The 144,179-nt window shown below is 37.6% G+C and overlaps 1 protein-coding gene across 4 annotated transcripts; it reads left to right on the top strand.

Moving 5' to 3' along the window:
• Window positions 1-9,594: 9,594 nt before the first annotated feature.
• GOLIM4 (golgi integral membrane protein 4) lies at window positions 9,595-95,172 on the top strand. 4 transcript variants are annotated; one of them, XM_007972170.3, is made up of 16 exons: window positions 9,595-10,420; window positions 62,169-62,243; window positions 63,539-63,588; window positions 65,402-65,455; window positions 66,757-66,907; window positions 68,771-68,853; window positions 69,394-69,477; window positions 73,287-73,445; window positions 76,935-77,267; window positions 79,736-80,007; window positions 80,482-80,564; window positions 81,964-82,073; window positions 84,714-84,881; window positions 85,215-85,283; window positions 93,028-93,108; window positions 93,436-95,172. In XM_007972170.3, exons 1-16 carry the CDS (start codon window positions 10,234-10,236, stop codon window positions 93,580-93,582), a joined length of 2,106 nt encoding a protein of 701 aa, XP_007970361.3. In that variant the 5' UTR covers window positions 9,595-10,233; the 3' UTR covers window positions 93,583-95,172. The 4 variants fall into 4 exon arrangements, with proteins under 4 accessions (XP_007970361.3, XP_007970362.3, XP_007970363.3 ...); XM_007972171.3 differs by having other exon boundaries at window positions 80,482-80,561; XM_007972172.3 differs by lacking the exon at window positions 69,394-69,477.
• Window positions 95,173-144,179: the final 49,007 nt, after the last annotated feature.

Genomic DNA, 144,179 nt, shown 5'->3' on the forward strand with positions numbered 1-144,179 from the left:
AAATGTGTATCAATCTATAGTTCTCTTTTCTGCATATCTTTTAAAATTTTTTACCATATTGAGTTATTTTTAATATAAACTTTTAAACATTTTGCTAATTTTATTAGTGATAAAAGATTATTAGTAGTGTTTCCATTTCTTTAATTGCTAATGAGACTGAAAACTTTCTTACATAGTTTTCAGTTGTTTCTACTTTATGAATTATCTGTTTATGAACTTTGTAATTCTTTAATTATCTTAGTGTTTTCAACAATGTACACAAATTTATTTAAAGTTGTAATTTATGCAATCTATTTAATGCGTATAAATGTTTCCCTATGTGTTCGCTTTTAAATTTTTCAGTATTGTTTGAAATTCAACAGTTTAATTTTCAAGTAGTCTAATCTGTTTGTTTTCTGTTGCCATTTTTTCTAATGCTTCTCTACTTAGAAAGTTGCACTACATTTTAAATCAGATAACTGTTATCCTACATTTTCCTCTAGATCTTTTTTTCTTATCTCTCTTTCTAACGTTTATCTTATGAATTCCTCTGCTTTTTATTTTTACATATGGCAGGAGTGGAAAATAGATTCCATCTTGTGTGCCAAGTTGATTCACTTACTCAGTAAAAATTTATTCAGTGTTTACTATGTACCAGGCACAGAGCTAGACATGATTAGTAAAATAAATGTTGAGATGCCTATTTTTTAAAGTGTTTTAAAGAGATTTATTAGATGTTGTTTGTGAAGCTTTTTAAATTTCTCAAACAAAAATAAATACAAATACAGCACATCATGCTAGTCACATCTGAGATCAACTAGAAAGTGCACTTAATTGATTACTGAAGATGGAGGAGAAAGAGGATGGGAGAAATGTGTGCAATGGCAGTTCCAGAGCTGGGAATCTTGCCCTCCTTTGATATGGTGTGATATCAACTCACTCCTCTTAGAAAACAGATCTTATGATCATAGATATGCTCAACAATGTTAAAGACTGCAAATGAGTAAAAAGCATCATTATCCTGAAGAGAATAAATTGATTATCATGGGTTATTAAAAATACCTTTTTTCCTCTCTTCATCTAATTACCTAAAAGTAGTAAGATATAATAAAAGTTTTTCTATAAATATTTTAACATTCTTGTAGTTATATTGTTTATACCACTTTACATTCTATATCCATTTAACATTATGAAATATTTGCATATGTCATAAACTACTTAGTAAGCATCATATCTAACAATTAGCATAAAAAGAATTTTAATGGACCAATTACTCTTTTCAAAGAAGAAATAGTTTCTCTTCTTAAATATTATGCATAGGTATTGCCTTGCAGATTCTTTATTGGTGATATTATCATAAACTCATGCCCATTTTTGAATGTACCCCATTTTAATCAAAGTAAATTAATACAAGCACACAAGACCTTAGGCCCTCAAACAAATTTCTTGTTCACTTATCTAGGCAATCTGTTCAAATTCCTTCTTTTTAGTAACTCTTCAGATCATTTGTTTAATAATTTATTGAGCCTTTAATATGGAAAATGAACTACTGTATGATAGGATATTGCCATAGGAAATAATAGTCCATACATTCTAATGACTGAGGCAGACCCTTCTTTGCTCCTAGAATCTATTCTTAAATGTAGCACTTCACATCTTTAACCTATCCCTCTCCACCGGTTCCTTTCCAAACACTGCTAAGTATATGCTATCCAAACAAGCCAAAAACCAAAAATCAAATGAAGCCAAGACTCAAAACCAAAAAGCAAACTTTATTTTAACCTGGTTTCCTCTACTGAAGCTACACTCAATTTTATCTCCCTTCTCAGCCAAACATATTAACACCAAAGTTCACCCTTACCACACCTCTTTTCATATTTACTTTTACCCATTATCTGCCATACTCTTGCAATTTTCTACCTCATCCCTACTCTGTTATGGCCTATTTGGCTTTATTTTACTCACCTTCTCAGTAGTCCTATCAGTAACATTCTCCTCTCTTGAAGAAATCTCTTCTGGATTCCGTTGGTTTCCTGGTCACTTTTCTCACATAACTGTTCTTCACCAGCAATTCCTCCTTTTACCTTTCTAGTCATTTGAATGTATAGTAGAAGCAATTAATGTTACTTATGCAACTCACTGGATTAGAGGAGGCTCTCCTCTTCTCTGTCAATCAGATCATCAGAAGCCTCCCTGTCCTTCCCCTCCAGATTTCAGGGCTGAAGGCTCCTGGCACGTAAGCTAATCTCGAATAGGTATGTACATGTCAACTGAGCTGTGTGCTTAGCAGAGCCAAGTGGTTTATTCTAAGACTGTTCATGCAATTGTTCTTGCTGTTTTAATTATGCAGTTTAATCAAATATTATGCAAACTAAGAAATGTGAGGCTAAAATATGAGTTATTTCCATGAAAATTAAGCTGAATGATTTGGAAAAGTTCCATGATGGCTAATAGCTTAAAGAAAAATTGCAGTCAAATTAGGTGAACACCAAGACCAAGGAAAAAAAAATTCTTTACATTTAGATGTATTTTACATTGAGATTACCTTACCATCCACCACTCAATGAAGCCGAAGCTGGAAACTGTGAGTGGTGTTCTATGGCTACAAGACAAACCTAAGCTCTAACTAACAACAGGTCCACACATAATGCGGAAGCCTTGGTCCCACATTAAAAGAGAATTCAGTGAAAGTACATTAATATGTTTCTTATTTTATTCTTTATTATTTTTATTCGGATTTATTTATTTTGAGACAGGGTCTCGCTCTGTCACCCAGGCTGAAGGGCAGTGGCACCATCATGGCTCACTGCAGCCTGGACCTCCCTGGTTCAAGTGATCCTCCTGTCTCATTGTTCTAAGTCGCTGGGATTACAACCATGAACCACAATGCCTAGCTAAGTTTTATAGTTTTTTGTAGATACAGGGTTTTGCAATGTTGCTCAGGCTGGTCTCCAGCTCCTGAGCTCAAGCAATCTGCCCGCTTTGGCTTCGCGAAGTGCTGGGATTACAGGCATTAGCCACTGCATATGGTCCATTTATATGTTTCAAGGTGTCTTCGCATCACTTTTATACTTTTTGACTTTAACTGACTTCACTGATTAACCAACCACTTGTCTTAATTGCCTCAAGAGGCCGTCTTCTCTAGGAATATCTTGACTGCATCCTTAGGCCTATTCTTTTCCTGTTCTGCTCTTTCCCTGAGCAATTAAATTTCCAACCAGAGCTTCAATATAGTCTTTAAACAAATAAATACAAAGTCTGCAAGCTCTTTGAAATGAGGATCCCTCATTTATTCATCACTACATCACCCATCTTGCACTCTGTCCTTGCACTGTGCCTTGCATACAGTAACTATTTTAAAATATGTTGAGATTTAAAGTGTATTTAAAAATTAGTTATCAATTATAACCCAAGAATTAGAAGCCAGTCTTGAATGAATGTGTCACAAGAAAATTTCTGTTTTGCAATCATAATTTATCCCTTCTCAGCAACTAAAGAAGCTCACTTGACAAGTATAATTGGAAAATTATCATTTTAAACTGGGTAGCTGAAGCTTAACTTTAAAAAGTAAATGGTAGTTTTTCTGAAAGGTTTGAAACTTTCTGAAGGTAAGCAAATGGTCCAATTCATTTTAGGTGGACAATGACAAGCACCACTATGGCACTGAGTTTTATGTAAAGTGTGAAGTTTTGCTTCTCAAGTGTTATGGGTTAATTTCTTAAGCAATTTTCTCTGAATTTTGCAGAAGAACTATAGTTATCCTTTCCATTTTACATATGCAAGAATTAATGGTCCTAACAGTTACTTACTCTTGACTTTCCAGATCGTTTGTAACTTCAGTGGGATTTGTGCCTTGACGCTACACATCTTGAGTCATCTAAATTCTTCTAAGGTTGGTTAGAATTGGACAGGAGAATCAGGGACAAACTAGCAAAAAGTCAAGCCACAATTGTCACTCATCTGCTCTGGAGGCAGTCTAGAATTATGCCATTGGAGTTCAGTCTTTTCATTTAACAGTTTCTCTCAAAATTGTTGGGTAGAATACTAAGTTAGTAATTCAGTTTTAATATCTTCCTGTTAGTTAACATATTGGGTTTTCTTTCCTCTGATTAAGCAGCTAGTTAAAGGAAAGGAAGAGTCATTTTAGATTAGGCTACTTTGTCTTGAAGAAGGCAAGTCCAAGTGTGTGTATGTGAGTGGGTGAGGAATGGGAGATTCGGAGAGAAGGGTATAGTCATAGTCATAGTCTAAGATTCTGGAAAACCAAGGGGGATAACTAAAATATTGAATGCCAGGAGTTCAAGAGTTGAACTAGAGAGCAGAATGAAAAAGAGCAAGAGTGATCCAAGACTAATGTTTCTATTTCACAATTTTAATTTGGGCAGAATTCAATGCTGTGATAACTCAATTCTTCTTACATTTTGTTTGAAAATTTGTTCCACTTTATTTCTACCTAACACTATTGGTAGTCATTTTGTTTTGACTCAAAATATTCCTGAAAAGTATAGTTTAAATAACGTTATGAAGCAGATTATTATTTCCCTTAGGAATAATTCTAAAATTAAATGCTGAATTTCTGACCCAGGACTTGGCATTGGATACTTTATAAATATGACCAGCCATCCTCATCGCAATTAAAAAATTACTATATGGCATATCATATTAAAATTGTAATGCCAATTTTATAAAATGGTCATGAGTAAACCAAGTATAGCTTTCATAAAAATAAATCCAATAAACTATAATATTTTGGGAGAGAGGACATTAGAAATGTCACGTTTTCCTGGCCACTGATCTTTTCTGTGGTCTCTCTGCTTATCTAAAATCTTTGACTATTAAAGGCAGTGAGTTGGTGAGAAGTTGGATGAGCCATTGGAAGATTTAGGAAGTTCACTTCTGAGGCTCACATATGCTCCTTTTCCATTCTTTCTAACATCCTATGAAATTAAACTGAAAAAAAACAATGTGGTAGTTAGCTTATTATATGCTAGCTGTAACAAACATTAAGCAACACATTCATAATGATTTCGTGTACTGACTTAGAATTTGGAAAAATTTAGGGTTGGCTAGATATCCTGCTTTAGAATGTTGTTAGAGGTTTGAAATGATAGTTCCTCTTCCTTTAGACTAGCTACACATCCTGTGGCAAATAGGGACTTCTAAATCACGTACATATTAGTAGTCTGTGTTCAAAAGGGATTTATTTATTTTTATTTTATTTATTTATTTTTATGAAACGGAGTCTCACTCTGTGGCGAGGCTGGAGTGCAGAGGCATAATCTCGACTCACTGCAACCTCCGCCTCCCGGGTTCAAGCGATTCTCCTGCCTCAGCCTCCTGAGCAGCTTGGGACTACAGGCACACGCCACCACGCCCAGCTAATTTTTGTATTTTTAGTAGAGATGGGGTTTCACCATGTTGGCCAGGATAGTCTCAATCTCTTGACCTTGTGATCTGCCCACCTCAGCCTCCCAAAGTGCTGGGATTACAGGCGTGAGCCACCGCACCTGGCCTCCAAAGGTATTTCTTAGTGATATTGATGGTAAGGTTTCTTTCACTGAAAAGCATTTTTATAAATAAGAGCTAATCATCTGCTTTCTCCTCTGCCCTCCTCTTCGGACATAGTTGAAAATTACAAAGGTGGCAACTTAGCGACAGACGAAAGCGAGGCACAAAGATACATTGAGTGGGGTTCAGTTACTCAGTTACGCATTTAGCCACAGATCTACTTTTTTTTTTTTTTTTTTTTTTGAGACAGAGTCTCGTTCTGTCGCCCAGGCTGGAGTGCAGTGGTGAGGTCTCAGCTCACTGCAAGCTCCACCTCCTGGGTTCACCCATTCTCCTGCCTCAGTCTCCCGAGTAGCTGGGACTACGGGTGCCCGACACTGAGCCCAGCTAGTTTTTTGTATTTTTAGTAGAGAATGGTTTTCACCGTGTTAGCCAGGATGGTCTTGATCTCCTGACCTCGTGACCTGCCCACCTCAGCCTCCCAAAGTGCTGGGATTACAGGCGTGACCCACCACGCCTGGCCATACCTATTTTTTAGTTTGTTAATCTTCTAACAATTACAACTAGGGCATTATCAAAATCCTATGAAAAAGGTGTCTCAAAACATCTCTCACAAAATGTTCAAAAAGACATAATACCTTGAATGTAACTTTCTTTACCTCTCAAAACAGCTCAGGTAAACGTGGCAAGCAGCAAGGCAAGTGTATTCATTAGGGGACAGCAAACTGATGAACTGGTAAAAAGGTGAAGACATAATAGAGTGAAGATTGTTTTACAGGATAAATAACTTCTGTAATTGTCAGATGAAAAGGTCAAAATTAGTTTATTAATACTGAAAAGCTATTTTAAATTTTGTTTAATATTCATCACCTTTTCTTAGGTGGTAATTTCTCCTACAAATTACAAAATATTGAGTTCCATTTATAGTAAAGAAATTTAAATAAAAGATTTAGGCAATAGAAATTATTTACTCTAGGATCCTAAATATTATTAATTTAAAATCTTACTTTTAGAAATTATACATCAGCTGTCTCTCTCAACTTTATATTTTTTCCTTTCCTTATTTTGAAAATGAACAAATTTGATTAAAATGACAAATTCACTTAAGTTAGAGAGAATTAATATTCTCAAATGTTATCTTTGCCCTTCTCAAATGTAAGACTTGGAGTATCTTTCAGTTAATTTCTTCCTGCCTTAGAAATAAAATACTAAATCAGCAAAATTCTTCAGGGTTTACAATTTAAAATTTAATATATTGTTAAATATATGGAATATAGAAATATAATTATATATACTATTTTTAAAATAACAAAGAAGCAAAACTGGAATAAACAACACACCTTCCAAGACCAGTATAAACAGCTCATATGTTACAATTGCTACCCAAAGGCAATGTTATGTAAATTCAATTTATAGGCCTTGGATAGCTTCCTCATGTTGGCTGTTCAAAAGTTCTATACTGATATTTTCAGGAAACTAGCAGTATACTTTACCTTGGAAATGTAATATTATAAAAATACCACCATTAGTGATTTTATGTACTTCTACATACCCTTCTCGAATTTGAAATAATGGATAAGTTCAGGTAATAATTTTTGCTCTTTCAAATTTTATGACTAAAATATTGAGTTGTGTTTTATGGCCTGCATTTATTATGTTCTGTAGAGTCAGCCAGCAGCTGACTCTACAGGCAAAGAATAGGCAAAGAATATCATTGGCAAAGAATATCGTTGGAGTCTGGAATCACATGCAAAGGAATCAGAAGTTTAAGATGAATCATACATTCAGGAAACATAAGAATTTTCCAAAGATTCTAAAATACATATTGTGTAATATATGAGCAATAATTTTCCAACAACTTCTTTTTCTTTTGTGGCTAGGATAATTTTCTTTTCAAATATGGGGCAAGATTGTTACCATAAACTTTATTTATTTATATATTTATTTATTTTGAGACAGAGTCTCACCTCTGTCGCCCCGGCTGGAGTGCAGTGATGTGATCTTGGCTCACTGCAACCTGTACCTCCCAGGCTCAAGGGATACTCCCAACTCGGTTTCTGGAGTAGCTGGGACTATAGGTGAACTTCACCATGCCCAGCTACATTTTTATGTATATATATATATTTTTTTTTGTACAGGCGGGGTTTTGCTGTGTTGCCCAGGCTGGTCTCGAACTCTCAAACTTAAGCCATCTGTTCTCCTTAACCTCCCAAAAGTGCTGGAATTATGAGTGAGCCACCATGCCCGGTCTAAATTTGGATAGTGTTTTTGGAGAAAGAGTTTGTTTAACAAAGTACTCTGACAACAGTAAGGAATGTTTAGTTATGAGGAATTTTAAAGGGATTTCAGTAATTATCCAATCTTAATTTCTGAGAGTCAAACTAGAAAAGAGGAATTTAAAGTGGTAGTTTTAATAACAAGCAAGGTTATGTAGTATTTACACAACAAAACTCCCAAACTCCTTTAGATGGTTTTCTTTTGCAATCAGATTCTCATGTTAATGGAGATACAGTTTCATACTGTAACTTGTTTAATAGAATGAGAACATTGTTTCTATTGAAGAAAAAGACAGAGAGCAGGATTTGGATCTGGATTCTAATCTTGCTGAGTAACTAACTTTATGCAAGACCTAAAAGGTCCTAGAGCTATCATAGTCACTTTGATAAACTTTGGCTTCTTTACCAACATGAAAGTCTGACACCCTGGCGGTGATCAGTGAGTCAGTGTATCTGTACACGAAAGTATTTTGAATAATATAATGCAAGTTATTATTTATTAAGGAAAAGCACATGCAAGACATACTTTATTTTTACAGTGGTATAAATGCCACAGACTAGCATCGTTATAAATTCAGTGTATTTTATGGCTTTAGCAACCTATAATTTCAGAGTCCACCTAAAAAAACTTTTACACCAGGAACTGTCTTTCTGTTGAATTTAGCTAAAGAGATTTACCCCCATTTTGAGCACTCACGCCCATTAGCAATGGTAACGACTAAAGTCCAGTTATAATATAAAAAGTATGCAGTGTATCATAAATTACACCACACTATTGAGACAGATAAAATTTACTTTTCTTAGAATTCAGATCAACAGCAGAAACAAACATTATCATTTCTGCATAACCTTAATTTTTCCCCTCAGGTACACAGAAAAAATAAATGCAGTATACATTTCTTCGAAGAGGTTTGTGGTTATTACCTTTCCCGTGCTGTACTAGTTTTCACATAGGGAACCTTTGTTGCCGTTTAAAATGTAATTTAGAAATGTAACTGATGTGTTTTGCCACCAATAAAACAAATATATATGACAAAATGAATGGATACTCATTTCAGTCTGTACGATTTGTTTTTAAATTATTCTATTTGCAGCTAGAGGAGAAATGTGAGATCATTTCTTTCCTTTCTGCCAATGGCAAGCTGATTTCCCCAGACCACGTGGACAATTGGACATTAAGTCTAGCGTGCTTCAAGTCTCCCGACTCCTGCCGGGCCATCTGTGGGCACACACACATCTAGGCTAATACACTGGATGGGGTAAGGCAGTCGACACAGCATCTCTGGTTTGACTACCGGGATTGTGCTATGTAGCTATCCCATGTGTCTGCCGCATCTGTTTATTGGACAGGGAAAGAAACTGTACTCAGCAGAGTGCACACAGTTACTGCCATCCATTCTTTCGTTCATACAAACATTTTACTACGCTCTCCACGTGCGTTCCGAGAACTGGATCACAAACACACATACTCAAATACACACACACACACACACACACACACACACACACACACGTGTTCACCGAACCTCACCCAGACTCAGGCCCGGACAAGTCCCCCGCCCACCCAAAGCTCCCCGCCCTTCCGCCTGCCTCTTCCCACCCTCTCCGACTCCACGTGGGCGCACCCCGGCGTCAGGCGGCAGCGCTGCCCAAAGAGCCCCTGTCCTGCCCCGGCACTGGGAGGGAAGGCGCGGCCCTGGGGTCGGACCGACAAAGCGGGCGTCCAATCGAACCCGACACTGCCTTCCCGAAGGGAGGGAGCGGCAGCTCGGACGGGCCCAATGAGCAAGGAGCCCGAGTGGGACTTCCTCCCGGAATCCCGTTGGCCAGAATAGCGGGGCCGTGGGTGACACGTAAGTTGGGCGGGAGGTGGCGGCGCGGCAGAGGCTCCAGCCGACCCGTCAGTGACACCGCTCTGCCGTCCCCAAAACCAGCCGAGGCAGCTGGCCCCCACCCTTCCACCCATTGGGCAGGCCGCGCCGGGGCGCGGCCCGGAGTCCTGGTCCCTTTGTTGGGCGCGCACCCCCTCCCTTAGGTGGCAACAAAGTCGTGCAGTGGAAGCCGCCGCGAGGGGGCGGGGAGCTGCCAGGGCGGGACTCCAAGAGCTGCCCGGGGGCAGCGGGGCCAAAAAGTGGGAAGGAGGAAAAACGGCAGGAGGCATCTGGGGACAGGCGCGAAGGCAGCCGGCTCTGAAGTATGCGGAGGGCCCCCTCCCGGCCCCGGGCATTCGCGGAGAACGAGCGTCGCAGAAGTTTGGCTGCAGCTGCCCGGGCGGCGTCGATGGCTGCGCGCCCCGCGACGCGCGGGGGCTGAGCGGGCGCCACTTCCCCTCCGGGCCGGCTTTTGTGTCTGGCATCTCCTCCTCATGCTGCGTCTGGCCACCTCCTGCGGCGGCCGCTGCTGAGACGCTCGCTCGGACCAAGGGGAGGAGACGGCGGGGGCGGCCGCGGCGTTGGGTCCAGGCGGGACTATGGGAAACGGGATGTGCTCCCGAAAGCAGAAGCGGATTTTCCAGACGCTGCTGCTGCTGACCGTGGTGTTCGGCTTTCTCTACGGCGCGATGCTCTACTACGAGCTGCAGACGCAGCTGCGGAAAGCCGAGGCGGTGGCGCTCAAGTACCAGCAGCACCAGGAGTCCCTCTCCGCCCAGTTACAAGGTACGGCTAACGGGACGCGCGCAGTCGGTGGCCAACTTTGCCCCGCGCCTCCACCCGGGCAGGAAAAGTGGCTTTGGGGAGCTTCTGGCACTGTGGTTGCCACCTCTGACCTTCACGGACGTCAGAGAAGAGCTTTTCAGGACTGCCGGCCCCAGAATGTCAGGGGAGATGACATTCTCAACCTTCCGCTTCTTCCTCCCAGCGGTTGGGTTTGAACTTGGTAGCACCAGCCCATCGTCCCGCTGGGCGTTTGGTGGGCGGGTGCAGAGTCTCCTTTACCCGAGGGCTTGTCAAAGGCCCAGCGAAACTAGGAGCCCTCCGCCGCTTCTGCCAGCTCTGCTCTAAGGAGCATTGTTCTGTCGATTCTAGGTATTTGCTTTCTTGTTGACTTTGTCAGTTGCTTAAAACATGGAGAGTTTGGCAGAGATTTCTCACACTGTTTTGTTTTTCAAGGGAAAATTAAGCCATGATCCAGCAGCTTAATTAAAGTCATGGCCCAGTCGAATGGAACCTAGATCTGGACCCGCTAGTTTCTTATTTCTTATTCTTTTAATTTAATAGGATGTTTTCAGAGATGCTGGATGTGTGGGAAAAGTCCACACGACATACCATTCACCATCCTGCAGTAGTTTCTCTCAAAAAAGATTTACTTGTCTTCCTCAGTAGCTTACTTTATCACAGAGCTGCATGTATGTATTTTACAGTTAGCTCGGGAAGTCAGAGGAGAAACACAGGTTTTCACTTTGCCATGCACAGCAAACCCAACTTGAGCAAGACCTGTAGAAGAACTTAAAGTTTGTGTCCTTCTATTTTAGAATCTGATTTAATGTAATTTTCACAAACATAATTTACTTTTAATGTAAATTCAGAAACATTACCTCAAAGTCAGCACCATGTCGTCTTGTTAAGGACGTATCCTATACATACTTTTTTTTGGAAGCTTTTACTTGTGGTTAATTTTCAATACTTATGCAACTTTCTCCCCAACCAAAAAATAATGAATAGCTGTAAGTAGTGAAATGTTGGCAGCCTTTGCTGATGATGCAAATATAGCTTATTTAATATTGCTAGGTAGATAGATGCAAGCTAGAGGGATGTTTCTGTGTATATGTGTGCAGATATAAAACAGATGCTTCTTCCTTGCTTCAGTTATTCTGAGTGTTTTCTAGTAAAAAATTTAAGATGAGAGAAAATGATACGCATCTGATTGCTTGAACTTACTTGCTCTTCCCAGCTTAGAAGAAAGAAAAGTATTTTTAGCTTACTGAGGCTGCATAGCCACAGGCAATGAAAATACATGGCTGGGCTTGGTTCAAAAGTAAAACCCGTTTTGATACACTCTTAGGTTCAAAAAATTTTCTTTAAACTCATTGAAATTTACCCATGAGTTATTGTTGGTATGAGAATATGGATATTTGTTTACTTATTTATTTAGAAGATACCAGTAGCTTCCCTGTGAAGTTCCATGATGTTAGACCAAGGGAAAAATTTGCTGTCTAATAGTACAACAGTACTGGATTTTCGTAAACATGGCTGGAAGGGCCATGTATGGTGGATTATATGAGGTTGTGTGTGCCTTGGTCTCTTAGGAGTCCCAAGAGGGCAAAGACTGTCATTTTTGCCATTACCTCCCCAGCACCACACTGTGCCTGACACTCATTAGGGGAATCAATGCATGTTTATTCAAACAACAAACAAAAATTATTCGAAACTGTGGTGAGTAAGTTCATCCCAGGCACTTTTGTCTTTCTGAGACTTTGCTTCTGTGTCTTTGCTTTTTGAAAGCCAAATAAAACAACAAGAAAATATTTTGTTCAAGTAGCTCCTTTGCCTCAACGGCCTATAATGGACATTGTTGACTGAGGCCCTGATTTCTGAATAATGGCCTTTATTTGCAGTATTTCATTTTGAAATTTTAGAAATTTCTGTTCTCATTTGCCCTTTCTTTTTTTGGTGGTGGTGGTGGTAGTGGGGAAAAGAGGTGGTAAATGGTAATACAGGATCATTAAAATGTACACCTTTTGTTTTGCAGCAGATGGAAATGTTCTACCTAATTTGAATAAGTGGCTTCAAAGTTCATTTCTTAATTTATTCTTTTGTCATTTCCTCTTTAATTATGATGTTACAAAACTTGCAGTATGATTATGCATTAAGAATTTTTTTGGCAAGCAGGCTACAGTTTTTTTGTTTTTGTTTTTTGTGGATTCACTTTTGACTTCTGTAGCATTTATTTTGGATTTCCCATGTGTAGGCCATTCAATGAACATTTTCTGATGGTATGCAACTTTTGCTTCCCTTTTCCAAGACAAATGACATTTTACTCAACAGCACCGTGTGCCACCTGCATAGATGGGCTTTTAGGACGTCAGGCTCTCCGGTCTTAATACTTGATTAGTGAGGTGGGATTGCATGACCTGCTTTGGATTCAGATCAGAATTAATTACTTTACAAAGAGTGGTCTTTTTAGAAATGACTCAAAATTTCAGTAGTTTGGTCCTATAACCTGGTGATGTGCGTTTGTTAAGTGAGTATATTTAGGTCACCTTCAATTTAAGAATACATTATACTTCATAGATTCCTTTGAAAGTGTGTTACTTGTAACCCCAAGTTACAAGTTTTATTATAGAAGAGCCCCATAAATAGAAGATGTCGGGGATGGCGTGCAGAAAGGTCAAAGACTAGGCAAACCTCTTCCACTATAAAAATATCTATATCTGCCTGTTTATCTCTCCCTGTTAGCAATCAGTCATCTATTTATCTCCCATACGGGTACCTTAATTATACTGAGGAGTAGGGCAGAGGTCACATACTGGTGGCAAAGGTAATAACAGTCTTTGGACGGCACAATGTTTATATAACCTTTAATTTTTTTAAACTGCTTTCAAGTGAGCCATGCTCCATTGTCTGTATCTATAAGCAGTGTTTCTCAGTCTAGACTGCCCATTAGTATCACCTGGTGGCTCCCAGACCAATTAAATAACAGTCTATGGGGGGTGGAACCCAGGCTTCAATAGTCTTTAAAGCTCCCCTGGTGATTCCTGTGTGCAGCCAAGGTTGAGAGCCACACCTCTATAATCTTAAAACTGAGCCACTCCGTGCATTTACTTTACTTGTTTGACCCCAGAGACACTTGAATTTTTTTATCTGAGCATGTGATTTAAAGCAGATTGGTTTCTAGACTGTAATTCAAATTCTACTTCTAAAACCTTTTGTGTGAACCTCCACGTTTTTCTTATTTATAAAATGGAGATTAGAATAACCTATTTGATAGAGGTATTGTGAGGATTAATGAAGGTGATAGACTGTAGAGCTCTTAGAACATACTTGGCATATAGTAGGTACTGCTCATTAAAAGTTAACTGTTATCAGAATCCCTCTTTGAGGTAAGCTGTTTTATCCCTTCTTCTCTTGCCAGGTTTGTCATGAGTAAAAATTTTGAAATTGGCCGAATTTGTTTATGTAGCTAACCACCTTCTTTTATTGTACCTTAAATGAACATCAAGGAATATGCAAACATCCAGTGTACCTTACTCAGAAGAAAGGACCTTCCTTGACAATTTAAATTTGGACTACGGTTACTGATTAACTGTGTTCTGGATCTTATCAGATTAGGAGAGGGTGTGACTGCTAAGGTAATAATTATGAGCTGTAAGATCTGGGAGAGAGATGTAACTATTTAAATTTTTACAAAAGGCTTTTAGCATAGAGGCAAAGAGCCCGACATTCCTAAAACACAGTATTGCAATGCTTTTGGACTTACAGGGATAAGGAGAAACCATCAAGAAAAAGTTTTTGTAAGGTTTATATGTTCCTATTCCAGATGAATATGTTACAACTATTTAAAATTTAAAAAAAGGTCACAAATGTGGACCCGTAGAAGTGCAGAGTTACAAGTGTGGATTTCTTACATGCGTATATTGAGTTGTGGTGAAGTCTGGACTTTCAGTGCACCCAAAGAATGAACATGTTTACCCCACAGGAAAATTTCCAACTCTCACCCCCCTGCTAGCCTCCCACCTTTTGTAGTCTCCAGTTCTATTCTCTATGTCCATGTATGCCCATTGTATAGCTCCTACTTGTAAATGAAAACATGCTGTCTTTGACTTTTCTTTTTCTGAGTTATTTCCCTTAGGATAATGGCCTCCAGGTCCATCCATGCTACAAAAGATATGACTTATTCCTTGTTAACGGCTGAGTAGTATTCCATGGTGTATATATACCACATTTTCTTTACCAGTTCTCTGTTGATGGATGCTTAGGTTGATGCCGTATCTTTGCTATTGTGAATAGTGCTGCAATAAACATACAAGTGCAGGTATCTTTTTTGTATAATTATTTATATCCCTTTGGGTATATACCTAGTATTGGGATTGCTGGACTGAATGGTAGCTGTATTTTTAGTTCTTTGAGAAATCCTGATACTGTTTTCCAGAAAGGTTGTACTAATTTACATTCCCACCAACAGTGTATAAGCATTCCCGTTTCTTTGCATCTTTGCCAACATTTGTTGTTTTTTGACTTTTTAATAAAAGCCATTCTGACTAGTGTAAGATGGTATCTCATTGTGATTTTAATTTGCATTTCTCTCATACTTAGTGATGTTGAGCATTTTTTTCTGTTTGTTGTCTTCTTGTCTAGCTTCCTATTAAAAATGTCTTTTCATGCCCTCTGCCCAGTTTTTAATTTTATTTTTCTTGTCAAGCTGCTTGTGTTCCTTGTAGATTCTCGATATTAGCCCTTTGTCAGATGGATACTTTGCAGATATTTTTTCCTATTTTGTAGGCTGTCTGTTTACTCTGTTGTTTCTTTTGGTGTGCAAACATTTGTTATTTAAGTTAGTGTTTTTTGCGTTGGGCTCCTCTAACACTTAGGATGGCCCACTGGCCTAAGCATGAATACATCTTGTCATTGGTTACTTCTTTGCTTTCAACCTTCCCTAAATCTACTTTTAAAAAAAAAATGTTGGCCAGGCACCCTGGCTCTTGCCTGTAATCCCAGCACTTTGGGAGGCTGAGGTGGGCGGATCACTTGAGGTCAGGAGTTTGAGACCAGCCTGGCCAACATGGCTAAACCTCATCTCTACTAAAAATACAAAAATTAGCCAGGTGTGGTGGCACATGCTTATAATCCCAGCTACTCAGGAGGCTGAGGCATGAGAATTGCTTGAACCTGGGAGACAGAGGTTGCAGTGAGCCCAGTCACACCACTGCACTCCAGCCTGAGCAGTCACACCACTGCACTTTAGCCTGAGCAGCAGAGCAAGACTCTTTCAAAAAAAAAAAAAAAAAAAAAGAGAGAGAGAGAGAGAGAGAGAAACATCTCCTTCAGTACAGAACCAGGCTTTTTTTATTCCTTCATCTCCAGCATATGGTGCCTGGCGTATAGTAGGTGCTCAATAAATAGTTTATACCTATGTAGTACTTATTCTTGGCCTATTAATGTGCGTATAATGGTGATATTGTGGGCAGTGAGATGTAGTGGATACAGGCTGAGGCGTCAGAGCACTTGAATTTGATTTCCTGCTGTCTTATTTTACTAGTTGTGTGGTCATGGGCAAGTTATTTAACCTTTTGGTGACTCAGTCTCTTCATACGTAATAATCAGGATAATAGTACTTACAAAAGGTTATTATGAGGGTCAATAGTGTTAGCTGATGTGCAATGCTTAGAAGGGTGTAGCTTGCATTTTGGATGATTGAGGAAGCATATATACAACAGAGTGGTTCATAGACCTCAGCAATTTAGACCACAAGTGTGGGCAATGTGTGGTAGGTGTACTAATTTTCAAGTGCAACGTTAGAACTTATGAACTAGGCATTGTCTGTTAAATGGACATCTTCACTGAAGTGCAACTTAGAGTTAAATGAAGAGACTATCATTTTTGCTTGATTCTGTAGAATATGGAACAAAAATACTCTAAAGTTCAGTAGTTTTTATTTGTATGTAAATTCATTCCCTGAATAAAAAAGATGAAAGCTTCCAAATACCTTTTGAAACTTTGATTCAGTGAAGCATTCTTTTGAATATATATGATTTGCACAGAATCTATAATTGATTTCACACATTGTGCCCACCTTAGTCATCCCTGTAATATGTAACATGCCAGCTCTAATAAGAGTACTGGTGTCCAGGTAAATAATTGGTTGCTGTGTAAGAGAATTGCTTGTTATCTCGGAGGCTTTAGTTTAAGTTCCAAGTAGATTGGAAGCCTTGCCTTGATTTATTTTTATTCTTTCTTATCTTAGGAAGGACAGTTTCCAAAAGGACTGGTGTACAAGACCATATTACGGTGGCTGAAAGAATAAGTGAATTGGAGTTGGGGAAATGAATACTGACTAAATATGGTGTGAATCAAAGAGCAAAGGATTGGAGAGAAACCAGAAGAGAGGGCAGGGAGAGAAAAGGGGACACATATCACCTGGTGACTTTTCAAAGTACTGAGGAAGAGTTTTGTTCACACCTTTATGCCCTAAAAGAAAAGCAGCAGGAAATCGTGATGGGAGAGCTGGCTGGGGCATTAGATGTGGTTTCAGTGCAAGTCAGGCGTTTACCAGCAGGGTGACCTTGAGCGGGCAAGTAACCTCTCTGAACTTCAGCCTCTTTGTATTTGAATTTGGGATAACAATGTCTAACTTGCAAACTTGTATGGATTAGAAATAGTGCACCTAAAGTGACTAGTGTGAGTCCTAGAGAATATTACTACTACCATTTATTAGGTGACCAGAACTACTGTTGCTGAATTAACATTGGGCCTTTTTTTTTTTTTTGCCCAGCCTTTACTACATCCAGTATGTAAGAGTGTTATTAGTGCTGGCCTAAAAGTGGCTCCTTTCACTGTGTACCCTACTTGGCTGAAACTTTTTGATTTAAGATATTCTTAGTCTGTCTTTTGCACCCTTTTGAGCCGTTTTTGGGGCCAAAAAACCCTGAAAATGCTTTACATGATAGCAACTAAGAGTTGTTTTTCATTTTGACAGCCAGGGGTTCTTCTTTTATCATTAAGGACAAAATGGTTTTGCTACTTTTGCCAGTAGATGGTTTATGGGTTTTATAGCTTTGTTTTGAAGTGAAAGTTATGTATCATATAGATTTATTATAAAAGAAAAATGATAAACTATATTTTCTTTTTAGCGAGTGTCCTTTGGAGTGAATTTATTTTGGTAGAATTTTGAAAATTTACTTGAAGAAATTAAGTTATTTTTAATCCATAACATTTATTGAGTACCTAGGGTTCTCAATATTCAATGCTAAGCTTATTACATGCATTATGTCATTTAACTGTGACACTAGCACTTTAATCTGAATGAGCAATCTGAGGCTTAGAGAGGCTAATTAACTTCCCAGTGTCAAGATCTAGCCTAATGAAACTAAGCTTAGAACTCTAATGTAACTTTTTCCATAGTGCATCATTGCCCTCAAAATTATTTTAGTGTCTCTCATGACAGTATTAATGGTTTTAAGAAAGTAGGTTAGGTGGGTCATATGGGGATTCCTGATAAAATTTAGAATAAAAAATAACAGGTGTACTATTTGATGCAGCATTTCCAGGGTACAAGAAATTTGCTGCTGGTATGAAAGATTATTTTTGTTGATACTGGAGTTGATTTTATGTGGCATGTAGATGTTGCCTGAAATAACAGTGAATCACATAATGAAAAACTTATTTCCTTTCAATGCTTTCTTAACAAGTAATAGAGAAATTCTCAGTTTGATGCCAGAATCTCTCTCCAAGAGAGTTGCTTCCCTGTTTTTCCAAAGAGAATAGACGTTAAGCAGCCAAAGACTTAGCTAGAATTTAATAATTGCTTTGTTGTATTATTGTATTTAATTTTAAATTAAATCTATTACCAATCATTAATGCTATGTAAATCAGATTTTTCATTTATAAAGTAGTGGTGTAAAAGTTTCCTGTTTAAAGTTTATTTTAAGGAAAAATAAACTTATTTAAATGAATATTTGGTAAAATCAAAAAAACTGTGCAGGTTTTGCATGAGTTTGGTAAGAACTTGCCTGAGGGGTGCCTGCATGTCTGAAGTTTAGGAATGCATTGACTGATCAAATTGGATACAGACACTGAATTTTATAGTTAGTTAACTGAATTGTAAGGTGGATAAGTCACTTACCAGGTGGCTTAAGCTAAACTGAGAGCCCACATATTCTGACTCCCAGTACAAGATAATATCCCTTCACTGCCCTGTGCTGTCTCTGTAGACTAGGACCCTCTTCTCTGTGAGAAGAAATGGGCATTGCTATTTTTAAACAATGCTGTGTATTTCTGAATGGTATATTTGTGTTCTTTGTTTTTATTGGCCCGTGAGTGCATATGCAGAAGACATGTCAGTCATTGTCCTTCACCGATAAGCTTTACTATGTAGGCTCATAGCCTGGAGGGATATGGGCATGAAATAAATTGCTCTCTATAGCCATATGACATTTTAAAAAATACTACTTTAACTTTTTCATATATAAAATGTCACAATATGATAGTGAATAGAAAATTAAGATGTGCTGTCATTCTGAAGGATAGGCATTATAGAACATTGAAATGATATTTTTACTTTTCTTTGAGAGTGCATGAATTTTAAAAAATTATCATTTTAGGAGAGTCAAACATTTCATTTTCCAGTTCACATCTCATTTAAAATGGCTCCTTTAATTGGAATCTTTGTTATAAACAGAAAACAAAATCTGCAAATCAAGATATTTAGGACAGCTTTGACGTTGCTTATGTGTTCTCTTGATAATAGCTATGATGCTCTAAAATAAATATTATAAATATAGATTAAAATTTGGCAGTTGATAATTGATTAATTTGGTTTAGAGAAGTTTATCAAGTTTTATGTTAGTGAGATTTATTATGAATAAATAATATTAATATTATAAATCTGTGATCCTTGCCCTTCTGCATCAATAGCTCAATCTTTTAACAGAAAATGTTTTAAAGTATTTTATATTTTATTTAGAGGTTTGGATGCTATAAGACAAGTTAAATTGTATTGATGTCAAACATCACTTTTATTAAAATATGAAAAATAATTTTTTTTACTGTATAGACGGTCATCAGCTCAAAATCTAGATGCCATCCAAATTTGATCCAGGTGTGGGTGAGGCCCCTTAGGTATCCATACAATCTTTAACTATAATACTTCACGTATGCTTCCTCTTTATCTGTAGATCCGTGAAACCAGAGTCAAATTACCTGCCCTCAACACAGCCAACATATTGTGGTAGGATAGGCATAAAATACTTAGATATTCCTGTTTAAAAAAGGCAGAAATGTGAGAAAAATAGGAGTCACCTGTCCACAGGAATTTTGAAATCTGTTGAGGCAAGTGCTCCTGTAGTAGGTCTCAAAGCCTGGGAATAGTTCTCCATGGTTCTTGACTGTACCGTTTGGTTCTTGGTTCCACTCTGAGTCATCTTTCCTTTTTCGTGAAAGGTAGCATATGTTTGCAGCTGAGTGGTTTTTCCAGCCTGCTTCCTACCAGTAGAATTTTAAGGACTTGTGGCCTTTTTAAATTTAGTAGTGCTTCTAACCCTTTTGGTCCAAATAGGCAGTGATCCTGCTGATATAATCTTCTCAAAAAGTTTGTGGGTCTCCTGTGAAACTTCTTTGAATTTTCTCCATTAGACAAAAGCCGCATTCGTATATCTCCTGGAGATAAGTCTTTTCTACTTTGGGCTTGTGTCAAGATCAGGGAGAGACAATGCATGCCCTTAAATTTCCCAAAGGCTCATTATGAGGATCTGAGGAACCCTTAGGAGGTCCTGTGATCTGATTAAATAGTACTCTGAGATACAACTTTTGATCTTTCCAAGATTTTAACAAACCGATTTTATAAGACATCCTCAGCTTTTGTCTTTAGACCATTGTTTTCTGGTTGTGTCCTGGAATTGATCTTTTCTTAAAAGCTGTTTCTTAATTTCAGCATTATTTGCTGTCTAGAGAAGCTAAGAATTTTTGTAACTAATCAAGTCCTGCCTCCTTTTTGTTTAGCGGTCCTTCCCCCAATGTATCTCTTTCTTGTCATAGTTTCCTATGAAGACAGTAAGAAGAAACCAGGTGATGTCTTCAGCACTTTGCTGGTAAATGGCCTTAACTGGATAACTCAGTTCATCTGGCACATTTTATTTTTTTAATTCCCATATAACTGTAAGTGACTGCTGGTCACGTAGCTACATCTAAGTGTGGGTATTGCTAAACCTTAGCCACTACGTAATTTTTAGTTTCCACAAACATTTTCTCATTTTCATTTAAGCCCTTCCATCAACCTTCTTGAATTCCAGAATTCTGTGTATGGTGTGTTCGAGGCACATTCTCACTAATACTTTTCTTAAGGTCCACTACACAGTTCCAAAGCCACTTGCGCCTTTAGATTTTTATGACAGAACCCCACTTCAAAATCTATATTAGTTATCATGTTGCATAGCAAATTATCTCAAAACTTAACTGTCTTAGAACAATGAAGATTATCTCACAACTTCTGTGGGAAAGGAATCGGCTTAACTGGGCGACTCTGCCATGGTCACTCACAAGGTTGCTGTCAAGCTGCTGATCAGTGTTTAGTCATTTTAAAACTTGATTGGGATTGAAGGATCTGCTTCAAAATTCACTCAGGTGGTTGTTGATAGACCTTAGAAAATCCATTTCCAATCACACTCATCTGGGGCCTACCGCAGGAATATGTCACAATATCATAACTGGTTACCCCCAGGGCAAGTGTATTAGTGTGTTCTCACATTGCTAGAAAGAACTACCTGAGACTGGGTAGTTTATAAAGAAAAGAATCTTAATTGGCTCACAATTCCACAGGCTGTATAGGAAGCATGGCTGGGAGGCTTCAGGAAACTTACAATAATGGCGGAGGGCAAAGGGGAAGCAAACATGTCTTACTCTGATGGAGCAGGAGAGAGAGGGTGAAGGGGGAGGTGCCATACACCTTTAAACCATCAGTTCTTGTGAGAACTCACTCACTATCACGAGAACGGCAAGGGGGAAATCCACCCTGATGATCCAGTCACCTCCCACCAGGCCCCTCCCTCAACACTGGAAATTACAACTCAGAGTCAAACCATATCAGCAAGAAATCCAAGAGATTGAGAAACAGTGTAAGCACTGAAGATAAAAGTAAAGGTGTTTTAATAACCTAATCTTGGAAGTGGTATCCCATCACTTCTACCATATTATCTTCATTAGATTTGAATCTCTACATTCAGCACATGCTGAATTCAGCACAAGGGAAGGCCTTAGTGAGGTTGTGAATTACAGATAGTGGAGATCATTGGGATGCCTTAGTAGCGGCCTACCATAAGGTAAGTATAGTTATCTGAATATTATTATTGTCATTGTTGGGAACATCATTATTCCCAAAGTTGTTATAAGCTAACATTCATTGAGCACTTGCTGGGTACCAACCACTGTTCTAAATCATTTTCTTGGATTATCTGACTCAATACTTTTGTAAAAATGTTTTACTACATTCTAAAATGTGACTTACCATTAAATTGGAAATATATTAGCAAGAAGTGGCATTTAAAATTATAGCTTCACAGGGAAATTACTTGGTGTTTAAACCGTCTGACCTGGGAACATTAAAAATCCACGTGACTCTCTGAAGTATAAACCCAGTTGGTAGCTCATTAAGGAAAATACCCACGTGGAAGACATCATGTCTTTAGGGAGTTTCAAAACCCTTTGATAATACGCAGACCATTTCTTTGGCAAGTAGATAGGAAGGAATGCACTGCAGCGTGTTCCTTTTGACTTTATAGAATGCAGTCCTTGGTGAAGTTTTCTTTTATTTGACAGGAGATTTTTTTTTTGATACTTTTACTGGTCTTAGCAAGATATTTTTGATTTAAAGAAAGCATTAATCGTAACTGGTCATTTCAGTTTGTTCATTCACTCCTACTTTGAAAGTCATTTAAAAAATTACAATGTATGAGTATTCTTTTGTGCTATTAATAAAGTCAAAAGTAGAATATAAGAACATGTTGTGAAAGGTCATTAAATGTATTCTGAAGTTATAATTCCACGTTATAGTATGTCTTCATTCACCTAAACATAGTTTAGTTATTACAAATACATGAGAAAAATATTCTTTTTATTTGACTTCCATTGTACTTTCCAAAACATATTTCTATGAGAGATTGGATTGGAAAGTGGGTAGATTATATTTTGTCAAAATGTGTTTGAGGCTGTATTTCATTCAAGAATTAAAGATTGTTCTGCTCTTGTCAGTGAGAAGTTGTTGTTGAATTTCTGTAGAACCAGTGTTTCTCTTCCTACCTCATTGCTATGTGTATGGGTGCCAGGTTTCTGCCATGATATTCACTGGCATTCTAAGTTGCTGTGAACTCCTGCTCTTGGTGGTACTCATATTGACACCATCACCCTCTCCCTAACAGGTATTCTCTTCTCTATTTGCCAAAACCAAAATGAGGAAAACTTCCTGTGTGTACTGTAATGTATTGATAATGTGCCATGTCGTTCTTAGAGAGACATATTGTTCTTTCTCTCATACCTTTTGCTCTGAGTTCGAGTAGGGTCCATGTGGACTGAGCCTAGAGTATACTCCCTTGTGTTGAAACTGTCCAGGGAAGCAGAAGCTACTAGTTACCTATAATGGTAGTATTTGAGAGTACATATGTGGCCCTATGTAAAGAGACTCTAAGACGTCTTCATCTGAGAGTCTCACAGTAACAATATTTTGAGTAGGGGCTGAACTTGAAAGAAAGTCAGCTTTGTCTTTACTGTTGGCTTCTAGTTCTTCTCAGAACTGCCTCCTATCCAGCACCAGCTCATTGCCTAAGACTGCACTGAATATTTTTCCTGTGATCCTGTCTTCCCTAAGGGTGGCATTTTCAATGTGTGATCCTTGGGGTGGTGGTTCATGAACATCCTGAAACTATATGTCAATTTTGTATATGTGTCTTTTTCCAAGACAGAAGCCATAGTGTTAATCACTTCCTCAAAGCATCAGTGACCTGAAAAAGATTAAGAACCACTGCTTTAGGGCAAATTCCTCCTGAGGTCTTTTCAAGTCCATCTTGGAATTTGACCTCCCTTAGTCCCACTCCATGAACCCCCTCTAGACATGACTGTAAGTGGCAGAGTTTGTAATGGAGTAGTCATTGTGTTTGCTGCTGTTCCCCTTAAGCCCTGACCGTTAACCCCCTCACCCTCCCATCCCCAAATTAAAGAATAATTCTGATTGGAGACTTAAATGGCTTTTAATAAATTGCATTCCTAGAATACATTAGTAATTTCTTAGTAAATAATGAAAAGGTCTAGCAATTACATGAGAAATGTGTACTTTCTAATTGCCTTGTATTCATGATATTATTTGATCCTGAAAACAACCATATGTTACAGAGTAAAGCAATATACTGTATTATTGCCATTTTAAATTTAAGGAAACAGAAGTCATACAGCAAGACAGTGACATAGGTGGGATTAATGCTTAATTTACTTGGATCCTAATTCCGGGCTCTTACTCACACAATCCTTAGTTTCCAAGGCTTCCTCACCCTGGAGCTAAACATAGGTTTAACAGGAGTTACAGAACTGAGTTTCTGTGAGTTTCTGACTTTGCCACCTCTGAGGGCACTCTACCTTTTTTTAGATTCTACCAAACAGCTAAGAATATTCCAGTCCATCTGCTACCCGTTACACCCTTCCCAACCCTGCCTACTATGTCCATAGAAGATGCTGATGGCTGCTCAAGCTACTAATTTCTGCTTCACCTCTGCAGCTTTCCACTGTCAGTCTCACGTGCCCTGGAGGATCCAGGCAGGCTCCATAAGGATTGGGTCCCAGGGTAACGAGGGTGATAGTCACTGGGGAGAGTTCAGCTTCACTACCCTTTCTTTCTGTTAATATCTCTGGCACATTGTCCTTGATCTAGAATTAGGGGATTAGACTGTCCCTTCCCTTAGTATGATTTCTTTTCAGTCTTCTGCATTCTGGAATGTAAATAGGACTTCATCTCATACTGGAATCCTGCTAACATTCACCACCGGCTGCTACCTGGTAGCATCTTTAGCTTGTCATGACTTCACAGTGGGGTGGTTTGATGCTCACCACTCAACTGAGTCTCCAGCTGTGTGCTTTAGATTCCAGGTGTCAAAGTCAAATCACTTATAAATAAATCAGAGATTGGTTAAAGCAGGAAAGAAAGTTCTTAGAGCCCAGGTTGCAAATACCAGCATATGGGTATGTTTTGGCTTGGCCCACACAGTGCTTTGAAAAATTTCACAGTAGTTTACATGGAAAAAGAAAAATATTTTATATAAACATCTAGATTTCCAACACTGTGGGAAAAGTCCTATTGCAGCACTGGAGCTGCATTTCTGTGTCAGGTGAATGACTTGCTAACTATTTGGAATGGGGCATGTGGGCTTCAGTTGGCCAAAATTCCCACTGCCATTGCTTTGGTCATTTATATTACTGCTCTGGCCTATATAAGCACCTAAGTTTGAAATTCTTTATCTTGACTAACATTTTTAGTTTATCAATGAAGAAAGTATGCCTCGAAGAGATGGAATGACTTGACAACTGTGCTATCTAATATGGTGGCCACTAGGGTCATGGGTAGAAATGTGACTCCTAGCGTGACTGAGGAGATGAATCTTAAATTTTAGTTAATTTTCATTAATTTAAATATCAATTTTAAAACTATGGAATATGAAATGTTTTTCTGTTAAACACAACTTTCATTTTAATTGTGTTGTGTCTTACAAGATATGACTGATATATTACAGAACACATTTACTTTCTACTTCTCAAAATGGGGCTACCGGGTATTTAAGAGTTACAGACATTTCAGACTGTATTTCTGTTGGACAGCAGTGACCTGACAGAAGTCTCCTAGCTTGTTAATGGCAGGTCTGGAATTTGTCAGCAGATCTCCACAGGTCTAATCATATTTTTTTCTCCATTATTAAAATGTTACCCAACTGTTCTAATTCTTGAAACTTTTTGTTATTATATACTCCTATAGAAATTTGTTTTTCCTCATTTTTACATAGTATATGATAGAAAAGAGATGTTATGTAAAGGAAAATTTAGCATCATGTATTAGCAACAATGATACAAAGATAATTTTAGAGATTAATTTTAAATTTAATATTCATGACAAAGACTTTTTTTTACTTTAAGTGACTGACAATTTTCTCTAAACTACTTATTTAAGAAAACAATTTCAGCGTGTTCAAAATGGCATTGTGTTTGATTTTGGAACAGGTATATATTAAAATATAGTGTAAAATCAATGATACATTTTATTGTAGCTTTAAAACGAGACAGAAATTGCTATTACATTTAATATATTGAGTTATTATATTTTATACCTAAGAAAGCTTTCCCTTTTTTAAATTTTATATTTTTAATTATCTAAATAAGATAAAAAGATTAAAACCCTTAACAAAGTATTGGGCATGTGTATAGCTGAACCAAATGTAACAATTTAGATAAAATTATTTTGACAATTTACTTATTCAACTTTGAATTGTAACTTATCTATATAAAAGTGCACATATTGTAAGCAAACAGCGTGATGAGACTTCACAAATGCAACTGTATAACCAGCAATCAGATCAAAACACATGACAAGACCAGCACTCCAGAAGCTCTCTTGCACTCATCTCATTCAAAAATTGTCTTCCAACCTCAAAGAATAAGCACCATGGATTTGTTTCACCTGTTTTTGTACTTCGTGTAAATAAAATCAAACAATACATACTTTTGTGTGTGGCTTCTTTTGCTTAACATTGTGAGATCCATCCAAACTGTTACGTGTAGTTGTAGATTGCTCATTTCTATTATTATATTGTTACCATTGTGTAAGCCTATCAAAACTTACCCAATTTACTGCTGATGGACATTTGGATATTGGTTGCTGCCACTATGAATGCTCTAGTTCTTTTACCTTTTTTTTTTTTTTAAGGTACTAGCAGCTTTTTGATATGCTTGATGACTATTTTAAGATAATGCAACATAATGACTATTTTGAGTGCATTTACAAAATTTAATATTGCTCCTTTCGTAGTGTTATTTAATATCCTCATACAACCCGACTATAAGTCCTGATCTGTTAGTGCAAATTTTTAAATATGACCGAAAGTAAAAACAACTAAAACTTAAATGTTCAAAACACAAGCATTTGTAACATTGTTAAGCCAGGGGATAAGCTGCCCAGAGGACTGCTTAGACATATAAGCTGGCTTGTCTGTTCTTTGTTAACCATTATTTATGCTTACTGGGCACGTGCTTTTTCTCTCTCTATATTCTAAAGGGGTCATTTTAAAAATGATTATTTATTTATAAAAATACAATAACAGCAGACCCACCAATTGCCTTTTGTTAGATCTGTTTCCTGAAACAAGTTCACAAAACCCTGGTTTAGAAATACTACCTCTCACTGGAAAAATTCAGAATATAACTGAGCAGTTGAGAGGAATATTATAGAGTTAACACAGATATCTAGTGAGTCGTTAGACTAGCTGTAAAAAGTGCTTCTAAGTTAAAATTTTATGATTTTTAAATTCTGATGTGCTAGCTGAAGTGAATAGTGATGAAAATAAGAATTACTTGTAGTGACTCATATTCAGCAATTTATTACATACATTGTTTTCTCAGTAGTTTTGCTTTATTACATATAATTGGCAAAAAGGCAATGGTAATCTTTGATGTATAAAAATCTAATTTTACTTTTATTAGTTGTGATAATTTAACTTGCATTAGGCTAAAGTTTGCTACCATACAAATTGATAGAAAAAACTAACAAAAGCCCCTGGAGCAAGATGGCCGAATAGGAACAGCTCCAGTCTCCAACTCCCAGCGCGAGCGACACAGAAGACCGGCGATTTCTGCATTTTCAACTGAGGTACTGGGTTCATCTCACTGGGGAGTGCCAGACGATCGGTGCTGGTCAGCTGCTGCAGCCCGACCAGCGAGAGCTGAAGCAGGGCGAGGCATTGCCTCACCTGGAAAGCGCAAGGGGGAAGGGAATCCCTTTTCCTAGCCAGGGGAACTGAGACACACAACACCTGGAAAATCGGGTAACTCCCACCCCAATACTGCGCTTTAAGCAGACAGGCACACCAGGAGATCATATCCCACACCTGGCCGGGAGTGTCCCACACCCACGGAGCCTCCCTCATTGCTAGCACAGCCGTCTGTGATCTACCAGCAAGGCAGCAGCGAGGCTGGGGGAGGGTCGCCCGCCATTGCTGAGGCTTAAGTAGGTAAACAAAGCTGCTGGGAAGCTCGAACTGGGTGGAGCTCACAGCAGCTCAAGGAAACCTGCCTGTCTCTGTAGACTCCACCTCTGGGGACAGGGCACAGTAAATAATAACAAACGCAGCAGCTCTGCAGACGCAAACGACTCTGTCTGACAGCTTTGAAGAGAGCAGTGGATCTCCCAACACGGAGGTTGAGATCTGAGAAGGGACAGACTCCCTGCTCAAGTGGGTCCCTGACCCCTGAGTAGCCTAACTGGGAGACATCCCCCACTAGGGGCAGTCTGACACCCCACACCTCACAGGGTGGAGTACACCCCTGAGAGGAAGATTCCAAGGCAAGAATCAGACAGGTACACTCGCTGTTCAGAAATATTCTATCTTCTGCAGCCTCTGCTGCTGATACCCAGGCAAACAGGGTCTGGAGTGGACCTCAAGCAATCTCCTACAGCTACAACCTACAGCTGAGGATCCTGACTGTTAGAAGGAAAGCTATCAAACAGGAAGGACACCTACACCAAAACCCCATCAGTACATCACCATCATCAAAGACCAGAGGCAGATAAAACCACAAAGATGGGGAAAAAGCAGGGCAGAAAAGCTGGAAATTCAAAAAATAAGAGCGCATCTCCCCCGGCAAAGGAGCGCAGCTCATCGCCAGCAACGGATCAAAGCTGGACGGAGAATGACTTCGATGAGATGAGAGAAGAAGGCTTCAGTCCATCAAATTTCTCAGAGCTAAAGGAGGAATTACGTACCCAGCACAAAGAAACTAAAAATCTTGAAAAAAAAGTGGAAGAATTGATGGCTAGAGTAATTAATGCAGAGAAGCTCACAAACGAAATGAAAGAGACGAAAACCATGGCACGAGAAATACGTGACAAATGCACAAGCTTCAGTAACCGTCTCGATCAACTGGAAGAAAGAATGTCAGCGATGGAGGATCAAATGAATGAAATGAAGCGAGAAGAGAAACCAAAAGAAAAAAGAAGAAAAAGAAATGAACAAAGCCTGCAAGAAGTATGGGATTATGTAAAAAGACCAAATCTACGTCTGATTGGGGTGCCTGAAAGTGAGGGGGAAAATGGAACCAAGTTGGAAAACACTCTTCAGGATATCATCCAGGAGAACTTCCCCAACCTAGTAGGTCAGGCCAACATTCAAATCCAGGAAATACAGAGAACGCCACAAAGATACTCCTCGAGAAGAGCAACTCCAAGACACATAATTGCCAGATTCACCAAAGTTGAAATGAAGGAAAAAATCTTAAGGGCAGCCAGAGAGAAAGGTCGGGTTACCCACAAAGGGAAGCCCATCAGACTAACAGCAGATCTCACGGCAGAAACTCTTCAAGCCAGAAGAGAGTGGGGGCCAATATTCAACATTCTTAAAGAAAAGAATTTTAAACCCAGAATTTTATATCCAGCCAAACTAAGTTTCATAAGTGAAGGAGAAATAAAATCCTTTACAGATAAGCAAATGCTTAGAGATTTTGTCACCACTAGGCCTGCCTTACAAGAGACCCTGAAGGAAGCACTAAACATGGAAAGGAACAACCGGTACCAGCCATTGCAAAAACATGCCAAAATGTAAAGACCATCAAGGCTAGGAAGAAACTGCATCAACTAACGAGCAAAATAACCAGTTAATATCATCATGGCAGGATCAAGTTCACACATAACAATCTTAACCTTAAATGTAAATGGACTAAATGCTCCAATTAAAAGACACAGACTGGCAAACTGGATAAAGAGTCAAGACCCATCAGTCTGCTGTATTCAGGAGACCCATCTCACACGCAGAGACATACATAGGCTCAAAATAAAGGGATGGAGGAAGATTTACCAAGCAAATGGAGAACACAAAAAAGCGGGGGTTGCAATACTAGTCTCTGATAAAACAGACTTTAAACCATCAAAGATCAAAAGAGACAAAGAAGGCCATTACATAATGGTAAAGGGATCAATTCAACAGGAAGAGCTAACTATCCTAAATATATATGCACCCAATACAGGAGCACCCAGATTCATAAAGCAAGTCCTTAGAGACTTACAAAGAGACTTAGACTCCCATACAATAATAATGGGAGACTTCAACACTCCACTGTCAACATTAGACAGATCAACGAGACAGAAAGTTAACAAGGATATCCAGGAATTGAACTCATCTCTGCAGCAAGCAGACCTAATAGACATCTATAGAACTCTCCACCCCAAATCAACAGAATATACATTCTTCTCAGCACCACATCGTACTTACTCCAAAATTGACCACGTAATTGGAAGTAAAGCACTCCTCAGCAAATGTACAAGAACAGAAATTATAACAAACTGTCTCTCAGACCACAGTGCAATCAAATTAGAACTCAGGACTAAGAAACTCAATCAAAACTGCTCAACTACATGGAAACTGAACAACCTGCTCCTGAATGACTACTGGGTACATAACGAAATGAAGGCAGAAATAAAGATGTTCTTTGAAACCAATGAGAACAAAGATACAACATACCAGAATCTCTGGGACACATTTAAAGCAGTGTGTAGAGGGAAATTTATAGCACTAAATGCCCACAAGAGAAAGCAGGAAAGATCTAAAATTGACACTCTAACATAGCAATTAAAAGAACTAGAGAAGCAAGAGCAAACACATTCGAAAGCTAGCAGAAGGCAAGAAATAACTAAGATCAGAGCAGAACTGAAGGAGATAGAGACACAAAAAACCCTCCAAAAAATCAATGAATCCAGGAGTTGGTTTTTTGAAAAGATCAACAAAATTGACAGACCACTAGCAAGACTAATAAAGAAGAAAAGAGAGAAGAATCAAATCGACGTAATTAAAAATGATAAAGGGGATATCACCACCGACCCCACAGAAATACAAACTACCATCAGAGAATACTATAAACACCTCTACGCAAATAAACTGGAAAATCTAGAAGAAATGGATAATTTCCTGGACACTTACACTCTTCCAAGACTAAACCAGGAAGAAGTTGAATCCCTGAATAGACCAATAGTAGGCTCTGAAATTGAGGCAATAATTAATAGCCTACCAACCAAAAAAAGTCCAGGACCAGATGGATTCACAGCTGAATTCTACCAGAGGTACAAGGAGGAGCTGGTACCATTCCTTCTGAAACTATTCCAATCAATAGAAAAAGAGGGAATCCTCCCTAACTCATTTTATGAGGCCAACATCATCCTGATACCAAAGCCTGGCAGAGACACAACAAAAAAAGAGAATTTTAGACCAATATCCCTGATGAACATCGATGCAAAAATCCTCAATAAAATACTGGCAAACCGGATTCAGCAGCACATCAAAAAGCTTATCCACCATGATCAAGTGGGCTTCATCCCTGGGATGCAAGGCTGGTTCAACATTCGCAAATCAATAAACATAATCCAGCATATAAACAGAACCAAAGACAAGAACCACATCATTATCTCAATAGATGCAGAAAAGGCTTTTGACAAAATTCAACAGCCCTTCATGCTAAAAACGCTCAATAAATTCGGTATTGATGGAATGTACCTCAAAATCATAAGAGCTATTTATGACAAACCCACAGCCAATATCATACTGAATGGGCAAAAACTGGAAAAATTCCCTTTGAAAACTGGCACAAGACAGGGATGCCCTCTCTCACCACTCCTATTCAACATAGTGTTGGAAGTTCTGGCTAGGGCAATCAGGCAAGAGAAAGAAATCAAGGGGATTCAGTTAGGAAAAGAAGTCGTCAAATTGTCCCTGTTTGCAGACGACATGATTGTATATTTAGAAAACCCCATTGTCTCAGCCCAAAATCTCCTTAAGCTGATCAGCAACTTCAGCAAAGTCTCAGGATACAAAATTAATGTGCAAAAATCACAAGCATTCTTATACACCAGTGACAGTCAAACAGAGAGCCAAATCAGGAATGAACTTCCATTCACAATTGCTTCAAAGAGAATAAAATACCTAGGAATCCAACTTCCAAGGGATGTAAAGGACCTCTTCAAGGAGAACTACAAACCACTGCTCAGTGAAATCAAAGAGGACACAAACAAATGGAAGAACATACCATGCTCATGGATAGGAAGAATCAATATCGTGAAAATGGCCATACTGCCCAAGGTAATTTATAGATTCAATGCCATCCCCATCAAGCTACCAATGAGCTTCTTCACAGAATTGGAAAAAACTGCTTTAAAGTTCATATGGAACCAAAAAAGAGCCCGCATCTCCAAGACAATCCTAAGTCAAAAGAACAAAGCTGGAGGCATCACGCTACCTGACTTCAAACTATACTACAAGGCTACAGTAACCAAAACAGCATGGTACTGGTACCAAAACAGAGATATAGACCAATGGAACAGAACAGAGTCCTCAGAAATAATACCACACATCTACAGCCATCTGATCTTTGACAAACCTGAGAGAAACAAGAAATGGGGAAAGGATTCCCTATTTAATAAATGGTGCTGGGAAAACTGGCTAGCCATAAGTAGAAAGCTGAAACTGGATCCTTTCCTTACTCCTTATACGAAAATTAATTCAAGATGGATTAGAGACTTAAATGTTAGACCTAATACCATAAAAATCCTAGAGGGAAACCTAGGTAGTACCATTCAGGACATAGGCATGGGCAAAGACTTCATGTCTAAAACACCAAAAGCAACGGCAGCAAAAGCCAAAATTGACAAATGGGATCTCATCAAACTAAAGAGCTTCTGCACAGCAGAAGAAACTACCATCAGAGTGAACAGGCAACCTACAGAATGGGAGAAAATTTTTGCAATCTACTCATCTGACAAAGGGCTAATATCCAGAACCTACAAAGAACTCAAACAAATTTACAAGAAAAAAAACAAACAACCCCATCCAAAAGTGGGCAAAGGATATGAACAGACATTTCTCAAAAGAAGACATTCATACAGCCAACAGACACATGAAAAAATGCTCATCATCACTGGTCATCAGAGAAATGCAAATCAAAACCACAATGAGATACCATCTCACACCAGTTAGAATGGCGATCATTCAAAAGTCAGGAAACAACAGGTGCTGGAGAGGATGTGGAGAAATAGGAACACTTTTACACTGTTGGTGGGATTGTAAACTAGTTCAACCATTATGGAAAACAGTATGGCGATTCCTCAAGGATCTAGAACTAGATGTACCATATGACCCAGCCATCCCATTACTGGGTATATACCCAAAGGATTATAAATTATGCTGCTATAAGGACACATGCACACGTATGTTTATTGCAGCACTATTCACAATAGCAAAGACTTGGAATCAACCCAAATGTCCATCAGTGACAGATTGGATTAAGAAAATGTGGCACATATACACCATGGAATACTATGCAGCCATAAAAAAGGATGAGTTTGTGTCCTTTGTAGGGACATGGATGCAGCTGGAAACCATCATTCTTAGCAAACTATCACAAGAACAGAAAACCGAACACCGCATGTTCTCACTCGTAGGTGGGAACTGAACAATGAGATCACTTGGACTCGGGAAGGGGAACATCACATACCGGGGCCTATCATGGGGAGGGGGGAGGGGGGAGGGATTGCATTGGGAGTTATACCTGATGTAAATGACGAGTTGATGGGTGCAGCACACCAACATGGCACAAGTATACATATGTAGCAAACCTGCACGTTGTGCACATGTACCCTACAACTTGAAGTTTAATAATAATAAATAAATTAAAAAACAAAACAAAACAAAACAAGAAAAAAAAAGAAAAAACTAACAAAATATTTGTATAAACAAAAATATGTCCTATTTCATTTTTTATTAAAATAACAGTGTTCTAAATTACTTAATAACATAAAAAGGAAAAATCTATTCATTATATGCAAATAATTAACAGGGGATTCCTATCTAGTAATTGAGACAGACCCTAAAAATATTGGTATTCAAAAGTGATAAGTTATACCTTGTGACATTTTTAAAATTCAAGATTCATACTGGTTTCACCTCCCAATAGTAGTTATACTAGCGAAGTTTGGAGGTAAACTGCTAATAAATAAATAAATATATCTAGAGTATATCAAACATTTTAGGGAGGTGTGTTACTTTCAATTCATTTGAAAGACTGTACATTGTAGAAACATTTAAGGATACCAAGTTATAAGTTGGGTTTAAGTATAGCTTGTTCTGTATATTATAGTTTATTTTTGGAAATTAGGCCTTAGCAATAGAATGAATTTCTTTCTGTGATAACCTAAATCTTTATTTAAAAAATTCTCATTCTGTTTTCTGAAATATAGTATAACCAAAGAAAATTATTATTAGTTGAGGAGAGATAAATTTAAAAGGTTTAGTTTGATGCAACTCATGTTACATGAGTAGCCATATAAAGGTATGGAGTCAATATATTCGTTTTTGTTGTATGACAATTTCAGAATCTTAGTGGCCTGTAACAAACTTGCAATAATGAATATAATCATGTTCACAGGCCTACAGTTTGGCTGTGGTTTGGTGATGGTGGGCAGGGCTTGGCTGGGTCTGATTTGTCTGGGCCTGGATACCAGGTCTTTGGTCAGTTTCAGGTCAGCTCCACATGCTTCCATTTTACATCCTGGGCTGAAAGGATTGCATTACCTGAAGATGCTCTTCAGATGGTGGGTCATAGGAACACAAAAGGGCAACTGTTAACACTTGGGAATGGGCACACCATTATTTCTGTCCACATTCCATTGGCCAAACATTAATGGGATGGTGAAGAATTCTCTGCCCCTAGAAGTGGTAAGCACTGCAGAATGCTTGGCAGAATGTGGATGTATCATTACAGTAGTGAGGGATGAAGAATTTGGCATGATGAGTTCATCTACCACAGCCAACTTCAAGATAGGTACAGTGTGAAATAAAAGAAGAAAACTTCCTTATTTGAAGAATCATTTTATAAGGATTATAGACTTTTAAAATACTAACATCAACATAATTTTAGTCACATTTGTGTACTTTTAGGCAGAGGCTATGAGTTAATGAATAAGCACTTAGCATAAATTCTAAACAAAAGGCAATAAGTAAATATGTCCTTTAATTCAGCAAACTTCCTGAAGCACCTAGTGTCCATAGCTTTCTGGGATAATGTAAATTTGGTTATTCAAGTGCTGCCATCAAGTAATAGAATGTAAATAATCTGTTAAAAGCTTTCATACTGAATTTTTATGACTGTTCTTTTAGTGACATAGAATAAGTAGAACATTTTTACTTAAGTATTTTGACATTTAATGTGTTGATTTTTGCAGCAGATGATATGATTAACCATAGGATTGATTGATTGACTGATTAATTGAGACAGAGTCTCACTCTGTCACCCAGGCTAGAGTGCAGTGGCGCAATCTCAGCTCACTGCAACCTCTGCCTCCTGGGTTCAAGCGATTCTTCTGCCTCAGCCTCCTGAGTAGCCAGGACTACAGGTGTGCGCCACCACATCCGGCTAATTTTTGTATTTTTAGTAGAGACAGGGTTTCACCATGTTGGCCAGGATGGTCTCAATTTCTTGACCTCGTGATCCTCCCGCCTCTGCCTCCCAAAGTGCTGGGATTACAGGCATGAGCCACCGCACCTGGCCAGGATTTTTTAGATACTAATTTATGTGATTTAAAACAAAACATAAAAACCAGAACAAGTTAGAGCTTGACCCGACAGATAGGCTTGAGCATTTTAAATTTTATGTAAACTTCTGGTGAGCATATGTAATGCTTTGCTTTTAAAAAATTAGCATATTCACTTAGATTCTTTTATTTAAAAGTTAAGTGAAAAATATGTCAGTAATATTTAAAGATTTAGCACCTATTATGGCAACTATAAATGTTCGTACCCAAGGCTTTGTGAAAAGCTTGTGGAAAATTTATAAAGGCAGATGTCCTCTCTCTCTTTTTAAGAAGGTATCTGATTGTAAGCATTTCTTTCAAACACTCCTTTCAAGTTGCACATTCATTAATTTCTTCCATTTAATGTGAGGTTTGTGTGTGTATATATATATGTATGTGTATATGATTATATATGTATGTTTGTGTATATGTAACAGTAAGTGACTAGTCACTTATTATATTGACCACCTTTAGAAGATCACTGAATAGCAATTTGTTTATATTTTGTCTTTTAAAACTTGATTATCCATGTCCCCTTAAGAATGTCAGAAACTGAAAACTGGTCTTTAGGTTCATAAACATAGACTTGATTTCTCAGTGGCTATTTACCGTGAGTCATCTTGACATGCTTTTTGTGCATATGATAGAAGAAGCAATCAGAAAAGCAGGTGTGTTTTGACATGATCTTTTTGTGAACAGTGCTTGCTCGGAAAATTTCCAGAGTAGGAACATGTAGATTCTTGTTAAGGCCTAATAAATGAAGCTCTAAAGGCTCTATAAAACTAGTGAATAGTTTTATACACCAATTGGAATACACTTGGTGTATTCCAATTGGAATACACCAATTACTAGTGTATTTGTTTTCTAACTTAAAGAAATACTTCTTGTCATTAACTTTGTACCTTTAGAAATACGTTTATGTGGAAAGAAAATTAGCTTTATTTTTGTTTTTTCTCATCTCTGTTTTATTACTTTTTTTTTTAAACTTCACTAGTTGATTGTTTAAGCACTTACTTTAACAGTCTGGTTGGCACCAATCAGAACAAAAGGAACATTTCTACTGACTACTTAATTCTTTCATAAAAGGAAAAGTCTTCCTTTCTAGGCTCCACAGCATTTTAATGACAAGAGGTTATAGTTTTTAACTGCAACACCTACAAATTATTTATTGAATTTTGATTTATGTCTCAATAGATCACATCTAATTTCCCCTCTGTGTTGGACTATTCCAGTGGTAACTGGGTCACTCAAAAACCAGAACCTATTGGCATGATGTGGGCCACATGGATAAGTTTTTCATATAATCGTGTTCACTCTTTTCCAAATACATATCTAGGATCATCTCAAGTTGTAATATTTCTAACATCTTTGTCTGCATTACTAGAGATGACAGCTGTTATCTCTTGGCTGGACTAATGTAGTTGGCTGTCTCTTGGTTTTCCTGCTTTCACCCCAACCTTCCACATAGTAGCCCAGTAGGTTGCAAAGATGATTTTTTGTAACATATAAATTAAGTAATGTTACTTCCCATCTCTCTTTGAAGGAAATTTTAACTCTTCTCTTACTACTTTGTTATACTTCAGTAACCAGATTGCAGTGATGTGGGCTTTTTAGCTGTTCTCAAGCTCATGCCTTTCTCATGATCTTTATAACCGCCCTTCTTTTTGTCTGGAATGTTCTTCCCTGATGTCTGTTCATCACTGGTTCCTCTTTATTCAGGCCTCTGCTCAGATTTCAGCTATTTAGAAAGGCTCTTTCCTGAAAAGTTGACTAGTTATTTGTTGTATAACAAATAACTCCAAAAACCTAGCGCCTTTAATCAACACATAAACACTTCGTATTCCACACAGTTTCCTGAGAGTCATGAATCCAGAAGCAGCTTATCTGGATGGTTCTAGTCCTGGGTTTTTCAGGAAGTTATAATCATGCTGCAGTCTCCAGGGAGGATCCACTTCCAAGCTCATTCACATGGCTGTTCCTCACTATTGGCCAGATACCCGTTTCTTCCCGTGTGTGTCCCTCCTTGGGTTGCATACATGTCCTCGTAACATGGCAGCTGGTTTCCCACAGAATGAGGAATCCCGACAGGAGGAGCCCAACATGGAAGCCACAGACTTTTTTATAACCTCATCTTGGTAGTGATGTAACAGCACTTGGGACATATGCTGTTGGTCAACCAGCCCCACTATGGTAGAGTGTAGGAGGGGAGTACACAGGGTGTGAGTACCGGGTGCTAGACGTCATTTGGTTGGGACAATCTGGAAGGTTAGCTTCTATGGCAGCCCTGCCATCCCTGGAGATCTCACAGCTGCTTTTAGGAAGCCTATGCCTTCTCTATTTTCACCTTTGAACAGTCTATACAAGTTATACTTCTTCCTTTGTGTATAAGAAAATTATTAAGCAGAAAAATGGTAATAGTCCATCGACCCAAGTACTGTCTATCCCATTATCCTACATCATTTTCTTATTTGCACTTATTAGCTGAAATCTCATTTTGTATTTCCTTGTTTATTATATATCTTATTTATCTTCCACCATGAGATTGTAAGGACCTTTAATACAAAAACTGGTACTTCATGTCCGTGCCCACTATCCTAATCTTTGAACTGAAAACAATGCCTGAAATGCAGTAGGTAATCAATTATTTGATAAATGGATAAAATAATTGGCCTTTTCAAGCCCCAGAAGTTTTATTTTAGACATTTTATATGGATGTGTTTCCACATGCATTCCTATATTCTGAGTTTACTAAACATAAATGTTATTAGTTTAACTGTATTTACTGGTTTACCTTATACAGAAGGCACTATGCTAGATACTCTGAAGTTACAAACACAAAGAAGACATGGTCCCTACCCTCAAGAAGTCCTGTTGGTAAGGAATGGCAGACTATGATATGCATCATATGAGAACAAGTAAAATTGCAAGGCTGGGGAAGTGTGAAACTTTTTAACAGTCACCTCACTGAAATGACTAAAAATCCATGAAACTGTGTTTCATTATATGTGATCATATATAGAGCAGTTTGCTCATACACTAAGTAGCTCTAGATCAGTGTGTCTTTAGAATAAGTTCTCGGAGTAGTGATTGTTTTTTATAGTATTATTTGCTGTTGTTAGCTTCTATCATATTAACTCTGCCTTCCTCTCTTTAAAGTTGCTTCATCTAATTTTTCTGTGAACTTGAAAGCCAAATAAGCAACCTGTATAAAATTATATATAATAAGAATATATGACACCCCCTCCAAAAAGTTTTCTTTTCAATTAAGTTTTAGGGAGGTTTTATTTCTAGTTTAGCTATTTATGGCCCATTTTTACATCTGTCTGATATTCCCCTATGCTTTTAACAACTTTTCTTAACAGAGTGTTATTCTACTTAAGTTTTCTATTGAACTTTTTGCCTCTGTTCAATATATTGTAGTTGGCTTTGGAGTCAGAATGCCTCATAGCTCTGCCAAGTTTTAATTTTATGTCTTCAAGCAAGTTGTTGAATCTTTCAGAAACGTTTTTTTTTGTTTGTTTTTTGTTTTTTGTTTTTAATCACATCTTCCTTACAAAGTTGGTATACAAAGGCAGTGAATATGTTAAAGGCTAGAATGTTACTTGGCAGTCTGTTTCTTTCCCCATTCTCCACCAGGTTGAATTTGCTTCCCACCCCATCACTGAGTGACCAGTGACAAATGCCTTGGTGAGCAGCATCCGTAATGGATACCAGTTTCACAGAAATGTCAACGGTATATCTCCTGCAATGTAGGGCTGGCCCAAGACCACTCCTGCAGGCACTTTTGTTTCCTAAGATCATCAGTGCAATTTGGGGCATGATCCAAGTTGAGTTTCACCACAGAGTGGTGCCAGAATTTGGCCGTATGGGAAGTCCAGAGTCCAAGATTGGCCATAAAATTAAACGTTTTCTCTAGGTATCCTTCAGAGATTTGATGCCCAGAAGCAGGTTTAAGTGCTATGTTGTATTTCACTCCCTGCATGGAGTTAATAACAGGAGAACTCCGTCACAGGCATTTCAGCCTTTGAAAAGAGTAAGGTGATGGGAGTTTCATAGGGGGATGTATCAGTTACGGTAGACACTTAAAGTTAACAAAACATTCAGAGTAAGGAATTTTTTAATTAAAGTAAGTTCTACAGCATCCATTAATTACCTACATTTTTCCACTCCCTCACATATTTTCTCAAGTTACCCACCCTTGTGACTCATTCAGTAGCAAAATCAGTGAAGTCGGCATTCTCTTTTAGTCATCAAGCAAAAATGGGGTCATCTCCCTGGCCTACTATGATTGTCTGGTCTGTCCCAGACAATCTCTTTTCACTTTGGCCCTCTTTCTGTTGCCATGTTGCCTTGCTTTTCCTGGAGGTAGCGGGGTGCTGGCGAAAGTGGGGGACAGTTTCCACCTACCATCAAGAACTTGCCGTGACAGCCAGCTTCTTCACTCCAGGTGGCTCTCTTCTTAATGTTGTATTTATTGTATTCATTTATCATCCCTGCCTTGAGAGCAGTGCTAAGATTCTGCCCTTGTCTTCTTTTAAATTCAGCTGAAATTCGTTGAGTATCTATTATGTGCCATGCCCTGAATTAGGCCCTTATATTTAACATTATGGATTTAAAAAAATGAGGCTAAGAAAGATTATGTGTCCAAAATGACAAAGGTAGTAAAAGATAGAAGGAATTTCAATGCAAATCTGTTGGCTCAAAATTCAGTTTTCTCTCTGCTTTAGCATGACTCCCCTTTCCTCCACGCATGCCAAGAGGTTAAAAATCACTGATGATGGGATGTGAGCTGGAAGCCTTTATTAAGTCATGCTTGAGCCTGTGCCACTGATATCCTCCCTCCTAGGCTTAGGTGACTGCTGTAATCAGTGTGCCCCAAGTACTATTCTCTGGGTCCATTTTGACTCTGAATTTCCAGCCCCTGGCTTGTAGAATGGAAAAAAAAAGCTATCACCTTTGAATTAAAAAGGACTGGTCTTAGAATAGATTTAGCAATTTAGAATAGAAAACCCCCACTAACAAAGAAGAGTGAACTTACTATTAAATGTATAGAAGTTGAGGAACTCACCTCTGATTTGTTAAGATATGGATTTGATCTTTAATCAGAAAGGCGTTACATTGAATAAATAACCTTTCCCTGTCAGGCTAAAAAGCAACAACCATCTTCTAGAAAGTGCACGGAATTTAATATTTCTTTCTTTTTAGTTTGAATTTCTTTAATAACCTTAACGAAAATTAAGGCAGCTTTCATGGATTGAAACCATTGGCAATGATTGATTAATTGTATTATTGGAAGAGAATAGTAAAAACAATTCATTTGGGTTTTATAATGTATAATTTTACTTTACCTTTGAGTCTCTGTTTCACCAGATAGAAGATTACTTTAGAGACTTTAAAGATGCCACAATGTGAACACCCAGCTCAGGAAGCTGAAGAAGCTATGTATTTTCCCAATTTGGAATGGTGTAGACCTGAGTTCAGGTCTATAAAATTTGGGGTATTTTTTCTTTTTCTTTTTTTTGAGACGGAGTCTCGCTATGTTGCCCAGGCTGGAGTGCAGTGGTGCAACAATCTCGGCTCACTGCAAGCTCCACCTCCTGGGTTCAAGCGATTCTCCTGTCCCAGCCTGCTGAGTACCTGGGACTACAGGTGCATGCCACCATGCCAGTCTGATTGTTTGTATTTTTAGTAGAGACAGGGCACCATGTTAGCTAGTGTGGTCTTGATCTCCTGACCTTGTGATCCACCCACCTAGGCCTCCCAAAGTGCTGGGATTACAGGCAGGAGCCACCGCGCCCGGCCTGGATTTTATGGTTAAATACCTGGATGACCTTTGGTAAGTTACTACCTAGCTACTTGGCCTTTGTCATTGCCTGGTAAAATAAGGATTATGTTTTCTGGAGTTATGTATGTAATGATATGTTACAACTTCTAAAGTATTTACCTTACTAATGGTGAATTAGTAACACCATCTTTCTATACACAGACTTCATAGTTGAAAATTAACTATATTAATGATTTTTATGTAACACTAAGGAAATAAAAATAGAAGTGACATATATCACTAATGATCCCCTTTTAAGATTTCCTTTAAGGAAAGTTTAGCATATTACAAGATATTTTTTAACAGGCACTTTTATTTCTCTTATGCAGTGTATTTTGAATGCTCTTTGAAAGGCTGCTGTTTCCATAGTTAATTCATTTTATTCAAAGACAGAACATCAAAGCAGCAAAACTCAATTAAGTGGAATAGTCAGGAAATGAAATATTCTGGTGAATTTAGGTGGCAATGTTAAATAGAAAACTTATTACCTTCTCTACCCATATGGCTTCTGGTCTCTGGATTTAAATTATTCCACTGAATTTGAGTTTTTATTGAAAGCTCTGCTAATTTTTGTCCTAGAAAAATGAAGGAAAATCAATTAAAGAAAATTCTTGTTTTGAATTATATTACTGAAAAGCATTTCAAACTATATCAATTGGTTGACATCACTGGTAAAAATGTTCATCATTGGACACATCAATTCTCTTCCAGTACTGGTAATATGGATCAGATAGGAAGATTCAGCTAAATGTGTTGTCCCTTGGACCTAGCAATGTTCTATATACATTTTTATCTTTCGCTTTCTTCCAAAAATTGAGTATGAAATAAAACTCCACTTATTTGAAATGAGCATCATTTAGTGAAAAGAAAATCAGCATATTAGTTGATATGATATAAACTTAAACAAATGGTTTGTGTAGCAATTTTAAAAAGTGCAGGCCGTGCATCATGGCTCAGGCCTGTAATCCCAGCAGTTTGAGAGGCCGAGCTGGGTGGATCACCTGATATCAGGATTTCAAGACCAGCCTGGCCAACATGGTGAAACCCTATCTCTACTAATAATACAAAAGTTAGTCGGACGTAGTGGCATTCTCCTGTAATCCCAGCTACTCAGGAGGCTGAGGCAGGAGAATCACTTGAACCTGGGAGGTGGAGGTTGTGGTGAGCCGAGATCGTGCCATTGAACTTCAGCCTGGGCAACAAGAGTGAAACTCCGTCTCAAAAAAAAAAAAAAAAAAAAAAGTTTAAAATGCAGAAAATTTTTAGGAGGTAAAATAAGGCATTCATAATTTTGGTAAACAAAGAAATCTCTATAAAATTTTAGTGTTCTTTACAGAATCAATGGCAAATGGATATGCAACTCTTTTTTAAAATCTAAGTTGTTTTGTTTTGCTTTTTATGTACTTATTTCTATTTTAAATTTTAGAGAAATAAGAAAAAAATAGATGAACAGATATGAAACTTCCCTTTTTAGTATTAAAAAAAAAACTATCCTTAAGTTAACATTGCGGTATCTTAGTGGATATGCAGAAAAAGAGAACAGGTTGTTTTTAAACATATTTTTATCCTGCATTAAGTTGACATATAAATAATAAGTTGCATACCTGTTTTTTTAAATTCAGAAAAAAATTGCTTTAAAAAAATGTGACTATTCAGAAGCCACATTTTAAGGGATTTTAAAAAAAATTTTATTTTCTTACACAAAGTGTTGAATGAGCAGTGTTTGTCACAATGATTTTTGTGTTGGTTTGCTTTCAGTTATTTTTATCACAGTAAGGAATGCAAGCCTAACAGAAAAATGCATCCATGAATTTTCAATATTTGTTTTATCTTACATAGATTACTTACTAATCTGTGTTTTGTTTAAATATTGTGAAAGTTATTTTAATTCTGTAGTGCAGTAGTATCACGTTTATATTTTTACCAAATATATAGTGATAGTGTATCCATTAATTTAAATTTAGAATGAGAAGTTAAGCTCCTAGCATTTTTTAAATTTTTCAGTTCTGAAGTTAAAAATGTGTAAAATTATTTTGTGTATTCCTAGTGAAACACCAGCCCGGAAAATATTAATATACTCTGGTTATATTTTGTTTCTGTTCAGATTCATTTAAAAAAAAAAAACTGTGAAAGAAAAGATGATGGAAATACTTTCTGCCCCACACAATAAATATCTTGTATATTTTGCATATCAGTAATATAGGATTGTTGTTCTTTCTGCCTTATGGGAATTTTTAATGAATCCTGGCCTTGTTTTTGTTTTTTAAATGGCTATGTTGTATTCTCTGATGCGTTTAATATGGGTATGATTTGCTGAGTTCTGTCAGAACTTTGGCAGCTACATTCGTTTATTCATTCATTTGTGTTCTCTATAATTACTTTTATTAACTCTAACATTTAGTATGTTTCAGTTTGGAGAAATGTTGATTTTTAAATAAACAATGAAAAACAAAAAACAGAATAAAATACTCCATTCTATCTCGTGAAATTTTTTTTTTTTAGAAAAATATAGTTTTTTGTGCGTGTTTTTTTTTTTTTTTTTTTTTTTTAATTAAAGGCAACTACTTTTAGATCAGAAGAGATTTTGTTGTTTTTTGCTCTTTTTGTGTTGTGGGGTGTGTGTGTGTGTGTGTGCGCGCGTGCGTGTGTGTGTGTTTGGTGGCCTCTGAGGAAAAGCTAATAACCTATTTTTTGTTTCCCTGCATATACTGCTAATTATGTATCCATTTAGATAACTGCTTAATGTGTATTCCTAAGTGTATTGCTTTGAGTCAAGGGCTAGAATTCTTCATTCATAAATTTGTGGTATTGAAGAGATGGACTAATTGTAAGTATGGTAGTTTTTATTCCATCATTGAATAACTAATAAAGTAGTCACAAAATTATGCTCATTAAGAGTGGCATTTAATAGTGGGCACTTTAAATTTTTAAACAAAAAAATTTATCCAGTGTGTTTTCAAGATTCTCAAGCAGAAGTGAAAGAACTAAGCATGAATACTGACTAAAAATTGTCTTAATTATCTTAGTTACTTATATTTATGCAGCTTTATGGAGGGTGGGATGTTATGTTGTATGAAGGATTTGAAAGTAAATTTCAAGATAATAGTGTGTTTCTCATAGTGTCTTAAGTGACACTCACAAAAACTACTATGTTAAGTGATTTATTTTTCTTATGAAGTGACTCTTCAGAAATTCAGAACATTGAAAGAAGACCATACTAAATCACCAAAAAAGTTTAATGTTTTGTGAGTTAATGCATTTTAAGCACTGTACATGTAAGGTAAACTACAACTACAAAAAGGTCACTAGATCTTCTAATGAATAGATACTAGAAATTTTTAATCAGCACCTCACTTGTTCACCCACAAAGTACATGTGAATTGGATGTATAAGTTATTTGTGTATAAACTGTAAAGGACTATAAAAGCATAGTTTGTTATGATTGATACTAAAGTAGGTATTAAAGAACACTTTTTTTCTGAATATATGAACATTCATCTACAAGTATATTTTACCTCATAGTGATAGGTTTTTCTGCAAGGTGACAAAAGATAGAACCAAGATCTTTAGTGGGATAATTATTCTCCCTGAGAAATTCTGATTTACGTTTTGTCAATGAAAAAATAACAGCAAATAAAGGTAAAATGTCTACTATACTAATGGGTCTTACTTGAAAAGGATAGTTATAGTTTTATTCTCTATTGCTTGAAAATGAATACATAATATAATAATAAACAGCTACTCATGTTCAAAGTACTATGAATACTGAAATATTGGTGGAATCTGGAAGTAGTGAGGTTATTCTGTGCCTGAACTTCCTGTTTTCACCTACTTCCCAATTACTTGCAGCTGTCAAAATAATTTTAATCATTTTCAGATACTTTGCAGAAAAAAAAAAAGATCTTAAGCCCTTCGGCCCTAATCAAGGGCCATAAGTCTTCAGCTAAAAAGATGTTACCCCTTCTCTTCTGGTCTTCTTTTGTATCCCTGCTGAGTCCTTCTGTCTAGTCAGGTCAGTGCTCTTTCTGAACATCACTATTATGTTCTAAGATCTTAAACATTTATTCAGGTCATTCACAATTCCGATTCTGTATCCTTGTCTTCTAAACCAGATCAGAGAATCAGAGGATGTTAGAGCAGAAAGAGGCTTTAGAAAGCAGTTGATAAGCTCTTTTATTTTACTAATGATGAAATATTAGGTATGAAATACTTTTCAGATTAAAAATTAAACCAAATCTCAGAACCTCTAGCCTCTGAGCGGTTTTTCTATGGCTTGTTGTTTACAGAAATATGCAAGCAGACATGCAGAGCTCTGCTTAGTTCACAGAGGGACCTAAAGGTTGGATTCTCCCACCTCTGTGCCTAGGTTGTCCACCAAATATGCTTGTTTATTTCCCAGTATGTGGAAGAGTTACTATGGGAAAAATGAATGTAAAGTCATATACAAGACAAGGAAAACCAAGCAAGCATCTCATTAGGCCCATTTGCAATTAGAGTGGCAGTTGTATGCATTTACTGTCTTATTATTTATTCAGTGTCAGAAAAGGATAATGTGTTCGCATTTTACGCAGTCATACATACAGAAAAAGAGAGCCTCACTGTAGGACACCTTAAGCATGGGACAGGGTCTTAGTTTATGTATAGTATTTTTCAAGTTACTGAAAATCATAGGTGACAGATAAATAAAAAATAGTCTTCTTCTGCCAAAAGGCTTTTCCTGAAAAATCGGAGCCTTTCTTAGCATTGTGCTAAACTGAATCTTTCCTCTTTTACTTAAACTTAAGTCGCTGAGAGTATTCAAAACCAATTTAAAATGAATTATGTATAGCTGATGCCACTACTCTTTTCCTTTACTATAAACATGAATATTTAAAATCATAGAATTTTAACATCAGGAGGACATTGGTGACTTTACAACAGCTTCATTTTATTACTGATGAAAAAGATGGTGAAGTTTCTTAGTTGTGAACACTGAATTGGTTAGTGTCAGGCAGCCAGGAGGTCAGGATTCTTGGGCCTGTGTTATTTTCCCCAAACTACTTGAAAATCCTCATTAAATTATCTCTTGGCACCATCTGTTTCTCTTTGTCTTTTTTTCTCTTTTTTTTTTTCCTTCTGGGCTAAACCATGTCAGTCCTATTTAAGTTGTATTCAATAGCTTTAATCTAAATTCTATGAAATGGGGTTGAAAAGAAAAATCTGGAAGTCTAATTAGAATACTTACATGTCTCATCAAAGATTTCTTTTTCTTTCTTTTCTTTAGCATCCAGTCATGCACCTTTCCACAGATCTGGACTGTTTATTGATTTTACTGTGCTTTAAAAATTTCCCATGAAGCCAGGCATGGCTTTTGCCTGTAGTCCCAGCGATTCAGGAGGGCGAGCTGGGACATCCAGGGACATCCACACTGCCTGGGGAAGCCTCCCAGGACCATGGTGAAGGCAGATGCCAATCCCACCTTTACCATCTAGGGTGATATTATTTACATGATGCAGGGCAGTATAATGGAAGTATCTCAAAGCCTGCTCGCCAGAATAAACTTTCACAAAGTCCTCCAAATCCTCTTTATGTCACATCATCCTCAGAAGTCTCCTGCTCGCCCCCTAAACCCCACACTTCCATAAATACTGTGCCCCCTTTTTTTTCCTTCAACTTTTAGGTTTGGGGGTACATGTACAGGATGTGTAGGTTTGTTACCTAGGTAAACGTGTGCCATGGTGGTTTGCTGTACAGATCAACTCATCACCTGGGCATTAAGTCCATCATCCATTAGCTATGCTTCCTGATGCTCTCTCACCCCCTCCCCCACTCCCCTGCACTTTCTTAAAGGATAAAGAAAGGATAAGTCTTATATTTGACCTTTGAGGGTCTTACCCAGTGATCTCAGCCTTCTACTCTTGAAGGCTTTTACATGCTATGCAGTGATAGTGATTAAAATGTTCCCTCTTCTCCCAAATCAGGCAGTGCCCAATATCTTAGTGGGGAAGATACCCTATTCAGAGTCACATGTATTCTTCATAGCAAATCACCAGGAAAGTATTCATTTTCTGTAACCAGCATGAAGGAAGGAAGTATATGGGCACATATACACACAAGTATACTGAACAACCACAACTTATCCATTCTACTATGATAAATATTTGTGGTGATTTCAGTTTGGGGCTGTTATGAGTAATGCTGCAATTAAAACTCTCCTGTATGACTATTGGTGAATAAATGTCAAGTACTGGGTTGAGTACATACCTAGGAGTGGGATTTATAGGTCTTAAGATATGCCTTCGTCAGCTTTAGTTAACACTATCAAACAGTTTTCTAAAATGGCTGTACCTTTTTCATATCCATTAGCAAATCTCTGTACCTTTCTTTCAATTTTACTGTAAACCTAAAAGTGCTATTTAAAAAAAAAATTCTTAAAAAAGTATACTTTCACTTTCATCCCAAAGGAGAGCTTGAAGTATCTGAAAGTGAAAAGAAAATGTAGGCTATCACTAAGAATTCTAATCAAACTGGGGAAGCAGAGATTAGATGTCTAGTGTTGACCTTATCCCCAGTGTTGACTTTGTCTTCATGGTCTTTTAGGAGTAAATCTTTTTAAGTTTCCTCAGTGGCAAATGTAAGGAGTTAAGTAGTTTGGTGGTGGTGGGAAATAAAATTCTAGGAAGAGTTAGAGGTGGCAGTGGTAGGTGGGCAGGGGTTTATTTTGGAGGAGAACTTGTGTTAGACCTTAGACATGCAGGTGGTGGTGAAAGCAGGCCTTCCAGCTGTGACCTGTAGCCACCAGCAACCTGTTTCTTAGATTAAATGGTTCTTTTTCGATCTTGATAACTCTGTCAAACATTAGATATGTCTAAAATGGAAGGCACAGTGGATTCACTCCCTCCGCCTTGGATCTGGATCCACATTTCGCACAGTAGCTAAGCCAGAAATATCGGCACCATCCTTAGAGCTACTTCCATAGTACACTTTGAATCAGTCACTCAGGCATTTTTATTCTGTTTCCTAAATATAGTTTGCTTCAGTGCATTCCTCACCCTCTGTCAATGATTACCACGTGTGCTTGAGTATGAGGTGAGGTTACCCTTTTCCTGCAAAATTACTCCTCAGAGAAGAGGGAGTCTTGAGGTGGAGTCAGTGCAAAGCCTCTGCTATTACTGAGTGCTTTCTGCAAGGCTTTATTTTAAATAGAGCATTTGTGAGGAAGACACATTAGCCCCACATGACCCTGTTTAATGCGGTTAGGTATTATGGAGGACATCTGACAAAATCTTTTTTAAAAAGGGTATGGCAGCTTTGAAAATAGTGTGGGAATTTATTCTTAGGAATGTGTCCTCACAGTTGTAAATACAGAGTATCTTTGTAACAAACCTTTCCACTAAGAAAAAAAAAAAAAGCCCCGATACACTCAAATTAGGGATATAGAAAGCATGAACTTGTTCCTACATTACAAATGGAAATGGCAACCATCCTGATTTTTACCAAATCCTATCTCAGGCTTAGGACAAAATTTCCAGTGATGGCACCAGACAGAGATTCCACTAATGCTTTACCTCTGGTGAAGATGGATATGCTTCAGAAAACTGTCAGAGGCTAAAAACCTAACTTGAGTTGACACAGACACAGATGTCAGCCATGCATGTGCAGAGTTTGGACCAAAGTGTTTTTGAGAGATGTGGATATAGAAAAAAGTGACATATCTAAATTTCTTGTATATTTCACTATTTATTTTATTTATATCACTAAAAATAACAAATGCATGACATGATATAAACAGGTGGCTCTTTCATACAGTCTGTAACTTTTGGTAAATGTTATTGAATTATACATTCACAGAAGTACACGAATCATAAGTAAACAACTCAATGAATTTTCGCAAAGCAAACAGTGTAGCCAGCTCTTAGACCAAGAATCAGAATACCACCAGCATGAGAATCAGAGCATCACTGACACTCAAAAATGCTCCCTCTTACTCTCTTCCAGTTATTGCCTGACCGCTGCCCCCACATGTACAGTGTAAATAGTATCTTGTCTTCTATCGTCAGAGATTAGTTTCGCTTGTGCTTGTTTTTGAACTTTTTATAAATGTAATCATTCAGTAAGTACCGCTTTGCTGTCTGGCTCCTTTCCTCAATATTATGTTTGTGAAATTCATCTATGAATTATTTAGTTTGTTCACATTGATGAATGATATTTTACATTTTGAACAACCACAACTTATCCATTCTACTATGATAAATATTTGTGGTGATTTCAGTTTGGGGCTGTTATGAGTAATGCTGCAATTAAAACTCTCCTGTATGACTTTTGGTGAATAAATGTCAAGTACTGGGTTGGGTACATACCTAGGAGTGGGATTTATAGGTCTTAAGATATGCCTTCGTCAGCTTTAGTTAACACTATCAAACAGTTTTCTAAAATGGCTGTACCTTTTTCACATCCATTAGCAAAGTAGAAGAGTTCCTTCCTCCACATTCTTGCCAACTGTTGGTATTTTGTGTCTTTTTCTATATTAGCTGTTTTGATGGGAGAATAGTATATTGCACTATGATTATAATTTGCATTTCCCTGATAACTAATTTAGTTGAGCACTTTTTCATATACTTCATGGCCAGTAGGATATATATAAGTGGCTGTTCTATTCTTTGCCCCATTTTTTGTTTGTTTGTTTGCTTGCTTCTCTAAAATCTTGTATATTTGGCCAAAAAAAAAAAAAAAAAAATCAACTCTTTATTATGCTTGCTTTATTGGCAAAACTGAAGATCATCTTATATTCAAACAATATGTAAGTTTAACCTCCATCATGCTGTTTTTTAGGTTGCTGTGATGACCTGCTAATGAGTCCATTAACCTCTACTCTCTCTGAGATGCTATCTTCTACACATACAAAGTTAATTTTACAATCATGCAGATGTGATTAAGTTCTTTTTAGCCCTGTCTCATTCATTCTTCCCTGCTGTGATTATCCACCTTTCCATCAATCCTATACTAAACATAGTATTGACAAAACTCCCCTATAAAAGCCCATGGGGAGTGGGTGAGGCACTCTTACTAAACTTTCAGATTGCCAGTAAATTCGGATTCAGTAGATTTGAGTTGGGTCCTGGGAATCTGTGCTAGTAACAAGCACTCCACATTGTTATTTTAGGAAAGTTTGAAGAATAACATGGATTATTTTTGATTTTGTTTCAGTGTTCCCACACATTCCCTCTCCACTGTCTGGATGTTTTTCTGTCCTTCCTCCGTTGTCATCTGTCAATAGCCATCCACATGTAACCTCTGGGAGTCTAACTTGACTCTTCCAGGCTGAGCACATCACTCTATAATCAGATCTTACTTCTGATCTTCCTCACAAAACTATTACGTCATTGGCCTTCCCCATCACAACTGATAACATGCAGTAGTTTGATCTTCAGTATAAATGTGGAATCTGAATATTATATGACCTCCACAGCATGTACACTGGTCCTCTTCTTCCATTACCCTCATGCCTCAATTATTGCAGAACTAGTTTCCCTGCTTGCATCTTGTACCCATGCAGTCTGACTAGAGGGATCAATATTTCAAAACCTAAGTCAACATCATTTCTACTCAGATCTCTGCACTGGAGCTGGCATGGTGGTATGCACCTGTAGTCCCAGCTACTTGGGAGGCTGAGGCAGGAGGATTGCTGAAGCCTCAGAATTCAAGTCCAGCCTAGGCAACATAGTGAGACCCCATCTCTAAAAGAAAAAAAAAAAAAAACACCTCTCTCATGGTTCCCAATTTCTCTGAGAGTAAAACCCCAAGTTCTCAGTGGGCCCTATGAGACCCACTGCACTCTGCCCCCTCCCCTTACCTTATGCTTTGACCTTCCAGGCTCACCCTACCTCAGTCACTCTAGCCTGCCTGCTTCTCTTAGGACATCCCAGTGTGCTTGCACTGTACAGCTTTCCTGTGGGCTACTCCCTCTATCTTGGAGCAGTCTCCCCCTAGATATCTGTAGTACTGACTGACCCCTTCAGTCTTTCAAGTCTTGGCTCACATGTCCCCACTGAAATATCCTCAGGGAGGCCTACCCTCATCACTCTATTTTAAAATGAAGCCTGGCCCGTTCTCCCCACACCTCCAGTCTCTTTCGATCTCTTTTACTCTACTTTTTTGTTTTGTGGCAATAATTACCTGCTAGTATATTATTTATTCTATTTATTATTTATCATCTTGATCTCTCTGTCAGAATAAAATCCTCCAAAGGCAAATTATTTTTTTGCTGTTTTACTTACAGAATGTCCCCAAATATCTGAACAGTGTTTGGCATATAGTAGGGGCCCAATTAATATTTGTTTGATTTGTTGAATGAAATATTTGAGATGCAGTAGTAACCTTAAATAAGACTAAGAGATATTAAATAGCATCTTTTGACAAGCCTTACTTTTATGAAATCTTTTCCAAGATATGTCACATATTTTAATTTTGAAGTAGAAATTGGAAGTTTGAATGAAGGTGGATTAACTTGTGTGTGCTGCTACATTGATTTGAAGGAGAAGACAGTGGTAGTTAGGCTCATTCCAACCTAGTTGAGGGTATTCTCTGCAATATGACGTAAAACGTTTAGGGGTTGATACTTGAGTACTGGATTTTAGGTTGTTTCCTTTTTGCTAGCATTACTTGCAGTGTCCATTAAGGCAAGTTCCTATTAAAAAATCAGACAACTTATGGAAATTAGATGTCTTTTAGGTTTGTTTCAAGCACATCGATTTTGAAAACTATTCATAGTTCCATTTTAAAAGCAGTGTGCTTTTGCATATTTTATCCATCTTAAGGGCATTCTTACACATGTTTACATCAAATTTGGGAGCAAGAAACAACCTCCTCTTCTCTCGCTTCCCCTCCATGTCTTTTTCTCTTGTGCATAATTTTCTGAAATACTATGATGCTGTCCAGCTGCAATCTGACAGCTGGATAAGAGGAATAGTACTGTTCAGGTTCTATTTATAGACATCTAATTTTAGAATAACTTTTATTTCTATTACTGTGAGTCCTTACGTTTCCAGTATGTATGTATATACACTTATACATGTCTCTGAGAGTATAATATTTGCTTTGTAGAGTGCAGTGTTTTTATGGAAGAGGAGGATATTATTCCTCTCAGCTTTCAAAGAGATTCTGTTTGAAAATCTGCTGGCTCAGCAGTTCATTGTGTCATCCTAGCCTGACTGACCTTTGGTGATCTCTAATTGTCTTATGTTTTACCTGTCTTAGCCTCTTCTCACAACCTGTATTTATTCATTGTAAGCTTTTGTATAAGAGTAACTCCTATACTTTGGTGTTTCCCAAGGTGCCTAGACCACTGCTGGGTTATATAGCATAATAGCTCAGAGCAGCTAAGAGAAGAATCCTTTCATGAGAAGTGAATAGACTTCATCTAATAATGAGAATGATTATTAGTAGCTTAGCACTTGAAAGAATGCCAAAAAGAACAGCATGAAGAAATGTATCTTAAGTCAGCTCATACAATACTTATTTGAAAAAGCCAAATCTCAATTAGTGGCATGAGGAAAAGCCTAGATATAGTTTTATCCACAAAAGAAAAGGCAGTTAAGCACCAATTCAAGTCATGGTTAAAATTTCCATATAAACTACTTTACTAACTGTGTGCATTAGCAAACTCAAAAGTAGACACTTTTGTGAACTGTTACAGGAACTTTATTGTATAGTTAAAAAATACAGCAATAGCCAGGCAGTAGAAAAATAATCTGACTGTTCTTTTTTCTCTCAGCATTCTGAAAGTGTCTGTATTTCAGTACTATTATTTAACTAATGATAATAGTGTGAGCCTACACATCAACAGATAAATTTAATCTCTATTCTGTTATCTGTCTGTTTTCTGGGACATGTGGTGCTAATGAGCCTACATATTTGGGAATTTAGTTTAAAAAGTGCTAGGGCATAAAAGATGGCAGGCAAAGGAGGAAAAGAATGAAATATCTTCCAAATGCATTCAATCATTGAACAAGTGCTGTTGAAAATCACTAGATATTAGGAACTGAGGAATTGAGACTGAAGTGGTACTGAGGGGCTGGGATATAGATGAAAAGGAAAAAGGTGGCTAGTCCCAGTCTTCAAGGTACTTAGTTGTTCGTCACTCACTCACTCACTCATTAATTTATTCATGCAGTATCTATTGAATACCTTGATATGGTTTGGCTCTGTGTCCCCACCCAAATCTCATCTAGAATTGTAACCCCCATGTGTCGAGGGAGGGCCCTGGTGGGAGGTGATTGGATCATGGGGATGGTTTCCCCGTGCTGTTCTCATAATAGTGAAGGAGTTCTTACAAGATCCGATGGTTTAAAAGTGGCACTTGCCCCTTGTAAGAGGTGCCTTGCTTCCTCTTCATGGAAGCACCATGATTGTAAATTTCCTGAGGCCTCCCTAGCCATGTGGAACTGTGAGTCAATTAAACCTCTTTTGTTCATAAGTTACCCAGTCTCAGGTAGAATCTGTATAGCAGTATGAGAATGGACTAATACATGTCTACAATTCAGTGTACCAGGGTGTATTATTTCATTTTCATGCTGTTGATAAAGACATACCCAAGACTGGGCAATTTACAAAAGAAAGAGGTTTATTGGACTTATAGTTCCTCATGGCTGGGGAGGCCTCACAATCATGGTTGAAGGTGAAAGGCACATCTCACATGGCAGCAGACAGGAGAACTTGTGCAGGGAAACTCCCCTTTTAAAAACCATCAGCTCTTGTTAGACTTATTCACTGTCATGAGAACAGCACAGGAAAGACCTGCCACATGATTCAGTTACCTCCCACTGGGTCCCTCCCACAACATACGGGAATTCAAGATGAGATTTGGGTGGGGGACACAACCAAACCATATCATTCCACCCCTGACCCCTTCTACATCTCATGCCCTCACATTTCAAAACGAATTATGTCTTCCCAACAGTCCCCCAAAGTCTTATCTCATTTCAGCATTGACTCAAAAGTCCACAGTCCAAAGTCTTATCTGAGACAAGGCAAGTCCTTTCTGTTTATGAAGTTGTAAAATCAAAAGCAAGTTAATTACTTCCTAGATACAATGAGAGTACAAGCATTGAGTAAATACAGTCATTCCAAATAGGAGAAATTGGCCAAAACAAAAGGGTTGTGAGTCCCACCCAAGTCCAAAATCCAACAGGGCAGTCAAACCTTAAAGCTCCAAAACTATCTCCTTTGATTCCATGTCTCACATCTAGGTCATGCTGAGGCAAGAGGTGGGTTCACATGGTCTTGGGCAGCTCCGCCCCTTTGGCTTTGCAGGGTACAGCCTCCCTTCTGGCTGCTTTCATGGGCTCGTGTTAAGTGTCTGTGGCTTTTCCAGGTGCATGGTACAAGCTGTTGGTGGATCTACCGTTCTAGGGTCTGGAGGACAGTGGTTCTCTTCTCTTAGCTCCACTAGGCAGTGCCCCAGTAGGGACTCTGTATGGGAGCGCCAACTCCACATTTCCCTTCCACACTGCCCTAGCAGAAGTTCTCCATGAGAACCCTGCCCCTGCAGCAAACTTCTGCCTGGGCATCCAGGCATTTCCATACATCTTCTGAAATCTAGGTGGAGGTTCTCAAACCTCAATTCTTGACTTCTGTGCACCCGCAGGCTCAGCACCCTGTGGAAGCTGCCAAGGCTTGGGAATTGCACTCTGTGAAGCCACAGCCCAGGCTCTATGTTGGTGCCTTTCAGCCATGGCTGGAGCAGCTGGGACACAGGGCACCAAGTCCCTAGGATGCACACAGCACGGGGACCCTGGGCCTGGCCCATGAAACCACTTTTTCCTCCTAGGCCTCTGGGCCTGTGATAGGAGGGGCTGCTGTGAAGACCTCTGACATGCCCTGAAGACATTTTCCTAATTGTCTTGGGGACTAACATTCAGCTCCTAGTTATTTTTGCCAATTTCTGCAGCCAGCTTGGATTTCTCCTCAGAAAATGGAATTTTCTTTTCTGTCACATTGTCAGGCTGCAAATTTTGTGAACTTTTATGCTCTGCTTCCTTGTTAATACTGAATGCCTTTAACAGCAGCCAAGTCACCTCTTGAATGCTTTGCTACTTAGAAATTTCTTCCACCAGATACCCTAAATCATCTTTCTCACGTTCAAAGTTCCACAAACCTCTAGGTCAGAAGCAAAATGCTGTCAATCTCTTTTTTGCTAAAACATAACAAAAGCCACCTTTGCTCCAGTTCCCAACAAGTTTCTCATCTCCATTTGAGACCAGCTCAGACTGGATTTCACTGTCCATATCATTATGAGCATTTTGCTCAAAGCCATTAACAAGTCTCTAGGGAGTTCCAAACTGTCCCACATCTTTCTGTCTTCTTCTGAACCTCCAAACTGTTCCAACCTCTGCTTGTTACCCAGTTCCAAAGTCATTTCTACATTTTTGGGTATCTTTTCAGCAGCACCCCACTCTACTGGTACCAGTTTACTGTGTTAGTTTGTTTTCATGCTGCTGAAAAAAACATACTCCAGACTGGGCAATTTACAAAAGAAAGCTGTTTATTGGACTTACAGTTTCACATGGCTGGGGAGGCCTTACGATCATGGCAGAAGGTGAAAGGTACGTCTCACATGGCAGCAGACAAAGGAAGAGCACTTGAGCAGGGAAACTCCCCTTTTTAAAACCATCAGATCCCTTGAAACTTATTCACTCTCACAAGAACAGTACAGGAAAGACCTGCCCCATGATTCAATTATCTCCCACCGGGTCCCTCCCACAACATGTGAGAATTCAAGATGAGATTTGGGTGGGGACACAGCCAAAGCATATCACAGCGATACAATAATGAAATAAAGTAATTCAGAAATTCTCACCCCCAATCGAGGTTCTGTTCTTTTGTGATAGACAGGGAATTAATAAGTAAAAATCAAGTAGTCCATGATGATCCGCACTAAAGGGAAGAATAACGTAGGAAAGCAGACTGGAACTATTGAGGGCAGGAAGCTAGTTGCAATTTTAGACAGGATGTTCTCGGCGTGAACTCATCTTTCTAATGAGGATCTGAAGGAAGTAAGGAAGCTAGTTGTTCAGATACCTGGAGAAAGAGCAGTGAGGCTCAAGGAAAGGCAGTAGGAGGGGCTGAGGGGAAAATGTGTCTGACATGTTCAGGCCTAACAGGGAGGCTGCTGGGGATGGGCAGGTTGAACGATGGGGTAAGGCCGTGTGAGGGCCTTGTGGGGTTTCACTGCCAATGTGGTGAGAAGCCACTGGGAGGTTTTGCCCCCCAGGCCTGGATCTTGAATGTGTAGGAAATGGTTAATTAAAAATTAAATTCAGCCATAAATGATGAAGCTGACTCAAAAGATTCAATTTTATTGAAGGAATGAAACTGGAATTGAGTGAGAAGTAAAATCTGGGCTTCATGGTTTGGGAGTCATCTGTGAGAAGTTGTAGTTAAATTTTGAAGATGGATGCAGAATTCTGAGGAGACGTTTTTGAAGGAAACGAGAGGAGGAACCAAAGTCTGTGCCCTAGCGATGCTCTTCCCTGCTCCTGGGCACTGGAGGGAGAGTCCTGTGTGAGCCTTAAAATGGTAATAGTGGTCCACTTCCTTTTTCTTTCTATTGTTTTCTTTTATGGAGTTGTTTTCTAGGAGATCTCCAGTATTATTTCGTAGACTTCTTGTAAGGTAAAATTATGGAAGAAGGAAGGAAAAGTAACTGGAAGAATGTATGATGTTGACTTTGTGTTGACCCACCAACTCATTCTTTTATGGAGGAAGGGGGTGGGCAAGTGGCTGACTTCTACCCCACCTCTATGATTTAGAATTACAAGCAAAAACTGTTATATAAAGACTCTAATTTCTATGATGTTAGCCCTAAAGAAACCCTCAAGAGTATTACAGTCTGAGACCTATATTAATTTCAATTTATTCTCCTTTTCGTATCATCTTTCTTATTATTATGCTTAAACATTCTTCAGTCACAGTTATCAAAAGCATACTTTATTCATTTTAATTTTTGTTTTATATATAAGAAGATAGAGGTACTTGCAAATCTAAATGTTTTCACAAGTTGAATTGTGTGACTTTCATACCAAGCCTTTGTTGTTTGTTGTTTTTCAAAAATAAAACATTATGTTATAGCGAGGACCAAAACCAAAATTTCACAGGCTATTTCTTCTGCCAAAGAAACATTGCCCTCTCTTAGTTTAAGATGTCAAAACACTTAGCAATGTTTTCTGCCTAATTTTGGAATGTTGCTTTCTGATTCTGAATTGGAACAGTTTGCCCTGAAATTGCATAGATATGCATTTTGCCCATAAGTGAATGTATACAGCTGATTTCTCGTGTGACTTTCAGATGGAAGTCAGAGTTAAAATGGAAAATTGCTGTAGGAAGCTGGCACGTTTTTAAATTCCTGAGTGGTTTTGGGGGGAATAAAACCTCTTTCCATTCCGGGCTGCATGGAAAATATTAAACTCCTTTTAAGTAAGCGGGAGATGAGATGAGTATTACGGATTTTCATCTTTTTCTCCTGAGTTCTTGTGATTCAAGTCCTATTCCTATTGCAGTGTTATTCTGCATTAAAGATCTTGACTGCTGAGATTGAACCATTATTTTCTTACTTATTTTACCTTAAACTTGTTTGGTGCTATGAGAATATTCAATATATAGCTTTTTGTTGCAGAGATTTTAGCAGCATTAGTTCATCTTGACTGATGCCCTTGACTTCAGAGTATAAATAGAAAACTAGAGATAGGTGACAAGGATTGATTAGCTATCCTCATTCTAAGTGAAACAGTAAACCTAGCTAGATAAATCACAGCTCAAAAGCCTGGAGAATGCATGGTAAAAGAAATAAAGGTAGTGCGTATATGTGTGTATGTGCTTAATAGTGAAGTTTTCTAAAAGAGGTACAAGCACAAAAATTCTATCTGGTCTGTTCTACTGTCTTTCAGTTTTTATTTTTAAACACTTAAGGGTTTAAATAACCTATGAAATTATTATTTGCTTTTTCTTTTATTTAAAGAAACTTTTTAAGTAAAAGAAAACTGAGACCAATGTCATTGCCTTTTTAAGTCAGATATATGTGTGTGTATATACATCTGTGTGTGAGAGAGAGTGTGTGTGTATGTATGTATGTATATATGCATGTATATGCATATACACACATATTACTTTATTAGACTTTAATTGTAGGATTGGAAGGGCTCAGGGGAGATCACCTGATTTTTTTTCTCTGGCACTTTTAAGCTATTTAAGCATTTTAATAGTGTTTACTCTGTGCCAGGCAGTGTTCTAAGCACTTGATATATATGAACTCATTTAACTCTGACATTCAGCCAAAGAGATACATCTATTATTATCCCCACACACCGTACAAGGAAATTGAAGTTCACAGAAGTTCAGCAGCTCACTCCATGAGAAATGAAGCTGGGATTTTAACCCAGGCATCAAGGCTGTGCCTTCAGCCCTTATATTAGCACCTGCCCCTCTCCCTCTCCTCCTCTTCTTTCTAGACTTTTCAGTTCAAAGGGTCAGTTTTCACTCTGACTTCCCTTTACCTGATGTGGTTTCTTCAGCCTATAGTTTAAGGCTTTTTCAGTTTGTTTTCCTTTATTCTTTTCTTGAACCTGGTGAAGAACAACCCTTCTCCACATCTCCATCCGTCACTGCTGCTCCATTCTTTCACCCTCCTCCTCCTTGGTTATATTCTCCAGCCTTCAAACCATTTCTGAATTCTTAAGTTATATTACATCAGTATTAGAAGCTGCTTTTATAATGATGGCTTGTCCAGTTCTGAGTAAGATAGTATTAATAGCACAATTACCTCATAGTTTCTACGTGTGTGTGTGTGTGTGTGTGTACATATATATATACACACACACATATACATACTCGATTCCTGTTTGCCACATCTTTTTTCTCCTGTATTTGCAAAGATACATTCTTCTTGCATTAAGAGTTACTATTAGTGATGCCATGCTATGCAGTCATGAATATTTCTCAGCTTTTCCAAGACCTTTGAATTTTAACGATAGTTCATAAACACGCTTGCCTTTCTGTGGACATTTTATAGGATTTATTGAGGTTATTTATGAAAGTTTATAACTGTGTCCTAGGATCTCCTGGCTCTTGAGACACACTGCTGTTAATATGTTGAATGTGTAAATTTCCATTTAGTGTGGAACTGTCAAAGACAGTTGTATGATTCAGTTTGATAAATGGGTACTTTGGGCCAGCTGTCAGGGCATTATCTTTCCAACTGAATCCCAGGTAAGAGAATAAAGAATGGAATACCATCCTGCACCCAGCACTCTTCACCCATATCCCCCACACTCCCTCTCTACTTGGTTTCATCTAGCAGAGCCTCCATTCTCTTACTGAAGATGAAATCATGCTGATGAGTTCTATCCTTCCTAAGCCAAAGATAATTATTACCTGATTATCTGGTACCACACAATATTAAGTTTGTAAAAGTGAGTTTACCTTGATTGCTGCTGCATTTTATAGAGTAAACGACAATTCCACCAGATTGTAATTTGCAAATTCAGCTTTTTTCCCCTCTATCTTTAACCTTCTACAATAATGTTTAGCATTTAGTCTGAGGTGACTGGGGTGGGTAATGAACAGTCTGCCTTGTCTGTTTTTCTTGACTATGCTGCTGGGTTTTATTATTATTACAGGTGTTGCTAGGTTAGAATTATTTCCGCCTATACTGGGGACTTGCTGCTTTAGGATCTTGGATAGTTCACCTGTTCCTTTCTTTGAAAACTTTGCATGATTGCTGAAATTCAGTCTATAATATGTCCATTAGTGCAGTATTTTAACTGGCATATTTATGCCCTTATAACTTTCTACCCAGACTGTGAGAACTTTGGCCAGTGGATTGGCGGTAAAGGGAGTGTTTTTCCTTCCAGCTGGGGAGCTTACGTGTTCCTAAGCATCCCATTCTTGCCTCTGTTTTATCATGATAGTATTGTAATTTAGCTCTTTCCCTATATGTCTCCCCCACCTCAAGGAAATTCTCAAAGACTGTGAGTGCGCAGTCCAGGGCTTGGCTTCGTGATGTTCTATAGGGCTAATCTTACGCTCTCCCTTTTTTATTCCAAACTTAATTTAAGATAGGGCTATTAGTTGTAATCCAAGGAACCTCTCAGTTTTGAGAGGATTTTAATGATTGTCCAAGGGGCTTATATTCCATACATGTATATGTTTGAAAAAATACTACTACTTAGCAGTGGACTCACAACCAAACTTTTTGGAACACAACTACTTTTAGCCCAGTTTTGCACTTCTGTCCAGGTACATAGTAGAGATGCCATAAATACAGAGTTATATTGAATTCCTTTATAGTAATAATGCAGGGGAAAAGGATTATCTGGTAGAGGAAGGGGATGAGGCAAGGATTATTGCAATGACAGCCTATGGATGAGGGGAAAGTTGAGATTGAGGTAGGCATGTCATCAGAGGACCACACCATACCAATTTGAGTGGTCACAGGCATTCTAGGAGTTAGAGCCGGAGATGTTAGCAGAGGTGTGAATAGAGGTAGGGCCTATGATGATAATAGATGGAGTCCTGAGAATGGACGTTTTATATGGGATGACAAGGAAAGACACAGTATGGGGAGAAGATGTAGAACTCAGGAGATAATGGCCAGCCTGGAAGGAGGACAGTGGTAGTTGGTTGTTGGCCACCATAGCAATGGAGAAAGGGCAAGAAGAGAGGCAATCCCTTAAGCAGCAAGGGGTTGTTGCAGGGATGGGGAAAGGGAGTGTTCTGGGACCCTGATGACTTTGGCAGCAGCCGGTAGTGTTGGGGCTGTTCTGTGAATTGTATATGGTCAACCAGTGATTGATGCTTAAATTGTATGTAGTCATGGGGAACTTGTAACTGGCCAAAGAATGGAGTAACACGTTTGGCTTAGCTTGCCAAGAATGAGATCATATTTGACCATAATGCTGAACAAACAAGATTCAAAGGGTAGATCAGAATTTTAATTTACTCCGTTCTCCTCTCCTTCGGTGCCTATTCAAACCATTCTGTGGAGCTGAGTTTTCTGTTCCTGGATGAAATCTTAGACAAACTTGTTTGCTTCACTAACTTCTCTCAGATTAAAAGCAAAAAATAGTTCAAAACTTGTATTCGTAAACACACAGTCTTGGTTCATTAATTGTTCTGCCTGGTCTAGTCCAGGACTGTTCATTCAAAGGTAAGGCTTCTCCCTCCTGTCCAGCTCCTGCTTGCTGTAGGTGTGGAGCCTGCAGTAGGAAGGAGAGTTGTGTTAGGCCTCTTCTCCCCAGTTCTCTCCCGAACACATCTACTCTTCATCCCTACTCACCAGGCAACTCTGGATTCTTCAGAGTAGACTGGGTGGGGAGGAAGGATAAAGGGCAGAAAGGTCTTACAGAACTGAACGTCAGTTTGCGCTGGGTTCTTCTGGCTGTGGCTGATGGTGAACCTGACTGGTTCTTTTGTGGACCCTTTTATAAATTCTTTGGAGGGTCCCTCCCTTCTCTATTTCTGTGCTTCTCTAGTCTGTTTTCCTTGACGTGGGAGGAGGAAGGGGATACAGCTCCTGTTTCATCCCAGTGGTATGCTGCTGAGGTCTCCTTATGGATCCAGACAGCCTTAATTCAGATGCAGATCATGTTGACTTTGTAGTCCTTAGGGAATATTTAGGAGAAAATACCCTTCTAGGGTCTGAGAGAGAAGCCAGAGGTGGAAGTATAGATGTAGGGGTAACTGCTGTGCAGATGATGGTTGAAAGTCATGAGATTGAACAGGGTTGCCCAGGAAGACAGGAAAAAAAAAAAATCTCAAAAAGACACTTGCATTTAAGAGGCCTAGAAGGAAAGGGAGCAGGCAAAGAAGGAGGAAGCATCATTCAGAGTATTGGCTTTAGAAAAGGGCAGGCTGGATGGGAGTCAGCCCAGAATTATGCCTATTAGTATGTCTGTTCTTTACCTGGAAAGGGGAACTTAAAATACAGATGTTTTTATTTAAATTGTGTAAGGACTCTACACCATTTTCTTCCTGTTGTAGAAATTGATGTTAATTTTACTTTTAAATTTCTAATTCTTTGAAGACAAAAACTTTAGCTCTTTTTTTTCCAGTTGTTTATGAACACAGATCAAGATTAGAGAAATCCTTGCAAAAGGAAAGACTTGAACATAAAAAAGCAAAAGAAGGTAAGTAAATAAATACTTTGTGTTCTGTTTTTCCAGTACTCTTCTTTGACGTATCATATACTTGGTTTACTATTTTTTTTGTTTGTTTGTGGCTAAGATATTTCTCAAATCAACCCAAAGTCAGATAGGTGGACAGAGAAAAACATGTCAAGTAATATGTTATGCATTGTGCAATAATCCTTATACAGGATTGGATTTAGAATATTCTATTCAGTTTATGCCACCATGTGATGGCTTATATATTGGTTATACTTATTATTTCAGGAATAACATATAATTTTTCATCTGAGTATTAAACAGGTGTATTACTTACACCTGGAACTTCTGTCCACAAATATCCAGGGGGCGGGGGGCGGGGGAAATTAACAGCATGCATTGTCCAGAATATGACAAATTTTATACACACACGCATGTATGTATACCGTAATGAATTGATCCCATTGTCCATTATATTTTAAGTTATGCACCTGTTTTTTACCTTGTGAAAGTTTTTATTGACACATCACTTGATTCAGTTTGAAAGTTAACATTTGGGTCAGCCACTAGGCAATGCTGTCAGTTTTTAATCAGAATTTTTCCATAAAACACAGGCCTTATACAGCTGATGATTTGAAGTTATCTGCATTCTGATATTTATTTATTCATGTTTTATGATACGTCTTGAAATTTAAGTTAAGTATTCTGTCTGCCTACCTTGGTGGGAAGGAAGAGGATAGCAGAGAAGGGGCAATATTGGTTAGGACCTTTTACTTGGATTGAGCCTGTGTGAAGAATAGAAATTCAACATCATTAAAATGTTTTGATAAGGTTTGGATTCTCCTTGTCTTCAAATGCAGAGTGATTTTATAGAGCCATCTAGTGGATAATAAAGTTTTCAAAGCATTAAAGATGGCTTGGCTGGCTTGATGTCTGTTTTCAGGAACTGAATGATTTTAGTGTGCCATCTAGTGGATAGCGATAAATCACCTCTGTCTTCAGATGTGCTCCATTTTTTCCCTTCTAAATTTCAAGGAGAGTTATCACAGAGATATTTTAAAAGCACTTTTAATCTATTGGATATAATTTGGATTTTGTGGATGCAAGATTTACAGCCGTAAGGTAAAGAGGAAGATGTATGTTTTTTGCAATTCTTTCTAAACCAGTGAGAGCCAAAATAAAGTATGTAAATCACCAAGTAGATTGTTTTAAACCTAAAACACTTTTGCAAGCCTGAGTAAAATTTGCCTTTATTTCTTTAGATGTTTAGAATCTGTATAGTGAATTATCACTGTTTTTTTCCATCTTGTATTTTCTAGATTTTCTTGTTTATAAGTTAGAAGCACAAGAAACATTAAATAAAGGAAGGGTAAGTTTTGGGGTTTTTTTGTTGTTTTCCTTAATTTGTTTTCATAAAACTTGAAAGAGAGAGAAATATAGTTGCAAACTCTTTTACTTTGTTGATCCTTGGGGTTATCGGACTGACATACTTTTTATTTATTTGTATTTTTTGGCTGCCAGAACATTCTAAGAGGAAGACTTTAAAAATTGTTTTAAAACTTACCTTTACTTATCACATTATTGATAATAGGGATAAACTGGGAATAACCTTAATGTTCAACTATAAAAAGAAGATTATTTCATTTATTTGTTTGCAGTCTCTCTTTTTTATAGAATATAAGATTTATTTCAGTTTGCCTTCACATGTGTAGCATCCAACACAGGACCTAGCCTAGAGTTTGCATTTAAGAACATTTGTGGAATGGGTGAAGGGATGAATGATATTGGCATTTAAAAATATTTTAAAGTCCAAATTAACTGGGTAAAAGCTAGTCTTTTTCTTACTCTGAGAAAAGTATATAAGCATTAATTGAAAAACATTGATATTTTGGGTATTAAAACTAAGAAGAAGCCAAGCGAGTTGGCTCACTTCTGTAATCCCGAAACTTTGGGAGGCTGAGGCAGGGGGATTGCCTGAGATCAGGAGTCTGAGACCAGCCTGTGCAAAATAGCAAGACTTCAAAGTACAAAATATTAGTTGGACGTGATGGTACACATGCCTCTATTCCCAGCTACTTGAGAGCTGAGGCAGAAGATCACTTGAGCTTAGGAGTTTAAAACTTCAATGAGCTACGATGCCACCACTGTACTCCAGCCTGGGTAACAGGCCAGACCCTATCTCAAAATTAAAAAACTGAGAAGAGTCACTTCCTTTGGTAGCCCAGGAGGCCATCAGCTTTCAACTCTTACTTGCTTTTAAAAGCACTAACCAAAACTGTGTGCACTTGTAATTTCCTTACAAATTAAAGCAGTAAAGTGAGGTAGCAAAAATGCAGTTCATTTTAGAAGTTATAAAAATATGAAAAAAAGGCATGAGTGTATACTTGTGCTGGCAGGGTAAAGTGAGGGATATGGTACCTAAACATAAACAACATAGCATAGGGAGGGAAAACAATCAGGTGTCTTTTGCATACTGACTGGTTATGGCTACCCGGGACTATTGGGTCCATGTGTGAAGATGCCCCTCAGGAACACAAAGATATACTCCTGGAACCTGGAGCTCAGGACATGTAGTTAAGCCAGAGACTTAGGCTCAAGTTTCAATCCTGGGTCTGCTACTTAATGAAATGTTTGCTCTTGGCGGGTTCCTAATCTTTACTCAGTTTCTCACTCTGCAAAATAGAGCCTGACTGGGGTAAAATCATGTATGTAGAATTTCTTACCCGTGAAGTTCAGGGTAAGACAGTGCCTTTTCTCTTCCCCCTTTAAGGCATGCTCAGCTTGTGAGGCCCGCTCCTCATTGGTTTATTTCTTCTTCCCTCTTACCTCAAGCACCCAGCACATATAGTAGCCCTGCGCGGTGATTCGGTGACTGTGTCTCAGGACAAGTTCGTGTGTCTGGGCTCCAGTTCTTCTGAATATGAAAGTGGAAGGAAATCATCTCTAAGGGCTCTGTCAAGCTACCGTTTTATGATTTCATATCCTGCTTTTTTATTCTAAAATCTAGCAAACTAAGGGGAATGTTAAAACTTCATTTCTCTGTTAAATCGATGGCTCCAGTGACATCTTGGTTCAAGTGTAGAATTCATTTAAATAAATGAAGTTATATTTTAAAGTACTTTAAGCTGTGTTTAACAAGAGAGCCATATTTATCTTTGTGCTTTCTTTTTTTTTATTTACAGCAAGATTCCAATAGCAGATACAGTGCACTGAATGTCCAACATCAGATGTTGAAAGTGAGTAATCTAAAGTTGTTATTTATGAATAAAAGAAAGGATTAACTAATACTTGAACTGACTATTGGCCTTTAAAGTGATTAAAGATAAAGTTTTCAGAAGTTGATTTGTATCGTAATGTGGCATATTAAAATCATATTTGGCTAAAAATATATATATAGTTGTAATGGCTCATCATATTTATCACTCGATTACATAGAACTTTTTAAAATTATTACATATTTTCTTATAAATCAGGCTCTCGGTTACCTCATTTTTAATTTTCTTCTTCTCTCTATCCATTAGGGTTTTATGTTCATTTACTTTCTCACAGAGGTTTTCCTTAGACATTTTCTTTTATCTTACACAGACTGGAGGCTGTAGAACTATTAAAATGCTTCCTTCTTGTTACTAATATTTAATAAATGTCCTTTTACTTACCACGGGAACATAATTTATTATTTAAAGATTCTCCTTCCTTGGTCCTTGAGTAAAACTCATTATTGTGTGTCAGGAAGAGAATCATTGTTTCTGTCAAGCTGGAAGAGACAGGCAGCGTGCAGTTATGCCCTTCATAGCATGCAGATCATGCCAGCATCTCCACCCCACCATGCCTCCCCCTCACTTTCTGTTTGCTCTTGTCTTTCCCTCTAATATCGGTAGGGCATGCACTTTTTATTGAAACCGGAATCTTTTCTTATTATCAAGAGAGCAGTAAATGAATTAAAGCAAAGCATGCTTTCACATTAAGCACTTGGAGACTGTAGCGTTTATCTAGATCATGATTACATTGTAGGATTATAATCAGAAATAAGGTAAATAAAAGTCAATTCTCTAAACAGTTGATTACTATTTCCAAAGGGAAAAGTCTCATTTACTCTCTCTCTCTTTTAAACTGAGTTACCAGAAAGGCTGAAATACCAAAAAAGAAAAATTAAAGGCATTGCTGGGAAAACATCAGATCAAAAGAGGAAATCCATAATACCCAGGGAGGGATAATTTTGCCATTAGCCTTACCTTGCTTCCACAGTAATTTGTGTCCCTGGGAATTTTCCCACATTTTTCCCTTTCCATCTCTCATGCTAACTTCTTAAAAATTAAGAGGAAAATTATCTTTGGCTGTGATCCCAACTGTTCATTTGAAATCCAGGGTAAATGGAGGGAGGCTGCACAAATTAAAGCAACTTGAGAAAAACGAAGCCTATTTCTTCATTTGTTCATGCTTTCTTGCTTTCATTTGTTTTTGTTTACTATGCTGTCAAGAAATAAACTCTCATATACTTCAGAGATGTATATTTCTACTCAAGTTTTCATCTTTGCAGAGCCAACACGAGGAGCTAAAGAAACAGCACAGTGACTTGGAAGAGGAACATCGCAAACAAGGGGAAGACTTCAGTAGAACATTTAATGACCATAAGCAAAAATACTTGCAGCTGCAGCAAGAAAAAGAACAAGAACTTTCTAAGCTAAAAGGTATTTGGAAATCTAATTAGCTAGTTTATCTCTACATAAGTACTGGTATTAATGTTTCAGTACAACTATAGACTGTTGTTTTGAGTGGTGATTGATATACATTTATCATGTGGTCCTTTACCAACCACTTTTTCTTTGTAACATTTCACATGTGTCTTCATCTATTTGGGTTTGTTTAGGGAAACAGAATAGACTATGTAGTGTATTCTGTTATATCGTAGATTATTCTGTTGTATCTCAGTGGGGCACGCGGCCCTGTTGAGTAAGACAGTTTTTCTCTTAACTGAGTTGTGAGACATATAGCATCTCTGATCCTTACCCACTAAGTGCTATAATGTTTCTCAGTTACTGCCACAATCAAAACTTGCTCCATATATTTCTAAAAATCTCCAAGGGAGCAGAGACTTGCTGTTGATTGCCAATAGTAACTGAAAAAAGCTCAAGTTCTACAGTCAGACTGCACAGGTGAATCTTGGCTTCTTTACTAGCTGTGTGACCATGGGTTAGGTTGTGTGACAACTGTGGGCTTCATTGTCTTACCTGTAAAATTGGGATAATCATAAAAATATCAACCTTGTGGAACTGGTGTGAGAAATAATTTACATAAAGCATCTAGAATCGTTGCTCATAAATTTGCTACCCATCAACATCTGTGTCAGGTATTTTCATAGTAATATGGAACAAAATATATCACTTTTCTGAGTGCATGTGAGTCCTGGAGAAAGAAACCAGTGCATTCTACAATGAAATATTTAGGTGAACTCCAGATTAATCACAAGACACACGTCATCTTCCCCACTTTCTACTGGGCACAGTGGCTCACACCTGTAATCCTAGCACTTAGGCGGGCAGATCACTTGAGGTCAGGAGTTAAAGACCAGCCTGGCCAACATGACAAAACTCCATCTCTACTAAAAATACAAAAATTAGCCGGGCATGGTGGCGCATGCCTGTAATCTCAGCTATTTGGGAGGCCAAGGCAGGAGAATCGCTTGAACCCAGGAGATGGAGGTTCTTTCAGTGAGCCAAGATTGCACTAAAATTAAATGCATTGCTGGGGCATTGCACTGCACTCTGACCTGGGCGACAGAGAGAGACTGTCAAAAAAAAAAAAAAAAAAGGTGCTAAATGAGTTTAAAGTGAGGTAATTGGTTTTCAGAGGCGTATGGTGCATGCAAAAACAGTGGTCAAGTCCAAATGATGTTTGTAGTTTAGTTCATTGTAGTGACCCAGTTTCCTGGTTTTGGTAATGTACTATATTTATATAAGATGTCATCATGATGGGAAGCTGGGTGTTGGGTCCTTAGGACCACTCTATACGTTTTTTGCAACGTTTCTCTATAAGCATTTCAAAAGAAGTAAGTTACAACAAAAAGACATGCAGGAGTTAGTCTTGAGGCAATACTACAAAGGGTTAAGGGTCTATGCTTTCTGATTATTTTTATGTATCTTTAAAGTTTTAAATTACTTTAAAAAATTTGACTGAAATGCTGAAGGTTTGTTTTTAATTTGTGAAGAGATTCAAATCTGAATACACCTACCCATTACATTTTATTCCTAACGGTTTGCTTATTAACATAAACATCTCATATTTAATTCCTAGGTAACGAAAATTCCTTATCTTTTGTCTATAATGCAAAAGTTACTTAAAAGCATTTAAAGTACTGAACCAGAATGGATTGAGATGTCCAGCTAAAAACATGCTACATCCCAATACAATTTTTGTTGATTTTGAATATTATGTTGTCTGAATTCAAAGTAAATTCTAAAATAAGTTATAGGTGGCTTTAGATATGAAAATAATAGAAACAGAATCCTGGAAGTTTCAAGACTTTGTGTGTGATCCTTCTTTTTCTAAAATAGAAACTGTATACAATTTGAGAGAAGAGAATAGACAACTAAGGAAAGCACACCAAGACATACATACACAGCTTCAAGATGTCAAGGTAAAAGCCAAACGTTTCAGTATTTAGTGTTTGTCTGCTGTACTTGGTAGAATGACTTTAAAAGTCATTCCCTAATTGGCCTGCTTACAAATCCACGTTGTTATTGTGGGCTTTGCATTAACTAGAGTGTACCTAATATTTTTACCACTTCAGCATTGTAAGCTAAAAGATGTTCTGAAAATCTAAATGTTCTCATTAATACTGAAATTATTATCATGCTAAATAGTTACATTTTAATAAGCTTTTTATTTATAAAAGTTTACTAATAATGAGAGGTTTGTTTCTTTGGTTTTGATTTAATTATAAATAAATGATTATGGCATTTGGGTAGCACATTTTAGATTTTGGAATACTACATAAAGTGTGGTGTTCTCTCTACAATGATTTTTAAACTTAACACATGCTGCTACAACAACAAATAAATAAGCAAGTAACGTTTGGGTAGCCATATCACGATCAACATGTAAAATTCTGTTAAAGCTCAATGTTAAAGCTTTAAAGAATGTTAAAGCTCAACATGTAAAATTCTGTTTTGTGTAGCAACAACATAAGAATTTACTCTCGGAGCATGAACAACTTGTAGTGACTTTGGAAGACCACAAGAGTGCACTAGCTGCTGCACAGGTTAGAAGGGTAGCAGCCTCTGTGGGTTCTTTTTACAAGTCTGCTTAACATTTCTCAATTCCTTTATGCATGTAGTCTCTTACAAGCCAATCTTCAGTGAGTTCCTTAGGACAGAGCTATCCTAATCCTGAGAACCATGCATGCTTTCAAAGTTCAGTTAATAAAACATTAAATAAACTTTTGATTATTTTTTGCACTGGTTGTGCAGTACATTTATGATCATTTCTTTTCACTCCAGTCCCTACGTGCAGTAGTCTCATACTTGTTTAAATCACAGAAATGATCTCACATATATGGTCTTTTGCAACTATCTGATCTGTGTTGACTCTTGGTGTTGTATATGTAGGATTTTATGCTGCTAGCTACTGAAATAAACTGTTGTCAGACTTTTTCTTCTGTGTCTGCCTTGCTCCCAGCATTCTAGCCTGCACACCCTCCTTTTGGAACGAGGCTTATGTGTTGTCGGTCAAATTACAGAAAAGAAGAAGAGTCAACAGAGAAGGAAAAACAAGAGTCATAAGCTCCATTTGTTCAAACCTAGAACAGCCCCTGGCACAAGGCAGGCCCTCAGTATATATTTACTGAATGAACAGGGGAACAAATACAAGTGTTGGAGAGCTTATTAAAGCCATTTCATGCTAAGCGTTATGCGGCTTTCTAGTAGAAGCAAGGAAACAGGAATGGCTAGTTTAGTTGCTGCTGTAAACTAGATATTCACTTTTATTCCTACTGGAGGAATTATGATAAAAGAGCAAAGGTAAACTATCTGTGCTCATCAGGAAACCCATGTTGGTTTTCTTTTCTTTATAAAATTATTAAAAGGTACAATTTTCTGTCCCTGACCCATCTCAGAGTCTGTAGCATCTGTGTTTGTGAGATTCCTTTTCTAGACAGTCATTGATTAGGTATCTCCTCCTAACCTGTAGTTGTGTAGTGATTTTTTTACATGTGTATAAATGAAATTGACATCAGGGATCATTTCATTTCACATCTTTTTTATAAAAAATTTTGTCAAGTGTTATTTTATATAGGCTGTTCTTCTTACTATAAATGTGACAAACTGATTTGAGTGCTCTTTGTGCTGTAATGGCCATAAATGTTAGACTGAGCAACAATTTGAAAATTCATAAAAAGATAAGTAAAATCATTTATTTGATGACCAAAACCAAATTCTGGAGTAGCACCCTGACAATATTACTAACAGGGTTTTATAATAGAAAAAAAAAAAATTTGGCCGGGCACGGTGGCTCATGCCTGTAATCCCAGCACTTTGGGAGGCTGAGGCGGGTGGATCACCTGAGGTCAGGAGTTTGAGACCAGCCTGGCCAACATGGTGAAACCCCGTCTCTACTAAAAATACAAAAATTAGTCAGGCGTGGTGGTGTGCGCTTGTAATCTCAGCTACCCAGGAGCCTGAGACAGAGTCACTGGAACCCAGCGGGGCAGAGGCTGCAGTGAGCCGAGATTGCGCCACTGTGCTCCAGCCTGGGTGACAGAGCAAGACTCCATCTCAAAAAAAAAAAAAAAAAAAAAAAATTTCTTTTTAACTTAACCTATGGTTATAATATTCTATTTATTGAAATATCTGTTTTTGGGAGAATGCTGAAGGTTTGTCCTGCCTTAAAAAAAGGTGTCAGAACTAGGTGCAATCCTTAATTAGAGTCATATGTGTTAGTCACTTTGGACTGCTATAACAAAACACCCTAGACTTGGGTGGCTTATAAACTATGGAAATGTATTTCTCACAGTTCTGGAGGCTGGAAGTCCTAGATCAGGGTGCCAGCATGGTCAGATTCTGGTGAGGGCCCTCTTCTTCCAGGTTGCAGACTGTTGAATTCTCCTTATCTTCACATGGCAGAAAGTAGACCAAGAAAACTCTCCTGGATCCCTTTACAAGGGCTCTAATCCCATTCTGGAGGCCTTCACCCTTGTGACCTCATTACCTCCCAAAGGCCCTGCCTCCTGATCCATCACATTGGAGCTTTGGATTTTAACATATGAATTTTGAGAGGACACAAACATTCAGTCTGTAACACCGTATTAAGACTTACCCCAAATCTCCTTAAAAAAACAAATGCTGTTTCAGGCACCTGCATTTCTCATGTAAATCATCTTAGGAGATTCTGCCTTGACAACCTGATTTTTAAATGTAGTTGAGCATTTTATTTAATCCTCACAACCTTGTGAGTTATATAATATTGTACCCTTTTGTAACTAAATAAACTGAGATGAAAAGGGAAGTAAAGTAGCGGCCCAAAATCAATGACCAGAACCGAGGCTGAAGTTCAGGTTATCCTGACTTTGAAATCATGCTCAATTCTTAAGTGGTATTTTTTGAGACTTCCTGCATCACAGGTACCTGGGCCTTGCCCTAGACCTGTTGAATTATAATTTCAAGAGTAGGGGACCAGGAGCCTACATTTTTAATATGGTCCCTAATTGTGCAACACACAATTACTGCCTTCAAAGATTATGTATCTAGGAGAAAGAAGGAGTAGAATTAAGTTTTGTGTATTGCTCCGTATTTATCTTAAAATATTAAAAGCATTGCTATGTGGATGTCATTTATTTTTTACTGCCAAAGTTGGTTTGCAAATATTTAGATTTCTCAGATAAAAGCCATTGCTAGTCATATGGTGCACTTTTGTACAAAATTATTAAAAGGCAGTGCCCTGGGAATTATTTAGCAAGCAGACTTCATTACCCTAGTGTACTTTAGAAAAAAGCGAAAAAAGCACCTCTCTCAGGGTGGAAGAGCAGTGTGCCATGGTGCATAGCTATGGCAGCAGGAATGCTGGTGGCTTCTGGCCCCACTCACCTGCTGTGCCCCGCACACTGAGGAGGTGGCCCTGTCTGGGAAGCTTGTTGAGAAAGACTTCTGTGTTCTCTGCGTGTGTTTATATGTCTGTTTACACACGTGATATTTGTTTTCAGGATAACAGTATTGGTGTATAAATGAGCAAAGTATACACAGTGTCTCTTGATTTTGTTAATTAATTTATTTTTTTCTAATTTTCTAGCTCCGTGTATTAAAAATATTACACAGATATCCACACATCCCACCCCATATACACACAGATGCAGCTGTATGAGCAGATTCTAGTCCTATACCTGTGTTAGTACCTTTGTCACTTTAGAAGAAAAGATCATTCAGAATCGAGGATAAAAATCCAGTCTGTATCACAGCTGTGCCACTGTTTTCCAGAAACCACTGAGCACAGTGTAGGAAACATTCTGGCAAATAAGGGATTCTATTTGAGCACGAATTAACTGAGGGGGAAAATGGTGGCCTGAGTAATTTATACGTGTGTGTGAGTGTGTGTATGTGCGTGGTTGTATTTAAAATTTATTTTAAACCTATGGCTCCTTTCTACTGAAAGATTTTACTCAGATCATATTGGTAAAAAGTATCTGCACTTGTATTTTATTATTGTGTGAGTTTTTAATGGATTTTTTAATATGATAAAACATCACATGGCGGTCTTACTTTTAATAGTGATATTTATATTAGTAAGTTATTTACAAAAGTTCTGACTTCAATGTAGTATGGGAAACTAACATCTGTCTTAGACATTTTTTCTGTTTCCTTCAGCTCTATTTCTAATTTGCATGTGCTCAAAAATGATTAACATGCCCAAGTAAGAATAGTTAATGCATGGAAACAATCTGCCTATTTTTCTAACTTGTATTTAGGTACAATATTTTTGTCTAGTTTTACAGTGTACCCAAATGCCCATCTATGAATGGGCATTCATAGAGTCCCTCCTCAAATTGTGCAATTTGTATCCAATTGTGCAATTTATATGCAGACTCAAGTTGCAGAATATAAACAACTGAAAGATACTCTGAATAGGATTCCAAGCCTTCGAAAACCTGATCCAGCAGAACAGCAAAATGTGACCCAGGTGGCACATTCTCCACAAGGTTACAACACAGCAAGGGAGAAGCCGACCCGAGAGGTACAGGAGGTAAGAGGCATGAACTGGTAATCTATGGTTAGGTCACTTTCTCTGTCAAGCTGCCAAGAGGAGACCTGCTCTTAATATTGCCAGCTTTTCTCAGAGAGCAGTAGTTCTCAAATTTTGGTGTATACCAGAATCGTCAGTAGGGCTTGATAAAACACAGATTACTGGGCCCCAGGCCCAGAGTTTCTGATTTAGTTAATTTGGAGTGAGGCCTAAAGATTTACATTTCTAACTGATTCAGCTGGTCTGAGTAGCACACTTTGAGAACTGCTGCTATTGTTTTCTTTTTTTTTTTTTTTTTACCCCGAGATGGAGTCTTACTGCGTCGCCTAGGCAGGAGTGCAGTGGTGCAATCTTGGCTCACTGCAACTTGTGCCTCCCAGGTTCAAGCAGTTCTCCCTGCCTCAGCCTCCTGAGTAGCTGGGATTACAGGTGCCCACCACCATACCTGGCTAATTTTTGTATTTTTAGTAGAGATGGGGTTTTGCCATGTTGGCCAGGCTGGTCTTGAACTCCTGACCTCAGGTGATCCGCCTGCCTCGGCCTCCCAAAGTGCTGGGATTACAGGTGTGAGCCACCGCGCCCGGCCGCTGCTAGTATTTTCTGAGAAAGACTTTAATGTCTTTGTCTTTATTCATGTAGGTTTATTTGTCTTCAAGGAACTGTAGTATCTGAGTTTTTCAAGGTTGGGGATTTTGAGGGGGTTAAGGTGAGAAGGTTAAATGATCATGAGGATTTTATGACATAGTCAACCTGCTCAAATATTCAAGTTAGTAATATATTTGAACTTGGAGCAGTGCTAGGTCTACACAGAGGATGTCAAAATTTGAATTAAATGACCTGTTTGACACTCCCCCAGTATGAGTGCTAGTCACTTTTTTATATTCTTGTTCTTTATAAAAATTAAGCCTTACTTAAAAATATCTCATAAGTGAGACATCAGAAGTAGTTACCATTATCATTAATTTCTACAAAAATTTTTTTCAATCATCTGTACTAAAAAATAGGCAATGTGGTTATCTTTCTGACAAAGTGGTTGTTTTAAATTTTTTAAGTTCAGGGGTGTGTGAGCAGGTTTGTTATGTAGGTAAACTGTCATGGGAGTTTGTTGTAAAGATTATTTTATCACCCAGCTATTTAGCCTAGTACCCATTAATTATATTCCTGCTCCTCTCCCTCCACCCTCTGATAGACCCTCCAACCTCTGATAGTATTCCATGATGTATATGTATCACATTTTTCTTTATTGAAGTCTATAATTGATGGGCATTTAGGTTGATTCCATGTCTTTACTACTGTGAATAGTGTTGCAGTGGACATACACATGCATGTGTCTTTATAGTAGAGTGATTTCTATTCCTCTGGGCATATACCCAGTAATGGGATTGCTGAGTCAAATGGTATTTATATCTTTAGGTCTTGGAGCAGTCTCCACATTGTCTTTCATGATGGTTGAACTAATTTACACTCCCACCAACAGTGTATTAGCACTCCTTTTTCTTCATAACCTTGCCAGAATCTGTTCTTTTTGACTTTTTAATAATAGCTCTTCTGATTGGTGTGAGATAATATCTCATTGTGGTTTTGATTTGCATTTCTCTAATGATCAGTGATGTTGAACTTTTTTTTTTCATATGATTATTGGCCACATGTATGTTTGTGTTAGTCCGTTTTCATGCTGCTGATAAAGACATACCTGAGACTGGGTAATTTAAAAAAGAAAGAAGTTTAATTGGTCTTACAGTTTCATGTGACTGGGGAAGCCTCACAATCATGGTGGAAAGCAAGGAGGAGCAAGTCCCATCTTACATGGATGGCAGCAGGCAGAGAGCGCGAGCTTGTACAGGGTAACTCCTCTTTTTAAAATGGTCAGATCTCGTGAGACTTATTCACTATTGCAAGAGCAGCATGGGAAAGACGTGACCCCATTGACTGAGTTACCTCCAACTGAGTTCCTCCCACAACATGTGGGAATTCAAGATGAGATTTGGGTGGGGACACAGCCAAACCGTATCAGTGTCTTCTTTTGAAAAGTGCCTGTTCATGTCCTTGGCTCACAAAGTGGTTTCTAACATTAAAGAGAAGACTGAGAAAACTTTCCACCAAGTTATGGTAATAATTAAATTGATGTTCATGGTATTCCTTCAACAGACAGGTTCAATATCCTCATAGACTCTTGTTCTTTCTCAGGCTCTTATGTTAATGACTAAAGAAAGCGTGACCAGATCACTGGCCTGGTAGTTGGTTCTATTCTCTGCTCTTGTCAGACTACCAGTTTACTGGATTAATGTTCCAGTGACTCAGAGCTTCAGTTTTTCCAACTCTGAGATGGAGATAGAAGTTATCTGCAGTAACCTTCCTTGCTAGGATATTGTGAAGATAAATGACGAGTATTTGAAAGTACTTAGAGCTCTTTAGAGAAATATTTTTCCGTAAAGCTGGGGCAGTATTAAGTCAAACTTGCCAGATATGTGAGGATGTCGCTAAAATGTGCAACTCCAGTTGTCCTCAAATGTCTGAGAAAGGACTTTTCTCCCCAGTTTATTAATACAGTCCAATGTCTCACATTTGATAATTATATCTCTGATAATTTAAGAATAGGGTTTCACCATTTGTTTCAATTTTGGGAGAGCAATCTGACCAAAGAAGGTTTTTTTTTTGTTTTTTTTTTTTCTTTTCTTTTCTTTTTTTTTTTCTTTTTCCCCTGGTACTGAAGGTTAAAGAGAAAAAAAAGAGTGACATTTGTTTCTGTTGATACTTTATTCTCTTTCTTCCTCACTTTCTAGGTAGTGCAAATCATATAGAGATCACTGAAACTTATAGGGAGAACTGATTTGAGTCAACTAATTTTAGAGGAGGGATATTCTGAAAAGACATTTCTTTTTTTATTTTTCCTCAGGGTTTTCAATATTAGCAATAAAAATATTTACAAAAGACTCCTGCTGGTTTGCAAAGAAGAATTACTACTTTAATATATTAAAAATATTTTACTGTGTCTTGTTTAACAGGCACTATGTTGAACTAACATGGATGTTCATTAGTAATGGCATTCTTTTTTAAATTAGTAAACCAAACTAATAAAAACTAAACCCAACTCCTCAATTTTATCTTACCCTTCTCTTTTCAAATAATTATTGAAAACAAAATTTACATTGAAGAAAATTATGTAAACATTTCATCACTTGAAGCTTTTTATTCTAAGGGAAAATAGGAATTAGTTTACTTCTGAGATATTGGTTACTTGGAGGTTTTATTTTCCAGGTTATTTACTGTATTCTTCACAGTTGAAGCTTTGCTTATATTATCTATTTTATAAGTGAGATTACATAGTAAGAAAATTAAGTGACTCCATTGCAGCCATAAAGCCAGGACTGTATATATTTCTAGACACCTTCTGTTGTAGCCGCATGCCCCATAGACATGGAAATAAAGAAATTATATCATTACTTTTGAAATGGAAGAGTGTCATTCCCAGTGATGTGCTTGGCCTAGGTGTCTCGAAATAGTGATGTGTGGCAGAACCATGAAGCAATTCCTGGAAGAGCAGAAGACACAAAACTCTATGCTACTACCCATAAGGAGACAGAATTTCAGGCTGCCCCAGAACCAGTCCAACAAGAAGTGGAACGCAGAGAGCCTGAGGAGCATCAGGTAGAAGAGGAGCACAGAAAGGCCCTGGAGGAGGAAGAAATGGAGCAGGTCGGGCAGGCAGAACATCTTGAGGAGGAACATGATCCATCACCAGAGGAGCAGGATCGGGAGTGGAAAGAGCAGCATGAGCAGCGAGAAGCAGCCAACCTCCTGGAAGGGCACGCGCGTGCTGAGGTATGAGGTCACCCGCTTCTGATATGGTATACTGGGATGGAAAACCTGGTGTTATTTTTACATGTTAAGGTAATATATCACAATCTGTAAAATAAAAATGTGAGTGATTCTACTAAACATTATGTGCTCATATTTAAGTTTTCTCTTGTAATGTTAATAGCAGAGCTATTTGTATGCCTCAGAAAGATGATTGGTGATCAGAGAGCACAACTGTTGTACATGTGCATTCTTCTTTTTGTCAGTTGTATACAGTCAGAGATTCATTCTCACAGCACCTTAATAGAGTAGAACAGGTGAGCACCCAATGGAGCACCTTCCCAGTTTGTACCCAAATTTTGTCTTGAGCATCTTAGAAAAGTCTCATTTTCTATGATCAGGCATCCTCCTCTTTCTGTTCATTTATTGTCAGTATGTTGCCTTTTGCATTCACCTTCAAGGTGGTTATTTAATTATCAAAAACCTGATTTTACTACTTGGAGATATTCTACTGGGTGAGCATATCTAAACAGCCTCTGCTCAGGGTCCCTTACTGGGCGCACCACTTACACGTAAGACTTTTCCCTTTCTTAAAAAAAAAATGGCCAGGATTATTATAAATGATGCTTTAAAAGAAAACTCTACCCTTTCTTCTTTTAAACCAACACTTAATGCAGCTAGATGCCTTTCTTTTACTGTCTCTAAACTGAGTCTCAATAGTAGGTTACCTGGCCTTTACATGGATGCTGATCACCTTCTATTTATAACTCAAGTTTTATTTGGCCTCCGATTTTCTGAGACTTCAAGCTGCTTGAGGCTTTAGGCTAAGCAGGTGTGAAGACCTCTGTAGTTGCCCTCTTGGGTAGTTGCAAACTTAACCTCAGAAAGCTTCTTCCAGTCTTGTGTCCTTCCCCAATAGGGGAAGTAATTCCCCACCAGCTTTGCTTTCCAGCCCTCAACCTTCTTTGCTTTGGTGAGAATTGTGTGTGCTTTGTTAGTTGGAGTATGGCAGGAGGATGGGGAGTAGCTCAATGGAATACAGACATTTTTTATTGATGCATAACATATGTATATATTTTCAGAGTATGTACAATATTTTGAAACATTCATATAATGTATAATGATCAAATCTAGATAATTGGGATATCCACCACATCAAACATTTATCTCTTTTTTATTTTGGGAACATTCAAATTTTCTTTTGTAGCTATTTTGAAATATAAGATAGATTATTGTTAACCGTAGTCACCCTACTGAACTACCAAACATTAGGTCTTATTCCTTCTCTCTAACTATATTTGTACCATTCATCAGTCTCTCTTCATCCCCCTTCCCAACTCTGGTAACCATCAGTCCACTCTCTGTCCTATCAAGATCCTTTCTTTAAGCTCCCACATGGATGAGAACATGCAATATGTGTCTTTCTGTGCTTGGATTTTTTCACTTAACATACTGACCTCCAGTTCCATCCATGTCGCTGCATATGACAGGATTTCATTCTTTTTTATGACTGTGTATATGTACCACATTTTCTTTATCCATTCATCCGTTGATGTACGCTTAGGTTGATTTCATGTTTTAGCCATTGTGAGTAATGCTGCAATAAACCTGAGAGTGCAGGTATCTCAATATAGCAATTTCTTTTCTTTTGGATATGTGCCCAGTAATAGGATTGCTGGATCATATGGTGGTTCTATTTTTAGCTTTTTGAGGAACCTCCATACTGCTTTTCATATTGGTTATACTAATTTACATTCTCACCGACAGTGTACGAGGGTTCCCCTTTCTCCACATCCTCACTAGCATTCATTGTTGCCTTTTTGATAAAAGCCATTATAACTGGGGTGAGATAATATCTCAGGGAAGCAGAGTTTTAAGAATTGCTCTATCAGATTTCCCTTTAATCAGAAGGCACCATCTTCTCAGCCATTCTTAGTTTCTTTGGAAAAAAAGTTGAGTATCTGCTTTTCCACTATAATCTGGAATGTGGCTTTTTTTTTTTTTTTTTTTTTTTTTTGGGCTATGCTTTGCCTGGGATTGGTATATACATTACTAGAGTTAATTAGCATCCCTCAGTCTTAAACTGTTCATGGAAAAAGCCGTAGGCATAGCATCAGGTCACAGATTGCCCAGTTAACGTGAAGTTACCAAAGTTACCAACTACTTGTTTGTATCAGAGCCTTGTGAACATAAATTTTACAGTTTGAAACTGGTATCTTCTGTTGTGCCTTCTGTTCCATTTGAGAAGGGAGCACATTGAAAATCTGCCTTAATACCAGCAGTTGGAAACATCTGCTGCTAAAGAAGCCAAGGGTGATTCAGAGAAAGTTGGGAAATAGGAGTTTTTGGACTTTATGTATAATCACAGTTCACCTGACAAATAGGCGTTAATAAACCAGCCCTGCTTCCCGAGTTTGTCAGGAGAAACAAATGAAGAGAAAACCCAGAGGAAGTAACCCCTCTTGCTCTGCACCAATTCCTTTTCATCCCAGGTGTACCCTTCAGCCAAGCCAATGATCAAATTCCGATCACCCTATGAGGAGCAGTTGGAACAGCAGAGACTGGCAGTGCAGCAGGCGGAGGAGGCCCAGCGGCTGCGGGAGCACCAGGAAGCTTTGCACCAGCAGAGGCTGCAGGGGCACTTATTACGGCAGCAGGAACAGCAGCAGCAGCAGCAGCAGCAGCAGCAGCTGGCAAGAGAGATGGCCCTGCAGAGGCAGGCCGAGCTTGAGGAGGGCCGGCCGCAGCACCAAGAGCAGCTCCGGTAGCCTTCCCCTTCCTCAGTGAGCGAAGACAGCCCCTGCTCCAGTTTGCATACGCGGATTCAAAACAGTTTTGTGCATTTGTGATTCATGAAGTTAAGGGGCTCATATTACACAAATAGCCAAGGCAGGACAGCTACTTGAAAATTAAATACCAAATATTTAATTTTAAAAATAATATTTTTTCTGCTTAAAAGTGGTAGGTTAGGTCTCCAAATAGCCTTACAGGCTTTGTGCCAACTTTATTTTATTTTATCATTAAAAGATATTTTATCTTTTTAAGATACCTTTTGAAAGTGTATCTGGAATTTTTATTCTACCTAATTGCATACGTAAGAGGTTTTTTAAAAGTTTTTATGGCTTCTTAAAAACGTTGAGAAATTTTGCTTTTTACTGTCTTTAAAGATAAATGACCTATGTCAAATTATGCCTCTGAATTTGTCTCACTGGATTTATCATGTTTGTGTCTCTCGTAGGCAGCAAGCTCATTATGATGCTATGGATAATGATATCGTTCAGGGAGCAGAGGACCAGGGAATCCAAGAAGAGGAAGGAGGTGGTGAGACTTCTTAGATGATGAATGTTTTAATAAATTACTTGATAACATTGTGTATTACCAACGAGCCAATGTTATATAACATCAATGAGCTATATGCATACCTGAGTAAGTGCAAAGGAGATTTGTGAATCATGTGTCTTTTTCTTAATCCTCTTAAGCAGTGCACACTGGTAGTGAAAAATGCTCAAGATAATCTGTTTCCTCTCTGTCATTTTGCCTGTAGTTTAAGCTTTTTATATACTAAATATAATATTTCTGACAAACTATTATAGGATTATTATGCTTTGGGAAACATCTACATTTTCTCCTTACCTTGGAAGTCCTTATGTCATTGCCTTAAAATGTTTTAAAATTCAGTCAATAGTAGCTTTCATTTATGGTAAGCACTTAATATGTAACTTATCAAATATTGCTTACTGTTATAGTAGAACCAGAATGTAACTAACTTTCTCTTTGGCGCCACTAACACTTAGATGTGTATCCTTTTCTAAAAAGTCAAAAAGAAAGTGATTACATACAACCTCCCTTAATAGCCTGTTGTGATATTTTACAGCTCTTACACAGTCAAGAAATTGTTTTCCTTGTGTCCCCTGTGTGGCACTTTAAGTTTTTTTGTTCTAATATCAGTAAGACTAGAGAATGGTTTGTCCTCTTCTCTAAGTAGTAAACCCCTTTGTGCACTTGAAGCCTGATGGTAAGTTACCTTGTATCATCATTTTCTCTAGGCTTAGTACACTGCATATACTTAAACTTTCCTCTTTTATCTTGTTTTAAGAAGTTTTCTTTTTTTTTCTTCTTTTTCTTTTGTTTGTTCTTCTCTTTTTGTGCTCATACAATTCTCTTTATCTAAATATTTTTTCAAAAAGCAGCAAGTAAATGTCTGAGTATGAATGTGTGCTGTTCTTTGCTGTGGCAGTCGTCGTCATTACTGTATCAGAAAATATGTGATGGGCTATATTTGTTTCTGAGCTCCACAGATGGGGTTGTTCTTCCTTGCATTTCCTGAAACTATCAATTTCTTCTTTTGGAGCCCAGCTATTTCCTCGGATACTATCAAAATTAGTTGATTTCAACAGCAGTGTCCAATCAACTGGGCTTTTTTTATTGAGAAAGTTTTGATTGTTGTTGTTCTCTTGCATATGGGGGAAAAATTACAGCCCCTGTGAAAAGTATTTATTTTAGAAGAAAAGTGTCTGACCCATATCATCTCTTTAGACGCACAGTCTGTGAAAAGAACATAACTTTATTTGGAAAAGCCAAGACACAGGCCTTATGTTGAGTTAACAGAGGTGGAGGTAATATGGTCTGTAGGAAAGTCCACTGGTGGCTTTTCTTTGAGTTGAAAGGGAAATCCTGTTTGATTCATTTGGGGCTGATTTTAGTTTCTTTGATTTGCTAGCCTATGAAAGAGACAACCAGCACCAAGATGAAGCAGAAGGAGACCCAGGTAATAGACATGAGCCTCGTGAACAAGGACCCCGAGAAGTGGACCCAGAATCTGAGGCAGATGTAAGTATCCTCTCTTCTGCCCCTGACACATGGAAACTCATAAGGTGGGAAACAGAGTTGAAAATTTGCCTGATGCCAGCCTTCAGCCCCAGATATTTATGTTATATCCTCAGCACAGAAGAAAAGTGGCTTGCATAATTATGTATGGGCAGTGTTTTTAACTGTAAACCATGGTGGACGTGTATGTGATGAGCTGGTTTAAAGATTGCTCTAGGGGAAAAAAAAACAGAATTTTTTTTTTTTCTGATGACTTTTAGATTAATTGAACTAAAACCTAGAAAAGCAAAATTGAGAGACACTGAAATGCGTAGTAACTCTGAAAGACAGAGGGAGTAAAAGGCAAGTGTGGAGGTTGGAGATGGGACCAGAGAAAGGAAACTAACCCTTCCTGAGCATGTCGAGCAGTCTCCTAGGGTGTTAGGTATGTTGTGTGGCTCTGTGTAACCTCTCAGCAGTCTAGTGACCGTTTTAATAAATAGATGGATGAGGATGTGTGGTTTGAGACATGAAGAGTTGTTCAGGTACCACAATGGCACAGAAAATTTATAATATAAGTAGGTAGACATCTAATAACCAGCATTGTTATTTGTGTTTACCAAAAAAGACTGAGACCTCCAGTTCAGCCTGGTGAGCTAGATCCTTGGCCCTGCCTACAAGCGAAGCAAGAAAATGTTTAGTGAGCCTGTTCCTGTGTGTATGTGTAGATGACTTTTACAACTTATTTTAGCTTCCCTGTCATCTTTTGCTAATAAACTACCATGTTTATAACAGTCAGTCTTTGCTATCACGTGGCCCTGTTTATATCGATCCAGTGGATTAAGAGGAGAACCCATGTCCTTGATAATCATCGAGAAAGTCTTCCTGCTAGCTCCTTGAAGGCCTCTTGATGGAAACAGCTTTTCCACTTAACTTGCACCGAGATGTGGCAGAACACCTTTCCCTGGCATTCCTTGCATCAAGATTTCTGAAAATATGCTCAAGGGAACCTAGTCTTGAAATATTTTCAGGAAAGAGCAAATACTTGAGAGTAGAAACATATGAGAGAGCAAGAGACTATGAAAGAGCAAGAAAGCAAGTGTACAAAGGCCTGCAAATGTACATGGGGTGGTAGGAAGGGTATTTCAGTCACTTGTTTGGGAACTGCTGTAGGCTTTGATTACTTGACTATATGATCCTTTACTTTCCTATCATCTGTTTATTTGTTCTGGGGAACACGCTGGGAAACATTGGCGTTTGTACCATTCTTACTTTTAATTAGAAATGGTTAATCCCACTTGTTCCTCTCTTTTTCTATTTTATTTGAATATAACAACTGGGCCTGCTAATTCATACCTGTTACTTGGTCAGAGTTGAGCTAGTCAATTTTATGAACTTTTGCAAAAGATATTTGGTACTTTCTTCTGAAATGAATGTTACATTTTTCCTGTATTTCCATACAACTTTTTGATAGTGCACTAAAGAAAATCCATATGACAAGAGATTGTGGAGTAATTAGAGTTTAGTGTGAAGGTGGCAATTTGTTAGTCTCTACATTCCCAAGAATAGTGTCATTTGCACTGGAATAACATGGCCAGGGATGTGCAGATAATAGATCAGCTGAGACTGCAATGAACTCTCAAACATGTTCAAGACTCTGAAGTGAATTGAAGTAGAATCTTGTCTGGAGAAGACTGATAGAGACCAAATCCTACTCTGTGGCTTTACTGTCTCTTAGAAGCATTTACAGCTTTAGTAAGTGTCCTGTTGATGACCTGGGAGTGTTTGGGGCACCTCATGACAAGCATCACCGTTCTTGCCCATCTCAGGCTCTAAAATCTAAATCTTTATGAGAATGTGGATTATTTGGAAGGTGCTTTGGGAGCTTAAGTGGAAAATTGAAATAATTCTAAAGTTGATAATATGAAGGGCCTTTGTTGAGCATGATAACTTGGGAGATGAGTTAGGGAGGACATTTTTCATAATATATTTCCCTATTGGGCAGTTGGGTAGCTCAGACCTTTTTAACTCCCATCTCTTGCCGGTTCGACAGCTCTCTATTTCATGGGAGTGATTGTTAATAAAGACATTGGATCCATACTAGAAAATGACCATTTCCTTTTGAGTTAGCCTTTTTCTTGTCTTGTCTCCTTTTCACATCCTTTTTATAGATCCTTTCTGGTATGGGCCTTTTTTCCCATCAACCACTTTTCACCTCTGACATGTTAAACATTGCTTGCACAGGGAAGTTAGTATAAAAATCAACATAGCAGTGAAAAGAGTTAATTGCCCATCTAAATCCCCCCACCTAAATTAGTATTTTTTTTCTTACTTGGTCCTCTGACTTTTATTAATTTTTTTCTTGTTTATTCAGTTCTGTTCACATTACTTATGTCAGTAGAGTTTTGAGGACTATTTTGAAATCACTTGCAGGGAAGAAGTGCTATTTGTACCTCATTCTGATTCATCAAGCCTCTGACAAGTAAAGCAGGAGTTTTCTCTTTTGACAGTGCGATGCTTGATTCTTGTGAGTCTTGGCAAGGATAGATCTGAACAATTCAGGGAAGGACAATCTCATTTTCTGCCAGTGTGTAGCCTTTCAAATGAAATTAAACTTGATCCTCAGTTTTGAAGTGATAGTTGCTTTTTATTAAAATTTTACAGAGGGCAGCTGTAGAGGATATAAACCCAGCAGATGACCCTAATAATCAAGGTGAGGATGAATTTGAAGAAGCTGAACAAGTGAGAGAAGAAAATTTGCCAGATGAAAATGAAGAGCAAAAACAAAGTAATCAAAAGCAAGAGAATACAGAAGTGGAGGAACATTTGGTGGTAAGCAGATGCCACAAGGAAAGGCTGGATTTGACTGGGGTATTTTAACAAACATCTGGTTTATGTAAAAGGTTAGTCATAATCTACATTGACGGAAGGTTTGCCACTTTGGTGGTTTTTAGGCCACTTTATCACATGATATGCCTGTACTCTGAGAGAGAGGGTAACAGACATCCTGGGCTTTGTATTGGAAATGATTACTCATCATTTCCTGGCCCCAGATGCTTTGAAAGTGCCCTTTTCATGGTGGCATGCTTGTTCTTTGTCCCAGAGTACTGTGTAAAAGGCATCTCTGATGTACAGTAACATGAACCTCCCCTTTTGTTTCAACAGATGGCAGGAAATCCAGACCAGCAGGAGGATAATGTTGATGAACAGTACCAGGAAGAGGCAGAAGAGGAGGTAGTAAGAATTGAATCCCAGAGACTGATCAGATGGGTCTATCACATACGCTAACTTTAAACAAACCTCAGCACTATTGACTTTGACATGCCTTCCACAGAAATGTTCAGAAAGATTTAAGCAGGATAAGAAAGGGTTGTTTAAAGCAAAACTGGATCATGGCACTGGAGACGTTTGGTTAGAAGATAAAAAATGCAGGGTAATAGAATCCATCTCTTTGGTTCTCACCTGAAATTTTGAATTAAGAAAGTATTTGACTTTTCAGGAATGGCGGACTTAGATTTGTGTGATCTTTTGTAAGAATATTTTCTCCTGTCTCCCTCTGCACATTCAGGGAATCCAAACTGGCCCCTGGAACTTTCTCTTCAGGCATCTCCCTGGTGCCTACCTCACAGGAATACCCCAGAGTGTCTATCGGAATCCACTTAACACCCTCCAAACATTTTTGTAAATTTTACAGTCTCTCCTTCTGGCCTATTCCCTATAAGAATTCAGTATCTTAATTAAATTTAACAATAAAGAGGGAGGAAAAAGGTGTAAAGAGCTCAGTTGAATAAAATGCAAAGATAGAGTTTCTTAATATTTTATTTTAGTTTGCTTTTCATTGTAAACTTCGGGCATCTTGTTAATTAGATATAAGTAGCATTTATTGTGGTGCTACTTACGGTGTAATTGATTTATTATGGTGCTGCATGTGGTGTAATTGGTGAATGCTGTTTGTTGTAGCCATTTTGTCACAGCATTCTGCTGTATAAACAACTGCAATATTTTAGAGTCTGATACAAATTAGGCCAAGACCCTGTATTTAGTCTCATTATGGACCAGTAAGTAGTTCCCAAATTAAAACCCTGGTTCAGAGCTGCTTCTCAGCCAGGTATCTTGCAAATGTGTGGTTTTTATCCCTAAGGGGAACTCCATGGGAGGATGGACATATGGTAGGCTAAACAGACACACCCCACCACTGGAGATCCTGTGCAGACATCATGAGCTGTGCTCTCACACACACAGTTCCTTCGAATAGGTCTGCTTTCTTATTCTTACTGATTTTCTAAGCTTTTCAGAGCTGATGAGAAAATTTGTGCTTATACCAGGAAAACAGAAAAGGATGTTGCTCTTTAGGGTCACTGGCAGCATCTCTAATAACATGCACTTTTCTGGCTTGATCTTTTTGTTCTTTGGTTTATCATCCTAATCAATACCCTTGGCTGTCTTGTCAGAAAGAGAGCAGCAGAGAAAATAGTGACCTTGAATATTAAGATATTAGGCAAGGAAAAGATACTCATCCAGGCTTCTCATATAACAGGATGTCTAGAGTAATACCACTTTGTTTTATTATGTCCAATACTAGGAATCTTTGAGGGATTAAAAGAGAAAAGGTTCACCTTGGCTTCTTTTTAAAAATTCAGAAGGTTAAACATAAAATTTTAATCAGCGTTTACTGATTCCTTTTCAATTTTATTTTATGATCAGTTAAGATAGAGGAGAGAAATCCTGAGATCCAAGAGGAATCAAGAGTAGAAAGAGAAGAAAGACAGAGGCAAGAGGGAAGGAGAAATGGTGCTAAGACAGATGAGGTTGCTCTGGCTGAGTGCTGCCTAACCTCAGCAACTGCTCCTCATCCTGCCAGTCATCCCCTTCAGATCTACTGGACTGACAGGACTCTTTCTCTTGCACCTGGCCCCAGGTCCTAATTCTGTTTCCCTGGTTCTCTGCCAAAAATTCTTTAAGCAGTGTTCAGGCCTCCTCCGACATGTGCTCCAGGTTGCCACCCTGTCACTGAGAACTTTTGCTCCATGTGCTCCTAGCGGAAGTCCCACATGCCTTTTTTTCTTCCCAGTGTAACTTTCCTCTCCACCCCCCAAGTGTCCCTTGTTCATGCTGTGTTGTATTTTTGTGGTTATGAGATGATTAATGTTTGCATCTTCCCACCTCTGTCCATGGTTCCCAGGTCTTCCCTTGAGAGAGGAGAAGAGTGGTTCCCAAACACCATTTAGGCACTGGTGATAGAGACAAAGTTCTTGTCAGACTATGGCAAAATGAGAAAAATAAAGCGGAACATAGAATATGGAAACACATATTGTTTATAAGTGCATTGTTTTTATAAGTGCATTGTTTATAAGTGCATATGTGTATGAAACCTCATTGGTGGAAGCACTCTGAAAACCATGAAATGTTATGGAACTGTGCATTTTTTTTTGTTTTTTTGTTTTTTTAAATCTCCATTAAACCTTAGAGTCTTGCAGCTGCCCCAGCTAACCACTAGAATGCAAGGCCTGTGGCTGCCATCGCTTCCCTTCCCCTCTAGCATACAGACTTGTTTCTGTCAGCATTTCCTCCTGGGGAAGAATTACATCTTGCCTGGGCCACACCTGTTCAGAGGTATAGCCCATCAAACTTATAGACTTGGCCTCTAAGAGTAGAGGACCCAAAAGAAGTATGATTTTAGGAAATTTATACTACTCTGCCTTCTTTTATCTTAGTGCAGTAGTATTATCTTTCTAAGACATAAAAATTATTATTACTTACAAACATTTCTTGTTTCTTGTTTGGGATTGTTTGAGTGGAAGGCATGATCCTTTCCTCACATTGCTTACATTTCAAATGTTTTATCACCTTGTAAGCAGACAAGACAATTTATGGCATTGTCAAAAAGTGCTATGTATGCTTTAAAATTATTTACATGTTCAAAAGTGTATAGATTAAATGACAAAAAATCAGAATACTTTAATTTCCCTCAATGTAACTGAAAACTGATTAATCTAAACATGCAGAAGAGAACAAGTACAAGGCATTTGTTCACCTTCACTGGCCGAATGAATATGTGCATACACCTACATGAGACTGCCAGCCTGTTAATCACCATGTCAAGAAGCTTTTCTTTTTTTGTTATTTTTTGTTTTTTGAGATAGAGTCTCACTGTCTCCCAGGCTAGAGTGCAATGACGTGATCTTGACTCACTGCAACCTTTGCCTTCTGGGTTCAAGTAGTTCTCCTGCCTCAGCCTCCCGAGTAGCTGGGATTACAGATATCTTCCCCCACACTGGCTAATTTTTGTATTTTTAATAGAGATGGGATTTTGCCATGCTGGCCAGGCTGGTCTTGAACTCCTGACCTCAGGTGATCCTCCCACCTCTGCCTCCCAAAATGCTGGGATTACAGGCGTGAGCCACCATGCCCGGCTAAGAAGCTCTTCAATTGGAAAAAACTCTCTTGTTAAAGCAGGGTGTTCGTCACTATAGCTAATGTTGCTGAAGGCCTTTTGTTCATCACATTCTGTTTATTTCTTTGGATCCTACTATTCTTACCTACTTGAGGCTCAGCTTTCTGGCCTTGCACACCCATAATATCTTCAATATGTGAAAGAAAGGTGTTAATAGACACCAGGAGAGGGTATCTAGCCAAAGCCCATTTCAGACACTTTTCAGTGGGCCTGCTTTATTTTGGATTTGGCTGTTTGTTAAACTTTGTGTCATCAGATAAGGCTCATTTCTAAAATGCCTAAAACATAGTAGATAAAAATGAGTAACAAGAAGCATTGTTTGGGAAATACGGCAAAGCATTGTGACAGCTTTAGCAGGATGCTAAGAGGGCCAGTTGTGGGAGACATAATCTGTATGTCTACACTATAAAAGAATAACATTTGGCTTCTGCTTATTATTCTAGGCATATTTTAAAGATCAGTTAGAACCTCCATATCATTTTGTTCCTTTTCATTACCGAGAAGCCTTACTTAAAGGCATTACTGCATTACTGCCTTTAAGATGAGTTTACATTGCTTTTGCCCCAAATATCAGTAATATATTACTGCAATAATAACGTGTGTCTAACTAAGAGTCTGTTCTCTATATGTCTAGAAGGTTACAGCATTTTCATTTGTGGGTTCCCTAAAGAGTGGTTGAAATCAGTGGTCTCTAAATAAGATTATATTGACAACTGGTAAACAAGCTAAATTTTCTATAGCCTATCTCCAGAGACTAATGAGATAACCTAGCATCTGTTGTTACTCAAGGAGAAGGTTCTTTGTCTTTGCTGTGAATAAGGATCACCTTGAGTTTGTGGCATATACAGATTTTGGACCAGGCCCTTACCCTTGAGATTTTGATCTTATCTGTTATGGAACCTAGGAAGCAGAGTTCTTCATAAGTGCCCCTTCACCCACCCACCACCAGCTGATTCTGATGGCTCAGGATCATACTGTTTGGAGAAATAGTCCTAGGGCAGACAGTTGTGGATGGCATTTGGGAAGTCTAAACTCCTTATCTGTGTATACATGCCCATTTGCTAAAGACTTTCTAACCAAACTCTTAAAAGGGTGCATGACTCCCCAACCACACATACATACAGGAAATTAAGGATCATTGAATTTTCACCCAATGCTTTCATTTTACATGTAAGAAACTTGGGCTTCAGAGGGGTTAGTTAAAAATTTGAAGGTTGCATAGCTTTTATTTATTGCTGGAAACATGATTAGAGCTCACCTAGGTCTGATTTTAAAGGCTACCATAATTAAGTATACCATGCACAGTAACTATATAGTTGATATGGGGAAGTTCTTTATAGAAATTAGTGAATATAGACAGAATGATGGAAATAGAAAGTGACCATTTTTTTGTAACCCCTAATTGAAGCAAATGATCTAAGCAACAGTCATCAGTGAATGATGTCACTAGATGAACAGAGGTCAGGGAACTTCACCATGAAGGGATCAGGCTGTTACCAACTGAGCTCACTGGCCAACCTTAGCATTACTAAAAGTGGGACAAATAAATGTGCGTGTCTCCTGATGTGATTAAAAAAAATAGGAAATGTGCACCATCACCTCGGAAATACCCTTGTTTTTAAAATCGAACCTGAGTTCCTTCAAACTTTTATGCTAACATCCATTTATAGGAAATGTTGGGACTAGAGAAATGAGTTAAGTGATATAAAGAAGCAGATAAATTCAGAATGTGGGTCATTTTACAGGACTGCAAATCCATAGCAGTAGGGAAAAAAGAGGGGAGTGAATCCCGTGTTATTGTGCTGTTCCTTTAAATCATGATTAGAACAAACCAACTGTAAACAGACATTAAGACAATCATAAAAATGTAAGTGTGGATGAGACATCAGATGCGTCTATGGAATTATTTTATCAGGTGTGATAATCACATTATGATTATGTAAGTTTATTGTTTTTAGATATATATATATATATATATACTGTGATATGTGAGAGTGAAATTACATGACATCTAGAATTTTTAAGAATAATTCACTGTAAAAAATAGAAAAGTGATAGATGATGCAGGTGTAGCAATATTGAGATACCTTTTGAACATTGGTGGTGGCTGTAAGGGGTTTATTGAATAATTTTCTTTGTTTGCATGTGCCTGAAGATTTTCATAACCAAAACGATTGACCTTATGATTTATACAGTTAGAAATGCTGCAAAGCCAAGGCTTTAGTCGAGGTCTTTCTCACTCCATAGTATATGTTAGGAGTTGGCAAACTACAGGCTGCAGCCTAGTTCGCAAGTGAAGTTTTATTGGAACACAAACATGTCTGTTTGTTTACATATTGTCTATAGTTTTTTGTTTTTGTGTGTGTGTGTGTGTGCGCGCTATAATAGAGTGGTCAAGTTGTATTGTTGTGAGAGAGATCTTATGGCCCAGAAAGCCTAAATATTTACTGTCTGGCCCTTCACACAAAAAGTTTGCTGATCCCTGATTTAGATATTCTTCCTACCATACGGCATAGACTCAAGGCTGTTTTTTCCCCCACTCTCAACTGCAACGTTTTAATGTTTATAAATAATACATTTTCATTATTAAGGCTGTAGAAGACATGTCTTTGTTAATCAAAATTAACAGGGACACTTCAGCAATTTAATGACGTTTCAGTTAAACCTTAAGACAGCCTGAAGTAAGTGCTTCATTGTTTTCATCCCAATGTCTTGTGGAATGTTACTATGAGGTTCTATGACTATGGGCACAGGCGATGTTATGGACCACTAATAGAAACGTAGGGTGAGACAAGATAGGTGTCTAGCTCATTCCACCAGGAAATATGAATACAATAGATACTCAGTGCCTTTGTCCTCAAAATGTATTTCTTTGGTACCAGGTTAGTTTAGGGGGTGTGAGTTAAACTGGCGCTGGACTGGTTAGAAGAGATTCACAAATGTTTGGCTCTGCCCAGGATATCTTTAAAGAGTCACCTTTGTAGGCTCTCGACAGGCCAAGTTTTGTCCAAAGCTCTTCTGCTGCAGTTCATTCTTGTCTCACCTGAGCTGCACACATTCAGGCAGCACATAATTTGTTTCTCTTGAATTATAGCATCTGTATACTTTTCTTCCTTTGTTCATTTCTTAGATTTTTCAACAGCCTCCTCCACTCCCCCCACCAAAATATGTGATTTTTGTGTTATTCAAGGATCTTATGCTCTGATCCTAGAAGAGATCGGACTTTCTTTGGTATTAGGAGACTGCATTATACTTAACCGATGTTCAGCAGTGTTTTTGAAATGTATTCAAGTGACTTAAACATTTTGGCATATGTATAGTTTGCAAAATAGTTAACAAGTTAGAAAATGCCCTACCCTCTTTTTCTGTGAGATATGATCATTAAATAGAGACTATTTAGCACAAATATTTGGATGCTTGCTTTAGTTTACGTTTTGAGATAAATACTGGCATCATGTACACAGTGATAATAGGTGCACATAAAGGAAAACTACTTAAAACAAAAAGGTTGTATTAGAACTAAAGAGAGAGGAATTTTTGAGGCAGGTCAATAGATGATGTCATAAAGAAATTGAAATGATTGTATTTTATTTTCTAGATATTTTAGCCAGAGAAATATATTCTTAAGTATAGAATAGATACATAAAATTTCTGCTAGTAGGCAGTGGTGTCTACTTTTTGTGCCTTTACAGAGGATTTACAGAGGCTGTGGGTTGGACAAGCTTGATCTAGATAGTGACTTGAATAAGACAGGCAGTTCCTGCCTCCATAGAACTTACATTGTGTCACAGCTCTCAGATTTCTACAGTTCTCCCATATGGAGAAATGGGAATTTTAATTTTATTATTTTATTTTTGGGAAGACAGGGTCTTGCCCTGTCACCGAGGCTGTTGTGCAGTGGCGCAAACATAGCTTACTGCAGCTTTGACCTCCAGAGCTCAAATCATCCTCTGCCTCAGCCTCCTGCATAGCTGAGACTACAGGCGTGCACCACTATGCCCAGCTAATTTTATATATATATATATATATATATATATATATATATATTTTTTTTTTTTTTTTTGTAGAGACAGGGTCTCACTTTGTTTTCCAGGACTCAAATTCCTGGGCTCAGGTGATCTCTTGCCTCAGTCCCACAAAGTGCTGGGATTACAGGTGTGAGCCACCACGCCTGGCCAGAATTTTTTGTTTTAAAAGTTAAATTTCTTCAGGTGTTTTATATTTGGAATTTTAACCATTATTCAAATAAATCAAAAATTCAAACACAAAAGTCCTACATTCAGGATCAATCACATTGATTTTTGTAATAGGTGTATTATACATTTCTTCACACCTGGTAAATAAATCCTTGACATATTTTTTCAATTGTATATTTAGTTTAGTTTTGCTTCTGCTATTTTGAATGAACTTTTTGGAAATCGAAATATATTACTGCAAGTGTTTAAGTGATAACAGTGTCAAAATATATTATTGCAAGTGCTTAAAAGACTAAAGTGTTTAAATGATACCTGTGGTTTGTTTTAGGTTCAAGAAGATTTGACTGAAGAGAAAAAAAGGGAACTGGAGCATAATGCTGAAGAGACCTATGGTGAAAATGATGAAAATGTGTGTCTTGGATACATATTTCTATTGAGCACTTGAGTGTTTGTGGGTGTGCATGTGTATAGGAGAGATACATGTATTTGGGATAGGTATCAGTGGGTAATGGTGCCTCTGAGTTACCACTGAATTTAACAGGCCCACCTGAAATTAGGAAAAGTTGTGACAACATGAAAAGTAGGAGAGACAGCAGCCCTGTTGCTTACATACCATTTTTTCTTCCTTGTTTTTTTCCTCCAAAAATGAGTACCTTTTCATCCTGTTTTTAGAGAGAATTATCTATCACTAACTCTATACTATCTCTTAGTTTTTCTTTTTTCTTTTAATTTTAAGGCTGATGATAAAAATGATGGAGAAGAGCAAGAAGTTCAAGATGGCAACCACCCCAAGGGCCGAGAGGAACACTACGAGGAGGAAGAAGAGGAGGAGGAAGACGGGGCTGCAGTTGCTGAGAAATCGCATCGAAGAGCTGAAATGTAGCTGTGCCCAGTTTCTAGACAATGCTCAGCCAACGGATTCTTTTCAAGCTGCTCAAACATAAATCTGCCTACTGAACTCTAGGATATTTAATTACAAAAATTAAGAACTTAGACTTTTTTAAAACTTTTGTATTAGAAATACGCATACATTTATATGAATATATTTTGGTAACCTAGGTCTAGAGCTTCTTTTATATTCAAGCTAAACATGAAAAAGAAGAAAAACAATAAAGTAAACCTGAGCCCCCATGTCCCAATTTTTTTAATAGATTATGTGATGTTGGAAAGGTCATTGATTTTGTATATGTTTCAGCGTGTTACCTTTGTGGCTTCCAGTTTCCAGGTGTTCATTGCCTTTGATAAAATACCAGATTTAAGAACAGAGAGTACTGCAAAATGCCATGCAAACTTTAAAGAGAATGGCCCGTTTACTAATTGCTGCCCTTCTGATGTCTTTATGTATAGTTCTGATAGAATTTTCACCAGTCTGTGTATCTCTGGAGTGAGATCTGTGTACAAAGTGACATACAATTGGAAAGCCATTTTTGTTGTAAAGACATTGTTTTTCCGACTTTTCCGATCAGTTAGAAGAATGTTTGTCATTGCTTTAAAATCATAGCTGTTCTGCTTAAGAGGAATTGAATTTAAAAATGAGAGAGTATTAAAACTCACGTGGCAGTATCCTGGTCTTAATCAGATATTGCAGTGTTCAAACGAGGTATGGACACATCAACATACTCACCTTTTTGAAGGACTAGTGACTTGTTTAAAAACTAGTGAGTGAGTGTGTGTGGTGTTTTCTATGTGAGCACCCATTCTCAATTTTTTTTTTTTTTTCTGAAGCCTTTGATTGATATTCTTGTTTCAGTATCTGGTTCCCTACAAGTAAAATATATTTCCTCTTTAAGCTCTGTGCCTCAATATGCAATCACTTTGATAATAAATATGAATATGAAGACATACCAAACTGCAAATAGGATTATTTTTGAAAACTATATGGTGAAACATATGGTGATATGATAGACTCTTATGATTTTTCTGTTTGCTGGGATTGGGTCTGCTTTTTGCCTATGTGTAAGGCATTTTAATGATTGTGAATATAATAGATTCCTTAAAATAAGAAAATTAAAAATCAGAAACTTCCCTTGGAGTAGAGACATTTCAGGTGCAAGTATAAAGATTTTTAAATATATAGCACTAAGTTATATAATTCATATGTGTGTGGTTTTGTATTAATACTCAAAATTAATAAAAATAAATTTCATTTTCTACCATTATTGTATGAATGTAATTTTATTTTTTAATAACCACACTCATAGATGGTTTTGATTGTTCCAGTTGAGTGATTGTGTATGTATGCATAGGAATGTTTTGTTCAGATGTACTTTGTATTTCCAATAATCAGAAATCTTACCTTTATGTATAAAAACCCATTATGTAATGTAAAATGTATAATATTGTACATAATATTCAGAATACAATTATTTTGGTAAATTAGGTTGTATTTTTAATGTCTCAGTTGCAGTATTTAATTATTTGAACCATACTGAAAGTTGGTAATAGTCAATAAAGCTAAAAAAAAGGTGGCAAATCTTTTAAACTATGTGGTTTCTTACTAGTTTATGACCTTCTAGCATTCTTCAGTTCTTTTTCATAAAAATAAAAATTTTAAGAGATGCCAATATAAATTAATGAATTATAAAGTACCTTTTCCCACCTGCTTCTGTTTTCTGTTTCTTTCTCTACTTTGATTGGCATGTGATTTTTCCCCCTTTCTCTAAAGAAAGAGCTAAAGATGTTTATTTTATTTGAGCTAATTCTGAGGGAAGAAAAAAGAGGGGCAGAAAGCATGAGAGTGTCATGTGCATGCACACACACAAAATAAACAAAAAACTATTAAATCCCCCTAGGAAAGCAACAATCACAAACCCTTCTACTCTGTATGACACCAAATTATAGGACCATTCTAACGAATGTCTAGAGGAGAACTAATCAGCCTGAGCCGATCTACGTTAATGAAGTGACAAGAAATAAAACATCACCTGTATTTATCCTGCCAATTAGTCTGTGACTTTGGTACAACCAGTAAATCAAAGGATTTGGTACCAGGAATATAGTCGGGGTTGGGGGTGGGGGTTGTTGGGGGAAGGCACGTTTATTAGCAATGAGTATAACTGGGCACAACAAAAGTAGTACACATGCAATAACTGGTTATTTGCAGGAGTGATTTGGAAGAGATCTAGGAGTAAGAGCATAATCTTAGCCACATGTGCCAGTGACTGACTTTTACAAAGGAAAACTATTGATGTGTATTGATTATCTTCATAGTCTAAGAAGTATGTGAATAGGATCCACTTTAATCCCCACAGTATTCTGTCAGTTTAATGGGATCCCCTTCTCACAACTGAAGAACCTTGTCTTCCAAAGCACTTAACATTTAACTTCTTTTAATGCTTAGTTTTGTTTTTAGTTCTATTATGTTGTGGTACATCTATACTATGGCATCTTACACAGCCATTAAAAAGAGTGAGTTAATTCTATTTCTGAATCACCTTCTGTGGCTTCCGTTTTACTGTCTTTTCCTAGTTTTTTTCCTAGCATACTGACTACATTCTCCATCTTTTTTTATAGGTTCCTCTTCTTATGCCTGCTCTTTCAATATTACTGCTCCTCAGGTTTTGTACTAGAGGTGTTTTTTCTGTTTAATCCTATTCCCATCCATTGTTATACAAATGTCTTGAATCTATTTCCTTAGCCTAGCTTTCTGTGTCCCATCCTATGTAAAATTTGTAAGTTTCAAAACTGAATTTGCCTTGTTAAAACCTGCTTCTTTCTAGGCTTTCTGTCTCAACTCATGATGTTTCCCTAAACAAAAACATGAAGTTTGTCCTTGATTCTGTCTCCTCTCCTTTTGACCGCTATCAAGATATCCTCAGATTTGCCCACCTCCATACTCACTATTTTGGTTCAGACCCCTGTTATCTTTTACATGGACTGATATAACTGTTCCCTAACTCATTTCTTCATATACTCTCTATTGCCAATCCCTAAAATCTGTACCAGTGTGATTTTTCTAAGGATATCACACCTACCCCATTATAAAATTCAACAAATTGCTATTGCTTATAGGAAAAAATCCAAACTAATTAACATAACCTACATAATTCTTTATGATCTGGCCCCATCTTATCCCTTCTAATACTGAATCATAATAAATGGGATTCATCTTTGTCAAGCACATTCCTCTCCTAATGTCTTGGTGTCTGACCTTAACCCATGTGTGGATGGAAACTTGACTTTTGCAGAGCTGGTAATACTATCCCGTCTCCTTGGACAAAGTGCTTGATAGAGGACAGGCTCTTGACCTAAAATACATCAATTCGATTCCTTCCCTGGAATTTTTTGTTGGAAGGCCATCCCTCCATGGCGTTTCTATGCAGCTTGTGACAGCTTTTATCCTAGACTGTGTTTTCAATGATACATGCACAGCAAAAAGCCTTGGAAGCTAGAGACAGTATCTTCTTCCAGGTCAGAGGGCAGATTTGTTTCTTGACTTGAGTAATAAAGATGATGTCTTCCTTTAGGAAAAAGTTTAGACAGGTTTGACAACAGCTTCTTTGTAAAATGAGGGTTTTCTAAGATCAGGGATCCTCAGCTCTGACAGAAGCCCACTGTGTGTGCAACATCCACTTGGGCTGCTCCACATTGACCTCATGACACCTGGAGACTCAGGGGAACTGACGTGAACATGAAGCTCACGACTGCTGCTGGATCATGAGAAATGGAGTCCTTTATCTCTGACCCAGCAGTGTAGTTCCTTCTGCCAACATCCATGAAACTGTAGCAGGCAAACTTGTTAGTTGTAAGGTAGATGAAATCTCATAGTAGTTTTACTACTGTGTAATGAATTCAGGGCTTCTCGTGTTCATTTACTTTGTTGTGTGGAAAAAATAGTTTATAAAAGTAGAGAAAAAATTTAACCTATAAAGAGATGCAAAAGTCAGAGGCAGAGTTGAAGAGATGGTTGTGGCATTTTTTCCAGTCCCTGTATCTTGCCATCCTTGATGCCAACCAAGTCTCTCTACAGGTTAGTTAATGATCTAATAAAATCTACTTTTTCACTTGACCTAGTTGCATTTCTGTCACTTGCCACCGGAAGATTTTTGACTAATTACCTCAATTACATTGAATTCCTTTAAATCATCATGTTCTCTTATATCATGGTATATTTGCCACCTATCCTCCCCAGAAACACTGTTCAACCCTTATTGGCTCTCCTCTCCTTTGCCTGACTGGTTGCTTTGGGTCTCATCTTAGATACCAATTCCTCTGGGAAGAGTCTACCTCCCACTCATCTGACTCCTAAGTCTGGGATACATACCCTTCTGTTCTATAGCACCCATGTTATCCATATCATATCACATTGCATGGAAGCGGTCTATACATTTGTCTATACTCTCTTTGACATGTATGTTCTGAGAGTAGAGACCATATTTCTCTTGTCATTATTGCATCCCAAGCACTGGCATATAGTAAATTTTCAACGAATATTTTTTAAATTGATAGAGTCCTCATCTGTAAAAAGGAAATATTATTTCAAGACTGTATGACACATATTAATAAATGGCAGAGCTAGGAATTCTTCCCAACTCAATCTGATTCCACTGTTAATTTCAAATATATCAAGGATTGTTTAGATCATTGTCCATTGTCACATTCTGAGTTTTGTATGTTAAATTCTGCAATAACAAGTACTAAGAGGGTCGAAAAATGAATGAAGTCTCAGCCACAGGCTCTGGAGGAAGAACCAAGAAACTGGAATTACTTGATCTAAGAAAGCGATAGAGGAAGAAATAACATTGTATGTCTGTCTTCATTGAAGCATCAACTGTAGCATAAAGAATTTCTTGAGAAATAGGTGAATGAATCTGTGAAATCTAGAGAGGTTTTCAGATTAGAATATATTTAATAATTAATTATGATCGCTAAGAGGCCTGCCTAAGCTGAGGAATAGGTGCTATATTCTGTGACACATTCCGTGGGTCTCGTGACTGTGATGGGAGGGCCAGTTGTTATGGTGGAATAGGATATGTGCTCATCCACTGGTCGGCCTTTTGTCTCCACACTATCACTTCTGCCCCTCATTTGTAGCAGGTCCTGCAACCACAGGAGTGGACCAAAACCTGAGGTGGATCAATCTTTGTACCCCATCTTCTAGGCCATAGTGATTGATGGAGGAAAGCAAGCATGTTCCAAAGTAGCCCTTCAATTTCTCAGTCTGAGATTTCTGTACTGAGGCTGAATAAGAGAAATGCTGTCTAGATGCTTTGGAGATGGAGTGAAACACATACACAAGGAGATTGCAGGAGTCATAGTCCTCATCACGTGGAGAAAACCAAGTTTCAGTAAAAAAAAGAATGATGCCAATACATTAAAAAGGAGTAGCAATGGAGGGGAGGAGGAGACGGCAGAAGGCAGGAAAAGGAGTCAGAGAAAGGTGCAAAGAAAGTAAAGGGTGTTCAAATTCCCATGTTCCACCTTCCTTTGATTTTATTTGCCAACAAATCTCCCTCCCCTTTATATCTTAACTAGTTAGAGGATCTTAAACTGGTCAAACTAAAGAAAACTGACTGACTACAGCATTATATATTTTATGAAGCAGAACAATATTAGTGTGACAAAGGAAATATTTAATTAACGTCTAGTCCTTTGGCCCTCAGGGTAGTAAGTTTTAATAAATAAAGACATGGTTGTTTTTTTTTTTTAAACCAATCTTTTTTCTTCTTGGATCTGTCTTTGAGGCACAGAGGATCTGTGATAAAAGCTTAAGGATTATCGTAATGAAGTTATGAGTACTCTTGTATCCCCATTGTTTTCGTCTACATCAAAAAGTGGCAAACTTTTTCTGTAAAAGGCAAACAGTGAATATCTTAGTTTTTTCAGGCCATAAAGCCTTTTTTGAAATTACTTGGTTCTGCCTTTGTACTGTGAAAGCAGTCAGAAACAATACATAAAGGAATGAGCATGGCTGTGTTCCAGTAAAACTTTATTTACATAAACAGAAAGCAGGTCAGATTTGGTCTTCAGGCTGTAAACACCTGGTCTATATGGTCCAAATATTTGTTGTAAAAACAATTATTTCTATAGATAATAGAAGATTTTGAGATCATCAGCTGTTAAGGCTTTCTGGTTCTTTGTTATAATTCCTTCTATTTTAAATTGGCAAGCACGCAACATCGTTTTTGTTGCTACATTTGTACACTATTTTAAGTAATTGGAAACGAAATCCTTTTGTCCTTTACCATCTTGGCTGACCTTGTTCACCCCATTCCCTGTATGTTACTAATGGAGCTTGAAATTAAGTGTCATTTCTGTTTATCTGTTATTAACACATACATAGCATGTCTCATAAAGTATGTATCTTTTAAAGAACTGGTTCATTGGAACATGGGCTTGTACTAGATGAGATGACATCTTTTGATCTGGTGTGTCCTTTCTTCTTTCACAGTTTAAAATATGGATACAAATTATAATTAATACATTAAATTCAAATTTGTGTTCTTAGCTCCTAGTGTTTTGGGTTCTGTGGATATCTAATTCCTGTTAAGTTTATATACCCTAGTAGAATTAGACTCTATTTCATAAAGAGAGTCAAAATACATTTTGTGTTCCGTGAAACCTGGTCAATTATCTTCTGTAATGGTTTTAAAATTTGTTCACAAAATCTTTGATAGTCTTCCCTTCAAGACACAGAGCCTAGTTCCCTTTCCCTTGAGTGTAGGCTAGACTTAGTTTCTGGCTTCAAACAAATAAAATTGAAGGAAAGTGACCATGTATGACGCAGAGATTCAGTCATAAAAGCCAATTTGGTTTCCTCCATGTTATCTCTCTTGGATCACTGGCTCTGAAGGAAGCCAGCTACCATGTCGTAAGGCTATTCAAACAGCCTTGTAATGTGACCTTCATTCATGTGGCAAGGAATTGAGGCCTTTGGCCAACAGCCTGTGAGGAGCTGAGGCTTCCTGCCAACAGCCATGAGTGAGCGTGGAGCAGATCCTCCAACCCCAGTCAAGCCTTCAGATGACTACAACAGGACTGCAATCACTTTAGAAACCCTGAGCCAGAACCACCCAGATAAGTTATCCTAGACTTCTGGCTCACACAAACTATGTGAAAATGAATGTTTATTCTTTTAGGTTTGGGACTAATTGGTTACACAACAATAGATAACTAATACATCTTCTAGGCAGAGTTTATGACTCAAAAGGGAGAGGTCAGGGGTAAAGATGATCTGCAGCTGCACGGTGTTACTGGGCAGCTAGCCAGCTGCTCTGCTGGAAGACAGGTTTCGATGTGTTGGTGAGGGAAGATGGAATTCAGCTTAATGAGCTGAATATATTTAAGCCAATTTATATGTTCAAAATTATTAGATAATATTTTGGCAGATATTAGTAACCTTTCAACCTTGGCTACAAACCTGGAGAGTTTTAAAATAATGATGCCTGGATCCCATTCCCAGAGACACCGAATTAATTGCTCTGTGTTGAAGTCTGAGCATCAGGATTTTTAAATTTCCCTAGGTGATTCTAATGCGCAGCCAAGATTGAGAACTACTGCTTTGTAAGTTAGGAGTTGGAAAGAATAACCTTCCCGCCTCAACATTTCTCTACCAGATGGCAAATTACAATGAAAGCAAGTCTCAGACCAAATCTGCAAAGCAAATATTTACAGGCAAGTCAAAACAGACATCTAAACTTTTCTGAAGGCCCAATGAAATTATAGTTCCCAATCCTTTCAGGCATTCTAGACAGGCATCAGCCATGAAGGATTAGCTCAGGACAAATCCTATAATATTTCAGGAACAGAATTCTGTTAAACCTCTAGTTATATCCTGTGCCCAAGCCTTCCCTAAAGAGGCATATGTTCTTCTGCAATGGCTGTTGGAGTTATCACATCCTCATACCTCTTGGTCAGAGGGTAGAGGTGCCTGTACCATACTTCCTACAACTCATTCACATATTTTGAACACTATTTTCTCAGTGAAAAGAAGTCTTTAATATCCATAGTGTTGGCCAGCAAAACACTTAATGCTGAATTGCGATAAAGATAGTGGAAGCATTTACGGTAGCAGCCTTCAGAATGTGGACTTCGATGACAGCACCAGTTTCCCAACCCTGGCTGTGTATTACATTTTTAAAAAAGACTTCCAGACCCCACCCCAGTCTAATTAAATCAGAAGCTCTGAGAGCAGAGCTTGACATTAATATTTTTTAAAAGCTTCTCAACAAATTATGATTGATAGGGATAATAGTCATGAGAAGATTGGGACTCTGAAGGGCTAGAACACACGGGAATTTTTTGGGGTAGTAAAACTGTGTTTGGGTTGTGGGGGTGGTTGTATGAATCTATACATGTCTTAAAACTCATTGAACTGTACAACAAAAGAAATATACTGTACAACAAAATAAAATATTCAATTGTACAGCAAATAAAATATTGATTTTATTGTATGAAAATTTAAAAATGAAATAGTATAACTGCTAAAATATTTTTGAAAGCCCTCTGATGATCTTAATGTGGAGCCAGGATTGAGTCACTGTATTAGATTATTTTAAGAGCTGGTCAACCATTGCTGGGGTATGTATTCATAATTAGGCACCGCCAGTATTAACCTCCTAAGTTGACTATCCTCTAACCACTAACCACACACATGCTCATACCCTTGTTTGTAGGCACACCACATTGTCTATGGTGAAGTAGTTTTTTAATAATTACAAATATTATATAAAAGTGAGATATAGCTGTCTTTAACAGATTCGCACTGAGGAATTTTAGAGTATGGCAAGGGAAATTGCATGAGTCAGTAGTTTTATTGATCTCTGCTCTTGGAGAAAAAACCACTAGTGTAGTTGCTCTCCCTCAAAACAATGTTTCTCAAACCTATTAACTCTGGCTTTTATAGAATAACCAAGAATCCCAATAGGAGAGCTGTTTGGCAGTTTAATTAGTTTCATTTCTAACTGAGACCAGGAAGATATAAATGTATCATGAAACAATGTGTATGAATATATGTGTATATATTGTACAAATAAAATAAAAGTTTCAAGAAACATAGGCAGGCCTTTCCTATTTTATTATATTTCAATGGAGTGTTGATCATGATATCATGATGCCCTGATGGTGAGCCAATTACAGTTGACTGGACAGTAGAACCAGGTTCTACTATGGAACAATAGACCCAGGCATTTATGCTTCTCCCTGCTGTGACATAAGGAGACAGATAGGAATTTGACCCACGGCTATGCCATTCACTCACTTCCGGAAGTTAGATGAGCTTCTTGATCTTTCTGTGTCTCCACTTTCTCACCTGCAAATAAGAATAATTGCAGCAATGTTCAGGTTGTTTTTGGAATCACTGGATCATCTGACTCCATCAACTCTAAGTTCCTCTTCTTTTCTTCCTTTACATTTAAGTTAAGACCCAATGAGAAAGAGGATGGAAATGGAAGCTCTGTACTATTTCTTACGTTGGAGGCCAGACACTAAATCAGGATTTATCATCTTTTCTTGTTTAATGATGTCATATGGTAGCTAGGACATATCAGAACTTTCAATATATGAAATATTTAGTGATCTCAGCCACAGTAAACATTCTTTAATCTTCAGTGATTTGGACACTCTGGCTGGAGACAGAATAACACATTAAGCAGTTGCTCTGGCCAAAGAAGGTTGAGTAATAATCCAAACTAACCTGACCATCCACAGCCTTACTTTAAGCAGGAAAGTTTCACTTTTATGGATTTAATTAGCAAAAAATTAATAATACATTAGGAAAATAAGATGACTATGCTAGCTAAGAAAACAGTTATGCAGTCTCTACGGAGAGTTGGTTAGGCCATACCATAGCCAGGGTTGGAAGCATCTTTGTCTGGAAAGTCCTGGAAACCACCTCCTCATCCTCTCTAAGCCTTACCAGTGCAATATTTCACAGGCTTGTTATAAAAATAAATGAACCATAGCAAGTGTTCCCTAGTTGTTCTCCCTCCCCACTTTTTATTTCCTGTTTAGTTTTTCTTGTTTTTATTTAAACAAACGTTTGCTAACTGGCCCACCAATATTTGAAATTTTCTTAACTGAACGCTAAGACTCGAAGACTTGAAGTCTTCAATCAGGGATGAACATGTTGACATAGTGTGTTGTCTGGATGAGGCAGGTTATTCATCTCCACAGAAACTTAGGTAACTAAAATGCCTATCATTGAACCACTGTAACTTGGAGCTAGGGTGCCTCTGGGTAAAGGGCCAGAGAATCCTGGCTTCCAAGAAGTGGGAGAATGAAGACAGAGGAGTGAAGACTCATGTGCCTAAAGCTGCTAACCCTGTTTGCCGTTGCCTATGAGTAAAGTAATACAAATATTTCGCATTACAGTTTAAAGATTATGGTTCTTTGCAAACTCTTTTACTTTCATCCCAACAGATTGTTGACCCTGATTTTTCAAATGCTTTCGAAACTTTATTCTGCATCCCTACTTTGGAGTGGGTGTTAACAGCGCCTGGGAGTTTCTGCTATCCTCCCTCTTCCTAGCATCTTGGCTTCCATTTCCTCAGAGCCATTAGAAGGCACATAGGCACAGTAGAGGTTAATAGAATGGAGACTGTGATTCCCATCCTTCTCCTCCACTTTTTCCTCTTTTAGCCCCACACCTGGAAATACTCCTGGTTTTTGAGGACAGAACAGTTGAATTAATAAATACCTGTTTGTATGCACATAGAACAGAGGAATATATGCACTTTAATCCTTTTGGTGTTTCCCTGTGGCCTGTGCTCAGGTCTTGAATTGATGTGTGCTACCTATGGATAGATAAGCTTGGCTTTACCCCCTTCCTCCTCACTCTACCATTCATTCTCCTTGCACTATCAGGCTGGTGACATCAAGATGCTGTAAGCCAAGGTTCAGTGTGGAGGATCAACTAGCCACCAGTAAATGTTTCATGGTTTCCTGACCTTATTTATTTTTAAAATATTTGATGTCATAAGGATAACAAGACAAACTCTACATTACACTAGGGATTGACTTCTTGGAGGAATCTTGATGCTATAATTTAGGTTTCTTGATAGCTTAGAAAAGCAAACATTCTATGGCTTGATATTACTACTGATTTTATATATCTATGATAGAATTTTCTCATTTAGCATAGAGTGTTCAATAGCCATTAAAGAATGTCATAGGCATTACCAATGGAAACTGAATGGTATAGTACAAATTTGATGTGTAGCTGAGACTCTGATATGAACGTATGGTCAGTTTTAATGAAGTAACTGAGCTGAGTAGCCTCATCCATATATGGAACTGATTAATTAAGAGGGACTACAACATTTACTTGTACATGTTTCCCAGCCCGACATTTGAAAAGGAATCATGAGATTTTACACTGCCTTTTTTATTTTGTTTTATTTTATTTTTTTATTTTATTTATTATTTTTGAGATAGAGTCTCGCTCTGTCACCCAGGCTGGAGTACAGTGGCGCGATCTCCGCTCACTACAACCTCAGCCTGCCGGGTTCACGCCATTCTCCTGCCTCAGTCTCCTGAGCAGCTGGGACTATAGGCACCCACCACCAAGCCCGGCTAATTTTTTTTTTTTTTTTTTTTTTTTGTATTTGTAGTAGAGGCGGGTTTTCACCGTGTTGGCCAGGATGGTCTCCTGACCTCGTGATCCGCCCGCCTTGGCCTCCCAAAGTTCTGGGATTATAGGCGTGAGCCACCACGCCCGGCTATACTGCCTCTTTAAGCACATTTTTTTTTTTTTTTTTGGGTAAGAAACTATGATCGTATCTTTACCTTACATATGAAAAATTAATAAACTGTCATTTATGTTTTGATGACTAGAATAAAGAACTCATCAGCACCTTCAACTCACATTCTCCTCTCATTTCTTTTTCTCTGTTATTTCACTAAGGATACAGTTCTGGTGTATCTTTAAATCTGTAAGTGATACCAAAGAGCCAGAAGTTTTCCAGTGATTCAAACACACTTAGGTCCCAAATGCAAAATTTGGAAAAAAATTCCAAAGATAAATATTACTTTTGTACCAACTGAAAATCCCATATTTCTTCCTGTCACTTGGAAATACACTTAGCCTCTTAAGTGGTATTTCTTAGAAAACCGAGAAATTGCTATAATTAAAACATTACTTATAGCTCTAGATTCCAATTAACATTGTCGTTATTTAAAGTATCTTTGAGTTATATTTTCAGAATTTAATGCAGTTGACGAGTGGCATCAAAAGCAAAACCTAAGTATGAATAATATTTTTTGTCCTTGTTTCAAAGTAAACATTCTCAGGGTGATAAAAAAGGAAGGGTTGCTGTGAGCAAATAAAACAAATTATTTGTTATACAAAACAAATTTTGTATAATTGCAAAAACAGCTTAATATGATTAGAATTGACTTTAGTAATGTTTTTGTCAACTTAAAAAATAGTTGACAAATTTATTATTCACAGTTAATTAACGACTATTTTAGACATAGTTTTTGAAATTATTTCCGAAGCTATGGTATTATCTTCATGAATAACCAAGAAGGCAAGGAAGGTTATCTGTTTTGAAAAGACAATGGGAGTAGGTTTGAATTGCCCTTTACCAAGGTCTCCATGAAATTAACTGTACAATATGAGAATCTTAAAACATTACCTATGAGGTAGCAATAAAATAAACCATAATAGATGTTAATGGAGAAAATAAAACTCTAGTTTCATATCACTAAATAGCAATAATCATTAACTGGTGGAGATTAAGCTTATTTAAAAGCTTAAGGAAGATATTTAAACACTGCTTTGAAAAGTGATTGTTTTAGACAAATTAAAAAATATATACTTAAAATAAAAATAAAGAATAATATTTATAGAATATGTTTTCTTGCTGATGTCTAGGCAATTGAAGTATCAGCAAATTTCTATCTAACAACGAGCAAACATTAGAATTTTACATTAGTGGCTACATTAGTTTCCCAGGGCTGCCATAACAACTTACCACAAACTTGGTAACTTAAAACAATAAGAATTTATATTCTTACAGTTCTGGGGACTAGAAGGCTGAAATCAATGTGTGAGCAAGATTGATTCCTTTTGGAGGACTGAACGGAGAGTGTGTCCCATGCCTCTCCGCTGGCACTGGTAGTTGCTGACAACACTTAATGTTCCTTGACTTGCATCTGAATCACTTTAATCTCTGTCTCTATTATCACGTGGTGTGGTGTTCTCTCTGTATGCCTCTGTGTCTCTGTGTTGGCACAGAGCCTCCTTTTTTTTTTTTTTTAAGACGAAGTCTCTCGCTCAGTCACCCAGGCTGGAGTGCAGTGGCGTGATCTTGGCTCACTGCAACTTCTACCTCCTGGGTTCAAGCAATTCTCTACCTCAGCCTCCCGAGTAGCTGGGATTACAGGCACCTGCCACCACACCCGACAAATTTTTGTATTTTTAGTGGGGACGGGGGTTTCACCATGTTGCCAGGCTGGTCTTGAACTCCTGACCTTGTGATCCACCCGCCTCAGCCTCCCAAAGTGCTGGGATTACAGGCGTGAGCCACCGTACCCAGCTGAGCCTTCTAATTAGCACAGCAGTCATGGAGTTTAGGGTCCAGTTGAATCCGGTATGATGTCATCTTAACTAATTACATCTGCAGATACCCTATTTCCAAATAAGATTGTAGTTTGAGTGTCTGGGTGAACACAAATTTTGGGGGACACTATTCAACACAGCACAATGTTTTATCTTTTGCAAAGAAAAATTGACTGTTTAAAAAACTGCCCAAAATACATTTTTGGTGGTCATACTGTGAACTGGCAGTTAAGCAATTACATTTGGGAAGTATGTTGTTTAATTTTTGTTAAATTTTATCAAACTAAAGAAGTGGGGAATAATAATAATTGCTATTTTAAAAAATGTTTGCATAGTCTTCATATACCTGAGCAGAAAGAATCAACAAATATTTATTGAACATTTGCTATGCCCAAGGCACTTCATAGAATATTGGTCTTTTGTTTATCTAAAACAAGATTACTATTGATAGAAATATTTATCATATCCATTTTTGATTGCTTGCCATACCCAAAGAAGGGCACGAGATATTGAAAATAGAAACACAAACAAGAAATAGTACTTTTCCTCAAAAGCTTTAAAATAAAAATATACTACATTTTTGTAAAATATAAAGAGAAAGAGGCAGTTGGTGAGGAAAAGACAAACTGCTACTTATTAGCCAGATAACCATGGGCAGGTTAGTAAATTTCTCTGCATCTTGGTTTCCTCATCTGTAAGTGGAGTCAGTAATATTTGTACTTATTGCAGAACGTTGCTAGGAGGATTAAATGAGTATATGCATGAAGTGTGTTTAGAACGGTACCTAGATGCATAAACCTTTGTGTGATAGCTGTTTCTATGAGGGAAATGAATGCATATAGATATTTAATAATGGTGTGTGACAATATTAAAAATCTTTTAAAATTTAAGTAATCTCCAGAAAATGGTTTCCAATAAACACTGGGTAACTTTATAACTGGGTAGTTATAAACGAGTTATTTGAGATAGCAATTGCTTTTTTTAATTGGCAGAAATCATTTGTCTATTTCAGTGTAACAATTGGTTTTTACTTGGAGAGTGTAATGATTTATTCTGGTGTTGAGTTTGCTGTTAAATGTAAATCAGGTGGAAAAACTTAAGATATTTGAAGAACATGAATGCTATTCGTGTGTTTTTGACCTATGTGGGTTTGAACGGTTCCCCTGTGAGGTCCTGTGACAATGGTTATGAAAATCTCTCTCTTGCACCTCGTAAGAAAAGATATATAGAAGAGATGGAATAATCACCTTGAACACACCTTGGTCACACATTCATTCCTGTCTCCAAAAAGGAGTCCTCTGCCGCTGTTGACTTCTCAGTTCAATCACACTTCCTTGGATATCTACCGCCACAGACAAAACCATACCACGGGAAGCAGTTGAATTACTCTGATTCTGATGTTTTCTTTCCCCAAGCCAACCAAGGTTAGTGTGGCAATTGAATGGAGGCTGGATAATCACAAAGCTTCTGTGAGTACAACTTCACCACTGGCTATTAGGCGGCACTTTTTTTTTTTTTTCCGGCACAGATGAATGATATTTTAAGGGGGCTAATAGGTTGTAGGTAGTGGGAGGAAAAAATACATTTGGGTAATTAAGTTGGGGACATGAAGAAACCTGCAGCTGTATTCTACCCAGTGTATTTGTTATGTGGTTCAGCTGAGTTGGGAAACCTGTAATATGCCTGGTTCCACCACTCACTGTTCCATAGCTACAATTTAACAATGTCCTCAACCTGAAAAAGTAGAGCGCACCCTGCATTCTTTTTCCCACATACCTCAATGTGTCTTCATTTTCTTCTACCCCCATCTGCTTCCTGTAAGTTACTTTTACAGTTGCTACCCAAAAAGGGAGAAGAATAAATTTTTGTAAATTTAAACTAATGTCAGATATTAAGTATTAAGTAGGAAATCTGTAAAACAGTGTTTCCCTGGGAAGTTGATAAGTACTACGGGAGAAACGGCTTCCACAGAAAAGTAAGGCCGGGAAGTGTTAAGTTACACTGTGCTAAACTAAAATTGGTAGGGTAACCACATGATTTATTGCCCACACTAGAATAATTGAGAGAAAGAAAAAGGGAGCGCTATTGATATCTTTGTGTGTCATGTTAGAATCTTTAAAATGATAATAAACATTTGCTTGGGAAGGAAATAGTATATAGCATCTCCCCAAAATATATGTGAAATACGTCGAAGGTCTGTGTTTAAAAGTGTTTGTGAAATGTTGGTTTGGACTTAGAAATCATAGATTTCATACACTCTCCCTCATTTCAAATTTTAAAGGAAACCACATAAAAATCAAAAGAAGGCATTATCATTTCCATATAAATTCAAATGTCTATGGATGATGTTAAATTCTTTAATGAGGACCTTAATTGTGTAATATACATCCTTGGGATTAAAGGTTTTTAAGGATGGCTGATATCTCATTAACTTTTTAATAATGTTATAATACCCCAGGAGAAAATTAGGTCTGCCCCTAAATATCATTAGAACAGTCTGCCTATTTTGCCTACATCTTCATCATGGGGACTTTTGATTTTAAGAGTCTTTAATGGTTGTTTCAGGAAAATGCTTTATTGTAAGTCTTATTCATTTATGGACATAAGATCATTTAAGTACAGATTCCCCTGTTGCTGGGGAATGTTTCCTACTTCGTAAAATGAAAATGAGAGTTTAATGGTTCACTTCACCCCCAAGGAAAAATGGTTTCCAGCACATTTGAGATATAGAGACTTCACTTTCTCTGGAAAGACAAAAACCAAAATTGACCCCAGTTTTCAAGCTTCAATCATCCAATGGTTAATAGGATATTATTATTAGCATTCTTTAATCTGTTTTCAAGAGGCCCCAAACTCACTGATGAAAATCTAGCAAGGGAAAGAAAAGAGATGAGAATCGTGAAATAAAGTGTGAAGATGGCAGGACACCATAAGTTAACAGTCGTTAATAGACTTGTGTTATTTGCTGATCTAAAGCACTGGCGTAAATCAGGGTAGGTTAAAAAAGGTTGAGGTGGTGAGAGATAGGAGGGTGAGAAAAGGTACAGGTTGCTCGAGCGGAGTAAATGTTAAAAGGCAAGCTCAATTTACCTTAGAATAACAGCTGGAACATTGTAGGAACTCAACAAACCAGTCACTATTCAGTGAGTAGTTGTTAAATGAATCAATGGCTCACAGTAATCAGATCTGAAATGCTGTTCCAATATAGAGATAAAACGAGAATTTAGAACACTTTTTTTCTATTTTTTTTAAATCGTAAAACGAAAAGAGGAGAAAAGTGTAGATACTCTTCCTTTTCCCTTGAGCAAATCATTGAGATTCAGATTCTAATTTTAGTTTATAATATTTACTCTACCCTCCTCACTTGACTGTTTGAGGATATAGTTAATATGGATGTCTTATGCAATCATACTGGATTATTATCCTTTGAGGGAATATCAATAATTTCCTTTAGAAAGCTTTTCCTTACCGAACAAGTGAGCATGTATCTACATACGGAGGAGAAGATGTAATGTGGAGATACCTGGCTGCTGCATGCGTATATACTACTAATGAAACAGCATGGATCAGTGATTCTGAATGTCTTAATGTGCTTTAGATTCACCTGGGCAGCTTTTACAGCACACCTGTGTCTGTGCCTTGCTCCAAGAAATTCTGATTTAATTAGTCTGGATGAGGCTTAGGAATTGGTATGTTTTTAAAGCTCCCCAGATGATTCTATATGTTGGTGGAATTGAGAACTACTATTATAGACCAAAGTTGGGGATGAGGAGAAAGGAAAGAGGAGAAAGGAAAGTGGGAGGGAGACAGAGCCTACAATTTTTCCTATATCTCTTTAGTAAATATTTCATGAATATTCTTTATGTGCCAGACACTGTGCTAGGCACCAGGCATATATTAATGATTAATGTCAATAAAATTCCTACTTTCCTTGACCTTACATTCTAGTTGAAAAAGGCAATAAACAAATATGTATTTTATTGATTTTTTCCAGCTTTATTAAGATTTAATTGACAAATACACATTTTATATAAACAGTGTACAATGTGATGTTTTGATATGTGTATACATTGTACAATAATTGAATTAAGCTAATTAACAGATACTTCACCTCACATACTTATTATTTTTTGTGGTGAGAACATTTAAGGTCTACTGTCTTAGCAGTTTTCAAGTGTACATTATTATTAATGCTAGTTACCATGCTATACAATAGATCTCCAGAACTTACTCCTCTTGTCTGACTGAAACTTTGTAACTTTGATCAACATATCCACATCACCCCCTTTCTCCCAGCACAGACCCTGGGCACTCGCCATTTCACTCTCTGCTAAAGTTCAACTTTTTTGATTCCATATATAAGTGAAATCATGCAGTGTTTCTCTTTCTGTGCCTGGCTTATTTCACTGAGCATAATGTCCTCCAAGTTCATTCATGTCGTTCAAATGGTAGGATTTCCTTATTGTTTAATAGCTGAGTAGTATTCCACTGTATATATAGAGCACATTTTCTTTATCCATTCATACATTGATGGACATTTAGGTTGACTCCCTATTTTGGCTATTGTAAATAATGCTGTAGTGAACATGGGAGTGTTCATATGTGCAGATATCTCTTTGACATGCTGACTTCACTTCCTTTGAATATATATCTAGAAGTAGAAATGCTAGATCATATGGTAGTTCTATTTTTAGTTTTATAGAAATCTCTATGCTGTTTTCTATATGGCTGTACTAATTTACATTTTCACTAACAATGTATAAGAGTTTCCTTATCTCTGCATCCTCAACAACAGTTACCTTTTATCTTTTGGACAACCATTCTAACAGATGTGAGGTGATATCTCATTGTGGTTTTAATTTGCATTTCCCTGATGTTTAGTGATGTTGAGTATTTTTGATATTCCCATTGGCCATATGAATGTCTTCTTTTATATTTAATTGATTTGAAGACATATATTTTGTAATTTAATGTCTGCAAAGTATACATTTTACAGTGAATGTGATAAAGTATTGCAACATTTAGTTATTAGACAATTTTTTCTTAGTGGTAGATAGAATAATGGTACACATTATATCTATGAGATCTTAGATTCAATGAAATATAATTTCAGATAGAATCAAGGAAATTAACCTCTCCATAGTAAGGCTTCAAATCACATCATCCATAAGTTACAAATCTCAATTAACAAAGCAATCGTTAACAAATTACCACCCTCAATAAACACTGTGTCCCTTCATCAGTGTTTTACTTCCCTGGACCAACACTGTAACTTTTCTACAGATCCTACATATTTAATTGAACAAATACCATGCATCTTTAAAGTGTATGTTACCAGTTTTTGGACACAATTCTCCATGAGTCTGTTATACTTCTCCACATTTTGAGAACTGACTGCCCTTTGTATCAACTGTCTATTCAAGGATGTTTGTGTAACCAACAGTCTTGGAAGACTGAGATAGTATTCTCCCCCAGAGCAAAGGGCGGGCATGCTTATTGCCCATTGTAAAAGACTCAGGTCCATCAGGCAATATTCCCATGTAACAAATCTGCACATGTACCCTCTGTATCTAAAATAAAAGTTGAAATTTTTAAAAATACTCATGTTTGCTGAACTCTGCTGCATGTTCAGGTACTATCTAATGCTTTTCACACTGCCCTTTGGGAACTGGGGCTTCGGGAACTAACTAAAAAGTAGCAACATAATGCCTCTATTATAGTGGATATGGCTGAAGGGTCGGGTAATAAATAAACTCTTGGCCCAGGTCCTGCCTTGTAGTGATCCAGAGAACCACAAGTGGTCGTTTCCCATTCCTAAATGAATAATTATAATAGACATACAGAGTAGTTGGCAAATCCTCCACAGTGATTCCTTGGTCTGTGGAATAAGAGTTAAAACTGCTCCCCTACCCATCCCCAAACAGTAAATTACTACAATTTTATGTCCCATCAGGACTAGCAGGTATTAGAGTTGCCCTTAAATAACTAAAGAATGCAGAATTGGTGATTCCCACCATATTCTCTTTCAACCAGACAAATCCCGAAGGATGAGCGTGGACTGTGCTAAATGTGTTATCTTTGCCAAAGCAGAATTACTGGTCTGAGGTGTGTAGTATGCTGCCAGTGACCTGGCGATACATTGTTTTCCAGCCCTATTTGGAAGACAATCAAAATTGTTTGCATTCACTTGGGATGGGGAAGAGCATATATTTTTTCATCTTACTCCAAAGCCATCTTACCTTTCCCTTCTGTCATAATATAGTTAAAGGAACCTGCGCTATTGAGATGAACAGCAGAACATTACATTAGTCCATTCAATCAATGATATTTCAATTGGACCAGCTGAGCAACAACTGACAAGGACATTAAAGGCTTTGTTAAGGTGTTGCATTCCAGAAAGGGAAGAAATAAACCCTATGATGATTCAGAGGCTTGTCCTCGTCAGTATAGGCTATAATACTCCAGTAGTCTGAAGCATGTTGGGCTATCCTCTCAGAAACAGAGAATAAGTTATGGCATGTTGTACCTCACACCATTTAGAAGACATTACAAGGACTGATAGGCTACTTCAGGTTATCAAAACAGTATATTCCCGGGCTGGAAAAATGGTTCTAACTGATTTACCTGGTGATAAAAAAAGGCTGCCAGCATTGATTGAGAAATGGCATAAGGAAGGTTTCTATAGCAGACCAATCCATAGTACAAGGAACTTGGCTGCTTGAGCTACATCACCCAGAAGCCTCTTTAGTATTAGACATATCATCTATGGGCAAAGATGCATGCGTTTCTGGAAATCTTAGGAAAAAATTATCTTTAAAAAATGAGTACTAGGAGGAAGAGAGGTATGCAAACAAAAAAAGAAGAGGAAGAGTTTCTAATACTTAGATGTTTCTCACAGTATTATTTTTATTACAAAAAAAGTTAAAACAGCTTAAATGCGAAGGAAAAGAATGGTTAAGCAAATTACTTTATATTCAGACTCTGAAATACTATATAGAAGGAACAATGATGTTCAGGAAAAAATGCTCAGGTGTGTGTGTGTAACACTCTATGTATACAGTAGGAACATAAATCATTATCATCATATTCATGATAGCAGGAAATACATTAAACATTTATTAATTTGGTAAATAATGTATTGAGAACACAGTGTCTAGACACTGTCAATACAATGTCCATGAGAGCAGAGCTTTTTCTTACTCTTTTCCATATTCCCAAAACCTTAAATAGTGCCTGACTTATTTTTAGGATCTCAATAAATATTTATTAAGTTATTTCATTGAGTCTTTATGACAGCATATGAGATAGTTTTTAAATGTCCCAAATTTTCTTTAAAAAGCTTTATCATAGACAATGAGATATAAATGTGTGTATATTAGTTTTTATATATAACCCAAAGACATTTAGTCAACAATTCAAGTATTCTAATCAGAAATTCTCAGTCGGGGTGATTAGTTCATATTGAAAGGCATTGATTAGGAATCTAGATTTCAGAGATGTCTATACCAGTGTTTCAGGTATCACTGTATGATTTCTTATTATTGAGTTCAATAATTATCACAGGGACATTTAGTGGAGATTTCTTACTGTTGAAATGAGTGATATCCCAAATATGTTGACTAGGAATTATTTTATACATACCTACAAACTTGCTTGAATGGTATATTTGAATCTAGAAAGCCCAATAACCTAATGTCTTTGGATCAATACTTTAGATTTTATTATCTGTTCCAACTATGATAGCTGATCCTCACCTTGGAATATCATTAACGTCGTAGTCTCTAAGTAACACTTCCAAGAAAACTTCTGTGGGATTATGTAAAGATAAAGAACTGGCATCCCTGATTGCCACGGAATGCTTGTATGTTTGGCAGAAGTCAGTCTGAGCCTTGCTTTCATTGCTATGGGTCCCCTGACAGAGAAGTAGCAGCGGAGGAGTCCTAATTATTGCAGGTCACCACTATTCACCAAAAAAACCTGGTAATTGTGAAGACCAGTATTCGCTTAGGTCCAACAGGGATTGATAAATGCCATTGTTATCCCCATTTTATAGATGAGAAATCTAAGGCTTAGAGAAATAAATAATTTATCAATGTGATAAAGACAGAGACAGAACTGGAATGGAAATCTGAGTATTATTCTAATATCCCTTTCCATGCACTTAAAGCAGGTGAAAGAAAAAGAAGATACCAAAATGTATTATTTTAACCATGGGAGACAAAATAAACCGCCTAAGCAAACATTGTGCATTAAGAAAAACATAAAATAGAAATTACTTATCGTCTGTGGGATTATGAGCAACTGTTTTTCTTCCTACTTTTCTGTATTATTCAAAAGTTCTCTATCTAGCATGTATACATTTATAAAGAAAAAAACTCCAAAATGTTATTTGATTTCTTTTTTAAACATTTCTGGCTGAAGCAAACTGTTCTCTGAATGTTCCTCAAAATAGGATATGTAGAGATAAATATACCTTCATAGGCCAAACAAAATTCATCATGTGTCATATCCCTCAAATACATTTATGCTGTTGATTCAGAAGTTTTGACATACAAAGAATCTCAGCCAATGCATTATTTTCCTATTATGCATATTTTAAAACTTTCTATAATCTATTTTGTAACAACAGAATATTGGTTTTATTGACTGAAATAAAGTGTTACCATTATTTCAAAGTCACATCAGAAGAAATGTTGAAAAGGAATAGAAATATATCAAACTTTTATGTTCTACTTTAACTTGCCCTTTGCATAGTTTATGTGAATATAATAATAAAATGCATTGCAAGCCTTGCTAAGCATATCCCAGATGAAAAAGGAGGTTATATTTATGTTTCCTTGTTAGTAATAGGAGAGCTCTAGTATGCTTTACTTGTATACTGTCTGAGTTTTTTAAGCTGATGAATTGGAATATGATAAATACCTATATGGCTGACACTGTGGATGAACATTTTTAGTATAGTGATACTCTTTTCCCAAAATTGTTTTCATTAGAGCAATTGTTCATTGAGTTTTGCATTAAGTCACTTTTCAATGTGTAAGATATTTTAGAATGTTGGTTTTTGGTGGTGCTAAGAAAAAAGTAAGCCAATTTAATAGAAGGATTTTTTTGTAAAGTAAGAGGTGGCAGGATCACAAACTCTTTGCCTCTCTGATTCTTCTATCTACACTTACATATGTGTATAATTTTTATGTTTAAGTAATATTTTTGATCATTTTTATTTATTTCAATAAGTATAATGCCTAAACTTTGAGACATATTCTGATCTTGGTAACAAAAAATAAAACTAAAAATGTTATCATGCCAATTGCTAGAATTGCATTGTACTATTCAGGCAGTGTCATCTGGATTATTTGTATTTCTTCAATACAAAAGTAAAACAATACATTGCTATGTTGTTGACCTAACATATTAACAAATGTATGAAGACTTGTGTGTGTGTGGTGGGGTGTAGGGGGCACTGGACCAGCTCATTTAAAGCTGACAGAGAAATGGATAAAATTTCTTTGAGCACTGTCAAGCAAAGAGACTATCCTCAGTGGCGTTGCTAGTGACTGATGAAGAGGGGAGGTCTGGCTAAGATGGAGCACTGTTCTCCACCAGAGGTTAGATTCCAGAGATTTTTTTAAGCCACCTGTTCTAGAACATAGAGATACAAGACAGGGAAGAGGCAGTCTTTGGTCTAAGTGAAAAATGTGTCCTGGACTGCCTAGGATTCTAAACAGCTTTTCATCACTTAAATATAGCATCCTGTTTTGAAACTCTTCCATATAAAGCAAACATTATCTTATAAATATTGTCATAGAACACATAGAGTCCATTAAAAGGTTACCTTAATACTTTTCCAAGGTAAAAACAAACAGAAAATTTTATTTTATGGTGTAAGTTTTTGTATTATATTGAAATTTGGCCAATTTTTGCTTAAATAATTATAGAAAAAAGTCACTTGGGCTGGGCGCGGTGGCTCACGCCTGTAATCCCAGTGCTTTGGGAAGCTGAGGCAGGCAGATCATGAGGTCAGGAGATCGAGACCATCCTGGCTAACATGGTGAAACCCTGTCTCTACTAAAAATACAAAAATTAGCCGGGCATGGTGGCGGGAGCCTGTAGTCTCAGCTACTCCGGAGGCTGAGGAAGGAGAATGGCGTGAACCCAGGAGACGGAGCTTGCAGTGAGCCGAGATCACGCCACTGCACTCCAGCCTGGGCGACAGAGTGAGACACGTCCCCCCGCCCCCCCAAAAAAAAGAAGAAAAAGAAAAAAAAGTCACGATCTTTTTTTAATTTTTAATTTTAATTTTTGTAGGTATGTAGTAAGTGTAACTATGAGGCACATGAGATATTTTGATACAGTCATGCAGTGCATGGTGATCACGTCATGTAAAATGTGGGTATCCATCCCCTTAAGCATTTATCTTTTGTGCTGCAAACAATCCAGTTATACTCTTAGTGATTTCAAAATGTACAATTAAATTATTATTGGCTATAGTCACCCTGTCGTGCTATCAAACACTAGGTCTTATTCATTCTTTCAATTATATTTTGTACCCGCTGACCATTCCCACCCCACCCCCAACCCCCCGCTACCCTTCCTAGCCTCTGGTAACCACCCTTTCACTATCTATCTTCAAGCGTTCAATTGTTTTGATTTTTAGAGACCACTAATAAGTGAAAACATATGATATTTGTCTTTCTGTGCCCAGCTCTTTCACTTAGCATAAGGGCCTCCAGTTCCATCCAAGTTATTGCAAATGACTAGATCTCATTCTTTTTATGGCTGAATAGTACTCCATTGTGTGTAAGTACAATTTTTTTTTTTTTTAATCCACTCGTGTTGATGAACACCTTAGGCTGTTTCCAAATCTTGACTATTGAGAATAGTGCTGCAACAAACGTGGGAGTGCAGATATCTCTTCAATATACTGATTTCCTTTCTTTTGGGAATATACCCAGCAGTAGGATTGCTGGATCATATGGTAGCTCTATTTTTAGGTTTTTGAGGAGGCTTCAAACGGTTCTCCATAGTGGTTGTACTAATTTACATTGCTACCAAGAGTGTACAAAGGTTCCCTTTTCTCCACATCCTCACCAGCATTATTGCCTGTCTTTTGGATAAAAGCCATTTTAACTGGGGTGAGATGATATCTCATTGTAGTTTTGATTTGCATTTATCTGATGATCAGTGATGTCAAGCACCTTTTCATTTGCTTATTTCCTATTTGTATGTCTTTTGAGAATGTTTGTTCAGACCTTTTGCCCATTTTAAAATCAGATCATTAGATTTTTTTCCTATACAGTTGTTTGAACTCCTTACATATTCTAGTTATTCCTCTGTCAGATGGTAGTTGATAAATATTTTTTTCCCATCTGTGGATTGTCTCTTCACTTTGTTGATTATTTCCTTTAATTAGTAGCTTTTTAACCTGATGTGATCCCATTTGTCCATTTTTGCTTGGGTTGCCTGGGCTTGTGGGGTATTACTCAATAATTGTTTTTCCCAGATCAAAGTCCTGGAGAATTTCCCCAATGTTTTCTTGTAGTAGTTTCATAGCATAAGTCTTAGATTTAAGTCATTCATTTCAATATAACTTTTGTATATGGTGAGAGATAGAGGTCTAGTTTTATTGTTCTGTATATAAATATCCAATGTTCCCAGCACCATTTACTGAAGAGATTGTCTTTTCCCCAGTATATATTCTTGGCACTTTTCTTGAAAATGAGTTCACTGTAATATGTAGATTTGCTTCTGGGTTATCTATTTTGTTGTACTGCTCTAAGTGTTTGTCTTTATACCAGGACCATGCTGTTTTGGTTACTATAGCTCTGTAGTACAATTTGAAGTTAGGTAATGTGAATTCTTCAGTTTTGTTCTTTTGACCTAAGATAGCTTTTAGGATTCTTTTTTTCTATTCCTGTGAAGAATGCCATTGGTATTTTGACAGAGATTGCATTGAGTCTGTAGTGTGCTTTGGGTAGTGTGGACATTTTAACAATATTGATTCTTTCAATCCTTGAATCTGAAATATCTTTCCATTTTCAGTGTCCTCCTCAATTCCTTTCATCAGTGTTTTACAGTTTTCATTACAGAGATCTTCCACTTCTTTGGTTAAGTTAATTCCTAGGTATTTAATTTTATGTGTGGCTATTGTAAATAGGATTTTTCTGATTTCATTTTCAGATTGTTCACTGTTGGCATATATAAATTCTATGGCTTTTTGTATGCTGATTTTGTATCCTGTAACTAACGAATTTAACAGTTCTAATAGGTTTTGTGGAGTCCTTAGGTTTTTCCAAATACAATATTATATCATCTGCAAACAAGGATAATTTGACTTCTTTCTTCTTAATTTGAATTCCCTTTATTTCTTTCTCTTGTCTGATTGCTCTAACTAGGACTTTCAGTACTATGTTGAATGACAGTAGTGAAAGTGGGCATCCTTGTCATGTTCCAGATATTAGAGGTAAGGCTTTCGGTTTTTCCCCATTTGGTATGATACTAGCTGTGGGTCTGTAGTATACGGCTTTTTAAATGTTGAGGTATGTTCCTTCAATACCAATTTTTTGAGTTTTTTTTTTTTTTAATCATGAAGGGATGTTGAATTTTATCAAATGTTATTTCAGCATCAGTTAAAATGATTTTTGTTCTTCATCCTACTGATATATGTATTGCGTTGATTGATTTGCTTATGTAGAACCATCCTTGCATCCCAGGGATAAATCCCACTTGGCGAATGATCATTTTAATATGTTGTTGAATTTGATTTGCTATTATTTTTTGAGGATGTTTATGTCAATATTCATTAGAGATATTGGCTTGTAGTTGTGTTTTTGTTTTGTTTTGTTTTGTGTTTTTATGTGTCTTTGTCTCATTTTTGTAGTAGGGAAATATTGGCTTCATAGAATGAGTTTGGAACTCTATTTTTTGAAATAGTTTAAGTGGGATTGGTATTGTTTCCACTTTAAATATTTGGTAGAATTCAGCAGTGAAGGCATTGGGTCCCAGGCTTTTATTTACTGGAAGACTTTATTAGGGCTTCTATCTCACTACTTGTTATTGATCTGTTCAGGTTTCGAATTTAAACCTTGGTAGATTGTACATGTCTAGGAATTTGTCCATCCTATCTAGATTTTCCAATTTATTGTTATATAGTTGCTCATGGTGGCAAATAATGATCCTTTGAGTTTATGTGCTGTCAGTTATAATGTCCCTTTTCATCTATAAATTTATTTCTTTGGGCCTTCTCTCTTTTTTTCTTAGTCTGGCTAAAGGTTTGTCAATTTTGTTTAGTTTTTTAAAAAGCAAATTTTTATTTCATTGACTGTATTATCTTCTTCATTTCAATTTCATTTATTTCTGCTCTAATCTTTATTATTCATTTTCTTCTACTGATTTTGGATTTGGTTTGCTCTTGCTTTTCTAATTTTTTAAGAGGCATCATTAGGTTGTTTACTTAAAATCTTTCTTCTTTTTTGCTGTAGGCACTTATAGCTATAAACTCCCCTCTTAGTACTGCTTTTGCTGTATCCCATAAGTTTTGGTATGTTGTGTTTCTTCTATCATTTGATTTAAGAAATTTTTCAATCTCCTTCTCAATTTCTTCATTTACCCACTTGTCATTCAGGAGCATCTTGTTTAATTTCCATGTATTTGTATAATTTCCATAATTCCTCTTATTGATTTCTAGTTTTAGTCCATTGTGGTTAGAAAAGATGCTTGGTGATATTTCATTTTTTTTCAAATGTTTTAAGATTTGTTTTGTAACCTAACATATAATCTATCCTTGAGAATGATCCACATGCTGAGGAAAAGAATGCATATTCTGCAGCCATTGGATGAAATGTTCTGCTAATATCTATTAGGTTCATTTGGCCTATAGTGCAGATTAAGTCCAATGTTTCTTTGTTTTTTCTGTCTGAAAGATCCATCCAATGCCAGAAGTAGGGTGTTGAAGTCTCCAGTTATTATTGTATCGAGGTTTATCTATCTCTTTAGCTCTAATAAATATTATTATATTTCTGGGTGCTCCAGTGTTGGGTGTGTATATATTTACAGTGGTCACATCCTCTTGCTGAATTGACACCATTATCATTATATAGTGAACCTTCTTTGTCTCTTCCTATCATTTTTGTCTTGAAATCTATTTTGTCTGATATAAGTATAGCTTCTCCTTCCCTTTTTTGGTTTTCTGTGGTGTGGAATATCTTTTTTCATTCCTTTATTTTCAGTCTATGTGTGTTTTTGTAGGTGAAGTGAATTTCTTCTAGGCAACAGATCATTGAGTCTTATTATTGTATACATTCTGCCACTCTACATCCTTTGGTTGGAGAGTTTAGTTCATTTACATTCAATATGATTGATAAATAGGGACTTATTCCGGCATTTTGTCATTTTGTTTTCTAGTTGTTTTGTGAGCATCTCTTCCTTCTTCTTTCCTTCCTGTCTCCCTTCTAGTGAAGGTTATTTTCTCTGTTGATATGATTTTGTTTCTTGCTTTTTATTTCGTGTGGTGTGTATCTATTGTATATTTTTTGGCTTCAAGGTCTGCTAAAACCACTCCCTGGCTAGGACCTATGTTTACTCAAGGCCATGGGGCTCTACAATCAGCAGATGGCAAAGCCAGTCAGGCCCCCGTTTCCTTTTTTCCTGGGTGGGAAGTTCCTCGAGGTCCCAGGTGAGTCCAGAGAGTTCACCCAAGAGCCACTGAGGTCAAAATCCTTACAAGTCTGCCTGATATTCTATGGTACTGCAGCTGAGCTGGCACTCAAATTACAAGATGCTGTCCTTCCCACTCTTTCTTCTCCTTTCCAAAGGTAGAGGAGCCTCACCTCATGGCACCACCACTACAATACCATAGGGAGTACTGATGACTACTGGTGATGTTCCCTTAAGGCTTAAGGGTTCTTCAGTAAGCTTGTGGTGAATTTTGCCTGGCCTAGCACTCACACTTCAGTACACTGGGCTCCTATCTGGCCCAGGGCAGGTCCAGAGCCTGTCTAAGAGCCAAATCATCTAATTTGGGACCCCAGGTGCCTGCTTGGTACTCTACTCCACTGTAGACCAGATGATACCCGCAGTCAGCAAGTCTCAGAGGCTCACCCAAGACCCTCAACATAATATCTGGTTATCGTTGCTGGCTATTCAGGACCCAAGGACTTTTCAGTTAGCAGGTGAATGCTGCCAGGACTGGGCTGTTTCCTTAAAGGCAGGAGGTTCACTTCTGGCCCAGGGTGTGTCTAGAAATGTCGTCTGGGAGCCAGGGCATGGAAAGGGGACCCCACAACTCTGACCAATGTCCTATCCTGCTGCAACTGAGCTGGTATCCAACATGCAAAACAAACTGTTCCCTGTTCTGCTGTCTCCTCTCCTCAAGTGGAGGGAAGTGGTCTCTTTTGGAGCCATGAGCAGTGTAGCCTGGGGTTGATGGAGGGGAGAGGCCAGCACTCCTTTAGTTGCCCTGGCTGGTGCCTCAGTAGGTCATGTGTTCCCTGCCCAGTGGCTATGGGCCACGTTCAGCACTAGGACTAACCTAGGAGTTGTAGTCCTTGTGGCATAGACTGCCTTTCAAGTTTATTTATGGTCCCAGTGTACTTCAGTCTGCAGTAATAAGGCTTGTGAGAGCTCAGGTTTGGACCACTAGGATCACTGATTTCCCTCTGGCTAGGGCTAGTTTAAATATTCCTTCCATGGGCAGGCATCAGCTGAGTTTGGTCCAATTTTGTTTTCTGCTATAACAAGGCAGCACTGAGTTCAGTGTCTCAGCATTGCTGTGCTCTCCCCCTCTCTAGCATACAGGAACGCTCTCCAGATACCACTGTTGCTGGGGAGTGTGGCAGGGATTGTGTTGGTGATCTGAAACTGTTTTTTTTTAACCTCTTCAGTGCCTCTTTCAGCAATATGAAGTCAAAACCAGGTACTGTGAGTGCTCACCTGCATTTTGGTTATTACAAAGGTGCTTTCTTCTGTATAGATAGCTGTTAAATTAGTGTTCTTATTGGCAGGGGGTGATCAGTGGAGCCATCTATTTTGCCATCTTGCTCCTCCCCTCCTTGCTTTGATCTTTTAGATATAAATTTATCTCATTAGTTTTCACACCAATAATAACAATGTACTTTGTTTTTGGTTTTATTAAAGTTGGAAGAAATTTCAAATTACACATAATCTGCGTCTTGAGCTTTCTTTTAGTAAAATTAATAACAACATTTAAAAAATGTTTATGTTTCTTTAGTTTGCTTTCAAATTAGTTTTACGTGTGTGTATTGCATTATTTGTTTTAAACGAAGATAAATCTTCTGTTTTCCAAGCATTTCTTAAAGTGTATTGTGTCATAATTAGTAGTTGCATTTTTTCTGAATATGTTTTAAATCTTTGAGGGGAGAAAGTATTTACAAATTTTCTAACCTTTATAATGCTAATGATAGAGTCTTGTACATAGCTGAACTTTAATCTTATTAAATTGAATTGAATTTACACATTAAAAAGGAAGAAATGAGGAGTAAGAAGAAAGACAGAGAGAGAGGATGGAGAGAGACACAGAAAAGAAACTGGGGTATTTAACAGGGAAGGAAATGCCCTTTTAGAAAAGATCAAAGGACCTGGATCATTTTGCTTATTCAATAAATTTCCATGTCATAGGATTCACCTGTAAAAACAAGAAGAAGAAGAAGGAAAAGGAGAAGGAAGAAGGAAAAGGAGAAGGAAGAAGGAAAAGGAGAAGGAAGAAGGAAAAGGAGAAGGAAGCAGGAAGAAGGGAGAAGGAAGAAGGAGGAAGAAGGAAGAAGAAGAAGAAGAAGAAGAAGAAGAAGAAGAAGAAGAAGAAGAAGAAGAAGAAGAAGAAGAAGAAGAAGAAGAAGAAGAAGAAGGAGAAGAAGAAGAAGAAGGAGGAGGAGGAGGAGGAGAAAAAGAAGGAGGAGAAGGAGGAGGAAGAGGAGGAGAAGATGATAGGCTTCTAGTGTAGGCAAAATTAACTTGGGACAATAAAAAATTTCTTGACCAAAAAAATTGTTATATGAAAGCACAAAACAAACTTTCATTGTTGTCTGTCCTTTTGACATTCATTGTTCAAATGATTTAGCCAGATGCAAGTATTTAACCATTCCTCAAATGTAGGGAGAAGAAAGAACAAAGGAGGATTTAGAGGAGAAGGCAATTAAAATGGAGCTTAAAGAATATTTTGGATTTGGACCCTCAAAGTAAAAAGAAAAGGAGAAGGGACAACAGAAACAAAGGGCACAGAACCCTAAGGGTTTAAATTGGGAGCAGCTCATACACAGGAGAGCCATAACTTAAAACCAGGCCTGGATTCAAACTTGAGTCTATCAGACCAATGTGAATTCTTTTTGGAACTCCAAACTTGGTGCTTAAATGCTCAAAATTTAGCCATAAGACATTTTTCCTGCATCCTGTAGAATCAGGACATGAAAGGTAAATAGGGATTTCTTTGTATAGAATTTCTAAAGAGATAGAGTAGAAAAGTTGAGCAGAAGAGACTTCCATAGTTGTAATGACTTTAGTGACCATCTGGTTCTCCCCTCTCCCATTACAATGTGCCCATTAGAATCCTGAGAGCTTAGAAAACATGAACAAAACGAACAGTTAGTTAGTGCCGTAGCTGAACCCCTACCCTGGCTGCCTGCCATGTAGTCCAGGAATCTTTCCTTAGGGCGAGGCAGAGCCCAGATTGTGGAAGGCAGACAGGGCTACATTTAAACCCTGTTTCCATCTCTCATTACTATGTGAACTAAGTTGTAGCCAGAGATACATTTAATTGCCTCATGGGTTTGTTTGGATGACAAAATACTATAGTATAGTGGTTAAGAACATGATAAATGTCTTAAACATTCTGTCTTGATACCCTCATACCTAATTGGAAGATAATAAGTGCCTATTCACAGCCTTGTTGTAAGGATTAAATTGAATAAGCCCTTAAAAAACTGTTAATCCATGGAAGTGTTTAGGGCAGTGACTGACACACAGTTACTGCTTCCTAGACACCTGTTAGTAGAACCATCATTAAGAATGGAGCAGGATCTACGGTTTTGAATCCTCCTTCCATCACATCTTATCTATGTGTCCTTGGCAAACTTCTCTGTGCCTCAGTTTCTTCATCTATAAAATGCAATTAAAAAATACCAGCTTAATAGGGTTATTGTGACAAAGAAAGAAAGAACCTAGGACATGTTTGATACATACTGTGCACTCTTTAACTCAGCTAGCTGTTTTTCATTATATGAGAATGACCAAAAAGATTGGTTCGTGGTTTATTTATTTATTTATTTATTTATTTATTTAGAGACACAGAGTCTCACTCTGTTGCCCAGGCTGGAGTGCAATGACATGGTCTCGGTTCACTGCAGCCTCCGCCTCCCAAGTTTAAGTGATTCTCCTGCCTCAGCCTCCCGAGTAGCTGGGATTACAGGTGCCTGCCACCACGCCCTAATTTTTCCATTTACTTTAGTAGAGACAGGGTTTCACCATGTTGGCTGATCTCGAACTCTTGACCTCGTGATCCACCCGCCTTGGCCTCCCAAAGTGCTTGGATTACAGGCGTGAGCCATCGCACCTGGCCCGTGGTTGTTATTTTATATGCAAGTGATATAATTTTACAGAATCTACACAAAACTATAGAATGACATGTTTAGAATGTTTCAATGTAAACATTGAGATGAAAAGAGGAAAAAAAGTCAACACACAAAAATCTGAGTGAGGAATGATGAAAATTCCAACTATGACTATGTTTAGAGAGATGGCATTTTTTGAAAACATTATACAGATATATTTCAATTCTAGTCAACAGTTATTGCTTACTCTGGAGAACTAAGATTGCTTCTCTTTGACATAAAGCCCTTCTCTCATTAAAGCTGAAGCAATCTTAGCTTTAGGAAGAATATAGAAAATCCAAAGAATAAAAAAGCAATTGCTTTTTAGAGTATAAAGTAATTTTTGAATATAATTATATAATTTTTATATAAGATTTAAGGAAAAGGGTAGATTTTAAAAAATTAAATGTATTTTTTAAGATTAAAAATGCATGTATAAGTGTTTATAGGTTTTACATTCACATGGTTCAAAATTAAAGATGTATAAAAGAATATCTGGTGAAAATTTTCCTTTCCTCTTCTGAACCTTATTCACCTACTTTTCTGCACAGACAACCAATGTTATTGGTTTTGGTTTAACGCTCCAGACATATCTCAGAAATTGTACAAATCAGTGCATAAAGAGCCACTTCACTGTTTTTTTATGCCTTCATAATATTCTGTTGTATGAATTCACTATAATTTTTATTTAACCTCATATTGATGGACATTTGGTTTATCCAGTCTTTCACTATTACAAACAGTACCTCAATGAATAACCTCATAAAAAGGCCATTTTGTGAGAGTATGATTTTATTTGTAGTATAAATTCCTAAAGTTGGGCTTGTTGTTTAAGGCCATGTGTATTTAAAATTTGTTAAATATTGCCAGATTACCCTCCATAGGGGTGGCAGTAATATACACTCCTAGCTGGAAATATATCAGAATTCTTCAACCCAGAGTTTTTAGTCTGTTAAAATTCTGGAAAGGGGAGGGGTGAGAACAGTGGAATTATCACTATCACTCAGACAGAATATCAGGTCTGGTGCTCACTACTGGCCATTTTCTGCTGAGATGACAAGTCTCCAGACAGTTCCCAATCTGACATGGCTGTCTGCATTCCACATGGCATGGGGGCAGGGGCAGTGAGAGGTTCCCGGGCTGTGGGTTTCAGGGTGGCTTTGAAGGGTGGAAGAAGCACCTGAGAATTTCTGGGCCCACACAAGGCTTGGAAACGCTGAGAGGGGCAGTGGAAAAGAAGAAAACTAGGTTTAGGACCAGGAGGTCACAGAAGGCAGAGACCTCGTAATCAACAGGGGTAGCCAAATCAGATATTATCAGTAGTAAATTATACCCACAATACCAGATGTGACCTTACAGATAGCTGTGTAGAATGTCTTTTCCCGAGCCAAGCAAGGGAGAGAGAGAGAGGCTGTAGCAGGATGAGACACCCTGGCCAGAGACCAACTAGGACTGACATTCTTCTCCTCCCTAATGTCAGAAGAGTATATAAACTTGTATCACACCTGGGGGTAGAACAAGGACCCTGTGCTCTCTTACTTCACCACCTCCACTTGGATAAGTTTTTTTTCCCCAATTTGTCCAATGCCTTTACCTTGGATCTATTTTTCTGTTGCCTTAGGTAATTTACTCCTAGTTGCAAAGCACAACATCTTATGTAAACATAATGTAAACTAATGTAAACATAAAGAGACTCATAACATGGAGAAACTCAATTCCAGTTCCAGGGAACTGGTTCAGAATCAAAACGTCTTTTTAGTAAACTCTGAGAAATTATTTAAGGGTTTGGGGCATTAGGAATGGGGCATTATTTCATTTTCATAAAATAAGTCTTTTAAAAGAAATAAAAAGAATAAATCAAAAGAAATAAAAAAAAACCACACACACAATTTTTAAAAGACATTTTGATTCCCAGTCCTAGTTCCAGGGAACTAGGCCGAGATATAAAACCAGCAGCAATGCAGCCAGCAGAAAAGTCCAGTGGAAACCACAGTCACCATGGCTCATCAGTGGATTCCAGATGCTGGGCAAGGGAGGCTAGAAACTCTGCCACAGCTATTCCAGAAGAGTCATACGTGCCCATCTGGAAATACTTGTCCTTGTGACTGCCAACTGCCTTTGTTGCTCACTTTCACAGTCAACTTGCACAAGACTTGATGGGACCAGGCCACATGTAGAGCTCACTTGGAAACGTGCCTGGAAAATGACTTTGTTAGGGTTTTCATCTACGGTACAAGAGGACTAACATAATATGTGTCAGAATGAATGTTGCATGAACCAAATGAGAGTATCTGCTTCACCCCATGTTTCAATCTGTGTCCTTTACATTGAAGAGTGCCACATATATGTGTGCTGAGCCTCCGATCTGTATATTTTCAACTTCCTGCTAGACAGAGAAAATGACCTGCTCACAGTGTGGAAGCAACACTTCTTTTAAGTTAACATAAATTTTTTTCTTTTTTTTTTAAAGGGATTATTTTTCCTAAACGAACCTTGTCCTCTATATTTAACACCCTTAACTGAGGTCCGTAGATACATGTTCTCGCCACCCTGTCTTCTGAGTTGTTATTTTGAACAGGTCTCCCAGTCTTTCTACTGAATACCAGTGACATGATTATTGTGCTTCAGCTGCAAATTAGTGAAAGAATAAACAATTTTTAAAAGACATTTTGATTCCGAACCACCGTGCTAAACACAAGATGATTGACCATGCAATGCTCTCCTTCCCACTAAACACAGATGTATTTCTTGTCATGTTTTTTCTGTCTAGGTAGATACACAACTTGGAAGTCTTTTGACAACACATACAGCAGCGACTGTCACCTGATCAGATCACTTTTCTAGAATACCCTGTTCACAGTCCTGTTCTATAAGTCCTTTCTTGGTTTACCATGTAACTTTGCTTCTTGTTCTGTTTCCTCACTCTTTTCATTCATAAGTGTACAAACTTTCCTTCTATCCATCGTTTACTGTTCTGCTGTCTTATCTGGTACAAACAACATTATCTGCCTCACCCTACATTTTAACGGTGAACTTTAGATAGTAGAATTACTCATTTATATGTACCTGAGCCTCAGATCTGTGTTTTCAGCTTCCTGCTTCTGAACTTCATTCAGTGGTTCAGTTGCTCCAAATTAATTTTTACAAACACGTTTTTATGCACAAAAGGAAGGAAGTGAACACATACTGCAGTAAAAGGAATCTTGTGTAATTGGTGAGTAAATGTGAGCTTTGCTCTTGTCCTGAGGGCTAAACTATAGATTCCCAGAGTCAGTGTGCCCAATAACATGATTCAGAGAACCAACAGGTAGGGTTTTCATCTGAGCATATATGGAAATGCTTTTAGATGCAAGAAATGCAACAGCTTGTGTTAGCGAATGATATGAGTACAAGAAAAGAACAAACCACCCCATCAAAAAGTGGGCAAAGGATATGAACAGACAGTTCTCAAAAGAAGACATTCATACAGCCAACAGATACATGAAAAAATGCTCATCATCACTGGCCATCAGAGAAATGCAAATCAAAACCACAATGAGATACCATCTCACACCAGTTAGAATGCCAATCATTCAAAAGTCAGGAAACAACAAGTGCTGGAGAGGATGTGGAGAAATGGGAACACGTTTACACTGTTGGTGGGACTGTAAACTAGTTCAACCATTATGGAAAACAGTATGGCGATTCCTCAAGGATCTAGAACTAGAAGTACCATATGACCCAGCCATCCCATTACTGGGTATATACCCAAAGGATTATAAATCATGCTGCTATAAAGACACATGCACACGTATGTTTATTGCGGCACTATTCACAATAGCAAAGACTTGGAATCAACCCAGATGTCCATCAGTGACAGACTGGATTAAGAAAATGTGGCACATATACACCATGGAATATTATGCAACCATAAAAAAGGATGAGTTTGTGTCCTTTGTGGGGACATGGATGCAGCTGGAAACCATCATTCTCAGCAAACTATCGCAAGAACAGAAAGCCAAACACCGCATGTTCTCACTCATAGGTGGGAACTGAACAATGAGATCACTTGGACTTGGGAAGGGGAACATCAAACACTGGGGCCTATCATGGGGAGGGAGGAGGGGGGAGGGATTGCATTGGGAGTTATACCTGATTTAAATGACGAGTTGATGGGTGCTGACAAGTTGATGAGTGCAGCACACCAACATGGCACATGTATACATATGTAACAAACCTGCACATTATGCACATGTACCCTAGAACTTAAAGTATAATAATAAATTAAAAAAAAAAAAAGAGACGGCAGTCTTACAAAACACCAAATAAGGCTAAATCAGAGGTTTAGGGGACACAAAGTAAAGGCTAGTAGTGGTGATTATAAACAGTTGACTTTTCCTTCTTTATATTTCACTTTATTTCCTTTAAAGAAAAGAGTTCGTATCTTTTCTTATTGCCTGTAGTTTTTGAAAGCTTATTTAAACAACTCCATTGGCATTTTTGCCTGTATGAGATCTTCAAGTGAAATAATGCTTTATGAAACACAGACACACTCCCTTTTAAAAGTTTTGTTGGCTAAAATGAGCTTCTGTTTTGTCTATTTAGTAAATTCTGAGAAATTATTTAAGACTTTGGGGCATTAGGAATGGGATATTGTTTCATTTTCATGAAACAAGTCTTTTAAAAGAACAGACCATGAATAATTTCCACTTTTTTTTTTTTTAAGTTCTCTAGAAAATGTCCCTTTCTCCTTATGCATAAAAATTTGTTGTTTAAAGCTACAGGTTGAATGATTTTATTTTCACTAGGAGTTGCTCCTTCAAAAGCCAGATATTGATTCTTTTGTTAGACATAAAGTCATTTTTTAAAAAAAAATTGTTCCTTCTTTTTCTTGAAGACGAGCATTTTAAATGCATGCTCCTGAACTTTCTGATAAATCGCTGACTACTTAAGTTCTCCACATCATTTCAGGCTTTTTGTGTGTGTGGCAATAATGAGATAGAAAGGGAGTTTGAAGAAGTGAATATAAAAAAGATTTCTCTTGTGTCAAATTTTATGATTTTTTTTCCCTAAGAGTTTTCAGTAAAGCCATTTTGCACAAGTCACTCCTACTGAGAATAAAGAAGTTGTAGAAGAGATTTTTAGTTGAAGAAGATTTTTCACTTAAAGAAACAATGACATCCTGTATCCATCTTGTATTTATTGAGGAATAATAGAAAACATTATTTCTCTCTAACACATAAGGGCACTTTATATTGACTGTTTGATAAAAAGGTTATGCATTTAAGTATAAATGTTTACTTCATACACTGCATAATTATATATTTCCAAAGTTATTAACTCTCAGCCCCACTTACAGGGGAGAAACAGATTTAGGGTGCATCTCCTGCACCTACCCATAACCTTCTCCTTTCCAACCTACACTTTGTAAGTGCTCTTTGCTAGCTTAAGTGCACACATACGGTCACATATCTAATTTTTAAAAATGCAATCATTTGTACTCCTCATAAAATAGATTTCCAAAAGGTTCACTATCCCTTTCTGTTCCTCAAATCCATCAAGACCTGGCTTACTCAATTCAAGAAAGCCAGTCTTGCTTCCAAATGCCTCAAGGAAAAGCAATGGTAGAAACTGATCAATCCATTAAATAGTTGGCCCCAATTTGAGGATACCATTACTTCTGGTGTTGCCACACTATGTCACTGTTAAAACTAGTTATCTGCAACGTGATACATCCTTGTCGACTCCTACAACAATGCTTGTGTTAATCAGACCCATGCTTAGAGAGAATTGTACCATTTTGGGCTTCCAAAATTAAAATTATTTTATTTTTACTTTGAAGTAAAAGCTGTCGGTATCCTATATATCTTTTACAAGGCTGGTGTGCCTGCCCCACAGCTAGTGTGAGTACTGACTGCTAAGAACTCACGGTCTTAGTCTTCTTTAAGTATTGACTTTGGGAAGACAGGAGCTTCTTGTTTGGGAAGTTACACTTGCACCATCTTGCACCTTTTTTTTTGTTTGTTTGTTTAATGTGGAGTCTCACTCTGTCTCCCAGGCTGAAGTGCAAGGGCATGATTTCTGCTCACTACATGCCCCGCCTCCCAGGTTCACGCCATTCTCCTGCCTCAGCCTCCCGAGTAGCTGGGACTACAGGTGTCCGCCACTGCACCCAGTTAATTTTTTTTTTGGATTTTTTAGTAGAGACGGGGTTTCACCATGTTAACCAGGATGGTCTCGATCTGCTGGCCTCGTGATCCACCTGCCTCGGCCTCCCAAAATCCTGGGATTACAGGCATGAGCCGCCGCGCCCAGCCCTAACACTTGCACCTTTCAACCTGGGAAAAACCCATAGCGAATCATTGGCTGATATTAGAATGAGGAAGAACAGCCCCCTTGCCTCAACATGGGCCAATTCTGCAGCTGGCATACAGCCTAGAACATAATAGAGATTCAATAAATACATATTGAATGATTGAATAAATAGGTAAACACTTGAATATACATTATGGTACATACAAAGCAAATATTTTCTGAAAAGATATTAATATTTTCTTTTTTGGTTTCTAAGTTGTAAATCATGGTGAAAAAAGACTTTCCCACTCAAAACTAATAAAGGATTTTGCTCATGGATTCTTCAACTACTTTTTAAGACTTTTTTTCTTATGATCAATACACACTTGAGTTTTTCACTACTGTGACTAACATAGGTCATTGCACCACCTTAGTTTTACGTTTATTTAGGCTGTTGTGTCCTCCAAATTTGGAGCCAGCTTGTGCACAACTTAAATTGACAGCTTTTTAAATTTTTTTGTCCTGGAGGTGGAATGGGAGCAGTAGTGGCTGGCAGCAGATATGGTTCCTCATATCAAAACTCCTCCAGAAAAGAATAGAATTTAGGTGAAGATCAATTTGAACCTAAAATGATCCCAAATTTTAAGAAGGGGAGGGAGGCCAAAGTAGGAATTTTTAGTTAGAGGGAATAGCATTATATTGGCTCTGAGCTGGGGAGGAGCTACAAACAGTTGAGAAGCCAAAAGAAGGCCACAGCTCTTAGCGGAGATGATAAGAAGTTTGAGATGAAACTTGTAAAACAAGCAGGAGTCAAATTATACAAAACCAAAGTCTGGCGCTTACACGTGCCTATTTGAATCTTGTAAAGATCATTCTAGCTGTTTTGCAAAGAATGAACTAGAGTAAGAAGAGATAATGGCCTGAGTCAGGCAAGTCGCGGTGAGAATGGAGGATGGATGGAAGAGATACATCGCCAAGTCTGGGCAACCCATTCGTTGCTGTGGACAAGGAAGGAGGGTAGTAAAAGGCAACTGAGATTTAGAGCATGAGATGGCCATAAAAACAAAGGCAGGAGGAGAAGCAGTATAAGTACATTTGGGGGCACATGATGTTTGTGGGGCCTGTGAAATGTCCGGGCAATTTGAAATGTGTGGCTATAATTCAGAAGGAGAAGACAGAAATTTGGGAGCTACTTGATAGATATTGTCCTGTGCTGGCAATGAGGTGAAGTAAGTTCCACAAAAGAGAGAGAATAGAGAGAAAAAAGAGAGAAGTCTTCAAACACATTCTTCGGACTCTTTTGTAAGCAATTGTAGGTTGGGGTTTCTGTGCCATTTCTTGTGTGAGTAAGTGATAATGTCTGAATACTTACTTTCCAGCTTTGCAATTTAAGCAGAAGAGTAAAATAATTGTTTTAGGGTGCTTACAGTTTGAAATACGATTAGAAATTAAATAGTATATTTATGAGATGTGAATCTTTTGAGATATGCACAAAGTAGGTCAAATAAAATAAATATTGCTACAAGTAAGCACATCCAATAGGCACTTCCAAAGCATCCTGATTTTGTATAGCAAGCCATCAACCTTCTAATACTTTTCGCAAGAGAGAGGAGGTTAGGGCCAAATGAAAATTGTAAAGAACAGATGGCAGTCCTCAGGCGACAAATCTTTAACATGAGGCATACAGACATTTCTCAGTAGGTTGAGAAGATCTTAATGACTGAAAATTTATTTTCACTTTCTCTGCTTCAGTGAAAGGGAATACAAACTTTCCAGCCTCCTCAGGCAGTTTATTGTTATAGCTATGTCTTTGAAGACAAAATATTGACCTGTGCTATCTTGACAAGGTGAAAGAGGGCTGCCAGGCAGAGTTACCAAACTTTGTCTGTTCAGGTGGCCCTTGGTGTTTATTATTCCACAGCATCCCAGACCAAAAGAAATATCTGACACTTCAGTATAGTAAATAGTTAGTTCCAAACAACTTAATAAGTGTTTATGTACTAGCAAATTATTAATAGTAGCTGCTTAAAGTAATACACATAAATTTAAAGAGAAAATATTTTATATCATTCTTGAATAACCACAATTACTTCCTAATGAGAAGCATGCACTCATTGGGCACTGCACAGCTTCTCAAACCTTGGACTCAGTTGGGACACCACTACCCTCACTTCCTGTTCCACATTGCTTTTTGTGCAGTCTTTGCTTTTTATTACATCATCTGTGAAAAACCCAGCTTCTAAAAGATATGATGGCATGCAGGGGAATGGTATACAATCTGCGAATTACCTTCAGATTGTAATTAATTCATGGAACATCTGACAGGTGCTAAAGACCACTGTGTTTCCCTTAAAAAATATAAAGCATCTCACAGTCCTCTCTATGGATTTTCTGCCTTACCTTGAGGTGCTTTGGCACATAGTTGGGAAACTGCAGCTTTACAGAGTTTGAGGGTAATCAGAAATCAAAATGGGATCAGGGAACAGACAGACATTTAGGAGATTATCTCTTTGACTAACCATGTGAATTCCTCACTATAAAAACCTAAGTTTCATTGAGGTTTTAAGAGGCCTTATCATTTGTTCCCAGTTATGCATCAGCATGCATTTGCATGATGTCCTTTCTAAATAATGGAATTAGTTTTCAGGATAAAGCTATAACATTTTTTCCCAAGATACCATCAGATTTCTTGAGTGAAAAAAAAAAAAAAAAAAAAAGAAAGGTTAGGCTATGTTACTACTTCAGTGGGCAGAATCTCAAAATAATGTAGGTCTGACAGGGTGTGATTTGTTTTCCTCTTGGAGTATATTGAACTGTTTCTTTGACACTTTCTTAAAGGACACAGTGTCAGAGCTATTATCTATTAGAGGGGACAGGAGATGACTCTGCATATAATCACTAGCAAGCCTAGATATTTTATTAGACAAATGAAATATTAGGTTCCTACATCACCTTAATTGTGTTTCAAATTGATTTCAAAATTAAATCCTGGTTTCCTGTCTCTTACTGCTTAACTTGCTTGCTTTTTGTTGTTGTTGTTTTTTTAACTGCTATGACAACATGTTCATCGTAAGTTACAATTTATCAGCTGTCTATAAGATAACCATTGAGTAGAACAAGATTACCTTTAGCTCCTAGGACAATTATGAAGAAAACTTATCTGTCTTTCCCCATTTCTCACAGAATCAACCTGATTCTACAATATGTCATTTGTGAAAGGAAGAAGAAGAAAAAAAAATTACAGTACTTTTTTTTTCTAGTGCTTATTGTGTGCTACGCAGTTTACCTGCCTTAATGAATTTGGAGCTCACAAAAACTCTGTCGAGTAGATAAAACGGTCTTCTTTTTCTTTTTTTTCTTTTCTGATGTGTAAAACATTCCTCGGAATTAGTAAGTGTTAGGGTAGGAATCCAAACCCTGCCATCCATGTTCTTTTTACTATATGCTATCTCCTCTCTCTAGGACATTAGGACAATGCAACCAGACAATGCAAAGCCCACATCTCATCTGTGTCCCTCCATTTCTGTATCACGAAAACAGGATCAAGCCAAGTTAGAGTGAGCATTAGGGCCATCGATGGGGAATGTCCCACCAGCTGATGTGCACAGAAATCATTCATGGTGTGTTTCCTTAGATTACCAAGTTGAGATCATGAGGCTTAAAAACCCTTAAAAACTTCACCAAGAAGTCCAAAGAAATATGGTCCCGAGAAACACTGGTACTGGGAGAGACCTTAGAGATTAGTTAGTTTAATTCCATATTATAGATAAGGAAAGAACGACCAGAGTAGTTTAGTCACCATATCAAATTAATGAGGAGCTGCTTTAGAACCCAGGTCACCTGACACCAAATCTAGAGTTCTTTCTACTATGTCACAAAGCCTTTTTTCCATCATGTGCCTTTTTCTTAATTAAGCAATACAACAATATATGTCATTATAGAAACTTCTCTTAAGCCTTCTGCTAAATGTCTTTCTATCCACATATATTCATATACATTTTTCTTTTTAATTTTATGGGTACGTAGTGTATACATTTATGGGGTACATGAAATAATTTAATACAGGCATGCCTTGTATAATAATCGCTTCAGAGTAAATGGGGTATCCATCACCTCAAGCATTTATCATTTATCTCTGTTGCAAACATTCCAATTCTATTTTTAAAATTATTTTAAAATGTACAATAAATTATTTTTGCTCAACCTGTTGTGCGATCAAATATTAGTTCTTCTTTATTCTATCTAACTATATTTTTGTACCCCTTAACAATCCCCATTTCCTGCCCACACATCCTTCCTAGCCTCTGGTAACCATCGTTCTACTTTATCTCCATGAGTTCAGTGTTTTAAATTTTAGCTCCCACAGTAAGTGAGAACACAGAAAGCATGTGTTTCTGGGTCTGGCTTATTTTATTTAACATAATATCCTCCAGTTCCATCCATGTTGTTGCAAATGACTGGATCTCATTTTTAAAATGGCAGAAAAATACTACATGGGAGTATGTATGTGTACCACATTTTCTTTATCCATTCATCTGTTGATGAATACTTAGGTTGCTTGCAAATCTTGGCTATTGTGAATAGTGCTGCAATAAACACAGGAATGCATATATCTCTTTGATATATTAGTGTCCTTTATTTTGGGTGTATACCTAGCAGTGGGATTGCTGGATCATATGGTAGTTCTATTTTTAGTTTTTTGAGAAACCTCCATACTATTGTCTATAGTGGCTATACTAATTTACATTTCACCAATAGTGGGAGGAGCCCCTTTTCTCTGCATCCTCATCAGCATTTAATATTGCCTGTCTTTTGATTAAAACAAGTTTTAACTGTGGTGAGGTGCTATCTCATTGTAGCTTTCATTTGCATTTTTCCAGTGATCAGTGATGTTTAGCATGTTTTCATGTATCTGTTTGTCATTTGTAGGTCTTCTTTTGAGAAGTGTCTGTTCAGATTTTTGCACATTCTTAAATTAGATTAGTAGATTTTTTCCTATAGAGTTTTTTGAGCTCCTTGTATATTCTGGTTGTTAATTCCTTGCTAGATGGATAGTTTGGAAATATTTTCTCCAATTCTGTGGATTATATCTTCACTTTCGTATTGTTTCCTTTGCTGTGCAGAAACTTATGAAGTTGATGTGATCCCATTTGTCTATTTTTGCTTTGGTTGCCTGTTCTTGTGGGGTATTACACAATAAACCTTTGTCCAGACCAATTTCTGGGAAACTTCTCCAGTGTTTTCTTTTGGTAGTTTCATAGTTTAAGGTCTTGTATTTAAGTCATTAATCTATTTTTATTTGATTTTTGTATTTGATGAGAGATAGGGGTCTAGTGTCATTCTTCTGCATATGGATATCAGTTTTTAAAACACCATTTATTGAAGAGATTTTCCTTTCCCCAATGTGTGTTCTTGGCACCATTGTCTAAAATAAGTTCATTGTAGGTGTATGGATTTATTTCTGTGTTCTCTACTCTGTTCCACTGGTTTATGTGTCTGTTTTTATGCCAGGGCCATGTTGTTTTTGTTATTATAGCTCTGTAATATAATTTGAAGTCAAGTAATGTGATTACTCCAGTTTTGATCTTTTTGCTCAGGATAGCTCTGGCTATTCTGGGTCTTTTGTGGTTCCATATAAATTTTAGGATTATTTTCTCTATTTCTGTGAAGAATGTTACTGGAATTTTTTATAGAGATTGCATTGAATCTGTAGATTGCTTTAGGTAGTATAGACTTTTAACAATATTACTTTTTGGAATTCATGAACATAAAATATATTTCCATTTTTGGTGTCCTCTTTAATTTATTGCACCAATGTTTTATAGCTTTCACTGTAGAGATTTTTAAAATTTCTTTGGTTGGGTTTATTCCTAAGTATTTTATTTGTAGCCATTATGAATGGAATTACTTTATTGATTTCTTTGTCAGATTGTTTGCTGTTGGCATATAGAAATACTACTTATTTTTGTATGTTAATTTTGTATCCTGCAACTTTACTGAATTTATTTATGAGTTCTAATAGTTTCTGGGGGAGTCTTTAGGTGTTTTCAGATATAGGATCATATAACCTGCAAACAAGGATAATTTAAATTCTTCCTTTTCATTTTGGATGCCCTTTCTTTCTTTCTCTTTTCTGATTGCTTTAGTTAGGACTTCCAGTAATAAGTTGAATAACATTGGTGAAAGTGGGCATCCTCGTTGTGTTTCAGATATTAGAGGAAAGACTTTCAGTTTTTCCTCATTCAGTATTATGCTAGTTGTGGATCTCTCATGTATGGCTTTTGTTGTATTGAGGTATGCTCCTTCTATACTAAGCTTTTTGGTATCAGGGTAATACTGGGATCACAGAATGAGTCTGGAAGTATTCCTCCATCTTCTATACTTCAGAATAGTTGAAGTGGGATTAATATTATTTCTTTTTTAAATGATTAATAAAATTCAGCAGTGAAGCAATTGGGTCACAGGCTTTTCTTTGTTGGGAGACTTTTTTTATTAAAACAGCTGTCACCACTTATTATTGGTCTATTCAGATTTTGGGTTTCTTCATGGTTCAACCTTGTTAGGTTGCATGTGTCTAGGAGTTTATCCTAGTAACTAAAGTAACTAAATTTCCAATTTACTGATATTTAGTTACTCATAGTAGCCTCTAATGATCCTTTGAATTTCTCTACTATCATTTGTGATGTGTCCTTTTTTTAAGAAAAACAATCTCTGATATTATTTATTTGAATCTTCTCTCTTTTTTCTTAGTCTGGCTGTAGTTTTGTGGATTTTATTCCTCTTTTCAAAGCTCCAATGTTTGTGTTGTTTCCTCATTCCAATCCATTTGTTTCTGCTCCGATCTTTATTATTTCTTCTCCTAATTTGGGGTTTGGTTTGCTCTTGCTTTACTAGTTGTTTAAGATGCATCATTATATTGTTTCTTTTCTTTTATTTTTTGAGGTTTTTCATCTTTTAAGTTATAAACTTAGTTTCAGGAACCTAAGGAGTCTACTTTGTGCTCTTTTCTACTGTGGCTGAGCTGGCACCCAAGCCACAAGACACAGTTCTTCCCACTCTTACCTCACCTTTCCTCAAGCAGGAGTCTCTCCTCATGGCCACTACTACCCCAGGCTCACAGTGAGTCCTGCTTAGCTACTGCTGATGTTTACTCAAGGCTCAAGGCCTCTTCAGTAAGCCTGTGGTAAATGCTGCCAGGCCTAGGTCTCTACTTTCAGGGAAGTCAGCTCCCCTCTGGCCCAGGGTGGGTCCAGAAATGCCGTCCAGGAGCCAAAGCCTAGAATAAGAGACTCAGGAACCCACTTCTTGCTTAACCCACTGTGGCCCAGCTGATACCCAAGCAACAAGACAATGTCCCCTTTACCCATCCCTTTTCTTCCTCAAGCATAAAGTCTCTCCCCATGACCACCACAACTGAGGAAGTTCTGGGTCACAACTGAAGCCAGAATGGTACTGGATCTCACCCAAGGCCTGCAGCAATTACTACCTGGCTACTGTTGATGTTTATTCAAAGCCCAGCTACTCTTTAGTCAGCAGTTGATGGATCCTATGAGAACTGGTTCCTTCCCTGGGCCAGAAGGAAACCCCAAAAGGTGATGGGTTCCCTTTTGGCCCAACATATGTTTAGACATGTCATCTGGGAGTTAGTGCCTGGAATACGGGCCTCAGGACTCTGCCTGGTGCCCTGTCCAGCTGTGACTGAGCTGGTATCCAAGTTTTAAGAGAAAGTCCTTTTTACTCTTCCTTCTCCTCTCTTCAAACAGAGAGGAGTCTCTTCCAGAACTGCAAGCTGCACTGCCTTGGTTGGGGGAGGGGTGACACAAGCACTCTATTTTCCACCCCAGGTTATGTATCACTAGGTCATGTGCACCCCAGGTCCACTGGCTCCAAGACTTGCAAGCACCAAGACTTGCAATCCCTGTGGCCTACACTGCCTTTCATGTGCATTTAGAACCCCATAGCACTTTAGTCTGCAGAGGTTCGGCTAGTTGGAACTCAGGTTCTCACTGCTGAGATGGATGATTCCTCTCTGGTAGCGATGGTCTAAATGCTCCCTGCATAGGTGCCGGCTGAATTCTGCCCTGTGTTGCTTTCCACTGTGACAGGCAATGCTAAGTTCAATGCATAGTCCTACAATCACTGTGCTCGCCCTACCCCAAGTGCACAGATTCTCTCTCCACACCAGGTGTCTGCTGCTGGAGAATGGGAGAGGGGCAGTGTCAGCAATTCAAGACTGTCTTTCCTACCACTTCACTGTCTCTTCCGTTGGTATGATGTTACAACCAGGTTCTGTGATTGCTCATCTGATTTTTGGTTCTTACGGAGAGGCTTTCTTGTGTGGATAGCTGGTCAATGTGGCGTTTCTGTAGGGGGAGTGATCACTGGAGGGTTCTATTTGGCCATCTTGCTCTGTATGATACATCTCACACACATTTTAAAAATGTGATTCTACTACCTATGGTCATTAACAATTTTTTTGGCCATTAGCAAATTTTTACTCAATATTTTCTAAGTACCGTTTCACATAAATAAGTATCTAGATCATAATTTTTGATATAATAGCATAGTAGGATATATGAAAAACTTTGTTGTGGATGTTTATTTTCTTCCTAATTTGTTGCTATTATAAATATTCTTCCCACAAACCTCTCATTATGTACAAGATACACAGCTATGATATACTGTATTGTATATATTATATGCAATCTCATATACTGTACATATACAGCTCTCTTTCTATTTGAATAATTTGAATACTGTCCAATTAATTTCTCAGGATATATTCCTAGATGTACAATTCCAGGAATAAAGCATGTATATTTCTCAGGACTCTCTAGAGAAACAACCAATATGATGTATATACGCACACGTACACATGCATATATACACACAATTTGTGTGTGTACATAGAATGCATATACATCATGTGTTTACATATGTTTGTAAAGATTTATTATAAATAATTGGCTTATGCAATTATGGAAGCTGATGAGTCCCAAAATCTTCATGATGATTCAGCATGTTGGAGATCCAGGAGAGCCAATAGTGTAGGTGCTAGGCTGAGTTTGAGGGCCTGAGAACCAGGAGAGCCAATGTATTCCATCTGAAGGCTGGCAGGCTCAAGATCCATTAAGAGTAGATGCTTCAGTTTGAGTCCAAAGGCAGAAAAATCTTATGTTCCAGTTTGAAGGTGATCAGGCCAAAGGAGTTCTTTCCTTTTCAGAGGAAGATCAGATTTCTTGTTCTAGTTAGACCTTCCACTGATTGGATGAGGCCCACAACCATAGAGGATGGCAATCTGCTTTACTCAGTTTAGCAATATAAATGTTAATTCTCCAAAATCACCCTCACTGAAACATCTAGAATAATGTTTGTTCAAACATCTGAGCAACCTGTGACCTAGTCAAATTGACACATGAAATGAACCATTACAGCATGTGAACAATTTTAAGGTTTCTGATTCGTATTTCCAAGTTGGCTTCTGGAAATTCTGTACTAAATCGAAAGGCACACACCAGCAGCAGAGTGTGCCCACTGTCCCTCATCCTTGCCAACACTAATCTTATCTAATTCTTTGTCAATATATAACCAGTTCTCATTATTCATAAATTCTGTATTCTTGAATTTGCCTACTCATTAAGATGAAGCACTTTCCTGGCCATTCATGAACATTCAGAGTGGCAAAACATTTGGTACATTTCCAACTAAAACTGAACAAGGCAATATTCTGCCTTCTTGTTTCAACTTTCTTATTGCAACCAAGCATCATTTTCAGGCCAATTTAGTGCCAAAATTTTGCATTTTTGTGTTTTTGCTGATGGCTTTGCTCTTTTAAATGGTGCCCAACCCCAGTGCTAAAGTGCTGTCTAGTGTTCCTATGTGTAAGAAAGCTGTAATGTGTCTTCTGGAGAAAATACATATGTCCAATAAGCTTCATTCAGGGCTGAGTTATGGTGCTGTTGAACATGAGGTTAATGTTAATAAATCAACACTATGCTATATCTGGAAAAAGCAAGTGAAAATTTGTTCATCTGCATGTGAGGCAGCTCTGGAAAAATGCTCAGGTAACATCTATAGTCCAGGCTGATGACATGGAAAAGATGGAAAAGCAGCTAACTTTGTAGATTTGTAAGATGACAGGTAAAAAACGAATAGTAGATAGTCTTGTTGTGAGGCTAAATGCCAAAGAAATTTATGTTCATGTCACCCAGGGTTAGGAAAATGTTAAACCCTTCTCAGTTACAGTATATAGTAAAATTAAATTATATTAATATATTAATCATTTGACAAAAATGTTGTCACTGAAATCTTACAGGAGTCTTATCCCATATTTCCTTTAAAAGCAATGACTTGGTGTTTACTACTTTAGTATTCTCAGAAACTTTATAGGACATAATTACTGTGAATAATGAGATCAATTATATGTGAAATGTGATTTCTTCTTGTTTTAAGTTGCATATCTTTATTATTGTTAAAATTGGACTTTCCATGCTTATGAACTCTTTTTCCCTTTTTTTAAGGGGCGGTATAGTGTAGCAGTTAAGAGTGTGTACACTGTCTGACATGATTTCTTAGCTCCTTACTTCTTTGATATCAAGAAATCTGTGTTCCAAACATTTTCTGCCACATATGTTAATGCTTTTACTTTCTGAGTTTTTCTTTTCACATACAAAATGAAGATGTGATTATTTTTAATTCCAACATTGTGGATTTGATAATCTGTAAAATGAGCCTGATATATGTCAGATCAACTCTAAATTTATTCCCACCACATACATTTTGTGAATCAATGACTATTATCATCTTCCCAGAGGCAGAACATAATTGATGGGACACTATCATGCAATATCTACTATCTGTGATTCTGCCTTGAAGGACTCAGTGTCTGAAGAATTTTGGAGTGATTATATTCCTAGGAGTTGTTTTATGGATGTATAAATGATATTTAAATTGTTGGGCTAGCCTAGTTTCCTAATGTTATGTTGACTCAGATTAGCAAATGAAACTGGGACCCATTTCATCAAGTAACTATTCCAATTTTTGTTCTATATTATAGAATGGATTTGGACTCAATTTTCTTGTGTTCTTTGTGTCTTCACCTGCCTTTAATTATGCAGAGATAATTATCCTGAAGATAAATTGATATGTTTACTTCTTAACATAGGTGACAATCACACAATCACTGCTAATAAGTAAAGTAATTTTTTGGTAATTTTAGCTAAAGAAAAATACAATCACCAAGGCTTGTACTTAAGATGGCCAATTTACAGCTAAAGTCAAAAGAATATTTAATGTGTAGTGTGTAGAAGAGATAAAGTTAGCAGTACAAAGCCATTCATAACTATTTTCTGAAGATGTTAATTTTTAAATCTGGTCTTCTGTACCTTTCCTTATAAAAAAAAAAAATGTTTCAGCTGTTGTTCAAACTTGCTTTCTTAAATTCCAGCCCGGAATCTATACTCACTAGATTATGCTCAGATATATCTAGCCCATCACAACACACGAGTTCCCAGAAGTAGCCAATCCAGAATTACAACATTTTCTCAGTACTTTTTTAGAATTATTAATGAAGCTTTTATTTAAATTGTCAGATATCATTGTGAGAAACATACATTCTAGAAAAGGAATTATGCATCTGTATGTCCTAAACTGTATCATTTCTGGATGCCCAGTATTTATTGAACTCCTTGTCTATATTCTGATAATTCTCCACAGTTAAAGTTTTGCTTTTTCAAAGGAGGATCCAGAAAACTCACTTTTCTAGACTCCTTTGCTTCTCGGCGAGGACACAGCATTCACACTCTAGAAGACTGATTCAAAAGTAAGCAACCTTAAAGTATAGCATCCATTTTTCCAGAAAATGTGGTAGCTGGGATATGAAACTTTTGGTGGTAGAAATTTCTTTGTTGGACCAAATCTCTGTGTGCTCTAGGATGTTCAGTTCTGTTTCCTTAGCCCCATCAAATTCCTTCCTACTTAGATTAGGCAGGATGTACTTTTTGGTTTCCAAAGTAATAAAAAAAATTGAGGATTTCCTTTTTTTTTCTTTTCTTTTTTTCTTTCTTTCTTTTCTTTTTTTTTTTTTTTTTTTTTTTTTGAGACAAAGTTTGA

The sequence above is a fragment of the Chlorocebus sabaeus genome, chromosome 15 (genome assembly GCF_047675955.1).
Source record: "Chlorocebus sabaeus isolate Y175 chromosome 15, mChlSab1.0.hap1, whole genome shotgun sequence".
Taxonomy (NCBI): domain Eukaryota; kingdom Metazoa; phylum Chordata; class Mammalia; order Primates; family Cercopithecidae; genus Chlorocebus; species Chlorocebus sabaeus.

What these genes read in the sequence shown, in the direction of transcription:
- GOLIM4 (XM_007972170.3), top strand. Translation starts at nt 10,234, where the DNA reads ATGGGAAACGGGATGTGCTCCCGAAAGCAGAAGCGGATTTTCCAGACG. An exon ending in AGAACTTTCTAAGCTAAAAG is followed by an intron (nt 66,908 to 68,770) that starts GTATTTGGAAAT and finishes TTTCTAAAATAG; the next exon opens with AAACTGTATACAATTTGAGA. An exon ending in CAGCACCAAGAGCAGCTCCG is followed by an intron (nt 80,008 to 80,481) that starts GTAGCCTTCCCC and finishes TGTCTCTCGTAG; the next exon opens with GCAGCAAGCTCATTATGATG.